Source organism: Oryza glaberrima, chromosome 11 (assembly GCF_000147395.1).
Source record: "Oryza glaberrima chromosome 11, OglaRS2, whole genome shotgun sequence".
In the NCBI taxonomy this organism is placed as follows: Eukaryota; Viridiplantae; Streptophyta; class Magnoliopsida; order Poales; family Poaceae; genus Oryza; species Oryza glaberrima.
Window position 1 is genome coordinate 19,312,638 of NC_068336.1, and position 125,224 is coordinate 19,437,861.

The 125,224-nt window shown below is 41.2% G+C and overlaps 12 protein-coding genes across 16 annotated transcripts in view; 3 read left to right on the forward strand and 9 right to left on the reverse strand.

Moving 5' to 3' along the window:
• The window catches only part of LOC127755066 (disease resistance protein PIK6-NP-like), a 4,034-nt gene extending 857 nt beyond the window's left edge, over positions 1-3,177 (reverse strand). The window contains exons 1-2 of the mRNA XM_052280701.1: positions 2,315-3,177; positions 1-1,177 (exon numbers count right to left, since the gene is read on the reverse strand). The exon at positions 1-1,177 is cut by the window's left edge and continues 857 nt beyond it. Of these exons, the coding sequence (XP_052136661.1) occupies positions 1-1,177; positions 2,315-3,147 (2,010 nt within the window). The 5' untranslated portion in view covers positions 3,148-3,177. The remainder of the gene's footprint in view (positions 1,178-2,314) is intronic.
• Positions 3,178-15,161: 11,984 nt separating this feature from the next.
• LOC127755039 (50S ribosomal protein 6, chloroplastic) lies at positions 15,162-15,764 on the reverse strand. Its single transcript, XM_052280672.1, has one exon. The coding sequence runs from the start codon at positions 15,694-15,696 to the stop codon at positions 15,301-15,303; it is 396 nt and encodes a 131-aa protein (XP_052136632.1). The 5' UTR covers positions 15,697-15,764; the 3' UTR covers positions 15,162-15,300.
• A 4,167-nt stretch (positions 15,765-19,931) lies between these two features.
• LOC127755765 (disease resistance protein PIK6-NP-like) lies at positions 19,932-30,737 on the reverse strand. Its single transcript, XM_052281421.1, has 3 exons — positions 29,902-30,737; positions 20,526-22,434; positions 19,932-20,024 (listed from the first exon to the last, which is right to left on the reverse strand). Exons 1-3 carry the CDS (start codon positions 30,735-30,737, stop codon positions 19,932-19,934), a joined length of 2,838 nt encoding a protein of 945 aa, XP_052137381.1.
• An 8,432-nt stretch (positions 30,738-39,169) lies between these two features.
• Positions 39,170-46,808, reverse strand: LOC127755640 (disease resistance protein RGA5-like). 2 transcript variants are annotated; one of them, XM_052281330.1, is made up of 3 exons: positions 46,697-46,808; positions 42,815-43,658; positions 39,170-41,227 (listed from the first exon to the last, which is right to left on the reverse strand). In XM_052281330.1, the coding sequence occupies exons 2-3, from the start codon at positions 43,651-43,653 to the stop codon at positions 39,307-39,309; spliced, it is 2,760 nt and encodes a 919-aa protein (XP_052137290.1). In that variant the 5' UTR covers positions 43,654-43,658; positions 46,697-46,808; the 3' UTR covers positions 39,170-39,306. The 2 variants fall into 2 exon arrangements, with proteins under 2 accessions (XP_052137290.1, XP_052137291.1); XM_052281331.1 differs by lacking the exon at positions 46,697-46,808 and adding an exon at positions 43,767-46,677.
• A 413-nt stretch (positions 46,809-47,221) lies between these two features.
• On the reverse strand, positions 47,222-52,514 carry LOC127753749 (uncharacterized). The gene is made up of 8 exons (XM_052279174.1): positions 52,202-52,514; positions 51,883-52,004; positions 49,778-49,886; positions 49,608-49,663; positions 48,930-49,050; positions 48,717-48,775; positions 48,464-48,644; positions 47,222-47,760 (listed from the first exon to the last, which is right to left on the reverse strand). Exons 1-8 carry the CDS (start codon positions 52,260-52,262, stop codon positions 47,651-47,653), a joined length of 819 nt encoding a protein of 272 aa, XP_052135134.1. The 5' UTR covers positions 52,263-52,514; the 3' UTR covers positions 47,222-47,650.
• An 11,755-nt stretch (positions 52,515-64,269) lies between these two features.
• Positions 64,270-69,066, forward strand: LOC127755766 (disease resistance protein Pik-2-like). Its single transcript, XM_052281422.1, has 2 exons — positions 64,270-65,299; positions 66,984-69,066. The coding sequence occupies exons 1-2, from the start codon at positions 64,470-64,472 to the stop codon at positions 69,064-69,066; spliced, it is 2,913 nt and encodes a 970-aa protein (XP_052137382.1). The 5' UTR covers positions 64,270-64,469.
• Positions 69,067-69,108: 42 nt separating this feature from the next.
• Positions 69,109-70,892, reverse strand: LOC127755060 (protein yippee-like At4g27745). Its single transcript, XM_052280695.1, has 3 exons — positions 70,571-70,892; positions 70,303-70,411; positions 69,109-69,690 (listed from the first exon to the last, which is right to left on the reverse strand). The coding sequence occupies exons 2-3, from the start codon at positions 70,393-70,395 to the stop codon at positions 69,463-69,465; spliced, it is 321 nt and encodes a 106-aa protein (XP_052136655.1). The 5' UTR covers positions 70,396-70,411; positions 70,571-70,892; the 3' UTR covers positions 69,109-69,462.
• Positions 70,893-72,537: 1,645 nt separating this feature from the next.
• LOC127754894 (growth-regulating factor 8) lies at positions 72,538-76,049 on the forward strand. Its single transcript, XM_052280495.1, has 4 exons — positions 72,538-73,072; positions 73,660-73,839; positions 74,536-74,842; positions 75,350-76,049. The coding sequence occupies exons 1-4, from the start codon at positions 72,814-72,816 to the stop codon at positions 75,828-75,830; spliced, it is 1,227 nt and encodes a 408-aa protein (XP_052136455.1). The 5' UTR covers positions 72,538-72,813; the 3' UTR covers positions 75,831-76,049.
• Positions 76,050-76,345: 296 nt separating this feature from the next.
• Positions 76,346-80,102, reverse strand: LOC127754893 (nicotianamine aminotransferase 1-like). The gene is made up of 7 exons (XM_052280494.1): positions 79,704-80,102; positions 77,970-78,309; positions 77,657-77,875; positions 77,382-77,441; positions 77,089-77,244; positions 76,912-77,005; positions 76,346-76,748 (listed from the first exon to the last, which is right to left on the reverse strand). The coding sequence occupies exons 1-7, from the start codon at positions 80,021-80,023 to the stop codon at positions 76,609-76,611; spliced, it is 1,329 nt and encodes a 442-aa protein (XP_052136454.1). The 5' UTR covers positions 80,024-80,102; the 3' UTR covers positions 76,346-76,608.
• Positions 80,103-83,405: 3,303 nt separating this feature from the next.
• LOC127755164 (uncharacterized) lies at positions 83,406-89,485 on the reverse strand. Of its 3 annotated transcripts, none has more exons than XM_052280809.1 (7): positions 88,424-89,485; positions 85,958-86,653; positions 85,748-85,858; positions 85,602-85,656; positions 85,406-85,527; positions 85,200-85,338; positions 83,406-85,108 (listed from the first exon to the last, which is right to left on the reverse strand). In XM_052280809.1, exons 1-7 carry the CDS (start codon positions 89,468-89,470, stop codon positions 84,132-84,134), a joined length of 3,147 nt encoding a protein of 1,048 aa, XP_052136769.1. In that variant the 5' UTR covers positions 89,471-89,485; the 3' UTR covers positions 83,406-84,131. The 3 variants fall into 3 exon arrangements, with proteins under 3 accessions (XP_052136769.1, XP_052136770.1, XP_052136768.1); XM_052280810.1 differs by having other exon boundaries at positions 85,200-85,332; positions 85,748-85,864; XM_052280808.1 differs by having other exon boundaries at positions 83,409-85,108; positions 85,748-85,864.
• A 3,211-nt stretch (positions 89,486-92,696) lies between these two features.
• On the forward strand, positions 92,697-98,027 carry LOC127753790 (protein AGENET DOMAIN (AGD)-CONTAINING P1-like). 2 transcript variants are annotated; one of them, XM_052279215.1, is made up of 5 exons: positions 92,697-93,745; positions 95,297-95,480; positions 95,658-95,779; positions 95,852-95,990; positions 96,084-98,027. In XM_052279215.1, the coding sequence occupies exons 1-2, from the start codon at positions 92,711-92,713 to the stop codon at positions 95,345-95,347; spliced, it is 1,086 nt and encodes a 361-aa protein (XP_052135175.1). In that variant the 5' UTR covers positions 92,697-92,710; the 3' UTR covers positions 95,348-95,480; positions 95,658-95,779; positions 95,852-95,990; positions 96,084-98,027. The 2 variants fall into 2 exon arrangements, with proteins under 2 accessions (XP_052135175.1, XP_052135174.1); XM_052279214.1 differs by having other exon boundaries at positions 95,573-95,779; positions 96,084-98,025.
• A 25,513-nt stretch (positions 98,028-123,540) lies between these two features.
• LOC127755953 (kinesin-like protein KIN-7L) overlaps positions 123,541-125,224 on the reverse strand; it is a 5,431-nt gene continuing 3,747 nt past the window's right edge. The window contains exons 13-14 of the mRNA XM_052281558.1: positions 125,059-125,224; positions 123,541-124,323 (exon numbers count right to left, since the gene is read on the reverse strand). The exon at positions 125,059-125,224 is cut by the window's right edge and continues 65 nt beyond it. Of these exons, the coding sequence (XP_052137518.1) occupies positions 123,943-124,323; positions 125,059-125,224 (547 nt within the window). The 3' untranslated portion in view covers positions 123,541-123,942. The remainder of the gene's footprint in view (positions 124,324-125,058) is intronic.

The window sequence follows — 125,224 nt, forward strand, 5'->3', positions numbered from 1 at the left end:
TAGATTTCCAAATCCATTTGGTAGTTGTATTGTTGAGTCAATAGTCAAGCACACCAGTTGTCCTAGTTGAACAAAGGTGGATGGGAACTTTCTTATTCCAGTACCACGGAGGTGTAGTACCTGCAAAAGTTGTAGATTCTCAATCTGTCTTGGGATCTCTGTGATGGATGTCCTAGAAAGGTCCAAATATCTCAGGTGAAACAAGTACTTGCAAATATCCTTCAAGTGATGATTATCCACTAGTAGACATGAACTTAAGTCCAATACACGTAATACTGGGAAGCTTGAGAGGGCAGGAATGTTAACCAAATTGAAACCACTGAAAAGAAATAGTGACCTTGTATGGGACAAGCTCAAAGTTGACATCTGTTTGGCACCGTTTTCATTGGTAATTTGGACGGATAGTCGGCGAACTTTACAATTTAGAGTGATATGCTGTTGACCACATAATGTTGTTAGAAAACATTCCTCATTTGACAAAGAGGTAATGAGGTCAAGCACCATGTCATGAACACGACAAGACATTTCCTTCTTATTTCCAGTACTAATATACGCTGGTTGGATCAAGCTTTTGTTGATAAGTTCATCGAAGTATTCCTCTCCTACTTCATAAAAGCTCCTCCCACATTGTCTGTGGACAAATCCTTCACCTACCCATTTCCATATCAAATCATGTGTGTTAATCTCACTATCCTCTGGGTATAAACTAAGATATAATAAACATGTCTTTAGATGTGGAGGCAGGTCATGATAACTGATTGATAGTATCTTTCTCATGTTCTTTATATCTAGACTATCTTCTAGCCCAGAACCCAAGGATTGATACACCTTGGACCAATACTTATGTAGGTTTTCCTTCCCTATTTTACAAGCTAGCATACTCGCTATTGTAATAATAGCCAATGGTAATCCGCCACATTTCTTCAAAATATTCTCGGATAATTGAGCCAATTCAGTAGGGCATTTGTCTTCATAACCAAATATTCTTAGATAGAACAACTTTACTGAGTCAAGCATAGAAAGAGGTTTTAGTTGATAAACACCACCAACTTGTTTTCCAACATCAAGAATGCGGGTTGTTGTGATTATTCCACTTCCATGTTCATTCTCTGGCAAAGAACACTTGATCATTTTCCAAGTGGATTTATCCCATATGTCATCGACCACAATAAAGTACCTGTAGGAAAATATAGAAGGATCAAGTACTTAGTTTTTTTTCCTGTTTGATCTAGTTATATTTATATAAAAAAATCATGTGAGCACATCATGATAATTCATAGTAAGTAGATATAAGACAAATACATCTAGTTATACCTATACTAATCGGGCACTTTCTAGGAGCTTCTACATTATAACTAGAAAAATCCGATCGTTAATCGGATGAATTGTAATATCACAAACTATACTAATTAATCAGGTATTTTCTAGGAGCTCCCATATATTAACCAGAAAGATCACCATTGATAGGATGGATTGCAATATCACAACTGTACATTGTATTATGAGAAAATCCCGAACTTTAGTTTTTTTACTTCCAATGCAATCGTCATGTCACATAAATCAATTTGACTCCTATATACAACTTAACAAAACTAATAAGGACTCTCCTTCACATGGAATAAGCATGCACTTAAACGTCAAGGCGTAAGCCACCCAACAAACTAGGCACATAGTAGAATCCCAATCAGGCAACGATGGTGGCTAATCTTGGTTGATCTCAGCTTGCAACAAGACATGCGAATTGCATGCACCATTATGGCCTTGATGCTGATGCAATAAGTTTATATTTGCATACACAATAGAACAACACTGTGTTTTTTATTTTAAGATAGAGAGGGAAAAATATGTTTTTCAATTTTATTTTTTTATGTGACTACCATGTGGGTCCTACCAACATGTAGGCATTGTCATGGCATACCACATCATCGTACGAAGTGGGTTGGAGGTCGTTTGGATCTGTACGACACCCAAGACTAATTCAGGGACAAAAACAATGTATTTTGAGAATTCAAAAACCTAGATGACACAACCAGACAAGTTTAGGCATCGTCCATGTACTTCACTCTTAAGAAAACTTGGTAACAATCAGATGTTTCTTCTTTACAGTGTGAAATTTCTATAGTTTTAATAACTACTAGTATAAAGCTATGTCGCTCGTCGCTAGGTAGAAGGCAACATATCATTGATGTGTACTGTTAATTGAGCAATTAAAGGGTGAGTCTCATCATGATTAATCAATTTGAGGATCCCTACCAATGTAAATTACTAGCGGATAAAAAATGATGATGCACAAGCATATAGGAGAAATAAACACCTTTTGTTTCGAAGGAATTCTCTTAGTTCATTGATGAGTTGTGCTTCATCCCATGTTTTCTGGTGGATGTCAAAATACTTTCCCATGTCTAGTTGATAGAGCATGTTCTTGAAGATCCTCTCCATGTCAGGATTAAGAGAGATTGAAACAAATGCAGAACAATCAAACATTGTGATAATCCTCTCGTACACAACATTAGCGAGAGTTGTCTTCCCTAATCCTCCGACTCCAACAATAGAGACTATCTTCAACTTCTGCTTTGACTCGTCATCCTCCCCCATTATCCTCTTGACTAGCTCATCACTTGTCTCATCGATGGCCACAAGCTCTGTTACCTTTTTATACATAGCTGATAGACGAAATCTATCAATAGTTGGGCCGATAGGCTTGGTTGCAACACTATCAACCTTGTACCTGTCACGACGCTCGCTCACCTCCTTAATCTGGCTCTTGATCTCCTTGATGTCAGTGCCTATGTTGTGGCGAACCTTGGCCCTGGTAAGCAAGCGCACGCCTCTATCGATGAAGCCTCTGAAGCAGCTACGCGACTTCTCCCGTACATCAGTGTCGACGCGTACCATGAACTTGTCGACACTATCCTCGATATCATAGGACAAGTCTCTTACGTCCCTTGCCCAGAGCTTGACCTGAGGGTCAGGTGGTTGGTCGATCGGCGCCTCTGAGATCTTGAGGAGGGCAGCCTCCATGCTCTCCAGTTCGGCTTTTAGAAACAGAACCTCTCCTCTCAGGTTCTTGTGCAGCTTATACTCCTCGGTGAGCAGGTTTGCCAGCTTGGGCAGCAAGGTGCCCATCGCCCCTGTCACCACCTGCATCCTTTCTCCCCTCCTAGATCAGGCTGCTCTATGTGGTTGCAGTAAAGACCCTGCAGCGATCCAAGCAAACTATTGATCTCTCCAAAATCAAGCAGTGGGACAAGAGAAATTTTCCGGTCCTTGAGAATATAACTCTAGCTAACCTCGAGATACCTAATACCTAAATATACCAAGTTTTACATATAAAAGATATGGTATCTTGTAATACCTTCCTGTGGATGGTAAAATTATCCGTGGGACAAACATACATAATAACGGAGAGCTAACAAAGAACCCTTACCCCCTCGCAACCTCACACATGGCGGACGCTCAACGGCGCAACCACGGAACGGAGAGCGAAATGGTGGTGGCACGTACGTTTGCCGGTTCGCAGTAAGTAGAAGAGGAAGAGGTCTTGCGTGAGCTTAATTAGCTGAGTGAGGGGAGAGGAATGGTGATCACAACATCTTCTGGTAGCTATAGCTAGCTAGATGTGAGTTCACCAACAGTGGAGTTTGAGAGTTTCCTTTTGGCATAGAGAGCCACACGCACATATCTAGCAAAGCTAGCAAATTAAGCATCACAAATCAAGCAAGAGGCTCATGCATTGAGATTCAGCCGTGTTGAATTAGGAGAGAGATGGTACTGGAAGATACTCCCTCCATTTCAAAATATTTGACACCGTTGACTTTTTAGCACATGTTTAACCGTTCGTCTTATTCAAAAAAATTTATGAAATATGTAAAATTATATGTGTACATGAAAGTATATTTAACAATGATTCAAATGATATGAAAAGAATAAATAATTACTTAAATTTTTTGAATAAGACGAATGGTCCAACACGTACTAAAAAGTCAACGGTGTCAAATATTTTGAAACGGAGGGAGTATTACGTTTGTAGGACCGAATCTATACTTTGCTTTAAAATAGAGTTGGTTCCTTCCTGGCATAGAACCGATGCTGTAGTTACATATGGTACCCGATTCCATCGGAATATATATCGGTCCACCCTGCAAGATCAAAATGTGAGTTTCACATTTGTGTCCTTTGCTCTCAACGGTCCAACAGATACTTTTGAAAAACTATACCCCACTACTGGCCCACTCTCTCCATCATAAGCTCAAGTTTTTATAACCCATATTCACATTTATATCTGGGTCATTCACATTCAGCATGAAAATTGTGTACCAGTCTGTCCATAAAAAGCTATAGATTGTGCACCATTCAGGGTCATCTATATCAACAAGTTTAGGGAATTTTTCTTTAGCAAATTCTTATTGTAACCACATATATTGCCACTGCAATGCTTTATAAAAATTAAATATATGAACGAATTATGAACAAACTAAACATTCTAGAGTTTACGTTATAAAGTAATAGCGGAAGCCACAGCTACATCTATAGCAACCAAATATTACAATTTTTTCGATTATAGGATAGACACACACGCACACCACGCTCAGACATATCTGGAATCACACTCTCACACATATATGTAATATATATTCTTTAATAACATCAACATATGAGCTGTAAAGTTAGAGAAGGAAAAAGAACCATCTATATATGAGTGGTTTGGCCTTTTCCTAAGCAAGGACGGACCGTTGAGTGAAGATTCGCTTCTTGTGGTGGTGAAGTACTCTTTAGTTATTTGATCCATTATTGTCTTGGGACGTGATCGGGAATTAAGCCACGTGTTGACACCCGGGGATTCATTCTTTTTCGCACTGCTAGGGAGAGTCTAATAAGAAATTATTCTGCTAAAAAATATAGGCTCGACTATACATATAAGCTTGAGCGCGCACCATTTTGTGGGTGCAGAAAGCGGGAGCCAAAGCCATGGATATCACAGCAAAACATGCAATCTCTTCCGCAGGAAATTTTAACTTTAGAAACACAAAGCTCGAACTAGGAGCATAATTTCCAGAGGAATGGTTGCAAGCTGTGATGTCCAATTCCTCCTTTCTGACAAAGCCATGCTGCCATTGTATGTGTACCCAGCGCTGCACAGAAAGTATCATATCGTCATACCGAAACACACAAAGGTTCTGGATTAGCATGTCTTTCTTGGTACTGAACCAGCTAACACGGGGGATCAAAGTTCATGGAAACACAGAAACTCTCCTTGAAGGAAGACAGGTTTTCCATGACTGAATTAGTGGTCTCTTCATCAATTAATTAATCTCCCATTTCAACTGGAGAATATATGACCTTCTGGCCTGATCCATCAACTGATCGTTCCATTAATGTAATCTCTGTTCCCAGAAATTCTACGAAAGATGTGCCACTCCCAGAAGCCAAATTCAGGGGCTCTTTTGCCTTCCTTTTTCGACAGACTTGAAGTCATTCAGGAGAGCAGAACACATAGACAAATGAAAACCACCCCTTACGAGTAGACTGGCTCTTGCTAAAACTTCATTCCTACTGACCAATCAGATGATAAAATTTCAAGCTTTACATAAAGCTCAGACTCCAAATGCAAAATCCGCCTTCCCACTGACATCTAGCTTATCTCTTTGATCCAGAACTGTGATCTATTGATTTAACTTTGACCCCACACTACCACAGAAAGAGCTATTGGTGCCGGTTGGGAAAACCCCATAGGTGCCGGTTTTTCCAACCGGCACCATGCAGGCGGCACTGATGATGAGTGCGCTGGCACCAATTCCATTTTAAAACCAGCACCAAAGTGGAATTCATGAGCTAAAAAAAGGAAGCCGGCTCGAGCCGTGCTCCGCTCGAGCCGATACTTCGACACCATGGACAGGATAAACAAATGAACACATATCGACACCATGAATAAATGAACACAGATTAACCGATGAACAAATGAACACAAATCGACACCATGGACAAGATGAACAGATGAACACAGACCAACACCATGCCACCGACACCGGATCCATTGTGGGAGACCCCGTCGCCGACGCTCTGCCCTCTGCAGCCGCCGACACTGTCCCACAAGGCGCCACCGCCTGGAGGGGAGGGTGCCGCTGCCAAGCCACACACAAAAATGTTTCAGCGAAATAAATAAATATCCTAAAAAACAAAATTGCACGAAACCCTAGCCGCCACCGCCGCCATCGTCTCGTTGCAGCTGTCATCGCAGGTCATCGTCATTCTGCCGCCACTGCCCACCGACATCGCTCCTGAGGGCGGGGTCAGCGCATCTGCCCGCTAGCTGTTCGCTCCCCCGCCGCCACCCGCTGGAGAAGAGAAGGTGGAGAGGGGAGTGGGAAGGAGAAGAGATGGGGAGAAGGGAGAGGGAGAGGATGAGTAAGCGTGGAGTAGTGGGTGTAGAGAAATATTCGGTGGAGAAGAGAGAGAAAAAGGCAAAGTGGAGAGAAAGAGAGGGAGGAGAAAAAAAATGATGTGGGAAAAAACATGGTGTCCACATGTTTTCTATATAAGAGGTCCGTATGTGAAAATATGCTAATTTTTGTATGTGGGTGTGTTAAAAGATCCGTCTGTGAAAATTATTTTGGCAAAATTTGCTACAGAATACTCAAAAAATACGTAATTAGCTATGGGACATCACAAAGTCGTGAATTTGTCTGATAACACTTCAAAAGTGTGGTAATTTGTTGTAGGACACTGAAGGCATTAAAATATAATATCCACCCAATTGATGAGAGAGACACCATGAATAATGACATTTTTGCCCTTATATTCTTCTCCCTAATCCTCCATTTATTCCCAATCCATCTCCGACCAGCTGACCCCAATCCTCATCACCGGCAGACGGCAACTGTTGTAGAGCCTAGAGCCGGCACACCACACATAGGAGGGCAGGCAGAGGCTAGGAGGGGTGCGGCCGCTGGGTTCCTGGGCAGCGGCGCTGCAGGCGGCGAGCTAGCAAGCAGTGGCAAGCCGGCATAGGGCGCAAGCACAGTGCAGGCAGAGGCAGGGGCGCATAAGAGTTTGTGTGTGCATAGTAGGCTGATGTCGCGGGCGGCGCGACGGCTGCACCTGCGGCCATGGGCGGGGATTGCGGTGTCCTTCTCGTCGCGCGCCATCGTGCTGTTCCTGGGCGGCGAAGACAACAAGAAGGCTATCTCATCGTTGTCGTCTTGTCGAGGAGGAGGAAGGTCGAGGCGGAGCTGAGTTTCCGCGCGGAGGACGGGGTGTGGAGGAAGGAGACACTGATGGAGGAGTGGTGCCAGTCGCTGGACTTCTCCGGCGTGATCTACTACGACGTCGCAGTGAGGCGCCTGGAGCAGCCACCGCCGTCGCGTTCGCTGTTGCGCAACCCGCTGCCGTAGCAATAGGTCTCTGCTTCTGATCTTTCTTTTTCTCTCCTTCCCTTGGTGTGTGTAGTGATTAGTGATCACTGATCAGTACTATGTACTCCCTTCGTTTCAAAATGTTTGACACCGTTGACTTTTTAGCATATGTTTGACCGTTCGTCTTATTAAAAAAATTGTGAAATATGTAAAACTATATGTGTATATGAAAGTATATTTAACAATGAATCAAATAATATGAAAAGAATAAATAATTACTTAAATTTTTTTGAATAAGACGAATGGTCAAACACGTACTAAAAAGTCAACGGTGTCAAACATTTTAAAACGGAGGAAATACAGTAAAAGAGTTCTATGGAAGCTTAGCTGATGTTCTCTGAAACTAACGCTTGTTTTACAACTATCACTTTGAATCTTTGGTCATCTAGTTGTTCATTAGTATCATTTACTATCTGGCTACTATTGGCTCTGCTTTTGTCGTCGAAATCCATGGGAGCTCCGCCGCCAGGAACGTCTCGGCGACGCGCGCACGGTCAGCAGGGGCCTTGGGGTGGGGACGAGGCCGGTGCTGGCAGCATGCCACACGACCGCGCCGTCGACTACGCCCGAGGGCCTGTCCACCATGAGCAAGGCAATGGAGCTCGCTGCAAGTGAGCGACGGAACAAGCCGAAAGAAGGGAAAAGAAGACAAGGGCAAACTGTTATTTTATGTGATTTCTCTCTGATCAATTGGGTGGATATTATATTTTAATATGTTCAGTGTCCTACAGCAAATTATCACATTTTTGAAGTAACATCGGACAAATTCATGTCTTCGCGGTGTCTCACAGCTAATTACACTTTTTTTTAGTGTTCTGTAGCAAATGTTGCCAATTATTTTTTGCATGTAGGCCTCTTAAGAAGCTGTGTGCGAAAATGCATGTCGATTTTTGAGGCACGACATGTAATTGTCGGCCTGCAAACTATGCCAACTAGGATAATTGTGGTTATTTAAGTCCTTTTCCTTCTGTAGAGATGGTAATGCACATGCAAAACCATATATAATTTGGAAAAGAGATAAGTCGATTTAACCTCGATGAACTCTTCAAGGGAACTATGGATCGAGCGTCAGATCCGGCATCCAAAAATCGGGCACCTTCCAATATCGCTGCTAGCTTGCATATGTGTGTCCATTGTGACATTGTCTCCATGACATATTTTGTTGCGACCGGCTGCGGTACGTACACTCTGCTACACGCACAAGCAAAACCCTATTCTCTCTGGACCTCGGCCATGGGGGTAGATCCCCTGTCGAGCTCATTGCCGTCCCCTCTTCTCCTGAGCTTGGCCAACCCCATCTTTTCCATTGACCAAAGGGACGGGCTGGCCCTGTCAAGCTCGCTGGCCGTCGACCCTGTCTTCAAGCTCGGCAAGAGGAAGGGACGACGGCGCACCGGTGGAGAATGAGCAGCAAGCTCACTGCTGGTCGCTCCACCCATCTCGATCATTCTGCTTGTCCCTGAGCCAGTAATCTCCCCCCGGTATATGCTTGTTCGGCTGGCACCAATGATATACTCCCTCCGTTCCTAAATATTTGACGCCATTGAATTTTTTAAATATGTTTAACCATTCGTCTTATTCAAAAACTTTTATAAAATATGTAAAACTATATATATACATGAAAGTATATTTAACAATGAATCAAATGATAGGAAACGAATTAATAATTACTTAAATTTTTTGAATAAGATAAACGGTCAAACATGTTTAAAAAAGTCAACAGCGTCAAACATTTAGGGACGGAGGGAGTATATGATGAGAGCTCAGGGACACCTTTCATCTGGCAAGGAAGCAGGTCCCTGCTCATATACAGGAGTAGATAACAGGTAAGGAGATGAGAGCTCGTAGGGAGAAGATAAATGTCAGATGAAATGAATGGGGCCGATTTCTTTTCTTTTTTCACTAGGGCCGTGTTTAGTTCACCCCTAACTACTCTAAACTTTCAACTTTCCATCACATCACATCACATCTAAATCTTTTCTACACACGTAAACTTCCAACTTTCTCTAAACTTACAACTCTTTTCACGAACTAAACACAGCCTAGGTGGCGGCCTTATCAGGAGCAATATAGGCGCCTGTCTATCTACACGGAGAACACTATATACACATTGTACGTGAGTATTATGTTGATACTTTAAACATTTAAAGACACTTTAAACATGACTTATATTATTTGCGCAATAACTTTGAATAAGATAAATGATGGGACATCTGTTAAAAAAGTCAACAACATTAAACATTAAAAAAAGGTAAATATAGATAAGATCAAAGACTTTAAAAATGAGATGAAATGACAAGGCAATTTATTTTAGACATATGTTAAAAACTCAACTGCGACAAACATAAAAAAAAACTGAATACACACAAAATCAAGACTTCATAAAATGAGATAAAATGACAGGACGATCTAAAATTATTTTAGGATTACTGGTCGTTGGGCTCGCCGAAGAGCCAGTTGATGAATCTGCAGAGATGGCGGTTGGTGCGGTAGGTGAAAGCGGCAGCGGTGAGCGCACCGAAGGTGGCCCATACGAGGATACTAGCCCAGGTGTAGGTAGGCCATTGCTGGGTACTGAAGGTGAGGATGAGCGAGGAGTAGGCGAGGACGAAGAGGCAGCGCACGAAGCGGGAGCCCGGCGGCATGCCGGTGAGGAGGGCGAGGGAGAGCCCCATGAAGGAGGTGAAGCCGATCCAGCTTCCCCACAAGAAGAGCATGTACTGCCAGGGCCGGCCGCTGCGTCTTCATGACGGGCTCGCCGGCGAGGTGGTGGCCGCCCTCCGCTCCTCGGTTTCCTGCCAGTAGCCGCCGGGCACGTTGGTGTCTTCCTGGTAGGACAGCGTGGTGGGTGATGAGCGTCGCCACCACCACGAGGACACCGTTGCTGTCGTGGCGCTGCCCGAACAGGCCGTGGCCGATGGACGATGGTCGTTGCACAGCACCGTGAGGATATCGACTGCCGCCATTGTGGATCGACGAGCAGTCGCCATTATTGTCGATCGACGAGACTAGCTAGCTACTCGATTAGGTCAATCAACAACAAACTAATTCGATCGAGTTGCGGAGAATGCAGATCGTAGCTAGAGGTGATTATTGGTGTTGTGCTTGTTGGATGATCGATCTCGGTCGAGTTGTTTATGTAAGTAGCCACATGCCCACAGTATAGTAGCTTGGTCGCTTTGACCTTGGACTAACACGCGAGAGAATTCAGAAATCCACTTCGGAGTAGTAGTAGCTAGTGGGCTAGTGTGACTAGTTCCATCGTGTCATGTACGAGGAAGCAAGCAAGCTTTTGACCATGTTCGACCATGCGATGGTTAGTCTGTCCTCTCTTGTGATCTGGTCTCCTCGGTGGGTCAATCTTATTCCTAGTATTTGACGCACATAAAACGAAGTAACTTATTAGCACATGATCATTGAGATTGTGTTGCCGTCACGTTTTCTGTCAGTATCCTCTTGATCGCATGTGGGCCCACTCGTAAGGATATCTTCAACCTCCACCCGTTGCCTCCTCTCTCCCAAGTAAAAAACCCTAGCACGACGCCTCATCCGATTCGCCTCCTTTAGCCAACCTCCTTCCCAATTGGTTGAGGGGAATTACTCCTCCGACTCCCTCTTCAATACCTCTACAGATCCCCCTTCAATAGAACCCCAAAATGTTGCTAACTATTACTATATCTTAATTTGTCATCTTCTTGGCCAGCCTTAACTTGTCATCGACTATGGGGTACAGGAAGCTGCTTGCCCCGTGCGTGCTCCGCACGACGAGAGCTACGTTGTCCGCCATGTGTGAGCCCAGGTGCGCTATCACCTCGACCTCCTCCTCAGCTACCAAACCGACAAGCACGGCCAGGTACGCTCTAAGCCCCTTTGTTAGGCTGGCCAAATCTGCTGTGTGGAACGCCAAGTGCGGGTATAGATGGCCATAAGGCCCGCCCGACATGGCTCGCCCCAGGCATGGGCTAGGCACGGCCCGAGGCGATCGGGCCAACATGGCACGGTCGGCACTTTAGACTGTTTTGTGCCTGTCCACTGGCTACATCTTAGGCCCAGGCACGGCCCACCAGCAATCAGGCCGTGTCGTGCCGGCCCGAAGGCACGGGCAGCCCATCGCGCCTTCTTCGAAATAAGTCTATTTCCCTCCCTCCTATTTGGGTTGTGACATATATATAGCTAAAATAAGTCTATTTTACGTTCCTACTCTTTGGGTTGTGCCATAATACGTCTATTTTTCCCCTATTCTTTGTGCCATGCCTTACATATGGTTGAAAATAGAGAAAATTCCCTACATACCCCTGAAAAAGTTTCGCATTCTCTTCTATGCCCCTGAATTTTGCCTCATCCCCTATATGCCCTTGAGTTTCCATTTTGATCTCCCCTATCCCTATTCCGTTAGTTGACCATGGGTTGACTATTAAATTTTTCTAAAATGACCATATCGCCCATTTATTATTCTTACAGTTACATGCTATCTACTCTACTTCATAAGTCACAACGTGAAAAATTATAACTCGTGATAAAATCAAATAGGACATAATTATTTATTGAAAAGAAAATTTAAACAGTTTAACAAATTTATTTTGTTTAGACAAAATCCATATGAGAGTTTTAGCTAGAAATTGTGAACCAAAATTATTTATTTGTTGGGTTCAAATTTTGATGAAACAATGTACGAATATCATAAAAGTTAATTTAAAATTTATTTATTTGTTTTTAAAATTTGTTGTCAAATAATTATATCACCTTTGTTTATTTACAAATAGATCTTTTTTTCATATAAGAATTGTGTTTTTATCATTAAATTAGCACATAAGTATAAGAGAGGCGTAATATACTCAATTTTAAAAACATTTAATGGTCAACTCACGGTCAACTAATGTAATGGGTATGAGGAGATCAAAATGAAAACTCGGAGGTATATAAGGGATGAGACAAAATTCAGGGGTACATATGGGATTAGACGAATTCTCAAGGGTACATAGGGGATTTTCTCTTGAAAGTAAATCTGTTTCGCATCCCTGAACTTCGTCTCGAACCATGCCGGCCCAACGCGTCGAGGTAGCAGCCCAGGCACGTCCCGAGTTGGGCCGTGCTATGCCTGGGCTGGGCCAAATCACCAGGCCTTGGGCTAGGCCATCGGGCCTCAGGCCATACGGCCATCTATATGCGCGGGGCAGGATGACGGGCTTGGTCGCTGATGCCGGAGTGAGCGCTAGCGGAATGGCGGCCACGTGGTGAGCTTCAACACAGTGCAGCTGTCCATGGAACACCTTGCCGCCTCCGGTGTCGCTACCGGCAGCTTCCCCCTGGAGCTCCTCCTCATATACGAGCTTCCAAACTGCTAAACGGTGCGTTTTTTTAAAAAAAAACTATACGAAAGTTGCTTTCAAAATCATATTAATCCATTTGTTTAAAAAAATAGGTAATACTTAATTAATCATGTGCTAATAAACCATCTTGTTTTACATGTTTGGAGCAACTCTCCCTACCGAACACAGCCTTAGACTTCCTATTCAAAACTAATTTCTTAGGTTTATAATATATAATATTTAATTCATCCTTATAAATAATTGTTAATAATATGTCCAATCACGGAAAAGAACACACCAGCTCCCTCTCTTGACGATGTGAGAGGTCCACAGAAATCTGCAGCAACTGCAAGAAACGCTAGTGTTTTTTTCTCGCGTTTAATAACTTCCACCTTTTGATTGTTGTGCACACGTTTTCTAAAGTGCTAAATGATATTTTAAAAAAATAATAATAAGAAAAAAGTTGTTCTAAAAGATCATATTAATATATATGCTAATTCGTTGTTCCGTTTTACGTGATGAGAGGAAACGGTTTACATCACAAACACAGCCAGCATGCTGCCCATTTGCTGTGTACCAACGCTTCACAGAAAGGATAATTTTAACATACTGATATCCCCAAAGATTCTGGATTAGCACGTCTTCCGTTACACTGAACCAGCTAACAAGGGGACTAAAATTCATACAAACAGAAACTGTCCTTGAAGGGAGGAAAACAAAATTTCCATGACTAAATCAGTGGTGTCTTCATCAACTAATCTCCCATTTTAAGTGAAGCATATATGACCTACTTACCTGATCCATCAACTCAGTCCATTCAAGTAATCTACTAATCTGTCCCATAAATTATACGAAAAATGTGCTACTCCCAATCCCAGCAGCCAAATTCAGGGGCTCTTTAGGCTCCTTTTCGACCAATTCGAAGCCATTTCAACAATCATTCCAATGACCAGCCAGAAGAAAAACTTTCAAACTTTGCAGGAAATTCAGCTCCCAACAAACATGTATCCGCCATCATGTTCGAGATCGCTCCGATCTCATTGCAAGTTGGCATCACATTCATAAATTCCAACTGGTGTTTGCATTTCAGTTGCAGAAACCAACTGATCAGGGCCAGTTCCAAGAGATATCTCTCCACACGTTCATAAACTCCTGAGATTACTCTGTTCTTGCAAAACTGTACCCCCAGTCTCTCCATCATGAGCTGATGAATTTGTGCGGCATTCAGGGTCATCCATGGGCCTGTTTGGATCCTTCGGGCTATTAAATATCCCTCCGGAATCTTGCTATTTAGGAGTATTAAACGTAGATTACTGACAGAACCCATTCCATAACCCCTAGGCTATTTTGCGGGACGATCTAACGAGGTATATTAATCCATGATTTGCTAATCATGGATTAATATACCTCGTTAGATTCGTCTCGCAAAATAGGCTAGGGCAGGGATGGCAATGGGTCGGGTTGGGCACAGCTAGAGCGATTCCATGCCCGACCCGAGACCCATGTGCCCGTGCCCAACCCATGCCCGCAAGGTCTATCGGGCAAAATCCTATGCCCGTGCCCATGCTCGTCGGGCACGAGCATGCTTGATGGGTACCCATCGGGCCTGCCTGCGCCGTGCGCCACCACCGCCGTCGTGCGTCGCCGCCAACGCCACTGTGCGCCACCGCCTGAGCCGTGCACAGTGCGACGCCGCCTGCTCCTGTGCGCTGCCGCCGCCGCCAGCCGCTAGCCCGCGCCGCCACCGCTGCCAGCCGCGCAGCCGCCGCCAACCGTCGTGGAGATTGGGGTAGGAGAAAGGGGTGGGGATTAGATTAGGGTTTGGTGAGAGTATATATATGTCCCTGGTGAGTGGGTCAAATGGGCCAAAAGAAAAGGGTATGAGGAATAAGAGATGGGCCAAAATTAGCAAATACATATGTTCGGGTCGAGCATGGGTTATCCGCAGGCAAAAAACAATACCCGGCTGACGTCTGCTATGTTCTCGGGTCTCGGACGGGCATGCTCACGGGCAAAATATTACACCCATGCCCACGCCCATCGGGCCGGGTATCCGCGGATATCCGGACCTGTGGGTAAAATTACCATCCCTAGGCTAGGGGTTATGGAATGGATTTTGTCAGTAATCTACGTTTAATACTCCTAAATAACAAGATTTTGAAGGGCTATTAAATAGCCCTTAAGATCCAAACAGGCCCCATATCAACAAAAAGTTCAGGGATTATTTTTCTTTACCAAGTTCATGTAGCAGCCACATCCATTGCACCACTGCATTGCTTTGTGAAATGAAATCTATGAATCGGCTATGAATTATGAAGTAAGTAACTAAACATTCTAGAGCTTCATTGGCGGCACCAAAGCATAGTAAATCCTAATCAGAAATCGAGCTCACTGAACTGAATTGCACAGAACTAGAAACTAAGAAGTGTAATCCAATCTCTGAATATAAAACTAAACCATTTTTTTTCTCAGAAATTTAACAGGAAACCATTTAACAGTAGTATCATCCAAGATTTCAACAGTAGGAAATCCACAATTCGTGTAAAAGAAACCAAAGGGGAGAGACACGACCGGTGGCGTCAGTCGGCGGCGGACGGCGCCGCCACCACCTCGACGACCGGAGCGGCTACCGGCTCCGGCTCCGGCTCCACCTCCTCGGCGCTCTCCGCCGCCGCGTCGACGGTGGCGCCGGCGGCGACGAGCGTCCAGTCCGGCGGGAGGGGCGGCAGCGGCGGGTACTGCGTGGGGCGGCGCTTCCTGTCCCACGGCTGCGACTTCTTGGGGCGCGTCTTCATGTGGTGCTTGGTCGCCTTCTTCTGCGGCCGCGACGAGCACTCCACCGCCAGCGCGCACCCTCCGCCGGCCGGCGAGTACCCCGCGGGCGTGACGCGGGACGGCCTCCGTGACGCCACCATCGCCCGCAGCGGCGGCAGCGGCGCGGCGGCGCCCGCGAGCAGCGCGGTCACCGGCGACATGGCTCAGCTTCTTGGAGCGGGAGAGAGGAGTGGAGTTGGGGATAAGACGGATTCGGATTGGGTTTTTGTGTTTTTTCTTTCCTTGTGTAGTGTAGTGGCTAGTGAGGCGTTGCGGAGAGAGGTGGGGTTGGATCTGAGCCGTTCGTCCGGAACGGAGTGAGATCCGACCGTCAATTTCTCTTCTAGTAAGGTTGAATACACTGTTCATCCCTTTTGAAGGGGTTGTGCAGAACACTTACTTTTGGTTTATGAGCAACTGTTATCCGCTGAGGCCCCCATGGTATGCGGATATTTTTCCTTACAGAACTTAACGGCGCGGAATGGATGGAACCCTAACGGCAATGGCATTTTTGGACAAAATCGTTTGTACGATGGCATTTTTTGGAACTCACACTTGTCGATGGCATTTCTGGGACTTAGTCGCTTATCAATGACATTTTATATATTATCTCTTAAAATAAAGCTTACACAATTATATTATGTACCTATCATAATAAACAATTTAATATCTATATTAACTAATTTATACGTGCATTTAAACAAATGGACCCATTATTTCAATCATCGGATCTATTTTTTATTACTTTGGATTATTATTCTCAAATAATGCATTGTTTTAAAATAAATTCTACACCAGTATATTGTGTACCATTAAATTAACAATTTAAAATCTATATTAACTAATTTACATTTACACTAGAACCGATGGACCCATTATTTAAATCATCGGATCTATTGTTAACAAACAAAGTGATCGAAATTCTCTTTTTGGCCTGCTGCACAATGTACGTTTGCACCTTTGCCTTTCGCACGTGTGACAAAGTGTCGTGTATAAGGCATCTAAGGTGATCACGACCACTGCAGCGCTACCACTTTGCCACATATCAAATCATATATGGAGATGATTAATTTTGTTAATAACATGAAAAGAAAGTTAAAGGTGTGATGCAGCGAGAGAAAAATTAAGCACCGTAGGTTGAGTTTTTCTAACACTTACCTCTATTTAAACTGAAACCAAGAGTCATTACATAATAATTATAATATATTATGTTATATCATTTTTGGATTTTGAATTATTTGTTCGTACAGTTGAAAGAAATCATTATGTTATAAATGTGAGCACAATATTAATAAATATCAATAGAACTCTTGCTAGGACAATAGTGTTATAAGGGAGTTTAACGCCATATATTTTTTTCCTGATTCCATCTTTTGGATTTTCGTTTGCACGCTCCACGTTTTTCAAGTTCCTAAATGGTGCTATCTTAAAACAACATTTTAACATTTTAGAAGTTAATTCATTCGTTTATAATCTCAAATAGCTATTACATAAATCAGATAATTCATCAATTTCAGTTGTCCTAAACCCTAAGTAGTACATATTTTTTTTTCATTCGAGTCATGGTGATCAGTAAATTGGTGATCAATGCAGTTGTACGATAAATATGTAAGAGCTACTATGAACAATTGTAAATAGGTGCCAAAAATAATTGCTTTTAATTAATCTTCTAATGGCTTGCTAGTAACATATTTAATTTCTCTCTACATGTATATAAACATGGATGAAGCTGGAACGTATATTAACATATATCCCATACATATATATTACATATATTACATGGTTAATATTCTAATCACATGTGGTAAGTCCATTAAAATTTATTAAAATGCCCTCAAGCTGCCACATGGTGCTCGAATAAATTAGAGAAAATATTAGGAATTCTAAGAAAAAAAGCAAAGTATATATTACTTGATTTTCACTTAAATCGGTGGGTCCAATATTATAAACCATTATATTAAATTGATCTTAGAGCAAACTAAATACTACGAGGTCCCACCTCTCCACCTTCGGTACGGACCTACGTACGTGGTTCTACGCTTCCCCTCCACATTTTCATTTTTCCCTTTATTCTTTTTCTCCATGTATACGCTTCCCTCCCTTTCTTATTATATCATGCACCTTCATCAGATGATTTAATCACAAGAATTTTGAGTATCTTGCTCTCGCATTTTTCATTTGTCACCATACTACAAGCAATATTTTATTATTTACTCGAGAAAAAACATGATTCAAAAGTCGTAAGTACTTAATCCATCTCCTACTCAATAGTTTGTGAATGAATTTTTAAGATACCTTAAGAAAAATAGAACCCTTAAATTATTACAAAATAACAGTATCCTAACTTTAATCTATAAGACAAAATTTTTGAACAAACAATAAAAATCTTACCTTTCAATAATATAAGTGCCCGTGCATGCGCGTGGGCCACCTTCCTAGTTGAAATTAAGAAGCTGAGGCCCATACGATAAAATCCAAGATGAGGAATAATTTAGTGAGCCTTCGTCTACCTCTAGGAGTTGAAGGCTTACTAGCTTGGACAGGCACTGGTTGAAAGCTTTCCTATACCAGTCATCCCACTCATCATTGAGGTAGATTGTTAAGCACCTGAGCTTAGAAAGACAAGCTAGATCATGAAACATGCTTGGAGAATTGATATCAATAACATTTCGGATTGGGACAGTTTTCATGATGTATTGTTTAATCTCTTTTGAAATCGGGCTATTAATTAATCATATCATGTTGCCTACTATGATTTATGCTTAAATAGCACCTTGAACGCAAAAACAACCAGATAGAACTTCGATGATTTTCATTTGTTCTAAACGTAGGTTGGTTTATGATTTCTTACGACATGTACTTTAGTAAAATCTCAACATGCACACAAGAACTCAAACCTAACCATAATCTATGTTGATATCAATATATTTTATATATATTACAATAAAAAAAATATTAGCCAAAGTTGTTTTTCGGAGACCGTATCATTGTCCAAAACGATAGATATTATCAACGTGAAGGGCGTATACACAATAAGCAACATATAAACATATTATTTTATAAAGTGGGAGGTTATAGTGATGCGAATGCGCGACTTATTAAGCTAGTATGAGTGAAACTGATTTTCCAACGATTTTCTAAACTATCCCCCCCCCCCCCCCCGCGTTAGTAATTTAATTATTTTACTTGTCGGCAGGATAATTTAGAGTGGATTTTTTTGGAGGTAGATGAAGATACCTAGTTTCTATCTTCTTTGATTTCACCTAAAAATTATTTTCTACATACACTCTCTTTCAATTAATTGCACTTTTGGAAGAAGTTTAGTCTTTTCCCGATTTAGGTTTAATTTTAACCTTATTGTTGACTGCTTTGACTGAATTATTTGAGGTATCAAATATAGTTATTAAATTTTAACAAAATTACAGTGATCTAGATATTTTGATTGGCACTTGCATGAATTTTTTCATGATTTTATCTTGCATGAATTATTTTTAATAATTCACAAGGCCTTATTTTATATAAGTGTTTCCATTATCGAATTGCATCTAATATTTGTATTGTTCATATTTGAATTCTTCTTGACCTGAGGTGATATTGTTAAGCTTAGTTTCATACCCAACATGCACACAAGAACTCAAAAGTAACCATAATCTATATGTATATTCATGCTTACACTTTGTTTGAAAAAAAATATTTTGGGCTAGAAAGGAAAAAGTTTTAATTAGCCCCCAAATTCCCTATGTGCAAAAGTTCATTTGACCTCACCTAGTTTTAAAAATAAAAATTTTAAGCTCGCAAAAAATAAAAAAGTTATCTTCCAACTATTTTGACAAGAAATTTTTAAGGCCTAGAGTTTGTGTATGTTACAAGTTAATATCATTTTAGAAATCGAAATACACCTTATAAAAGGGATGGAGAAATTTGCTGTCTGTAGAGGTCATGGAAGCAAAAATCACTGCCCCATACCAGTCCTAACATAGAACGCCTTTTGGAACTCAAACAATTGCCACTTGTAACTGACAACATTTTCTGCACATCTTAGCCCCTAGATCATGGGGTACATGATGTGACTAATTCAAATAATGTTTCCATGGCTAACATTTGCAATAAAAACACATTTGTTAAGGACAATATGCTATAAGCACATTCACAGTGTCAGATAAAAAAAATCCACATTTGTAGAGCGACCATAACAAAATTGCCTGTGCGGGCGTGTTTTGCCGATGCATGCTTCTCCTGCTCACCATCCATTGCCTTCGCCACAAGATGAGCAGGAGAAACCATGCATGGGCATAACACCTGCGCAGGGATTATTGGTGCTTTTGTACCATAGAAAATGAAAGGAGGTCCTTCGGCCCCCCTCGTCTTCTGCCCCTTGCTCATAATTATATGATTACTAGCGGATATTGCGAAAATATTCGTCCAAGTCCATTTCGTCCATTCCAGATTGGTCCATGTCCGATGTATCTTCCAGTGGTTTTATCTTCACCTAAAAGTATCACTGTGTTAGATACTTTAAATCTACAAAATTTCTATTAAAAATACAGAAGTTGATCCTTCACAAACAACATTTCCCCCCTAAATCATAAGCAATGACGATTTTTGCTCTATTTTGGTTAGAACATTAAGTACACAATATATATATATATATATATATGTATATATGTATATATGTATATATATGTATATATGTATATATGTATATATATGTATATATGTATATAAGGAAAAGAAAGAGAGAGCAAGCAAGCTGGCTACTTATTATTCTAAGGCAGTCAATTATAATTTGCTTGAAATTAAGTGTAGACTAACATAGATAGTTATGAGTAGTTTTACAGTCCGTGAGGAGGTTCCATGAGGTACCACTTTTTCTATTGTAAATTTTGTATCTCTTGGTACCTAGGTACTATGAGGTACTAAATTTTACACTAAATTTTTGGTACCTCATGCTACCTCCTCAAGAACCGTAAAATTGCTCAGATAGTTATACCTTCTCCAGCTTCATTGTGGGTTTGTTGGGGTTCATGTGGATCGATCTCTGAATTGCCATCTCTGCATGATCCGCCTCCCATGGGTACGAAATTGAGTACCGGATGCAAACATCAATGTGCTCAAGCGAATGGAGGTTCTCCAAACCAAAGTCGAAATCTCCAAATCTATTCACTGTATCAGTTGCTCCAAAGTGAAAATTCAGAATTCTGAGCTTCTTCATGGCTCCTTGTTCAAATCTCACGTCCATGATGCTGCTCTCGACACTGAACTGAGTCAGAGACAGGAAAGGATAATCTTCGTCAATAACCAACCTTTTTCTTCTGTATTCCACGGCTCCGTATTCCACACGTATCTTGAGATCATTGAGTGATGATATGGTCCCAAGAACTTGCAGGTCCCTTTCTCTAAGTGTAGATAATGTGATATACAGGGAGGAGAGGGAGGAGAGAGAGTACATCCATATTGGAACACCAACCAAGGTCCACTTGCTAATGAATTTAGGCATTTGAGGCCCAGGTGATAAATTCCAACATGAGGGACCTATTAATCTTCCACTTACTTCTAGGAGTTCAAGGCTTACTAGCTTGGATAGGCACTGATTAAAAGCTTCCCAATATCTGTCATCCCATTCATCATTGAGTTCAAAATTTAAGCACCTCAGCTTAGAAAGACTAGCTAGATCATCAAACATGGTTGGGGAATTTATTGTGATAGTACTTCGAATTTCCTGTAGCTGGTTTAGACTCCCGAAACCATCCGGTAATGTCATGAAATGGAGAACATGCAGGTACAATAGGTGTTTTAGTTGAATAAAGGTTGGTGGAAGCTCTTTGATTCTAGTATCAGATATGTCCAGTGCCTGTAAAAACTGCAGATTTGAAATCTCTTTTGGGAGCTCAGTTATATCTGTCTGAGATAGCCGCAAATACCTCAGGTGAAATAAATTGCAGATATCCTTACAATGCTGTTTTTCCACCTTGTCACAATCACTCAAATCCAGTACACGTAAGAATGGGCATAAGCTTGGTAGAGTTGGCAGTAGACTGAAACCTTGCCCAGACACAGTCAGTGACCTCAGATAGCGCAAGCTAATGGAAGCCAGCGGCTTGACATCCTCTTTCTTGTCTGTCTGGAGGGACAGTCGGCGAATCTTCTTTGGGAGGGACAATGACTGGTGTCCATCTAATCTTGTTAGAAAGTGCTCCTCATTTGACAGGAAAGTGATGAGATCTAGAACCATATCATGTATTTGACAGTACACTGGGTAATTGTTAACAATATCACCAGCTGGTTGGATCATACCCTTGTTCATGAGCTCATCAAAGTAATCCCCTCCAACTTCATACAAACTGCTGTCCTGTTTTGTATCCACGAAACCTTCGCCTACCCATTGCCATATCAAGGTTTTTCTATCAATTAGATAATCCTCTGGATAGGAACTTAAATACAATAAACAGGTCTTCAGATGAGGAGGCAGGTCATAGTAACTAACTGATAATATTCTTCTCATGTTGCTCAAATCAGGATTATCCTCAAGCCCAGAACCCATGGAATGGTACACCCTGTTCCAGTGCACATATTCATTACCTTTTTTACTAGCCAGAACACTTGCTATCGTAATGATAGCTAATGGTATACCGCCGCATTTCTTCAAAATTTTTTGAGATACTTCAGACAAATGATAAGGTGGACATTTGTCTTTTGAGTGAAATATAATTTGGTTGAATAGCTTTCTTGAGTCATCAAGTGAAAGAGGCTCAAGTTGATAAGCACCGCCAATTTGTTTGGCGACGTCTCTAACTCGAGTTGTTGTAATTATTCTGCTTCCACATTGATTATCAATCAATGCCTTTTGGATTGTCTGCCATACAGAACCTTTCCATATATCATCAATAACAATGAAGTAACTATAAGGGAATAACAAACACGATCGTACATTAGTTGAGCTCTGGACATGGCTCCTCTGCAATAACAGTAAAAATTCAACAAACAACGCCAGAATACTACAAGCAACAGAGCTGTTTTACTCGACCATCTATTTTAGATCGGACGGTTGCTAGAGGATCTAGTGCCCTACTATTCCACTCTGCATTAGAGCAGCTCCAACAGCCTCTCCAAATCGAACTCTCCAAATACCCATATAGCTAACTCTCCATCTGATTTGGCTATTCAAACTACTTGTTCACTTCAACAGCCTCTCCATTCACCCTCTCTATTACAAGTCTATTACAAATAGGACTCATATGTCAGTCTCTACTACTCTTCTTCCTCTTCTTCCAACCCATTTTCCCTCCTCCTACTGGATGCATCCTCCCACACCATCTCCTCCGATGCGTCGACGGCGGACGGTGGAGGCGGCGAGCGGAGGCGGCGGGCGGCGCCGCGCGGATACCGGCGGCCGCGTGGAGAACAGCGAGCGGCGGCGGCGGCACCGAGCCGAGGCAGCGGGCAGCGCCGCACAGATACCGCCGCCCGGCGGAGAACAGTGAGCGGCGGCGGCGGCGCTGAGCCTCGCCGCGCGGAGGCGGCGAGCGGCGTCCCGCAGAGGCCGGCGGCCACGGCGAGCGGAGGCGACAGGCGGCGCCGCGCGGATACCGGCGGCAGCGCGGAGGCCGGCAGCCGCGGCGAGCGGAGGCGGCGGGCGGCGCCACGTGGAGGCCGACAACTGGCTTGGTGCGGCGGCGAGCGGAGGTCAGCGGTCGCCGTGCTCGTCCTCGTGCTGGTGCTCCTCGCGTGCCTCTCCGTCACCATCGCCGTGTGGGGATGGAGGAGGTTGGCTCTGTGGGGCCGATCATTGGCTAGCCCAAATAGAGTGGCCAAATTTAGCTAATGGAGGGAGGGTTTTGGCCAGCCGGATGGAGAGGCTGTTGGAGCACGTTTTTTTTGGTAAAATGGCTAAAATTTGGCTTAGAGAGTGGGATGAAGAGGCTGTTGGAGATGCTCTTAGAGCAAGCTAATGCAGCGGATGCATTTCTTATAAAGTTTTAGAGGTGTTCTATCTTTAGGCAAGATCAGGTTATACGGTCAAATAGTGTGTATATGTGCGCACCAATAATAAAATTTTAGGTAATGGACATAAAACTATTTTTATAAGTTGGTTACTAATTTATACATGTCTACGTGTTTTAGCCAACCGCCTATAGTAGCACAATGGCTACAAAATCAATTATTCGTACACGTGGATTTTACAAAACCGCTCCTGATAATAAATTTCCATATTTAAATTTTTTAATGCAAATCTAAAAAGTTTTTTAATAAATGACGCAGTTAACTTTTGAACACATGTTTGACCAAAATTTTCTGCAAATGTGTATATAAGATATAAATTATGATTAAAATATTTTAAGTGATAAACTAACTCGGAGGGGACTACGGATCGGTCGCCTGATACAAATCTGCAAAAATCGGACGCTGACGTTGTCGCCACGCATACGTGCAAACCTACTTTAAACTAATTTTTCTCTTAAATTATTTATCCAAATCATGATCCGATTGCACCATTAAATTCGTTGAAATTAAATCTTCAAAACAAGACTACACATGGATATATTCCGACGAAATTGTTTTAGCTTATTATTGAATTATTTTTAAATGTTGCACGATGTTCCACCAAGTATATCGGAATTGTTTCACTAAGAAGATCGAAAATATTTCATTCGTTTACGTCAGGTGTTGTTTCACCTTATATAAAAACAATTTTTCAGCAAATAGCGAAAGAATATTTTAGTTCACTGCAACATTAGATCTATACATAATGAAACATTGTGAGTACACTAGGTTAAACATTTTTGGTGGAACAAAAAATAAAGAGAATTCTCTTAATAGAGGGTTCCCAAAATATGTGGGTGATTTGTTTAAAAAGAATATTTCAATTCACTGCAATATTAGATCTACACATAGTGAAACATTGTGAGTACACTAGGTGAAACATTTTTGGTAGAACAAAAAAAGAAACGAATTCCCTTAATAGAAGGTTTCCAAAATATGTGGGTGATTTGTTGCAATGGAGTTGTGTGTGGACAAGTGGCAGGTGAGGACAGGGGACACATGGGTGGGGAGGAGCACGCGTCTTTGGAGGGAGGGAGCGTCCGATTTCGGCTCCCTCCCCCAGGGCGACCAGCACCGAGCATTTTTGAAACAACTCACAACAAAATAAATTATAATTACATAATTTTTTTATAAGACGAATGGTGAAACATGTGACAAAAAACCAACGACGTCATCTATTAAAAAAAATGGAGATAGTATGTCACAGTTTACTTGGCATCTATACACAGTCGTGCATCACAAATCATAAGTCACGTGATTTTTCATATGAAATTTACACGTGTGCGATATATAAGGCTGCATATATAGTTTTTGTGATTTATTATTTAATCTCTTTTGAAACCGAGCTATTAATTAACTTTTATCATGTTGCCTACTATGATCTACGCTTAAATAGCACCCTGAACGCATGAACGCAAAAACCAGATAGAACTTCGATTATTTTCATTTGTTCTAAACAGTGACAAACCCAGAAAAAAATTATCAGAGATCCAACAAACTAGTTTTCTAATTATTCACTAATATACTAATCACCCTAATATAAATTATGTAGAATTTAATAATTTACCCAAAGTCCTATAACCACGGTAAGATGTATGTGGGTACGCGCCTGGTTCTAAACATCCTAGTTAGAGTTGACTGGGTGAGTAAGGAGCTTGAGTGCACAGATTGGGTTTACGATTTCTTACGACATGTTCATGGTAATTAGTGCCTTAGTATATCTATAGCACAATCTTACTGGTTGCTCCATTCCTCTTGTGGCCTTAATTTTTAACATATGGCGTGCTTCTTAAACATATCATGATACTCCATTCATTTCAAAATATAAGGCACAACCACTCTTAACCTAAAAACTAAAAAATAATTATTATCACATCCTTTTTTATCACTCTAATAAATACGATGTGAGGATTTAAATAATAATAATTTAGTGAAGAGGAGATGCTAGTTAATTGCATGCATGCCCATCTTATATTATAAAATAACCGGTGAAAAAGTAGTTGTTTATATTTTGGAATGGATGAGTATTATACACGAAGTTTAGCTTACATGAATTCTTTTTATGGTATTTGGTTTTAGCGCTGTCCCTAAAATTTGGGGACCTGTGCGAAATATAAAATGATTCCTTAGAAAATAGTAGTATATTTACATAATAGATCATGGCTATAGATTATTATAATACATTGGGACGGGTCTCTATAATACATTAATTATTTATCATGGCTAATAGTTTGGTTTGCACTGTCTTTCAACTATGCCAGGATCGAAAACTAGCATCAATCTGATACTTCTTTCTTTAGCTATGTCCAGCTATTAAACAAGCAAGAATTGTTTGCAATCATAACTAGACCTATGTCAACAAGCTCGCCCACGTACATACGTAGTTATTGATGGCCATAAGGCACGAGGCCCGACGGTCCGACCCACGGCATGGCATTTTAGCCTGGCTCCAGCACGGATGTAGTTATTGATGGCCATAAGGCACGAGGCCCGACGGTCCGACCCACGGCACGGCATTTTGGCCTGGCTCCAGCACGGCACAGCCCGACGGGGGTCGGGCCCGTGTCAGCTCGGCTTGACCGTCGGGCCGTGCCTGGGCTTTCCCACCAGCACGTTGGGCCGGCAGGCCAAGGCCAGCACACAAAGAATAGGGAGTAAAAATAAGCATAGTATATGTCACGGTCCAAAGATTAGGGATGTAAAATATATATATATATATATATATATATATATATATATATATATATATATATATATATATATATATATATATATATATATATATATATAAACTATTCTACACCCGGAGTATAGAATAGCTATCTATACCCCCTTCCCTCTAACCCACCTCCTCTTCTTCTAAGGGCCCAAAACCCACCTCCCACCTCAATCAAAGGCTAGTCAAAGGTCCCCCACGTCGGTCAAATCTCGGTCAAACCCGCAGTGACTTCCCCCACCACCCCCTCTCTTCTTAGCTCTCGTCCCGAAACGACGTAGTAACGTCTTGTTCATCGTGCAGTAACATAGTGTTTTACTTGCAGTAACAGAATTGAAATTCAGTCATAATATAGTCATGATGGATCTACTTTTGATAAGCACTTTTTTTCGAACATCATGGTGCAAACGGTTTTTAAAAATAGTACATGATACGAGAGATATTGCTCTTCAAAGATTTGTTTTTAAAAATTTAACTCTCCACAAGCAGTAATAGTATATCAAAAGTGTTACGAGTTCATGTTTTGTGTTACTGCAATTACATCATGTCGTTTCTACAAGATGTAGTAACGATTATAAGTTTCATATTAACATAGTGTGTTACTGCAATTACTTGATAACATTACTACAAGAATATGGGGAATTGGTTCGGTTTACTCGTGTGTTTTAATCCATATTTTTTTATTTCTGGTTTACTACAATTTCACCATGATGTTACTGCCAAATATGCAGTAACGTTCTGTACGTTCTACAGTAACAAAAGTGTTTTACTATAATTCTTGGATATTGTTACCGTATAAACATGTAGTAATGTGTAACTGTCAGGTGGTAACGTGTATATGCCGTGCAGTAACACTTTTACTTTTGTGCAGTAACGAGTATATAGTTAGCATATGAGACTTTGAATCCATATATTTTTTGTTTCAATTACTAATTTACTGTCAAAAGTGCAGTAACGTCATATACATGCATGCAGTAAAACTATATTAGAGAGAGAAGACCGGTTTTCTTAAGAAGAGGGAGGAAGAACAGTTTCTTGAGGAGGGGAGTATGTAGATGCATTTTGAAGTTCTATCCTCCACATGCAGTAACACTATAGCATCACTGTGAAAATGGTTTTAAAAAATAATACATATCTTGTGAGATATTGCTTTTCAAATATTGGCATTTTGAACTTTAACACCCCATATGCAGTAACAGAATATGTAATTTACAGTAACATGGGTATATACATGCAGTAACATAGTTTTACCAAATGTAAAAAATTGTTCAAAACACTTCTACATCAATCAGACCTCACTCAAAGCCACCTACAGACTTTACCTATAGCCCACCTATTCGATCTTCATCTCGTAAAACTGACATAGTAAAACTACGATTATCGTGCAGTAACATAACTACTTGAAAGTGGTAACATGCACCTATTATGTAGTAACACTTCTACTTTTGTGCAGTAACAAGTATATGGTTAGCATGTGAGGCTTTAACCCATATATTTTTGTTTCGATTCCTGGTCTACTACAATTTTACTACGACATTACTACTAAAAGTGCAGTAATGTCCTATGTGTTCTACAGTAACGTCACATGTTACTGTACTTTTACAACAATATTACTACTGGAGCATAGTAACATGTTATGAGTTTCGGTAGTGAAAGATATTAGAATTGATAATCATATTACTTTCTCAAAAAATTCTTGAAACAAATAGAATCATTAGATGAATTGGTTAAAAGAATGTGCTTTGAACTATGAGGTCATGGGTTCAAGTCTTGAATTTAGCAATTAATTTTTTATTTTTCTAGAAAAGAGAAAATGTTTCAGGAAGAAAAAAAACAGAAAAAAAGGAAAAAAGAAAGAGAGAGATCGGGAGGAGGGAGGGGGAGCGAGAGAGTTATTCTATACCTCAGGTGTAGAATAGTCTTACCTCTTATATATATATATATGTGTGTGTGTGTGTGTGTGTGTCACAGCCCAAAGAGGAAGGAGGGAAAATAGACTTATTTTAAAAAAGGCACGATGGGCCACCCGTGCCTTCGGACCGGCACGGCACGGCCCGACTGCGGGTGGGTCGTGCTTGGGCCAGAGGTGCAGCCCATGGGTCGGCACGGCCCAGCACGAAGTGCCGACCAGGCCGGGCACGGCCTGGTCGCTGGTGGGCCGTCCCTAACCGTGCCTGGGCCAGGCCATGCCGGTCGAGCCTTATGGCCATCTATATATGTAGTCATGTTCTGTCAAGGTAAAGAAGAACCGTTAGGGTATGTTCAATGCATACCCCTGGGTCGTTCCCCGCTCAAGGCGTCCGCCACCCGTCCGCGCGCCGTGCCCCTGGAGGGGGGCGCGACCCCCACGAGGAAGACGGGTGCCTCTGGCTCCTCAGTTCACTTTTCCTGAGCCACTCGATCGGGGCTATGCATTGGGGAGACCCGGTGCTCCGTCCCCCACCCCCCTCATCGGCGGCATGGCGACGAGAGAGAGAGAGAAAGGCAACGGCGACGACAGGCTCCGACAAGAGAGAGGTGGCGGGAGAGAAAGGATGTGGGAGAGTGGATCCGGCTGCCGGTGAGGTGGATGGCGACCGGCGACGGGCGAGAGAGCGGGAGGAACGGCGACGGCCGCCGGGATAGAGAGGGAGAGAGTAGCGATGGATCAGAGAGGGAGAGAGAGGCGAGCGACGGAGGGGGGAGAGAGTAGGAGGCGGCGGTGGGTGAGGAGCGCGAGGAGGGAGAGGAGAAGCGGCGAGGGGATAAGGCGAAGAAAAACCACGAAAAAAATATGCCGAAGAAAAAGAGAACAGAAGGGAGAAGACGGTGGATGCTCGGTGGGCTAGGGGTAGGGAAGGAAATCATATTCTCCCTCCGTCCCTAAATATTTGACGCCGTTAAATTTTTCAAACATATTTGATCGTTCGTCTTATTAATAATAATTATTAATTTTTTCCTATTATTTGATTCATTGTTAAATATATTTTTATGTATACATATAGTTTTACAAATGGGTAGTGATTATTTACTAAATCAGGGAAAAAGCTACAAGTGAAACTCCACACCAAGTACAACTCAACATCTATTAGTGATGAATTTCAGAGTTATTAAATCATGGAAAATCTATATTCAATGTCCAGATCAAGTATATTTAAATATTTGTTCATGAAGAATTTAGGATATACTAAACTGTAAAAAAAAACAATAATCAATCATTCAAAGTCTTTTGCGATACGTATCAATTACTAAATTAAATTATTTGGAATAATAAACTGAGACTTCTATACCTAGGATGGGTTTAAGAGTTTTTTATTGTTAGTTCTGTTTTTATATTTTCAAACAATCTATTTTGATTTTTTTTATCTATCAAATAAATAAATTGGTTTGTCTAGCACTTTAGAAAATAAAAATTGAATATAAAATTCAAACAAAAGTTTATATAGTTGAAATTTTAATATTTGTAGTACCAACAATGTTTGACGTGCAAACGTACGGTGGTGACTAAGTACAATAAATGGGATACCACCGCGGAAATAGTTTTTATTAGTGTTTGAGTAGCTTTCAGTCTCTATACCAACTAGTGCGTGCATGTATCAATTAAATTGTTCGTGAAGGAAGAGCCACGCACCTCTTATCTTGAAGGAATTTTCTCAGTTCCTCGATAAGCTCCACTTCTTCCCATGTTTCTCCATTAATATTCTTGTACTTCTCGCCATCGAGCTGACGGAGCATGTTTTTGAATATCCCCACTAAGTTAGGATTAAGAGATACTGAAACAAAAGCCCAATATGTGAAGTTTTCTTTCAGGTTCTGATACACTAGATTGGCAAGAGTCGTCTTGCCCAATCCTCCAAAACCAAAAATGGAGACAACCTTCAAGTTTTGCTTGGACCCCTCATCAGCATTCATCATCATGATTAGATCCTCGGTCTTCTTCTCGGTGCCAACAAGGTCAGAAACATTTCCGTACAGAGCTGATTGCAGGCGAAGGCTATCGACAGTTTGGCCGACAGGCTTGGCTACTCTAGCAACATCAAGATTGTACCTATCACGCCGCTCGCTCACCTCCTTGAGATGGGCCTTGATGTCCCTAATTTTGCCACCGATCTTGTGGCGAATCTTGAAATTGGTCAGCAGGTTGAGGCTTCTGTCAATGAAGCCCCTGAAGCTGCGAGGCTTATCGACCCGCACCATGAACCTGTCGATGGTGTCCTCGATGTCGTAGGAGAGCTCCCTGACGTCCCTCGCCCAGAGCTTGACGAGCTTGCTTTGTGCGTCGCCATCAATAATGGCGGCAGCCTCTGAATCTGAGACCTCCTGGAGGGCAGCTTGCATTCGCTCCAGCTCAGCCGACAGGAACATGATCTCTCCCTTGACGGTCTTCTGCAGCTGGTACTCCTCCTTGAGCACCTCAGCCAGCTTCGGCAGCACGGTGCCGATCGCGCTGGTCGCAATGCCGGCCATTGTGGATCACTCTTGGTGGTGGTTTCTGTGTATGAGCTATGTGTATAGGAACACAGTGGTCAGTGGATGGCAATATGCTGCGTGAGAGGAAGGTGCCGTTGCCGTCGTCCTTTATAGTGATGGAGACGGCATTACATTTGGTTGGATCGATCACCAGAGAGTGTAATTAGAATAGTTTAGTCAAAACCTCGACAACACAAAAGCAATATTTGACAGACTGGATGGATGGATCCACATTTTCCGTGATCTGATCAAGTCAAAAGGCGCTATTATATTTTTGACTGCAGTGTGTTTGGTTCGATTTATACACTGCGGCAACCGAACGAAGGACAAAGCAGTGTATCTGGGGATGTTTATATTGGAGTCAAAATAAATCTTATCAAATTTTAGTATTATTACCAAAATTTTGATAGGATATCTTGTGTACTTACTAAAGTTTGACATAAAACTAAATGTAGACACATCTTTGATATCTTTGCCAAATAATGGTATGGTTGGAAATGGCATCAATCTAAACAGCCCCTTTGATCCGCTATCATTCCGGTTCATCCCATGTTGTTTCTAAAAAGATCTCGCCCGTCTCTCCTTCTATTGATTTTTTTTTATCTGAGATGTATGGATCTGTGGGTTTATACATAGGTAAATTTTGCTACAAGAAATCACACGAAGTACGTTTTGGAGAAGATACTAAGTTGGATATTTGCTGATGAACACCCGCACCCATTAGAATAATAATTTTTGTTTTAAGAGGAGAGAGAAATCGTTTGAAAGTTCTGAAATGCCCTTAGACCCATATGCCAGCTCTCCCATCTTCTCTCTCTACCCCGTCCTTCCGTCTAGGGAGGATGCCGTAACAGTTGTAGCTAGCGAGCAGCCACTGGCTGAAGTCGCCGCTTCCTCGCGGGCTGCACCCCGGCGTGCCATCTCGACTCTGGGGCTGCATCGAGGTGAGGTTGATGGCGAACTTGCCGCCCTTGGACACGCGCTGGAGGACTCCGCTAAGGGGACGTCGTGCTTGGACAGTGATGGAGGACCACGTGGTCGACGCCGGTGGTACAGAGGCTTCAACTTTTAAAACCGTATTCTCAAAGTACATGGGCAGTCCTTAAAATTGCTCCAAAAACCTTGTAATTAACTTGTTCCAAACAATGTTAGCACATAGTAATTCATTTTTATCGTAGCTAACCACAGGTATTTAGCTAGTTTGTCTTAAAAATTTTCATCTACAATAAGATTTGTAGTAACAAAATTATAACCACATGAAAAGTAAATTCAAATATCAATCAAAAGATATAATTTTTAACAAATAAAAATTAATTCATGCTATACTAAATATTGATCAAATATTTTTTGGTTGAATCTTACAACACGTGGACGTCTTATATTATGGTATGGAGGGAGTAGTCTGCTAAAGTATATATTGGCTCCCCTAAAATAACTTAAAGGGATAGTATTATTGGTAGTCTGTTGGAGATGCTCAAATTTGTATAGAAATCATTGGCAGCGTAGCCGTAAGTACCCCCTCCGTTTTAAGTTATAAGATGTTTTGACTTTAGTCAAAGTTAAACTACTCAAGTTTGATCATGTTTATAGAAAAAAGTAGTAATATTTTTGACCCAAGATAAATTTATTATAAAAATATATTTAAATATTAACTTAATAAAACTAATTTGGTAATATAAATATTATTATATTTGTCTATAAACTTAATCAAACTTGAAGCAGTTTGACTTTAACCAAAGTCAAAACATCCCATAACCAAAAACGGAGAGACTACTAATTAAGAAGATCCTAGAACCCGATGATCTTCTTATTGGTTATTTGCATATATCCATGTGAGCGAAGTTAATTGTGATACTCCTAATTTAGGGCATCCCTAATGCAAGACCATATATATATAGTAGTGTACGTCTATCCATGCCATGTCATATGTAGATTACAGTTCCCAATGCATCATGTCGATCAATGAATCGAACAGTTAATTAACCACTTAAGATCTCACTCCTCTCCGCCGATAATCTCCACGCATCAGGAAGATCACACCCCCTTTATTACTTTTCTACTGGGATTGCTCTTAAACTGGCTACCGTTACCCTTTATTATGGGGGTAATTAAGATAAGTGGCAGTGTGGCACTAGGCCAGTACTTACCTGCCATATGCTTGCGTGAAAGCGCGGCGCCCCCATCGGCAAATGAAAGGCCACTATACACCAATAGTACTTTTTTTTTTTCCTCGATGGACAGAACCAATAATATCAAATTTTATGTATTGGCTCTTATTCGAAAAAAAAATTATGTATTGGCGCGTCACATGCATGAATGATGAATGTGAGTTCAGTTCTTGCTACATTTGCTGTCTGACGCAATACAAAATAAGACTCCATCCAGTCAAGTCTTCATAGTTCAGACAGACCAGCCAGCTCTGCTCGAAATCTGAGGTTTAATTTACTAGTAATTCTAACCTGTCGATGGCTATTACGATCCTCATCAACGCGCCTGGCTTTTCTTTTCTTTTTTGGGTTCTTTCACGTGAAGTTGGACATCCCAACTGAAAAACAAGAAACCGAGCTTGCAAACTTCAGGATGGGTGTGTTTATTTTACATTAAAATTAAAAGTTTTGGTTGAAATTGGAACGATGTGATGGAAAAATTAAAAGTTTATATGTGTAGAAAAGTTTTGATGTGATGGAAAAGTTGAAAATTTGTAGAAAAAATTTAAAACTAAACACGGCCTATGTTTATTTCCCTGTTCCTATCACTGTTCTTCATCTGCAATGCGATGCAAACACCTTAGCTCGATCTTTCGATCTCTCCAACTACGTCACGTCAGTGAAAAGGTCGGAAGCTACGGACCATCTCGCCGCTGGCCATCTTTAGCGGACATGACTACATGAGACGCTGGACCAACACGACCTCGAGCGCACTACCATGTCCATCCCGAACCGAGCTTCTCTGACTTTAAGTCAGACGGACATGGCCACTGGCGTGACGTCCGTCCACCATCGGCGGTACAGAGGCTTCAATTTAATTAAAAAAAATCATATTCTCAAAATGCATGGTCAGTCATTAAGAGTTTGTTCACTCTCTTGCTTTACTCTCTTGCCATTTTCAACTTTATCAAAATTTAACAAATTTTGGTGTTGCGAAATTTTGATAGCGTTGGCTAATTAGGTTTGTGTTGGAGCGTGTTATTGTCACAGAAAACTTCTAGAGTTATCAACTTTTAGTAGATTGATAATGATAAGACTATGCTTAGTTCGTTACTTTATTAAAATTTGATAGGATTAAAAATAGTAACAAAGTGAACATGCATTGATCGCCCCATGTCTACACCAACACCCTCACAAAATTTCTTTAGCCATTTTTTCTCCACTTTCTTTTCTTTTTCCTTCTCTTTTATTCTTTTTATTTTCTCATCTTCTTTCGCACGACTCGGTGTAGAGTTAGTGGTGATACCACGTCAACGTCCGTAGGATTCTGAAGGGGTCATGGATGTTTAGAACTGGAATGACAAACTTCTTTAGCAAGTATTAAAGTATGGGACCTACATGATTCGAATGACTAAGTTTAGGGACTAACCATACAGTTTACTCATTAAAAAAATACTTTGCAAGTATAATTTATTTGGTGTGACTCATTTTATCATCAACGGTACATGCATTACTTATATTTTTATATATTCATAGTGAACTTTTGAATAAGATTAATGTTCAAAATGCCATGCCAAAATCGTGAAGGGAGTATACGTACTTGCTGTCTATAGAGTTCGTGAAGGCAAAAATCACCGTTCACATATATGTCAGTCCTAAAGAAGAACATCTCTTGGAACTCCAACAATTATTATCACTTGTAAAATATGCCAAACGGATTGAAACAAAGGACAAGGGCGATGGTTCTTTTTCTATGGTGACCACTTTTTCTGCAGACATCTTAACCCCCAGGATGGCTAGCTAGCAGAGCTTGGCGGCACCCCGCCCTAAAGGTGCAAGTAGGGGTGGATATCGAGACAGCTTGGCTTGGCTCGGTTCGGCTCAGCTCTAGCTCATCAGCATACCGTGGTTGGCTCGTTACCAGTACCAGCTCATTAGTATTTTTATGGGTTATTGTAGTTCAAACTTATATTTCGCCAAAAACATACAAATACCTCTATTGGTAACGGTTGGGAACTGGTCACAGGTGCTGGTTTTTCAGTTGGAACCAATTTGACGGCACCAATACCCAAACACATAGTTACGGTTTTAGAACCAGCACCTATAGAGGCTATAGGTGTCAGTTCTTACCCCACAACCCGTACCTATAATTTTCAACAAATAAAAAATATCCCAAAAGAATCCCGGCCACCGCCGCCACCATCGCCCCCATTGGCCTTCTCCACCACCGGCTCCATCGCATGATGGAGAGAAGGCAACGGAGATGAGAGGAGAGGTCGTCGCCGATTCTTGAGCCGCCGTTGTCGAATCTGGCTGCCGACCGCCACCTCACGCTCTGCGTCGGCCTTCTCCATCTATGAACCGGTACCTATTAGGTATTCTGTTGTAGTGTAACATTGATTACCGTTAAATAAAACGCTGATTTTTTTTTATTCTGTGTATTGTACATATTTGGTTGTGATATACTACATAGTGCGATATATATGGAACACCAGATAATTTTTATTTTGGATTCGTCCCTACTCGTCGGGGATAGTCTACAAACTCCTGCTCACCATCCATCGCCTTGGCCACTACCTAGCTCCAGCAAGAGTGTCTAGTTCTGCGTATTGCTGAGTATGCTGACTTGCTCACCTACGACTTGCAAGAACTCCGGCGCACCCCGCCCAACATGTTCACTGGTGTTAGTACCTCTTCGCCAAATTAAAACTACTAGTCACTAACTTGTGCATTGCATGGTTGTTTATTATTATTATTATTATTATTATTATTATTATTATTATTATTATTATGTAGGTTACTTATAAAGATTTCATGTCATTTACAACTTTCGAATTATTAATTTTATAATTAAATTAATAGGGACCTAAATTGAGAATCCAAGAATTGAAAATTATTTATGAATTATAGGGCTTAGGTAAAAAAATGACTCCATACATGTCAGTTACAATTTTACAGTTTGGAATTAGAAATTAAATTGATAAAAGTCCAAATAGATACAACTCTATATCTATTAATTCTGAGTTTTAGGAAAAAAAACAATAAATCATAAATAGTCATCGGTAACGCCTATGGCATGTTATGTTTAACACGAATTCTTAGTGCAATAATACTTACAAAAATCCAATGGCATGAATATCAACAATATGCTGTGGACTGTATACAATATGCATATGGATAATATGGACAGCACATCTGGAAATTAGTTATTAGTTGTTAGTTTTTATTTATAAAATTTTATATTAATTCTTTGTTTATAGTGAGAATGGGATTTAGGATGTTAATTGACCTGATTGTTTTGACAATGCACTTATGAGTTATGACAAAACAGATATCCAATAGGTATAAGATTATAGAAGCATAATTTATTATTTCAATCAAAATAAAAAAATCATGGATGTATTGAATTAGGCACATAGAACATGCATGTTTGACATAATACATCTGAGAATGTGTTGAATAGAAGATGCAAGTTCGGCGATATATACCTGTGTAGATTACAGTTGAGGTGATCAACCACAGATGAGTCTCTGTCTGTGTTACTTCTATTTTTAATAGATGATGTTGTTAAATTTTGGAATAAAATTTTACTATTCATTTTGTTAAAAAATAGTGTAAATTAATGTGCTAAGTTGTAAGTGTTTGGAGTCAGCCTATATGTTTTCTACGAAATTTAGTCATAAAACATGTCTCAGCAAAATAAATGAGATTTTTATATTTTCTATAGAAAGAATTGTTAAACATCATATCAAAAACTAATAGTGTCAACAATTAAGAAAACAGAGGGAATAGTTAATATCCTTTTCCGCATAAAGCTTCAACGACCAAGGAAAAATAGAGGGAGTACTAAAATGAAGGTGATATCACTGTATCAGCTATAGCAACCTTGATCGGAAAGAAAGCTACTCCCTCCGTCTCAAAATAAGTGCAGTTTTGGACTATTCACATTCAATGTTTGACCGTTTGTCTTATTTGAAATTTTTTTATGATTAGTATTTTTATTGCTATTAGATGATAAAACATGACTAGTACTTTATGTGTGACTAAATATTTTCAACTTTTTCATAAATTTTTTAAATAAGACGGACGGTCAAACGTTGGGCACGGATGTCCATGGCTGCACTTATTTTGGGACGGAGGTAGTAGCTTTTCTGTGTCCAATCATTAATGATTGAGCATTGATTGTCACTGCGTACATGTCTCCTTGTCTTAGAGGCCCAGTTTAGATTCTAACTTTTTTTATTTAAACTTTCAACTTTTCCGTCATATCGAACTTTTCTACACACACAAACTTTCAACTTTTCCGTCACACATCGTTCCAATTTTTTCAAACTTTCAATTTTAGCGTGGAACTAAACACAACCTTAGCCAGTATGCATGCAACCATTAGATGATGCCTTGAGAATCATGTCTGACTGATCGATGATAAAAATATTCATCCCATGCACTTAAAGAATAATTCAGAGATATATTTGATAGTGCAGTGATAAGGGTGTGTGGTTTCAAATTTCAACTCCAAGGTTATGTGTTCAATTTCTCACACGCTCATAATTTCTTTTTAAAAAAATATTTGGAGTGCCGTCTCTTTCTCCAAATCTTCTTTTTTTTTTTCAAAGAATAATTCAGGCACTGATCGAGATGAAGGGCAAACCTAGTTGCTTTGTCAAGTTCAATCCCTAATCAGCGTCTCGTTTAGCAGATAGAGTTAGTGGTCTCTCATTTCTTTAGATGAATCAACTCAATTCAGTAGGGTAGGGAAAATAGATGACACACAACATGCAGGATTGACGGGTCCATGCAAAATTGATGGGTACCTGCGTGTTGCGTAGATTGCAGATGCGATGGTGGAGGATTGTGACGATAGATCAGGATCGATTCAGGCGCGGCAACGGATGTGCAAGCGATCTATTTTATTTGACGACCAACATCATGATTCATGACCTATCAAATTTATAGGTTCAGACGATATGGCAAATCTCAGCCCAAAAGGTCCATATTGATATTGTTTGCATGTGAAACTAATCTGGATCGAGGAAAAAAAATGAATTCAAAGAATTTTCGCTTGCACTAATGCCTCCTGCCAGAGTCCAGATCGACCATCTTCCGTCATTCGTCACCGCAGGAGACAACTCTATCTGTTTCTCTCTATTGTTACGTGCTGGAGATAAGTATTGGAGATAGAATAAAATGATCTGCCTTCTTGGATTTTTCTGGGTAACGTGGAGCTAGTACAAAGTGGGTAACGTGGAGCTAGTACAAAGTGTCTAATTAGTATAGACGTAGATAGATAGATACACTAGTAAAAAACGGTTTTCTTGTGTGGGCCTAAACCTATATATATTCACGTGCGGAAGCCCAGCCCGTCTGCACCAAGAGGTCTGCGAAAAATCTGATTTTTATGTGCTGGTGCTTACGTCGCCTGCACGAAAAAAATAAAAAATCCAAAAAATAAAAACCCTAGAATCCGGCGGCAACTTCCCAGCCGCCGCCGCCTCCTCGTCGTCGGCAGTGGGGGCGGTGTGGATCCGGCAGGCCTGCGCGCGGGGCCGGCGGCGCCGCCCCTCGTCGTCATTGTCGCTCGAGGCCGCTGCCGGAACTTCGCGGGCGAGGCCGAGGGAGTCGCCGCCTTCGCCGTCGACCATGCCCGCAGTTGCTCGCCGTCGACCGCGCTGCCCACCGCCCCCTCGTCGTCGTCGTTGCTCGAGGCCGCCGCCGGAGCTTCGCGGGGGAGGGCGAGGGAGCCGCCGCCTTCGCCCGCCGCCCATCATGAGGCCGGCCGAGGCGGATCCACCCGCCACCGAGCCACTCGGTGCCGCCGGCCATGCCCACCGCCCCCTCGTCGTCATCTCTCTCGAGGCCGCCGCTGGACCTTTGCGGGGAGGGCAAGGGAGCCGCTGCCTTCGCCCGCTGCCCGTCGTTGATCGCACCGCCCACACCCTACCGCGAGAGGACAGTGAGAGAGGGGGCAGAGTGTGAGAATGAGGGAGAGGTGAGAGGAGAGGATAATGATGAGGATGAGTGGATAAGGATGAAATTTTGAAGTGTTGAGGAGGGAAAAAAGGAGGAAGGATAGACTTGTATGCGAGTCTTTAAGTGGCCCGTATGCGAAAGTCGTTTTTCGTGTGCGGCCCCTTAAGAGGTCTGCCTGTAAAAATAGGCTTATTTTTGTGTGTGAACTGTTAAGAGTCCCACCTGCGAAAATCAATTTTCGCGTGCGGGTCTCTTAAGGGTCCGCACGTGAAAATGAGAGGATGATTTTTGCAGACGTGACCAAAGAGCTCCTTGTACAGGAAAATAGTTAGATAGGTAGTTTCAACATAAGATATTTTTCAAGGAAAAAAAAAGCGGAAGACCAACCAAGCTGGCTACTTATTATTACAAGGCAGTAAACGAATTTGCTTGAATTAATGAAGTGTGGATTAACATAGATAGTTAAAAACCTTCTCCACTGTGGGGTTATTTGGGTTTAATTGGAGCGATCTGTTAATTGCCATCTCTGCGTCATCCGCCTCCCCTGGCTTGGAACCAAAACACCGCATCCAAACATCGACATGCTCAAGCGAAGAGAGGTTCTCCAGACCGAAGTCGAAGTCTCCAAACTGATCCATTGTCTCACTTACTTCAAAGTATAAACTCAGATCCCTGACCTTCTGCACGGCTCCTTGCGCAAATCCCACATCCATGCTTCTGCTCGCAATACTGAACTGTGTTAGGCACAGGAATGGATAGCCTTTGCCAATAACCAACCTTTTGTTTCTGTCGCGTGTGGCTTTGTTAACCGATATGTAGAGATCATTGAGATATGGTATGCTCCCAAGAACTCGCAGTTCGTCTTCTCCAAGTGTTAATAATATGAGATGCAGGGAGGATAGGGAGCAGAGTGAGGACATCCATCTTGGAAAAGCGGTTAAATTGCAGAACGACATGTCGATGGATTGAAGCCTTTGAGGCCCCGGCGATAAACAGCCACATGTGGAACCTAGTGTTCCATCTACTTCTAGGAATTCAAGGCTTACTAGGTTGGATAGGCACTGGATGAAAGGTTTCTCATAGCTCTCATCCCATTTATCCAAGTAAATTGTTAAGCGCCTTAGCTTAGAAAGACAACCCAGATCGTGCAACATGGATGGAGAGTGAACAGTGATAGAATTCGGAATTTCCTGTAGCTTGTTTATGCTCCCAATGCCATCCGGTAATCTCATCATATTGGGGAAATGTAGGTACACTAGCTGTTTTAGTTGAATAAAGTTTGGTGGTAGCTCTTCGATTCCAGTGAAAGATATGTCCAGTACCAGCAAAAACTGTAGATTTGCAATCTCTTTTGGGAGCTCGGTTATACGCTTACCAGATAGCCGCAAATACCTCAGGTGAAACGACTTGCAGATATCCTTACAATGTTGATTCTCGACTTTGTGACAATCACTCAAATCCAGTACACGTAAGAATGGGCATAAGCTTGGTAGAGTTGGCAATAGTCCAAAACCTTGCTCAGACACAGTCATTGACCTTAGATGGCGCATGCTTATCATAGCCAGTTGGTTTATGTCTTCTTCTTTGTATGTTTGGAGTGATAGTCGGCGAATCCTCTTTGGTAGAGACAACGACTGGTGTCCATCTAATCTCGTTAGGAATTGCTCCTCGTTTGAAAGGGAAGTGATGAGATCAAGCACCATATCATGTATAAGGTAACACTCTGGGTACTTGTTAACACTATCACCAGCTGGTTGGATCATACCCTTGTTCATGAGCTCATCAAAGTAGTCCCTTCCTACTTCAAGAAAACTACTCCCCTGTTTACTCTCGATGAAACCTTCGCCTACCCATTTCCATATCAAAGTTTCCCTAGTAAACAGATAATCTTCCGGATAGCAACTTAAATACAATAAACAAGTCTTCAGATGTGGAGGCAGGTCATAGTAACTGATTGATAATATTCTTCTCATGTTCCTTAAATCAGGACTATCCTCAAGCCCAGAACCCATGGAATGGTATACCTTATACCAATGCTCATGTTTATTGCCTTTTTTACTTGCCAACATACTAGCTATTGTAATGATAGCTAATGGTATACCGCCGCACTTCTTTAAAATTTTCTGAGATACTTTGGACAAATGATAAGGAGGACATTTGTCTTTTGAGTGAAATATAATTTGGTTGAATAACTTTCTTGAGTCATCAGGTGAAAGGGGCTCAAGTTGATAAGCACCGCCAATTTGTTCGGCAACATCTATAGCTCGAGTTGTTGTAATTATTCTGCTTCCAAGTTGATTATCAACCAATGCAATTTTAATTGTATTCCACACAGAATTGCTCCATATATCATCAATAACAATGATGTACCTATGAGGGAATATCAAATGATCATACATTAGTAAAGCCCTGCACACGGCTCCTTTGCATGAAGTACTTTGCCTGTGTCTGCTACAGTAAAAAAATCACCTAACAGGCCTGAAATACTCTAGAAAAAATATTCTGCATTCGGATACTGTGACAATTGATCTGGGCCCTCTATTTTAGATAGGATATTCCCATCCCCTCTGCACTAGTACTCCCTCCGCCTCATAATAATTTCATTTTTGGCTTCTCCTATTTATCTCAATAATATCATTTTTCAGCAGTTATTATATTGGAGTTTGTGAAAGTAGTCTACGAATGCATTAGGAGTAAATAAAGAAATGTTACATTGAGATTTAATAAAGTAGGGGTATCTTAATTTTTTTGGGTTTGTATTCATATGTGTGTGGAATTAATGAAAAATTAACTTATTTTGGAAAGAGAGTACACGCTAATCTAGAGTATCCATTTCTTTTTTTTAAGGGATCCAGAGTATATATCCATCTCGTCAAGTCCTAGGTGAGGTGTCCTACTCGTATCTTTAGGTAATATTGTGTACACACGCACAGTCTAATAATGTGTACACACGCACCCCAATTAAATTTTAGGTAATATAATCCAGATTTGCTAATTTGTGCGCGAGCACCAGCAACTTGGCGTGCGTCTCCTCCCCACGCCCTTTTTTTCCTTTTTTTTACCGACTTTATTTTTGTTTTTCCCTCATTTTTTTCTAATTATTATTTTTAATCTTTAGCATGTTTTGAGTTGAAAGTTTTCAAATTTTGACTTGAAAGTTTTTAAATCTGATTTGAAAGTTTTTAAATCTCGAGTTGAAAGTTTTCAAATCTCGAGTCGAAAGATTTCAAATCTGAGTTGAAAGTTTTCAAATTTTTTCTTGCAAATTGAAAATTTTCAAAGTTTGAATTGAAAGATTTAAAAATTTGACTTTAAAGTTTAAATCTTAAGTCAAAAAATTTCAAATGTAACTTAAAATTTTTCAATCCATTTCAATCCATTAGTAAAAAAAATCTAAAAAAATAAAAATTATTTTCTTAATTACTGTTATTATTCTTAACTAACATAGCTACGCTACCTAAACCATCCACCGCGTGCGCGCGAAGTCTACCTAAACCATCCACCGTGTGGGCACGACTTCGCGCGCACGGCGCATACGCGCGCGTTAGGAATCACCAATATTATCTTTTCAGTCTATGTACCGACTGTGGGTACATGTAGACTGTAGAAAAATCATACTCCCTCCATTCCAAATTGATCTACATATTTCATTGGTACACCAAGACTAAGAAAAGCTAATAACTCTCTCATACTATATTTACTCTAGCAACAAACTCGATACATGCACCATCCCCACTATTTTCTAGCCAATAGCAAATCAAGATATTGCATGTGGGTTATAAATACTTATGTGCATAGATGCATGCATCAATGTCCATTTACTTCAATGCACAAATAACGAATAGACTTAATGAATGAACACAAATATGTAGATCATTTAAGAATAACCTCAGAAAAACTATATGTAGATCAATTTGGAATGGAGGGAGTATTGTTAACAAAGGAAGAGGCACATACCTCTTGTTTTGAAGGAATTTTCTTAGTTCATCAATAAGCTGCACTTCTTCCCATGTTTCTCCATTAATTTTCTCATACTTCTTGTCGAGCTGACGAAGCATGTTCTTAAATATCCCCACCATGTTAGGACTACGAGATATGGAAACAAAAGCCCCACATCTGAACTTTACTTTAAGCCTCTGGTACACTAGATTAGCAAGAGTTGTCTTGCCCAATCCTCCAAAACCAACGATGGAGACAACCTTCAAGTTTCGCTTGGACTCAACATCATCATGCATCTCCATCAGCCTCCTGATTAGATCCTCGATCTTCTTCTCGGTGCCAACAAGGTCAGAAACATTTCTATACAGAGCTAATTGCAGGCGAAGGCTATCGACAGATTGGCCGACAGGTTTGGCTACTCTAACACCATCAAGATTGTACCTATCACGCCGCTCGCTCGCCTCCTTGAGACGGTTCTTGATGTCTCTGATGTCGCCGCCGATCTTGCGGCGAATCTTGAACTTGGTCAGCAGGTTGAGGCTTCTGTCGATGAATCCCCTGAAGCTGTTGCGAGGCTTGTCGACATGCACAATGAAGCTATCGATGGTGTCCTCGACGTCGTAGGAGAGCTCCCTGACGTCCCTCGCCCAGAGCTTGATGAGCTCGCTGGATGCGTCGCCATCAATGGCGGTATCGGACTCTGAGACCTCTAGGAGGGCAACCTGCATCCGCTCCAGCTCGGCCGTTAGGAACATGATCTCTCCCTTCACACTCCTCTGTAGCTGGTACTCCTCCTTCAACACCTCGCCCAGCTTTGGCAGTAGGGTGCTGATCGCACCAGTCACAATCTCCGCCATTTTGACTTCATGAAAATGAAAATGGAGATAGAAGTATGGTCATGTAAAACGAGAAAATCATTAGCGCATGAATAAATAAGAAGGGAGACTAGTGCACGGCATTCCGTCCTCACGGGATAATTAAATGACACCTCCACCTCCCCGAGCAAGATATGGATAAGGATCAAAGATGGACTCGGCTAGCCAGACGTTTTAATATGCATGCCTCTCACAAAAATCTGCACGTAGGAATTAATGGTTGGTCTCCACGTGCATCTGGTGCTTCTCCTTGAGTTTGTAGGTCAGAACATACATATGTAGTGCATCATCAACTATTTTATACCACACTGTTCTGCTAGTACTAACTAGAATGAGATGATTTCTACTAGGTATCATATGATACCTGCGAGATATCACCGGTGATACTTACCAGGTATCAGACGATTCCAATCTAATATCACGCGATTTCTACCAGGTATCAGGTAATACTTGCAAGGTATCACCTTATCACTTGATATTGGTTAGGTATCAGGACATGATACCTAAAAGATATCAGGACCTGATACATGTTTATGTCCAAACAGTGATATTTATCAAGTATCAAATGATTCCAACTAGGTATCACGCAATTTCTACCAGGTATCAAGTAATACTTGCGATGTATCACCTGATACCGGTTAGGTATCAGGACCTGATACATATTTCTGTCCAAATGATGACAATTATTAGGTGTCAGAAACTGGTATCAGGACCTGATACATATTTCTGTTCAAACGGTGATACTTATCAGGTATCGGATGATTCCAATCAGGTATCACGTGATTTCTACCAAGTATCAGGTAATACTTGCGAAGTATCACCTGATACCGGTTAGGTATCAAGTCATGATACCTAAAAGATATCAGGACCTGATACATATTTCCATCCAAATGGGATACCATCCTATACAGTTCCCGAATGAGAAAAGCACAATTTCCAAAGATACAAATGATAAAAAAAATTATTAAAGTCCCATGTCTTCTCAGAGTGAACATGCACAGATAAATACATTGATTTGCTTAACTTTATCATATTATATTGTCACCAACTCAGATACTAGTGTGACATACCTCCTCGTGTCACGTGCCCATGAGCACTCCTAAGGGCTATAGGTCTACACCACACTTTGGTTAGCAGCTCATGTCCACGTGTCACTAGAGGTATAATTGTGCATGAAATCAGATTGACTTATATTCGTATCGAGGAAGTTATAGAAGACTTCATTAAACTATTCCGTTCAGATGGTATTCCGTACAGTAGTTTTTCTCATAAATAAGTTTTAATTAGGGAAAATTGCAAAAACCACCCCCAAATGTCACTCTGAGTTTGAGATGCCTCCCCATAAGAAGATTTGTTGCAAATCCCCACCTTCTAATTCACCTTGGTTTGATTTAGGCACCTTCTCTCCACACGCGCGTGATTCCTAAAGAATCTCGTGGCGAAATCAACCGAGTCCCACTTGGCGGGAGCAAGAGATTAGGGGATGTTTGGTTGCTTACTAAGTTTGCCAAACCACATATTAGGTAAGATGTGGCTACCACAAAATGTGTGGCTAGCAAAATGCTAGCCACAATTTAGCCAAAGTTAGCTAAACATACAAGTGTATCACATGTGGGGCCATATAGAGAAAAGGTGTGCTAGCCATAGTTGAGTCATCAACCAAACAAGTGACTAAGAAACTGTGGCATGACTCACTTTAGACGTGGCAAGTTGTGGCATGTAACCAAACAATCCCTATATTGTTTGTTCTGTATAAGACGATCATTTCGTGGCATTACCATGGCCATTTCATTGTGTTTTTCATGATATACTAGCTATATATTTCAAACTGATATCATGTATACTGAACAACATATCCTTTTTTTAGGGACATAATGAGCATATAGAAACATTTAAACATGAAGCAGTAATCATATAGCCAGATTATAACTGCATGACTTCATCTGTTTCAATTGGTCAGATAACCCAAAATAGCAGGTTTCAGTATAGTTTAATCAGAAATTAAGGCCACATAATCTAGTGCAAAAGGAACCTATTAACAAATCATCTGAGCGGGATTTGGCTAATTTCGCCACGAAATGCTCCAGGAATCACGTATGTGTAGAGAGAAGGTGCCTAAATCAAACCAAGGTGAATTAGGAGGTGGGGATTTACAACAAATCTTTTTATAGGAGAGCAACTCAAACTTAGAGTGATATTTGGGGTGATTTTTGCAATTTTCCCTTTTAATTATTATAAACTTGAGAAAATATATTTATTTGATAGTTTAGGATAACTTCTATATATGTAAAGTTTTCACACGATTTGTATCGTTTAGCAGTTTGAAAAACGTGCTAATAAAAATCAAGCTAAAATATGTAACAACGGGGCCTTAGCGATGATTTCCATATGAGCTGGACGAAACGGTGAGCAAATTAGCGGCCGGCCACGTACGCTCGTAGCAAATTATGTGTTAGCTAAGCTAGCGGCAAGTAGCTGAGCAGCGATGAGCTGCATGCGAGAGGACATGGAAATCTTAATTAACTTTGTACAGAAAGTATTAAGCTTTTGATGTGTGGATATAATTAGTGAAAAGGCAGTAAACAAACATGCGTGTTGATTACTACCTCTATTTCATTTCATCATTATGTCGTTTTAATTTTTCTTTAAATCAAACTTCTTTAAATATGATCAAATTCATAAAAAAATATATTAATATTTTAAATATAAAACAAAAAATTATCAAAATATATTCAAATGTTAAATTTAATAAAATTAATTTAGTGCTATAAATATTATTTTATTTTAATTTTATCAAACTTAAAAGAAGTTTAACTTTAAAAAAATTAAGGCGACTTCCAATATGAGAAAAAGAGGGAGTACTTTATGTGTCAATTTTTCTTGAACCCCTATGCAGGAAGAGATGTGGCAAGAATTTCACACGCAATCTTTACATGAAATTACCGTTCAGTTTCTGCTGAAAACGGGAAAACGCATGTTCCGAATCTGAAGCCAACGTACCTTGGAATAACTGAAGCCAACGTACCTTAGAATAACTCTGCGGTGGCCGGCGGCCGGACGGCGAGACGGCCGGTCGACGGCGAGCAGAAACTAGAGCTGCAAACCTGCAGGAGAGAAGGTCAGGGAACAGGGCAACAATGGAGAGTCAGAGAGCCACATATACATTCATACATATACCGTAGTAAGGAGGAAATATCAAAATGCAGTCTTGGGTCAATGCTGCCGGCTGAGACTGCCAAAAACTGATAGCAACTGGCCGACAATTAGCAACCAGTGCGTGCATTTGTGATCGGTGACATTGCAGAAAAGTATCCGTGTATAGTGGCATCACGTCCCCCGGTTTCATCAATTTATTTCAGTAATTTCTTGAAAACCAGGGTTGAAACAGCATCGAAATCTGATGTTGATTCATCCTACAATTTCTCGCAGATGTATATAACAACGATTGCAAGATTTAAAAAGAGAGAATTTATAAGAATACCCATTTGAAAAGACCATGAAAAAGAACTCATGAAACTAAGCAGAGAGAGAAACATAAGGAAAAATTTCGACGAGATTGAACCTCATTAAATTTCTTCCAACATTCCCATCTCTTGGCCATTCCAAAGGAATTTCATAGAATTCTTGATGTCACAATCCTTTGTACAAACGACAGAATAGGACAGTTTCCCGTACAATTTAAATCCTACAAAATTCCTCTAAAACTATTGTGCCAAAGGAACCCTTAACAATTAAAGGACAATATAATACCGCTGCAATCAAATAAGCAACAAGATTTCCACCTACTACTACTACTTGGTATCACCATCGCAGATCATCATCCTATATGAAAGTTGACACCAATTTTGCGCTGGTCAACAACTCATATTCCTTTATGTCCACTTACATCTCAACGGGCATCAGAGTACTCCAGTAGTAGTCAGAATTTTTGAAGTTTTTAATGTACAAGATGTCTACCAGTTCCTATCAAAAGATCGCATCATTCCTTGTGCAGTTCATCATGATGCTGCTGCGCGAAGGATTTTGCGTGCTCTGCGACCTCTGCTTCAAGTGTTGCCTCCAGTAATAGGTCTGAGCCTTGTGGTTTATCTGCCGGAATATAAACGGGGCAGGAGTTGTTATGAAAGTTGGTGCTAACTTAGAAAAAACCATTACATAGAGAAATTTCAAGAGAAAACTCTCCATGAAAATAGAATTTAATCATGCATTTCTTGTGAACAGAGAACATCACTTCTTTAGCAAAAAAGGACAAAAGCTTCCCCATATATAAACATGGAACTTCATGTTGTCATACGTATCTCTCTCATTACTAATACAATAATGCCAACTGCTTGAATTATATATAAGAAATGAGTTCTAATTCTGGGGGATGAACAACACAGTTTGTGGTCATTACTCGGAATGCTATGTATATGTGTGGTGTTTCTTTTGTCCGTTTGAACATTTCACACAAGTTAAATTCTAGCAGCTCATTTAGGCCTTGTTCAGCTAATCCCTCCCTCAAGCCTTGTTCTGTTAATCCCCCCAAGGGGATTGAAGGGAATTTGGAGGGGAATAGGTGTGGAATTAATCCTCCTCTATCTCCAATCCCTTCCTCATGGGGATTAACAGAACAAGCTCTTAGGTGGCTCATAGCGCGTTTGCATTAGGAAGAAAAAGAATTGTTCACAATTAAGATCCACAATGGACAAATGGCAATGCTGTCTGCCACTCTACCTCCCTGCATTACAATGTACAAACATCCGAGTTATGCTAAAGTGAAGAATTAGAACAAAAATCATTGTTTATGTACCTGAGCGGCTTGGAAGTAATCCAGCACTTTCAGCTGATATTGGTAGTACATTTAATAACCCATCACTCTCTTTGAATTGATGTCCAGAACTGCCACTCATTTCTGGGGACTCAGTTAACCTTGAATACATTGTTGCTTTGCTGTGTAGATCTGTAGAGCCTGTGTTTGCCAATTTCATGTCCTACAGAAGCACAAAGGAAATGTTTAGTATGGTACCACTTGTACTGAAATTGAAGAGATGATATTCTCGTACCTTTGATGCCAACATTGTGGGGATAACAGTTACATCAGCTTCTCTACCTTCAACTGGGCCTACAAATATATCAGTAATGGTCTCATTAGTGATCAGTCACCGATTTTTTTCTCGAACAAGGATCAGTCACCGAATTCAAATAAAGTATAGCGTAAAACCAAATTAGAAAATAATAGAGGTGATAATTAAGTAAAGAAAAGGCATCACCATTACCAGATCTATTAACGGTGTCAGCATTATCCAACCTCCCGGAAAACTTATCTGGATTTGTTCTATAAAAGCTTTCAATTTCATCATGAACCATACTGCGGATTTGATGACGAAGTTCTTCTAGCTGTGTGGTCATTGTAACTTGATTAAATTCTATCAAGAAGATTTTTCAACACGGAGAATATAATACAGAATGAAACTGTGTTAAATAACTAGTGGATATATAGTAATAAACTGCTTTTAACGTGACTGTGACTAGTAGCAATATAGGAGAAACACCATGCTCAGGCAAATTTGCAAAAATATACGAAATAAGTGAATCAACTTTGGAGCAAAAAAATAAGTTATCTTTCCTATGGATGCTTGTTGTGTATGTTTTAGGTCTCGGAGTAAGAATCAACATGGAATATATCCACAATATCTTACAGTCCATTCATGTCAAAAATATAAAATCTAATTCACTGAAGCAGCCAGCCGTTACCCATGGTATGCAGGACACTAGCAGAGCACTACCTCGTGTACACTAGCACCACAACATGCTATTGAAGAGTTTATAAACTGAAATGAGCTGTGAAAAGGTTGGCAGTTATGTCTTCGATACACTCAAATCTTAAACATTTAAAGAAAAAAAGGTAATCAACTACCCTTGTTAATTCAAAAGACAACAGGATGTTACCATACATTAAGCGCAGAGCCATCAATGGCATCATTTTTTTCTGCTTCATGATCCACGCCTACTGATAAGAGTTAATAAAGGTCCTATTAGTCAAATAATTCAAACAAAGTACTGGCAGCAAAACACCAATTAGAATAAATGGGATGGAAGCATGATAAAAAATAATCATATTTACCAGGGTTATGCTGCCTCATGAACCGTCCAGGTGTAAACCTGGATAAGTTCTGGACTTCATAACGAATTGAATCTAGCTGTGTCATAGCATCTTTAAGCTCCTTGTTAACCTGCATAAAAGTGGGGCAAATTTAATTGTACATGGTAAAAATGAGATGTACCATACAGTTTCTCAGCTCAAATTGTATATCATGAGCTATTAACAGGTTAGCAGTCCTGTATCATTCGAATTATTGAAAACTTTAATCGTTATTACAAATGAATGACCTTGTCTACAAAAAAAATGCATGCAACAGTTATAATATAATGTGTGAGACTGTAGCTAGCAAGTAGCAAATATTCCGTAAGCAGTCAGCCTCAGTTGTGTTAACAGCTAATAGTGAGTTTCAATTGATCCCAAATACGATGTTGTGAGTCATGAATAAATCCTCTTTTTGTCCAGATGTTACATGAACAAATATGGCTCAATAGGTGGGTCACTTAGTATAATATGTAGTTATTGGATGGACTTGTGCATAAACTGTTGGATAGCCATCTCAGAGGCTGAGCATCAATAAAGAAACCAGAATGATTTCATACAAACAACGCACATCCAGGGTAATTTCCAATAAATATAGAACACAACATCCTGCACAAAGAAAAAGAGCTGAATAGCAAAATGTAAGATTTTGACTTTGTTGCTTGGGAATAGTTTATTGAGATCCACGTGGAAAGAAAATGTGGACAAGGATATATCTTTCTGCAGTGGCTGCCAGTATGTCCAAATCCCCAGTCCTCACAAATGTGAACTCAGTCAGGGCAGCTCCCTTTCCATATTGAGTTATTGGCCACACATATTTTGCACCAAGCACTAGAAATGGTGTGTGAATAGACAATTACTATTGAAGATCAAGAACAGGGTGGAAAGAATTTGACATCCTTTTATGCCAATCGCAGCCATTTTTATTCAAGCCAACCTAGATAAGAAATTCAAGCAACAAAAGATATTTTAAAAGACCTTAAGATAACGTAGACCTTGACCTTGAGGAAGTGCAAAACCTTTTTTTTTTTTGGAAAAAGCTATTTCTTCCCCCATGCAAATACTTGTGATATCCCCCTCATTCACACAACTTGGCAAAATGGAAATACAACTATTATTAGAAAAAAACATCTCAAATTTTGGCGACTAGGAGATGGTGAAATCTATCTGACAGTCCACGTGGATATTCAAAGTTCTTCCAAACACTTATCACCCTGCAGTCCTCAGTTCCTCACACTGAAGAAATGGACGGTTAAATAAGTCCTTGTGGAAGGGTGGACAGGAAGAGAATGGCAGCCATTGCTTAGTCAAATGGGAAAGATAACAGACCAACAGCTCTGAGCCGAACAAGTTTAGCATAGCACTAGAATTCCACTGCTGTAGGAGTTAGTGCCCAAAAGTCATGATTGGTACAAGAATACCATGCGACACCATTGATAAACAACAATTAAATTTTCTAGTGCTCAGCATTCTCTTATTTAAATGGTGATGCTTCTTTTTTACAAAGTATTGTCCACTGCAGTATTCCACTTGGCCAAGTTCTTCATGCATTTAGTGCTAATGTGGTCTGCTAACATAATGAAAAATCAAGCAGGGTTTCCCCTCACTCTAAAATGCGCTCTGATAACAAAATAAATTAGCTGGGTATCTCTAGAACCAAGACTAGATCCTAAATAAGGTGAGACCAAAGAAGCAGATTTAAAAACAGAAGTGCTAAGTGCATGTCATAAACATGGCACAGGCACACTGAGCCTGAGGCACATTACTCTGGAATGGATATATTTATGTTTCTACATCTAAGGAAGAAAGAAAAACTGCAAAAGTAACATGATACTTGTGTTTGTATACCTGCACAACTGCACATTACTAATATTTTCACATGCTCATCTACACATCCTAGAAGTGGAATTAGCAAAACTCATGAAGGTAAAGTCTCATGTCAAAAACTTCAAAGAACAACCTATATTCATATGTAAAAAAATTCGTAGCAACTACATATTGCAACAATTAGGAAAAAAAATGTGTGTAGAATCAGGTCCTGCAGTTGTCTAGAGGTGATTCTAAGGTTGGGAGAGTTACCACAGCACCTGCTTTGCTGCAGTCTGCTCCAGGATCTCATCCATCTGCCTGCGGAACAACATAAGGCGCCCGACCGCCCTCCCCGTCATCCTCCCCGCCACCCTTGCGATCTTGATCATGTCGCTACGCTCTAACAGCAGCAAACAAACAGATAGCATTGAGCACAAAAAGAGAAATAAACCTCCTAGCATGTGCATTTCCATCAAAAAATCAAGCTCCAGTGCTCTCTCTCTCTCCAAACAATCAATCTCTTCTTCTTTCCTCAGTAATCAGCTAAAATCAAACCCAAATTCAACACCACTACAAGATTAAATGATGCAGCCTTACTCATCATGAGGGAGCACGCCCCGAGGATGACGACCAACTGGCCGGTGGAGAACCCCAGCATCCTGCCTTTCCCCCCGAATCACCGGCCGCCGCCGCCAAGAGGGGGAAGAAGACGACCTTGCAACCTCCTAGCCTACAACCCTTCCCCGCGCCAGGATCGCGGTTAAGCTAGAGCACGACGGGGCAATCCCCAACTGGCGCGTGGACCGGAAGCGCGCGCACCCGGTGGAGCCAGCCAGCGATGGCGGCGGAGCCCCAGCCGCCGGGCGGCGAGCGTGGAATGGCGGCGGCGGCTGCGGCGGCGGCGGTCGACGGGGCCTCGCAGGCTTTTTCTGCAGGGATCATTCAGCCCTGGGCTTTCACTGCCTTCCCGGCCCAATAAATTCGGGCTTTTTTTTTAGACAAAAGTACACCGAAGGTCCCTCAACTTGTCATCGAGGGTTGGTTTGGTCTGTGGCCTAAATAGGCTTTACCAAATTTTGTCAATGCTAAATTTTGGCAAGTTTTGGCATGACTAATTTTGGTAAGGCAAAGTTGTGTTTGGATTGAAGCCAAAATAGCCTAAGTTCACTATTGAAATAGCCTATTTTATTAGGCATGCCAAAATTTGGCTTCAAACCAAATAGACACTAAACACTATTGAAATTGCCAAATATTGGTAAGCCTAATTTAGGCCTCAAACTAAACCAGCCCCGAGTTACAAAATCGTCCCCCAACCGCAAAATGAGATATATGACATCTCTTAACTTACAAAACCGTTCACTATACTTCCTTCGGTGGTTTGACCCCGGTTTTATCCGACGTGACGGGTGAGCTAGTGTGGGACCTGCGTGGGCCCCACATGTCAGGATGCCACATCGTGAGTTCCCTTCCTCCTCTCTCTCTCACTCCTCTCTAGGCAGGCTGACCGGCGGTGGGGAGGAGGTCGCCGGAGAGAGGATGTTCGATGGCCAGATGGCGATGTGGCAGTGGCGACGTGGCGGCGGTGACACGGGAGAAGGGGAGGGCGGCGGCTGCGTCGTCCCCATGCCGCCACTGGCGCCGGGGAGCGCCAGGACGCCGCACGGCAGGCTGAGGCTCGACAGGGCAGTGCCGGTGGAGCACGCGATGGAGGTAGCATCACTGGCTGCTCCTGAAGAAGCAATGGCGCTTCACGGCGGTGTGCACGGGCACGGGCACAGGCAACGGTGGCAGAAGGGGGACGCCGGTGTACATGATGTTGCCGCTGGACACGGTGGGGGCGCGCCGAGGGGGGTGAGGGGGGCCAGCTGGCGCGGGCATGGGCGCTGCGGAGCACCAGCATGGAGAGGGTGATGGTGGACGTGTGTTGGGGGTGGTGGAGTGGGAGGGTCCCGACGATACGACTAGGAGGCCTACGGCGAGCTTTTAAATAAGACGAATGGTTAAACGTTAATAAAAAAAAAGTCAACGGTGTCATGCATTAAAATATGGAGGGAGTATATTAGTATAGACATTCATTGTTTTAATATCTAGAAATACATCTAGAAGCCTAATAAACAGGGGAGAAGCCAATTATTATAGGATTTCTCTATGAACGAGGATATGCATTTATTATCTTCCAAATAATGAGATATATATGAGCATTTATGCGCACATATCCATTACCATATCTATCTTGCGCTTTGATATGATTCCTAAATGACAATGTACCATGTCCTCTATTAAAAAAAAAATTCTAGTCCATTAGATCACCACAAAGTAAGACAGTCTGAAGAACAACAAAGCCATCGATCTTCACATATACTGCAGAATTTTTCAGAATAAGGAATGAGGACTAGTCACATGATGATCTTCAGCCTTCTCCTCCTGGCTATCATCATCAGGTAAACCTGCAGATTTGCACACATATGTATTAATTTCCTCCGCATATACATGATGTTTAATTTAACAGCAAATTTTACCTTCTCAACCCCTGGTTAATTTCATTCTGATCAATCATGTTTTCACAGATCTGGCGATGGCAACAAATGATGGAAATTTAGCTGCTGCTGACTGCAAAACGATAATCTTCCCAGCGTATTGTGACGATATCAAAACATGCATCCCGCTATGCACCAACAATAGCCCTCTGAAACCTGCTCCTTGGCAGCTTTCGACCGTCGTTTGCCTTGATTTGGGATGCCAGTGTACTTTCTGCCCAGAAACCGCTAGAAACTAGATCGAATTTAATCATATGCATGCTTTCATTTCACGAAACCAACGGTTCTGAAGCTTTTATATATGGTGGGGATATGAGTATGGTGTACGTACGTGTGTGCGTATTTTGGTGCCTCTAGATGTTTAGACGGTCCAGGGATGTTCTTCTTCGCGTGTGTCGGCCATGGGGGCATGATTTTAATTAGTTAAATTATGGGTTTGTTGTGACTTTATGAGAGGGATGGAATGTTTTGCTTTGGTGCCACACTGTATACATGTGGTAGTATATGGCTGGCTTCATTATTGGTATATGATGCTATCACAGAAGTAGTAGGATATTATGTATAATGATGTTATACTATTGTAATCAGTTGCCAGGGTATTTTATTTCATTATGAGTGGTATAACATATATCGATTTAATTATTAGAATCTATGTGATTCTTTTAGCATGTCAGCTTCAATATTTCTTAATTGTAGCTGGGATTTGTCCCACCACTTTTTTTTTATTTATTTCAATAAAAATTAATTGGTTGTGTGCCTTATGAGAGGCCGGGAATATATTACAGTGCAATTTTTAAAAAAGATGGTGCACTAGTGTGTAACGGTGGCTGAGTACGCCATTGACTTAGTCTTTTCATTACTACCCCTCCGTTCTAAAATATAAAAGATTTTGGGTGAATATGACGTATCATAGTACTAAAAAGAGCCTGTCTAGATTCGTAGTACTATTATACGTTTCATCCACCTAAAAACTCTTATATTTTAGGATAAATGGGGTACTAATTTAGTGTTGGAGTCATCAGTCATGTGTCATGTCCACTTATTAGGCACCGTTCTAAACAGTTAGTGCTTAGTAACACAAAAGCGAGGCGAGTCATTAATGTATGATTAATTAAATACTAACTATTATAAACTTGAAAAAAAATAAATTTATTTAATTTTCAAGAAACCTCTAAAAGATTCTTTTTTGAAAAAAAAATTCACACCATTAAGCAGCCCAGGAAATATAGATTTGTGATTCGATAAAATGCCGCTCTCGGAAAGGACCAACAGGCTGCAATGCCATTTCTCTGATTTTCTTTTCTCAGTTAAACAATGTTTTCATGTGTTTCTTTGATGAAGCTGATCAAAATCATACCCTTATCTCTCCCTCTTTTTTTCCCCATCTCTCTGTCTTGACGACGGCTCGAGACATCGTGACCAGTGTGAGAAGCAATGTCGCTGTGACTGGGGAAGGGCCCGTGCACCCGACATCCATACGCCGCCATCAGACCACCTTCTTCCTCCTCTTCCTCGGTGCCGCCATGAGCGTGCGGTTTATAAGCTGTAGGACAAACGATGAAACATCTAAAATGTTTAACTTCATATATAACAAGTACAGTGTCCATACTTTTTCGTAGTCAGGATGACAAGTTTTTTTTTTAAGTTGAACCAAATAGTCAGGATGGCAATTTATTTACCTATAGTGATGACTATGTATGGCATAATTACGCCAATTACTTCCTGGATCGAATCCAGTAGATACGAGAAAAATTGATGGCCTACTGTATCAATACAGATATACTTTTGCTGTTTTTCTTTCCAAATACTAATTCATTTTTCACATGTAGATATATAGCTAGAGAGCTAATTAAGAAGCCAGTGATTCCGTTTTTATATTAGCACAGGTATGCATTTCCTGTTTTTAAATACTCAGATACGTATATTTATTGCATATACACGGTAGCATATTTGTCATGTATATATGTTTATTTGATTCCCCAAATGACAATATACCCTCTATAAAAACACTATCAAGTCGATCTATTAGTTCACCACAAAGTACACGAGAGCCGTCATCAATCTGAAACAGAATTATTCATCAATCTCCACATAAACATCAAAAAGTTTTCAACACAACAATGAAGATTAGCCACTTGATGATCTTCGATCTTGTCCTTCTGGTTCTGTCATCAGGTAACCCTGCAGATTTGCATCCATAATTCATCCCCTCAAATTAACTGTAGCATATGCATGATTTATTAAGTCGTTCTATAATCTGTATACATGTTTTAACAACACATTTAACTCTATGAATCCTCGATTAATTTCATACTGATCATGCTACAGATATGGTGATGGCTGCGAGGATGACGAATTATGGACAGTTAGATGCTCCTGTTTGCAAAAAGATAACCTTTGAAGTGCATTGCGATGATATCAAACCATGCGTCCAGCTATGCGCGACTCAAGATCCTCTATATCCCATTCCTTCTAAGGTTGCATCTATTGTTTGCCACAATAGTTCAGAATGCGAGTGCATGTACTGCCCAAGAGCTATTAGAAATTAAATTAAACTAAACACGCCTGCAATCGGTTAAATTTGATAGTTTTGATAAGTTTAAAGCGCGTGTTTACGTGCGGTGGTGTGAGTGTGGTGCGTGTCCAGCAGTAGGATGTAGGCTTAGGCCATGATCATAGCAGTGTACTTCTGTGCTTGCTTTTGATGAATTTTGAAGTCTGAAGCCAAATTCAAGTTTTTGGTTAATTGCTTCTTCCAACATGTGTCCATTCTGGTGTTGATTTTTTGGAAAAGTTAAATTTTCCTCGGGGAGTTATTAGGTGATAGATGGATTGAATTGCGTTCGCAGTCAAGAAATATGTCACAGTTTAATTGATTTTTGGTTGCTGTGAGAAGAAATGAAGAATGAAACGCTTTGCTTTGATGCCACTCTGTGTACATGGTGGTGTTTCATTTTTGGAGGTGTCGTCGGTTGACTTAGCGTTGACGGTTGATCTAACGATCTGAAATATGTTGACTTGACGGTTGATTCTTGACAAATGTAGTGGTGGAGTCCTTTCCACCCTTTAAGGTTTACTAATTGCTTCCCAAAAACACCCTGGAGTACTCAATCATTCATCTTTAAAAAACACCTTCTTTTTAGATAGTCCACTGGCTATTTTTATTATCCTTGTATTCTCTCTATTGGTTAAAAACTATCGTGGCACCGCGCATGCCCACCTCTAATCATCATGTGTAAAAATCATTAATTAGAGCTTAGAGCAGGTACAATAAGATTTAAAAGCCGGTGATAAAAAAATCCATATAGGCTTAGACGATGAGCTGGCGCAGAGAGAAAATGAAAGAGAGGATAAGCCGGCGACAAAATAGTCGTCGGGATGCACGCGCACTCCAAGAGAAGTGGGCTTGCTGCTGTGCACTTCATGAGCTGATAATCGCAGCCATTGGTCGAGAAAAAGTAAAGGAAGAGAGAGAATATGATAACAAACAACCCCTTAGTTGCTTGGTATTGGAAACTAATCCGGTAATCCATCATGTACGTAAAATGAGACGACTCATTAAAACATGATTAATTAAGTATTAGCTTTTTAAAAATAGATTAATATATTTTTTAAAAGCAACTTTTATAGAACTTTTTGAAAAAGAAAAAACACCATTTAGTAGTTTGGAAAGTGTGCACGTGAAAAATGAAGGAAGCAAGTTGGAACTTCGACAAAAATAACTTAGCCTAAATATGGGAGAGAGCATTTGTTGTCAGATCTAGTTCATATTTGTCTGTGATATTTGCTCCGGTCCAACAAAAAGGATCTCGAGGTAACGGTACCTCATGATACCAAATCGTTTCTGATCGTTGGATCTAACAATACTCATCATGCTCAGCTAGATCCAACGATCAAAAACAATTTGGTACCGGTATCTCAAGGTATTTTTTTTTGTTGGACCGGAGCAAATCTCATTTTATGTATGTCTCTCGCACTTAGCAATCCGAACAGGAGATGTTTTGCTAAGACCATTCAGAGTGGGCCTTGCTATCATTCAGCCCTAGGCCTTCACGTATGCCACGAAGAGAGAGAATCCACGCCACATGTTTGGATGGGCCCACAGAATTAAGGAACGCGTGACCAATATTGGGCACACGGACTTTGACTCGATCGGGCACAGGCACAGGGAGAGGAGGCTATGGGCACACTGTGGAGTTCGTGGCATGCGGCACCATTCCTCACCACGTCGCTTATTTGGCAACCCAGGCCACATAAAATTCAAGGCGCATTGCTATTGTCCTAAGGATGTGAAAGATCACTTTAGTTCCTCCAACTGTATGCTGAACCATATTTTATGCTTCTATGCTATTCTATTATAAAGTCTAAAGTTTCAAAAAGAAAAGATGATGAATACGGATTTTCTTCTAGATATACTGTAGGAATGTGTCACAGTTTAATTGGTTATGGGTTGCTATGAGAAAATGAAAGGCATTAAATTGCTTTGATTGTCACACTGGTGGTGTTTCAGTTTCAGGGTCGTCTGTTGACTTGACGTTGATCTAATGATCTGGAATCTGTTGACTTAGACTGTTACTCCCTCCGGTTTTACGACGTTTTAAATAATGATATGGTCTTTAAAATATATCTTTGATTTTATTTTAGTGTTATAATATATTTAATAAATATAAATACATATTTACTTTTAATATAGGACTTTTAAAAGTTATAAAAATTTGATAACAACCTTATTTAAAATATAAAAAATATCAACAATTATAAAATCAGAGGGATAATTGATACTGAAGTAGTGAAGTCCACCTTTTAGTCCCTCAGTCCTTTTAGCCTAACAACTTGTCCCAAGAGCATAGTTTTAGAATGGTCCACTATCTCTATTTAATATTCCCTTCCTCTCAAATAAGTGCATTCCTCTAGTTTACATTTAAACTAATCGAAATATCTCTGTTTTAAAATATTGTATTTTTAAATTAGAGACATAATAGAAAACACATAAATGACCACGATAACCTTTTTTAGTAACCTCACTACATGCACACATTCAGTACATAAACATAATCCTTTCTTTCTATAAAGCTAATAATCCACTAAACACCTAAAATTTAACATACAAGTATAGTATTTATTAGCACTTCTAAAACCTAAGTGCAAGCATGTCACATCAACCCCATTAAACACGCAAAGCTCAACATATAAACATATAGTAATTATATCAACAATTTATTTCAATCTAAAACTAAACATACACATTCTAAATCATCATTCTCGAATCATTTTCGTAATATTTCAATCCAAATCATTTCATCATTCTCCGATATCTACCATATATCCCACAGCAAAGCGCGCGGGACATCATCCAGTTAAAAGAAAGTTTAATGCAATTAAAAGAGGAAAAAGTACGAATTACCCCCTGAACTATCGCGGTTGACCGAATTACCCACCCGTACTCGAAAACCAGATATTGCTCACCCTAAACTTTCAATACCGGACGAATTACCCCCTACTCAAAACCGGAACGGTTTTGGTCCTACGTGGCATACATGTGGCGCTAATGTGGCAATCCAATAAAAAAAAGTTAACATGGCCCCACATGTCATGGAATACTCCAACTCTCTCTCTCTCTCTCTCTCCTTCCCTCCGGTGTTGCGGGCACAGGCGCGCGGCGTGGCATCGAGCCAGAAGCGACGGGGACGACAGCGATGGCCGCCGAGGAGGAGTCGTGCTTGCCGGCAAAGACCAAGGAGGAGCTGTGCGCCGGCGGATGCGGGGGAGGAGCCACTCGCGCAGGCAGAATCAAGGAGGCCTCATCGCCGTAGTCCGCCGCCCGCCCGCTCGCTCCACCGTCCTCCTCGGCGCATTCCTCCCGCCCTCCCCACGATGCCGCTACTCGCCGCCTCCATCGTCCTCCTCGGCATGGCCCGCCGCCTCCATCGTCCTCCTCGTCGCGTCCCGCCACCCGCCGCGCCCTTATTGTCCTCCTCGTTGCAGCCCGCCGCCTCCACCATCCTCCTCGGCGCAGCTGGCCGTCCCGTGATGCCGCAGCTTTCCTCCCACCGTGCCCCGTCGGCGCTTGGGGCGGTGGAGGGGGCGGCGGAGCTTGGGACGCCCGCGGCCGCCGCTTTCCTCCCGCCGCAGCGTCGTGCGCCCATGCCCAACCGTCTCTTGGGGCGGTGGAGGGGGCGGCGGAGCTTCGAACACCCACAGCCGCTGCTGCGGCCACCGCCTTCCTCCCCCGCAGCGCCGCGTCCCACTGCCGCCTCCCGGCCGCCCGGCGCCCTCGCCTCGCCCACACAGCCGTACCCGACGCTGCCAGCCATGCGCACCTACGCTTGCGGGACAGAGATAATAGGAAGAGGTGAAGAAGAGGTATGAAGGGTGGGTCCCACCTATTTTTAAAGGAAAATGCTGACTGGATTGCCTCGCGTACACCACGTAGGACAAAACCACTTTGGATTGGATCGAGGGGGATAATTCGTCCAGTATTAAAAGTTTAGGGTGAGCAATATCTGGTTTTCGAGTAAAGAGAGGGATAATTCATACTTTTTCCGTTAAAAGAAGAAGTAATGGAAAGATGGGAGGCGAGGAGACAACATTTGCATGTAACTAATTTATCATGTCCCATCAGTAGAAATATAATATTTTAGACAATTTAAATGATGGAGATAGTAGTGCTTTATTTTTTTTTTTCTTTCCGTTTTAATCATCGAACCAGTATTACGTCCTCCTCTTGAAGCGTATATAGTTTTTTAATCTCGTTCTTAATCTCTCTTTATTAGTTAAAACTAAACTCCTTTAGGACAAAGGAAGTACTGCTTAACTATTAATGTTATTTGGGCTAAAATTAAATAACTAAACCGCTATATTTTAGTTTGCAAAATCTATTTTCTACAAGAATTCAGGAGTTAAGGCCTTAAGGAGCATTTAACACTACAAAAATTGCAGTGCATGATGGCAAATACATCCATGCAATGGCGGATCTAACATGAGGGCTATGGGATCCCAAGCCGGGCTATGTATAACCATGAGAACCCCTATAAAGTCTCCACTAAAATTTTCCTGTTGTATATCCATTAGAAGAGGGCCGGGGGCTATAGTTTTATATACTCCCTCCGTTTCGAAATGTTTGACGCCGTTGACTGTTTATCATATGTTTGACCGTTCGTCTTATTCAAAAAATTTAAGTAATTATTAATTCTTTTCCTATCATTTGATTCATTTTTAAATATATTTTTATTTAGGCATATAATTTTACATATCTCACAAAAGTTTTTGAATAAGACGAATGGTCAAACATGTGCTAAAAAGTCAACGGTGTCAAACATTTCGAAACAGAGGGAGTAGTTTGTTCCGCCGGCCGTGCATCCATGCCTTAACACCTTTTATCATGTCTGATATCAGACGTACGTATGGGTGTGGGTTAAGTAGCTGATGTGACCATGGCTACTACAGATACAACCATAGCTCACATCATGAATGAACAAGATGATATCAAGATCAAGTCCTCCAAGTGCTGGAATCCGATTCGGCCACCCGCTACACTGCTGACTTCAAACGGCTACCGAATCTGCATACGACCTCCGTTTTCGGCCCATGAGTACTTGATGGAAAGTTCTCGGAGTCCTCTTTCCAACAGATCTGGCCTCATCAGCAGACTCCATCTCGTTTGGCCACAAATACAAAAACAAGGTGCTGCGTCACCTGTCATGGGCCAATGGGCTTGTAACTTCGTTTGGGACCCCGGCCCAAGTGGGGCCCATGTGGGGTGCACCCCAACTAGGTGGAGGACGACCTAGAAGTCATCCCACCTCCTTAAATAGTTAGGTACCCCTTCAGGGTTTCTTGGGTTTTGATTAATTGTAAGTTTAGCCATTGCTACTTCGCTTGCAGCGCGCGTGTCGACTAGACCGTCCGTCTGCTTGTTCGGAACCCCGCTTTATCGTGCATCAATTTATCTTTGTGCGTCTTGTCTATCTAGCAATTCAGTTGCTTTATATCTTGTTCTTGCTTGTTCTCGATTGCTTGCAGGAATAAGGTTGATCTGCACCGGCAAGATCAACAACCCACGGAGAGGTGTATCGATCGCTAAGGCGCAACGCAACGTCTTGTACGGTTGTAGTCGGATCGTCAACGTTTCTCCCAAATCGTAGTTATCACAACTCACCGAAAGATCGGGCCAACAACAGCTTTGAGTGTCGAGAGGAACTCAGGGTCCATCAGGTGGTATCAGAGCTGACATTTTGTTCAACAAACTGCAATGTTTAAAACAAGATACCAGAACTGTTACTTCATACTATCATGATATGCATGCTTGTTTATTACGTTGTGGTTTAGATGAGTGCGAAGAAGCTACAGAGTTAAGGTTTTTACGTGGGCTTAATAAAGAAATTCAGGACATGCTTGTTTGTCAAAGTTATAGTTCTTTTGCTCATTTGTTACAACTTGCTTGCCATGCGGAAAAACAAATTGAGGATGTGAACAAGAAACAAGTTGTGCATGTGCCTCCTATTACTAATATTTTGCAGGAAGTGAACAACTGCAACAAGGAGGAGAGAGACATGAAAGAGCCGTTAGTCCCATTGTTCACACTCAAAGTCGAGGCACCTCCATCATCTGAAGAGGGCATCAAAGGTAAACTTAATGGTGCTGAAATTAAGCAAGGTGAGTGTATTGTTAATGAATTGAATTTGTCCACTTTTCATGCTATAGTAGAGCAACCATTAGTGGAACCAACTGCTGAGTTTCCTTTTTCACAAGTTGATTTGTTTGCTGTTCCTTGTGATAAAGAAGAGTTGTGTGATAATGCTTCACTTATATCAATGCCACAACTAGTGAATAAACATGCTATTTCTAATGTCAATTCTTTATGCCATGATTTTAAGCATGTTATTCATATTGCTAATGAAGTAGAGGAATGTGAATTGACTTCATCTTTAAATATTTTGGGCTATGTTCAGGGTGATGATTTTTGTGAGCTCGATAATTTGAGGGAGAAATTATTTGCTAAGTCTGATTTGCCATGTCCAACTAATGCTATTTTCCATATCTTTGGCGAATATAATGATAGAGGAATATATTTGGTGCCTAGAGTTTTCATTTGTTCGGATTTAGAGAAACATGTTATTGCTAATCACACAACTTCGAGTTTCTCTAGTTTTGATTGGATGAAACAGGTTATTTTGAATGGACTATGTGGCGAGCACCATATGGAAAAACCGAGGACGGTTTTCCGTGAAGAAGGGGAGGATGATGTGACCATGGCTACTACAGATACAACCATAGCTCACATCATGGATGAACAAGATGATATCAAGATCAAGTCCTCCAAGTGTTGGAATCCGATTCGGCCACCCACTACACTGCTGACTTCAAACGGCTACCGAATCTGCATACGACCTCCGTTTTCGGCCCATGAGTACTTGATGGAAAGTTCTCGGAGTCCTCTTTCCAACAGATCTGGCCTCATCAGCAGACTCCATCTCGTTTGGCCACAAATACAAAAACAAGGTGCTGCGTCACCTGTCATGGGCCAATGGGCTTGTAACTTCGTTTGGGACCCCGGCCCAAGTGGGGCCCATGTGGGGTGCACCCCAACCAGGTAGAGGACGACCTAGAAGTCATCCCACCTCCTTAAATAGTTAGGTACCCCTTCAGGGTTTCTTGGGTTTTGATTAATTGTAAGTTTAGCCATTGCTACTTCGCTTGCAGCGCGCGTGTCGACTAGACCGTCCGTCTGCTTGTTCGGAACCCCGCTTTATCGTGCATCAATTTATCTTTGTGCGTCTTGTCTATCTAGCAATTCAGTTGCTTTATATCTTGTTCTTGCTTGTTCTCGATTGCTTGCAGGAATAAGGTTGATCTGCACCGGCAAGATCAACAACCCACGGAGAGGTGTATCGATCGCTAAGGCGCAACGCAACGTCTTGTACGGTTGTAGTCGGATCGTCAACGTTTCTCCCAAATCGTAGTTATCACAACTCACCGAAAGATCGGGCCAACAACAGCTTTGAGTGTCGAGAGGAACTCAGGGTCCATCAATAGCATATCTGTCAATTAGTAATCAACTCACAATTTCGTGGCTAAGAATTTACCGAGCATCACACTTTGACGCGCTAACTAGTTTAATCCAGAAGAAATCCAAAAGAGTGGCTGCTGGGAACGACCTTTGGTCCAGCAGCGAACTCCATACGGCATGAACAAAACACTCAGGATTATAAATGAAAGCCATGACCCAATCTTGATGGCATTCACCATTTCACCACACAAAGGTTGCACAATCTGCAGTTGTTGATTCTCGCTTCCTCCTCGATCTTCCTCGTGGTTGCATTCCGGAAATGGAGCGCGCATCGGTGATCGGGGGCACCATGGTCTCGCTCATGGTGAAGCTCAGCTCCATCGCCGGGCCGAGGTATTCGCTGATGGCGGGCGCGAGGAGTGATGTCATCTTCCTCGGGGCCGAGCTCGAGAGCATGCACGCCTTCCTCGAGAAGCTCTCCGGGGTGGACGGTCCGGACCCTCAGGTGAGGTGCTGGATGAAGGAGGTGAGGGAGCTGGCCTACGACGTCGAGGATTGCATCGACGAGTTCATGCACCGTGTCGATGTCGTCCATGGTGCCGTGACCTCTAACCATGGCTTCAGCAGCCTTAGGGGTTTGGTGAGCCATGCCACCCGGCTCGTGGCCGTGGCTTGGATGCACCACCGCCTCGCCGGTGAGCTCAAGGGCCTAAAGGCCCGTGCCATCGAGGTGAGCGAACGGCGATCGAGGTACAAATTGGGGGATGACATAGGGATGCTAGGAGGCTCGGCCATGGCCACCGACCCACGGGTCAGTGTCCTCTACGCCGACACACCAGATCTCGTTGGGATTGATCGACCAGCGAGTGAAATGGTGAACTGGTTAACTGATGATGTGTGCACTCTCAAGGTGCTCTCAATCATCGGGTTTGGTGGTTTAGGAAAGACGACTCTTGCCATGGAGGTGTACCGTAGAGTTGGAGGGCAGTATAGTTGTAAAGCTTTCGCAACTGTATCACAAAAGCTTGACATGAAGAAGCTCTTGAAGGACTTGTTATCGCAGATTGCACAAAATGAGGTTGACCACATGGGCACTTGGGAGGAAGGTCAACTCATTCGCAAGCTTAGAGAGTGCCTACTGAACAAAAGGTAGGCCCTGTTTAGATTCCAACTTTCTTTTCAAACTTCCAACTTTTTTGTCACATTAAACTTTTCTATACAAAAACTTTCAACTTTTCCTTCACATCGTTCCAATTTCTTCAAACTTCTAATTTTAGCGTGGAACTAAACACAACCGTAATACTTTAGGGCACATTCTTTTCAGCGGTTCGTTTTGGCTAATTAGATGCACGTAAAACAAGAAATGTGATTAATATATATTAATTGAGTATTAATATTAAAAACTTGGAAAATTGACTTCTTTGACTTTTATAAAGCAAAATTTATATAGAAAATTTTCACACGAAATATACCGTTTAGCAGTTTAAAAAACATGCTATACATAAGCATTTATTCTCATGTTGTCAGAGGCTACTCATTTCCTCCATCCATCAAGCCATCTACTCTGATTTGGCGACTTTTCATACCACAGTTTCAAAAATACTATTGCCTCCGTCCCAAAATATAACAACTTTTAATTGAATGAAACATACCTTAGTACTAAATTGTTATATTTTAGGACGGGTGTAGTATTTTTGCTAAAACTTTCCACAACAATATTGTTTAGGGCTTGATCAATTTAGGAAAATTTTTAACTCGTATGAATAGAAAAATAAAGGAATAGGAATGCATGTACACATCACATCAATTCATAGGATTTTTTCAAGAAGTTTGAATGGATGAATGTTGTTTTTATATTCTCTCTATAACTCGTATGAAAAGAAAAATTCCTTTGATTTTCTATACTCTATTTTTATAAACCAAATGACACTGGCAGGAATTAATTCTTAGAAATTCAAATCCCTTGTTTTTCTTCAAACCAAAGCCCTTAGATAACTTTTCTCTAAGCTATTTGTTAAATTTTCATCTACCCATAATGTATCCAATCATCCAGTTAGAACGTGCTCTTATGATGTGTGGGGCGCAGAGTGGGGGCGACACCAGGAATTAGAGTGCACAGACGCACTAGGGGAAGAACCTTTGCAAATATTTGGCCCCGTTCTTTTCTCCGATAAAAGTTGGATAAACTTTTGGATACTCGTGGCACGCTTTTCAAACTGCTAAACGGTGCATTTCGTGCAAAAACTTTCTATACGAAAGTTGATTTAAAATATCATATTAATCTATTTTTCAATTTTATAATAATTAAAACTAAATTAATCATACATTAATATCACCTCGTTTTACGTAAAAAAAACTAAATCTTCATCTTTATCTTCATCTTCAGGAGAAAAGAACACCATCTTTATCTAGTTCACCAATCGATATAAAAGGAAGTCGTTCACTAACTAGTAGGAGTACTAAGTAAATATAATACCAGTATTGTGAAGCAGTAGAAAATTTGAAGTTGTATCGTGAAGTACTCCCTCCACTTTGCAAATATTTATTGTTTTGGGCATGACTTATGTGACTTTGGGAAAATATTTACTTTAGAAAGATAGAAATCATATGTATATATTAATCTTGAAAAGTACTTCATTAAAATCATGTATTCGTTGATATTTCTATATATATTATAATATAAAATAGTGGTCAAATTTGTTTTTTTGGACGATGTCCTTGTTCAAAACAACAAGTATTTACAAAATAGAGGGAAGATGTCTTTGGAACTTCTCTAAAGAGTATTGATCTTAATGCACTGACTTTTCTAACCAGTGGCTGAATTGTTCCATAGGTACTTCATCATAATTGATGATGTTTGGAGTAAATCAGCATGGGAGAAAGTGAGATGTGCTCTACCTGAGAACAATCATTGCAGCAGGCTGCTAACAACTACGAGAATTGACTCAGTAGCAAAGTCATGTTGTTCTCACCCTGATGATCTCATCTACAGAATTGAACCACTCAAAGCATCAGATTCCAGAAACTTGTTTTTCAAGAGAATTTTTGGCTATGAGGATGTATGCCCACCACAGTTGAAGGAAGTTTCAGACCAGATCTTGAAAAAATGTTGTGGTTCACCATTGGCAATAATCAGCATAGCTAGCCTGTTAGCTAGCAAGCCTGTCATGTTGAAGGAGCAGTGGGAAAAGGTGCTTATATCTATAGGTTCTGCATTAGAGAAGAACTCTGATCTTGAAGGAATGAAACAAATACTTTCCCTCAGTTACTATGACCTCCCTTACTACCTGAAGACATGTTTGCTATACCTCAGTTTGTATCCTGAGGACTTCAAGATTGAGAGGGATAGCCTGATCCAGCAATGGATTGCGGAAGGATTCATCGGCGAAGAAAGAGGCCAGTCTGTGGAGGATGTAGCAGAGAGTTACTTCAATGAGCTCATCAACAGAAGTATGGTCCAACCAATGGATATAAATTGTGATGGTAAAGCTCATGCTTGTCGGGTGCATGACATGATGCTTGAGCTTATAATATCGAAGGCAATTGAAGAGAATTTTGTCACTTTGTTAGGTGGTCATCCTGTTGCAGCTAAACCGCAAGGAATCACTCGCCGATTATCTATCCAATGTGATAAAGAGATTACCAAAACAAAAGGAGGAATGAATCTGCTTCATGCTAGATCCCTAAGTTTATATGTACAAGCTTGCCAGTTACCTCCATTGTCCGATTTTCGGGTCTTGAGAGTATTAAATCTTGAGGGATGCCTAGGCTTGTGTGACAATCATCTGAAAGATATCAGCATTTTGTTTCACTTGAAGTATTTGAGCCTTTGTAGAACATGGATTTCAAAACTCCCACCAGAAATAGGAGACCTGCATAGTTTGGAAACATTAGACATAAGGGACACAAATATAGAAGAACTACCTGGAACCATTATTAGGATTGTGCAACTGAAGTATATACTTAGTGGTGGCCATACATGGGGAAAAATAAAGCTACCTGATGGTATAGGGAGCATGGCATCCCTAAGAGTCATATCTGGATTCAATATTTGTTGTAGCTCGACCAATGCAGTGCAAGAACTTGGTACTCTGAAAGGTTTAAGGGAGCTTACAATCAACTGGACTGATTTCAGCTCCGGCGATATGAAGCGCCAAGAGGCTATGATGAATACTCTTGGCAAACTTGGCACAAGTAACCTCCAATCTTTCGCGATTTGCAGTCGCAACTTCGGTTCCCTGGAGTTCTTAGATTCCTGGTCGCCACCACCAAATCATCTTCAGAGATTTCGGCTGTCTGCATACTACTTTCTCCCAAGAGTTCCAAGGTGGATGGCATCACTCTGCAATCTCATTCATTTAAACATTAACATTGAAAAACTACCAAATGAAGACATTCAGATCCTTCAGGATTTGCCGTCTCTACTTCATCTTGACTTATGGTTGAAATCACCTCAGAAGGAGGACAAGATAGTTATTCATGGAGTAGGCTTCCCATACTTACAAGAGTTAATCTTCAGTTGTGAAGGAACCTCTTTGATATTTGAACCAGCAGCTTTGCCAAAACTTGAGAGGCTACAGATGGCAGTTCATGTAAAGGAGGCAAAATCATATGGTTACCAATTTGGTATTGAGCACCTTAGATCACTCAAGAAAATTTACATCCAATTATTGTGTGCCGGTGCAAGTGCTCTAGACATCGAGGATGCTGAAGATGCAATCCACAATATTGTGAAGTTTCATCCTGGTCATCCTAGGATAGATATCCAAAAGTGTGGTATGGACATGCACTTAGAGGAGAGAAATAAGAGGCAGCATCCCGAAGAAAAGAATGTGCAAAACATGAATGCTAGCAAAGAAGATATGAACCATGCCAACAAGAAAAGAAAAGAATATCAAAGCTCTAGTGCACAATAATCTCTATGTAAATTCTAAAATATATGATCTAGTAGATGAGTCTAGGCAAATATATTTACCTTTTACTGCTCTTTTCATATCCATTAAGTGTCATGAGCTAATAATAGATGTCATTGTAACTCACAAGGAATTACTTTGATGACAAACATTCAACATTTAGACAGGAAAATAATTATGTACAAGCTATCCATTTATGAACAATGAGAAAATGGTTGACAAAGAAATAAACAGAGGCCTGTCTTCTTCACAGAAATGAACAGCAAAACAAGTGCACATTACAAATGGCATGAGCAACATCATGCAGGCTAAACATTCGAATTTACAGACGACAGCTATGTACAAAGGTATGAATTTTAGCTTCACAGGAAAGTTTGGCACGCCAACCCTTTCCAGTCATTACCAATTTTCTTTAACAATCTTTGCCTTCTCAAATATGAATTTTCCTTCCTTGTACTTCTGGGATTCTTCAAATGCTCTTTCATACTTCCAACCCAATACCTCACGGCAATCACGGCAGTAGATATCAGCAACTGTGTGAAGCCCTGTCATAAGCTGCCTGTCCTCCTTTGGACCCATAGATATGTTCATAGCATGAGAGAAAAGAAACGCATGGCCGTTCCTCCCCTAGAATAGCCAAAAGAGCAAAAGAGATAATTTCATCCTCTAAACAGTCAAATACAGCCATAATCCAAGAGATACTTCAGAAATATGGTCTTTGTCTAAATGACGAACAATTGATTGCTAACAGGCTAACAGCAATGCTTGTGCCAAATATTGGGTGTTCCAAACTTTGGTAACAAACTAACAATCTGCCTTCTAGTTAACTTCTTGAACAAATACTGTAATAATTGAAACTCCACTATAGCAATTTCTGCACATTCATTATTTCCTCGGATCGATGTATCATAAATAAAACAAACGAGTTTTTGTTGGAAACATAAACCTACAAGATCCTAAGAATGCAGCATTTGCCAATCTTTAGATTACTGAACCATGATACTATAATCAATGGCTCCTACAGTAAATTAAGGGCACTCATGGCTCCTACAGTAAGCGGCTATGCCATGTTTTTACCTTCTTTAGCATAATATACCAAATCAATCCGGCACTACGCACATCAGAAGCCTAGTGATTAAATCCAATTCAATCTAGATTGTCAGTACATGACCTAAGATTAGTATTTGTCACTTGAGCAATCAGCCCCACAAATCCCCAAGAACTCAAGTTCTTCTTCACCTGAAAGGCCTTGGAGATGATGTCGTCGTGGAGGCAGACGTGGTTCCGGCAATGGCAGCAGCTGTACACCCGCGGCCCAACCAACTCCGCCATCGCCACCGCCCCTCTCCTGCAACCGATTCACCAAATCGAAAGAATCAAGAAGCCGACGCATCACACCCACCACGAACAAACCCAAATAAAAAAATAAAAAAAGAGCACACAATTTCAAGAATCGGAGAAGAATCCCTAAACCCAGAGATCAAGAGACCATCGATCGAACCCGCACCTGCAAATATTTCTCCCCTAATTGATTCCAGAAGCAGCAGGTTCAACCAATCAGGCCAAGAACCAGGAACAATCGAACCAAGAAAGGGGGAGAGAGAGAGAGAGGGGCAGAGGCGGCCAAGAAAAAGGAAATCAAAATCGGCACGAAACCCAGGCGGCGGGCTGCCTCTCGCGATGCTTCGATCGAAACAAGCGGCGCCGCTGAGGCGGAAAGGAATCGACTTTGTGCTGCGCCAAGTGCAGAGGAGGAAGAAACAGTGAAAGAGAGAGAGAGATGAGAATGGAATCCAAGTAGGAAAGGATGAGTGTGATAGTGAGGTTTGGGCTAGAATATTTGTAATTTAATCAATTAATTAAGGTTAAGCATGTGGATTAAGGCACACACGCTTGGTCAAAACGACTAATCCGCTTTGTTAGGTTGCTGGGTTAGGGAGCAAGAGAAGTGACAAGGATGCAAGCCAAGGAAAGGAGGGATTTTGATTAGTAGGTTTTGGTGTGAGTGTGACTGATGACACCACATGTGACTCACATTGAGATTGGCAGATTGCTATGACGTTTTAATGAAATGAGATTGCCATGATTATCTAGCATACTACTCCATCGTCCTATTTTAATATAGATGTGGATTTTCGTGTCTAACGTTCGAACGTCTATTTTATTTAAAATTATAAAAAGAATTAAAAAAATAGTCACATATAAATTATTATTTAAGTTTTATCGTCTATACCCATAAAATTACTAATCTTAAAAAAAAAATAAGACGGACAGTAAAACATTAGATATAGAGAGTGTAGAACTGTGGTTACAGTTACTGGAGTACTAATAAAGTAGTCATAATCATTTATTAGGACAATATTTTCTGCAACAAGGGAAATTGCTAAAGGAGTGGATTATGATACTCCCTCCGTCCCATAATATAAAGGATTTTAAGTTTTTATTTACACTCTTTGATCACTTATCTTATTCAAAAAAATTTAGAATTATTATTTATTTATTTTTACTTGCTTTATTATCCAAAATATTTTAAGTACATTTTTCGCCTTTTATATTTGCACAAATTTTTTAAATAAGATGAGTAGTCAAACAATGTAGAAAAACTCAAAATCCTTTATATTATGGGACGGAGGGAGTACTATTTTGACAATATAATATGTATTTTGTGCTATCATTAGTGCCGAATTGTTTTTATGCTCTTTTGATGATAGTACATGTTTTTCACTGGTCAGCACTAGTATCACAGCATGGTGAACTCATCTCATCTCATCTCGCTATCTCAGCAAGTGCGTGTAACACGTGCACGCTAGATGCCAAGCAGTAAGTTCTCAAGATTAACTTTTTACTCCCACCTCTGAAGATCCAGGCTCCATTATTGCTGTGTGTTTATTCACAGTGAATTTCAAACATGCTCAACTATCCCCAACTGTGCAATCTTCTACTCCTATCACTACCACACTGTTATCTTATCCCCCATTTTATATTCCCAACTAATCTTGCAATCTCTACAATCACAAAGAATGAAAAAAAAATGATTTTCTGTGAGCAAAAATAAAATGTTTTGTTATGTAGTCAAATGCAACTACTACTAGGATTTTTGTTGCCTTATCCAGGGCTAGGGATGTTATGTCCATTTATATTATACAAGACCATAACAGCAGACCACGATGACGAATAAGGGCCCGTTGACCAGTCGGTTGGGCCGAATGGCTCGCAAGCCCATCGTCTTGTGCAAACCCGCTGAAAGCAGTAGTCAAATGACGTGGTGAGATCATATTGGGCACTGGCCTCCTAAATCGCTGAGAAGCCGGCTAATCTAGCACCTTTAAGATATCTTATATTCCCAACTAATCTAACAAGCTTTAATTACAATCACAAAGAACGGGAAAAAAAAACTATTTTTTGTGAGGAAAAAAATGATTTATTTATGTAGGCAAATGCAACTACTACTAGAAAGATTTTTGTTGGCTAGTCCAGGACTAGAGGGTGCAGTGCATTCAATTGCTTGCTTCCTCTTCCTCCCCTCCTCCTTCCCCAAAGCAGCAAGGCCAGCCTGTGTTTCCCAAACACCCACAGCCATCACCTCCTCTTCTTCCTCTCTGCAGTAGGGGTGCTAGGCTAGGGTAGCTAGCTAGCTACCATCATCATGAGCTCAATGCCACAAGAAGCCATTGCTCCCCATCCTTCCTAACCTTCCTGCTGGTTTTGCAAACATCCCACACACACACAAAGCAGTGACAGTGAGTGCCAATGCTGAGCTCTTGTGGTGGCCATGGCCATGGAAATCCAAGAAGCTTGCAAGAAGAACACCATGGCAGATGTGGTGAGCAGCAAGGTGGAGGAGGAGGAGGAGGGCAAGAGCAAGAGCAAGATGGGTTCTTGGTGAGAGAGGCAAGGGCATCCCCACCATCTCCATCTTCTTCATCATTTCTTGGATCCACAAGCTCTTGTTCTGGAGGAGGAGGAGGAGGGCAGATGTTGAGCTTCTCCTCCCCCAATGGAACAGCAGGTGAGATGAACTGATGATGCTGATGCTGCAGTGCAAAGAACCAGGGAAAAAAAGATTTATTTGCTTTTTTTTTTTTTAGTCTTCTCTGGTGAATGTACTGTTGCATCCGTGGTGTGTGTGTGTCTGTGGGGTTTGATCGATCCCCAGCTGGTGATTGTTTTTGCTCATCATGGTCTGAGAGTCTCTCATGGCATCATCCTGCAAAAGCCCCTGCCTTTGGGGTCTTGTCAATAGCAAAAGGAGGGCTCTTCTCTTGTTATTCCCCTCCACACACACTCTTTTGCTTTTCTTGCAACCCACCTCCACCTCAAGGATGTGTCTTGTCCCCAAAGATGTGAGCTTTTTCTTCCCCCTTCATCCCAAGAAAAAATAAAGCTAAAGAAGGCAGCAGCAGCAGCAGCAGCAGCAGCAAGCACCGACTTGTGTTGTGCTGCTGTTTCCTTAAAATCTTGCATGTGTTGGAACCAGGAAACCATACACCACATGCTCATGGGCATCTTTGGCATCAGGCCTATTTGCTCTTCTTGACTTTAGTAGTGAGTACTTCATCATTTGTGCTCATCAGTTTTGCTTGTGTTGTGATGAAGGGTTGGGCTTGAGCTCAGGAGGAAGCATGCAGGGGGTCTTGGCAAGGGTCAGGGGGCCGTTCACACCAACACAGTGGATGGAGCTGGAGCACCAGGCACTGATCTACAAGCACATTGCTGCAAATGTTTCTGTCCCTTCCAGCTTGCTCCTCCCCATCAGGAGAAGCCTCCATCCATGGGGTACTACCTTTTTTATTCAGCTCATGTGATTGTTATTCTGTTCTGCGTCATATCCCCTTTCTGTTGTAAATAGCTCAAGATAGGAATAGGAATAAAGGAATAAGTACTTAGAAAATATGAAAGAAGAAAATGCAGGTCGTATGGTTGCAGTTGCCTGTTAGTTTCAGATGTATAAAGGTGTCCCAGATTGGGGTTCTGTTGTGTTGAGGTTGGTAGTTATATCTTGTTGTCTTTCTTGGGACAGGATGGCTTTGTGATTAATTAGTTTGTAAAGGCAGTAATCGAAGTCCCTTTCTGGTACTAAAAGCAGTATTGGCTGCAAATCTAGGCATTATAATGATTTGAAGATTGCATTGATACTAGAAATGTACTGCTTTTGGATGTTTGCATGATGCTCATGTGCTAATATTTCCAGTTACCAATGTGGTGCTTCTTGAGTTTAGATATAAAACTCTTCTCTTACATTGGGATTCTGATTTTTTTTTTTTAGTTGTGCCTCTAGTCTTTTCCACAACAAGATCTCCAAATGTAGTCATAAAGTGTTCTGATTCCCTTTAACTGGCGTCATGTTTGGTATGTACAAACTAAGTTCTTATGCAGACCTGGGAGGAATGTTGCTGAAATAGTGCAAGAATATATCGTTTTGAGGTGGTTTATATATTTCTGACATGAAATGGGCATTCTATTTTGCACCAGGATGGGGATCATTCCCTCCTGGCTGTGCTGATGTAGAACCCAGAAGATGCCGCCGCACAGACGGCAAGAAGTGGCGGTGCTCCAGAGATGCTGTTGGGGATCAGAAGTATTGTGAGCGACACATAAACCGTGGTCGCCATCGTTCAAGAAAGCATGTGGAAGGCCGAAAGGCGACACTCACCATTGCAGAACCATCCATGGTTATTGCTGCTGGTGTATCATCTCGCGGCCACACTGTGGCTCGGCAGAAGCAGGTGAAAGTCTCAGCTGCTACTGTCTCTGATCCTTTCTCGAGACAATCCAACAGGTGAAGTTGCCTGATCCTACATGAATATGCATTTTGTGCTTCTTGCATGATGTGTGGACACTGTGAGGTGGTCTTTGTCAAAATAAATGACATCTGTTGCCGATACAGTAATTTAGTCCAGCATGTGGTAATGGAGGTGCCAAATCCTAACAACCTATAAGTAATTTATGTATGTATCAGGATTCTAGGCAGCATAATAAAACATCTAACAAATAGATATTGTACAGAAAAGTTAAGATGAATTTGACCAAGCTAGTGATATCAATATACAGTAGGAAAGTCCTCACACAATTATTTAGTTTGATTATACTCCAGTTTCTGTGATTGCATTAGTCATTCATTTAATTATGAGTTAATGTCCCTACAATGAACTCCATTTTTTCTGCTCTCTCTCTCTCTCTCTCCTTTGTAATGAAGGAAATTCATTTCTTCTTTAACCTGCTGCAATTAACAGAAGGAAAATTTGCACATTGTTATCTGAACTAAAGATCTGACTCTACTTTGCAGGAAATTTCTGGAGAAACAGAACGTTGTCGACCAATTGTCTCCCATGGATTCATTTGATTTCTCATCCACACAATCTTCTCCAAACTATGACAATGTAGCATTGTCACCACTGAAGTTGCACCATGATCATGATGAATCTTACATCGGGCATGGAGCAGGCAGTTCATCAGAAAAAGGCAGTATGATGCACGAAAGTCGGTTAACAGTCTCTAAGGAAACACTTGATGATGGACCTTTAGGTGAAGTTTTCAAAAGAAAGAATTGCCAATCAGCTTCTACAGAAATCTTAACTGAAAAATGGACTGAGAACCCCAACTTACATTGCCCATCTGGAATCCTACAAATGGCTACTAAGTTCAATTCAATTTCCAGCGGCAACACAGTAAATAGTGGTGGCACCGCAGTGGAGAATCTTATCACTGATAATGGATATCTTACTGCAAGAATGATGAATCCTCATATTGTCCCAACACTTCTCTAAGGCTGTGTTTGAAAGTTCATGTTGGATTCGCAAATGATTGAAAGTACGTTTATGGATGGTTCTATAAGTTCCTGTTGTTTCCTTCGTTATGTGTTCTTGTGTTCCTCACCTTTTTATCTTTTGGTTGAGGTTGGTATGTTGTAATTTTCTCCTGTGCTACCTTGTAATATGCTGAAGTTAAATGCTCTTCTAAAAATTGCTGTTGCAATCCAAGATTCAGGATTTATGTGTCCAATTCTGAATTTTAATGAATCATGCCCCTTAAATGTAAAGGGAATTTTATATTTCATTAATTTGACAAAAACGTTGCCTTCTGCTCCAGCTTTTCAAGAGTAGGTTCTTCAGCCTGAAACTAGGTTTGAGAACAGATCATTCATTCTTTATGAGATATAACCAATGCCTAAGATGTATAAACTATGTCAGCATAACTGTGTATTGACAAAAATGCAAGTAATCACATTGTGTAGAATAAGTAGATAATTTTAATATTACCAAAGATGCTGTTCTAGTATAACCCCTTCTTTATTCAAGAACAGTGTTCTGCACTTCAGACAACCAAAAATTTACACTTACACATACTGCGCAGTAATTGGAAATTACAACAAGAATTGTAACATCAATCATAGCCCACAGCCTATCAAGGACTTATTGCATCGATCAAGCATATCACCTCCGAGTGAAGATGATAGAACATAAGAACAACATACATCATGGTAAGTTGATAACAGTTTTTGATCCATCAAGCAACTCCTGCTGACCTTATCTGAAAGCAGGTGCCTCATGTTTCAAGAGACCGGTGAACTTTCGGCTTGCTATGTCGCGAGCAGAAGGACTTGAGCCTATCAATACCATCTTCAAGAGAAGACGGTTCGATGGCGAAGGTGATTCGGAGCCAGTTCTTGTATCCAACAGCACATCCTGGACAATTTTTTTTGCCAAGTTGTTAATATTTCAAACAGAAGGCAATTCTGAATCACTGATCATTGTAGAGACAAAACAAATTGTACCGAACAGATGGAATGAGCTAGAATTTTGAAAGTTAAATGATGTGCATGGGAGGAATCAGGATTCAGGAATGTACCTGGCAAAAGAATCACCAATTCTTCCTTTGCTAGCTGGCAGCAGAAGTCCATGTCATCTTTGATGCCTTGCAGGCAGGACAGATCCAGTTTCACCTGCACCAAGCCAACCAAAACATCATACACCATCAGAAATTCCCTTTGATTCTCTTCATTGTGAAGCAGAATATTTGACTGACCATGACAAACATGGAACCCTCAGGTTTGCTTGGGCAAGTGATGCAACTGATGCCCTTCAGCTTTTCCCAACAAATATCTGCGGTCTGCCTTAGGACATCGACGGTCTTTTCAAAGAATTCTTCCTTTGTGTTCTCTATGAGTTGTGGAATTGCTCCCTGAAAAACATTTTTTTAATCAAGGTAGAATGTAAATGATTATGTTTTGATATTATGTATCTCCACTGATCTTTTTATTCTGCCAAGTTATGTACAATTTATCTTTAGAAGAGATGTGATCAGGCAATTTTAGTTACCTGGATAAATGTTGCAGGATCAGCCGAGATATCAAGGTAACTCTGGATGCTTTCCACTACCTGAAAAGGGGGATCAAGGCTAAGAGTTGTTTGACCGTTTCCAAGGGTTAGGTTTCAGATAATACCAAAAAGTGGAAGCTATTTCATTAAGCTTAGATTGCTGCTAGTCTGCAATATCTGCATTCTTTGTTGAATAAACTACAAATATCCTTGATTTTTGTTGTTGATTGCAACAGTACTTGTATGAAAAGGGTTTGAAGTTAAACTTAAACAACCTTGGTCCTTTGAAATACGCCATTAGGATCGCTCGTCACAATCCATCCAAGTCGCCATCCAGGCACAACCCATCTCTTCGATATCGATCCTAACGTAAGAACTGGAGCTACTGAGCCAAACACCCCCATCGGCACAAATTTATTCTGCCCAAACGTCAAATGTGCATACACTTCATCTGCAATGACAAAGATGCCAAGCTTTTTCGCAGTCTCGGCAACCTACAAGAAACACTGATCCTTGATCAAACACACTGAAATTTCCCCCAAAATGATCCCCAGTAGGAAAGAAATGACTAATTAACTCAGTACTTGCCTTGGCCAAATGCTCAGAAGTGTAGACATTGCCACAGGGATTTCCTGGATTGATAATGACCATTGCAACCGTGTTCTTGTCAGCAAGTTCCTGCACTCCATCAAGATCAACCTCCCAGCCACTCTCTGGGAGAAGATCAAAGTACCTGACCTCCATGCCATTGAACACGGCGCGTGCCTCGTGGAACAGGTACCCTGGCCTTGGGCACAGGATGTTGGCACCAGGGCGAGCTAGGACAGAGCAGATGATCTCAATCGCTTGAGCACAGCCACTTGTCAGGTACACATCATCAGCTGATAGCTCATATGGCAAGTCTCGCGATAAGTACCGCGCGATAGACCTGGAATTCAACTTCAGTTTTAGGATTTTTATGTCTAGCTATGGTGAGGAAGATATGTGCCAGGATTGTGAACAGTAAAACAGGTACATTGATCTTTGTGAAATCAACACTATGTGAGCCTAAATTTTGTCAGACTCTTTAAATTTGCTGCCCAGACACAGATGTCATGATTGAGGATTGTGTGTTAAGACTTAAGAGTACAAATTCAGCCACTCTGAAATTTCAGAGTGGACCACATGATCACTTTTAAGTCTTATATAACCCATAGTTGAAATTTAGGGTGGACCATATGCACTTACTCCACAGTAATCTGTCAGGTTTGTTATGCTTACTCCATAGTGATTCTGTTGTCAGTTAGTGGTCACACAGTGTGAGGCCACCAGTGGTTTATATCATGCCTGAACAACCTAATCATTTGACAAATCCAGTACCATTGCTCCCTTTTTATGGACAGCCAAACCAGTTGATGTCCAAAATTGTTTTTGCCTAAAGATCATTGTTTTCCGCTGATTTGGTCAATTTGTTCAGAATGAACAAAACGCAAAGCTTTGATCTTTTTTCATCCCGTAAGGTAAATTCTAAGGAAATTTCATCTTTACCATGTAGAATAGAAAAGAAAAAAATTTAGAAGCGGATTAATACAGCAACATTTGCAGCATGAACAGGTGCTAATTAGAGAGGGCACCATCGGTTGGCCTAATAAACCAAAGTCAAAGCCAAAATTTAAATTTTAAATTTAATTCTGAAGTTGATTCTAAGATATTTTTAACGTACTTTTTTAGCATTGGTTTTTAAGTTGCTTATGTTGTGTTTATGTAAGTTCCCAACTTCCCCTACTTTATTGTCCACGCACACACTTCCCAAACTGCTAAACGGTATATTTTTTTTGTAAAAATTTCCAATAAGAAAGTTGCTTTAAAAAATCATCATAATCTATTTTTTAAAGTTTTTTCAGCTAATACGTAATTAATTATATGCTAAACTATTACATCGTTTTGCGTGTCGGGAGGCATGGGTTACCTCCAAACACAACCTTAGAACACATATACAAAAGTTTTACCTATAAATTAATATTTACTCCCTACATCCCTAAATGTTTGACGCCGTTGACTTTTTTAAACATGTTTGACTGTTTGTCTTATTCAAAAAAAATTAAGTAATTATTAATTCTTTTCTTATCATTAGATTTATTGTTAAATATACTTGTATGTATACTATAGTTTTATATATTTCATAAAAGTTTTTGAATAAGACGAAAGATCAAATATGTTTAAAAAAGTCAACGGCGATAAACATTTAGAGAAGGAGGGAGTATTCCCTAATAACCCATTTTAGCTTATTATGAAATGAAACCGATGAGGCTGAGAGAGTAATTGATGGCGATTTTCTCTGACCTCCGTGCAGGCTCGAGGCCGACGCAGGAGGAGTAGGAGTTGTGCTCCCCGGACCGGAGCGCCGCCGCCACGGCGTCCACGGCGTCCACCGTCGTCCGGAAGCACGGGAACACCGACGGGTCGCCGTGTCCCATCGGGATCACCGCCCTCCCACCACCACCACCACCATCTCCGCCGCCGCCCGCCGCCATCCCGGCCTTGACCCTGCCCAGCACGCCGCGCACCGACAACGCCGTCAGCCCGAGCAGCGCGCCGTTCGGCTCGAAGTTCCACGCCGCAGCGGTGGCCGGCGGCCGCCCGTTGCCGGAGCCGTCCTCCATTGCTTGCGCCGGCTTCGGAATTTTTTTTTTTTTGAAAAAAAATGTTTATTTTGAGTGGTGACAAATAGTAGGATTTGATGTAGGAAAAAGTCTGAAGCTCAAGGTTCACTTGTACTTGATGCAGGTAGAGGATGGGGACAATGGGGAATCTATATAAACAAAAAAAAATTTGAAAAAACAAATGCAAATTGTGCTGGTACTCACTTCATTTTCAAATACTAGCCTGTCACCTGCCATTATTTTCTTTAAACTTTACCTGCTCGTATTTTTTTTAAAAGAAAAAAGAATTGCAAACACCTAAAAAGATACTTTCTCTGATTCACGTTACAAAGACGCTTTAGGATTTGAATAAATTCATGCATGGATTTATATATGTGTTTAAGGATGAAGGATAAAGAGATCGAAACGTCTTGTAAAATGGGTATCATATTTTCAGCGTATTGGATTCCTAATGTAAGCATGGAATTCCTGTTAGTCTAATCTAACCATTTAAGAATAATTTACCGTCAAAATTGAAACAATAATATACAACAACGATAGATATTTGAAAACGGATCGAGTGATACTTCCAGCAATAAGCAAAGACAGACTTCCTTTGTTTGTTCAAAAACATGAACAAAGCCAAATTAGAATAGTTTGTTTCATTAACCTGCAAATCGACAAGCAATGGCAGAGAGACAATCCGGAGTTACATCATCAAAGAGAGCAGATTTGACTTGATTATTTGACTAGCTCGCTTTGGAGTACTCCAGTTGCCACGAAATCGATCGAGAGACAGAATTCATATGATAATTAATTGACGACGATCGATATATGCCAAGAGCTAGCACGTACGACGACATAAGCGCTTGCATCAGCGCTGACGTGGCTCTCCACGTGTAGAATCCACGCATGACGTGTGATATATCTGGCGATCGTGATACGGAGAGAGAAGTTTTAGGCGGTTTGAGAGTTGAACAAAGAGAAGAAAAAAGAATATTATTTTCTAAACACACGTTTCCCGAATTGCTAAATACTGTATATTTTAAAAAAAAACTTTCTATAAAAAGTTGCTTAAAAAATCATATTAATACTTTTTTAAGTGGGTACGAAATGTAAAGTTTGTGACATGAATAGATATATGTGTTGCGTCATTGTGGTTCGCTCCTGCTCATCTCTCGATAGCTTTGGACGGCTTGTGGCAGCTCGAGGGAAGGGGATTGGGAGTTTACACGAAGGAATTGATGGTGAGATTAAGATGGAAATTTGATTTTTCATCCCAGTCTCTTGTTTGGTAGAGGTGGTGGAAATCGATAGGGAAATTAGTTGGAGATTAGACTATTAATGAAAACGGATGACTGAGATTTGTTTATGCGAAGTACAGGAGGAATTCCCTCCCAATTACCACCCCTACCCAGGTATTGAAAAGGAGGGAGTTTATTTCTCAATTCCCCATCTCTGTCCCACCAAAATTCACATGTCTCCCAGTCAAACAAAACAGTAAATAGGCTCATCCCTCTAAACTCCCAATCCCTAAACTTCCCCAACCAAACGGACCGGGAAGGAACACAACATCAGGAGGTTTTCAAGAGAAACCCTTTACTTTGTTTCTGTCATCGTTCATCAAATCATGTAGGAGGCGGTGGATCTTGGCGGGTGCATCACTCTTAGGAGCCTGTTTGGGAGATTAGGTTTTTTTTTTAATCCTCTTGGGATATTTTTCTCCATACTGCATGCGCTTCTGACGTTCGTCCTGTGTAAACTCGTTTGCTTCCTACTAATTGAATGGTGTGCACGCACGAAAAAAAAGACTATAGACCAATAATGCATAAAGGTGTGAAAATAAGTACTTCTCCTGTTATTTAATATATATGACGTCGTTGACTTTTATTACAATATTTAACTGCATTATTAAAAAAGATATGCAAATCTTATATTGGTACTTAAAATTCCTTTAGTGATACATCGAGCCACAACAAAAGAAAAGATATTTACTTTAATTTTGTGAATAAAACAAATGGTCAAACATAGTATAAAATGTTAACGGTGTTATATATTAAAAAAATAGAGGTAGCAAGATTTTATTTTGAAACAGAAGAGCAGGGAAAGTGGGAAACCTTTTGCGGATTACAGAGTATTCAGCACATATAACACAAGATCCATGCAGATCGCACTTGAAAATTGAAATGATGCCATCCCACCATTTTGTGTGACCTCAACAACATGAAAGACTAAAAAATACCGGCTGATTGAAACTTTTAGAACCAAGCCAGCCGGAGACCCCAAGAGGCCAGAGCACACACATCTCTTAACGCTGCAAATGAGCCTGCTGCTAAGTGATAGGAAAAAAAAAAAAACTTTCTAGGGAGGCAGATTTTCGTCACTCGAAGATACATCCCACTGTGCTTGTGTTTGTCGCCAAAAAGTTTGACTGTAAATAACAAATTTGTAAATAGTGCGTATTATTTATAGTCAAATTTGTTTTTTTTCGGTCGTACACTAAGTTGAATATGAACTTGTATGATTGTGGAGTGATATATCACATATTTATCCACTTTTTAAAGAAATACAATTTTCTTTTGCAAACGTGTTAATATTTCAAACTGAAGGCAACTCTGAATCACTCATCATTGTGGAAATAAAACATATTGAACCAAACAGATGAGGTGAGCTAGAATTTTACAAGTTAAATCATGTGTATGGGAGGAATCAGGATTGTACTACCTGGGAAAAGAACCACACATTCTTACTTTGCCAGCTTGCAGCAGAAATCCATGTCATCTTTGATGCCATGCAGGCAGGACAGATCCAGTTTCACCTTCACCAAGCCAACCAAACATCATACACCGTGAGAAATTCCCTTCGATTCTCTGTATTATGAAGCAGCATATTTGACAAACATGGAACCCTCAGGTTTAGCCCAGCCTTGGGCGCAGGATGTTGGCACCAGGCAGAGCTAGGGGACTGCAGATGATCTCAATTGCTTGTGCACAGCCACTTTGTCAGGTAGACATCATCAGCAGATAGCTCATATGGCAAGTTTTGTGATGAGTACCAATTGACCTGAAATTCAACTTGAATTGTAAGATGTTAATCTAGTCATGGTAAGGTAACTCTGTACCAGGATTGTTAACAGAAAACATGTATGGTGAACTTTGTGAAGTTCATACCATGAGCTTAACTTTGTCAGACTCTTTTAACTTGCTGCCCAAACACAGACAGGTCATGATTGAGGACAGTTTGTTAAGAGTACAAATTCAGCCACTTTGAGTGATCAGCTATGTACTGACTGCTTAAGAGTATATAGATGCAAGAGATGAAGGGCCTGTTCACTTTGATGCAATTTTCAACCTTACCAAATTTTGGTAAAATTGCCAAAAAAAAATAGCTACATTTAGTTTGCTGTCAAATTTTAGTAACTATATAAGAAATCCTGCCAAAATTTTGATAACTATGCCAAAATTTTGGCAAAATTTGGTAAGGTTTTTTTTGGGATCAAAGTGAACAGACCCAAAAACTATATGATTGTATAAATTGCTACATTGCTTGCCTACCGGCAAGATTGGAATGATCAAGGTTTATAACCACAGAACAGTAGTGAACAGTCAGGGTTGCACAAATGCACTTGTCTTTCACAACAAATGCAGATAAAAACGCAGGCCAACACAACGAGAACTTCAGGTCCAGAAAGGCCAACTCCATTATATGCTTCAAAACCTAAACAAGTCAATATCTGTACTACGCAATAAGCACCTGCATCAGCACTCAGCAGCGCTTCAAGTAGTTCACACTTGCAGACGACCTTATACCCATCAGAACCAAATAGAGTATATACTTAGTCAGCATATCTTAGGATTCTAACTAGGCATCAGCAGATAGCATAGAACAACACCAACACCAAATTGTCAATCAAAACAACCCGCATGCCGATAGGCGAATTTTAGGAACTAATAACAGCAGATAGCTGGCAAATTTTAGGAAGAAATAAGTACAGAGATAGGTAGATCAGATTAGCACAGATAGATGGTCTAGAAATAATAGGTCAGGACTGACACATTCAACAGGCAGGGTTCCTAGTCTTAGATAAGCACCCAGCATACAGTGCCTAAGTTGGGACTCATCAGGATGGTTACTGACTATCAATTGCTAAGCCTTGCCGCAGCTCAGCCCGGATGCTGTCAAACTGTCGTTTAGCATCACCGCGTGCTTCCTCAGCATTGTTATTCTCCACCTTCAGTCTTGACAGCTCTGCATCTTCATCCTCCTTTTTCTTTGACATCTTCTGGCCTTTCCATCGGAGTTTCCCAAGTTCCTGTTCAAGCTTGGCTATAGCACTATCATTTTCATCAAGCAGAGCATCAACACGGGACACAGCAAAGGCCTTATCCGCTATCTGTTCTTTCAGTTTCTCCCCGTCTCTGAGAGAATTGGTGTAATCTGATCTGATCTGGAGCAATTTGGTCAGAATCTGCTGCAAAGACTGAACACTGAATCCATTTTCTTCTAAAATGGTAAGTGTTTTGATGTGGTCTTCAAATATTTCCATGCTGTCCGTTATGCATAATTTACTTATATTATCCACTGCATCAGTATATGACCACATTAGACCTAAAGCCGTTCCTTCACGCAGCCCTAGTGGATGGTGCTTGAGTGGAAGGAAATGTGGCTGCTGTGGCATCTTTCGAAACACATCCATCTCTTCAAATAAAGACCAAACATGGGACCTCTTGGTGAATGGGGCCTGCTGACCAGTGAGTTGACACTTAGATATATCTGAGACCATAGAATTCCCACCAAATGAGCAGCGCCTTAATATGGCATTGTCACTGGTGCACGGCAAACTCCCACTGTTCCCAATATGTAATTGGATTGATCCCTGTCCCACTTTCCCACCCACCTCATGCCCAACTGAACAGTCAAGAGGTAACATAGATTTCTCCATAAGATGGCTGATTTCAGCTACTTCGGTAGCCACATTGTCAGATTCTGCATCTCTATTATGATTATCTTGACAAATGCTATTGATTGTAGCAGTCAGCTCTTCATCGAACAGACTAGAATTTAAGTTAACTTCAGAGAAACCATCAGTGTTCCAATCACGAGAACCTGCAAAAAAAAACATCATTAGAAAACTGCTACATTGAATGCAACAAAATAAGTGAACATTTACAGCAAAGATAGAGTTCCCAGAACATACGTTTTCCATTGACAACTGATTCAAAGCCTGGAGGTGTTAGTGGCAACAGTTCTTGATTTGTTACTTCATTTGCATTCAGGTTATCCTCCAAAGCCTTATTAAGCTGCTGCTGAATATGAGTTTCACCCTCCAACTGTCTCTGAACAGGATACCAGAGTAAGAATGTGGCAGTCAATGGAAATATGTGATCAAGACAAGTTTCATACCTCCACAGAAGATCCTTTCAGTCGCCCTGCAGCTTTCTTTCTACGTATTGGCTGGACAGTACTGGTTGCATCCAATGAGTTATGTGGGCTATCTGATTCTTTGGAGCCCTTCTTTCTAGCAACTGCAGATTGTACATCAGTTGTTAGATTTGATGCATCATCTTGTTGATAGAACAGTACTAGACAAACTACTTACATTTCTTCAAGATAAGAAACTTAGTATTTGAACCACTATCAGCCTCTCTTGACACCTGCAAACAGATTGACAAGCAGCACAAAAACTGCTCATGAATATGGATTCAGGATGGATAAGTTCGTAAAAGTCAACAGCACAAGACTTACAAAGTCAAAAGCCTTTATTTGTTTACCCAGAGGAGATGGGGTATTGCATTGTGAAGAGACACTCAAAGCACAAATAATTTCTCTGCTTGGAGAAGTACTGTTTCCCTTTAACTGAATCTGGACCAGCAAAAAGATTCAAATGGCCATAAATTAAAAATTATCTGCATGTAAGAAGTAATTCAAGTACAAAACACAACAGATGGGACTCACATTATCAGAGGGATCGTTCATGTCCTGAAGTGCATGAATAAGTCTCATTTTACCCCGTTTGAGCTCGGAAGGCATGATTTTTTTAGTGTGTAGTTGCTGGACAGAGAGCAGCCCTCCCCGTGCCTTCCGTACAGGATTGTATCTGCGAGATAATGCCATTTTCTGTTTTCCAAACTTTTTAGTTGAAAGCATAGCATAGCCTTCATTCATACTTGTTCCACAAGCAGATGTATTAGCCTGACCATTCATAAGCATCATGTCAGATATAATTTCTTGATTAACCATTGTCTTCCCAATACCATCTTCTCTTGATTCATTCTGAGGTATTCTATGTCCTGTCGAAGCATCAAGAATCCCCTTCACTGGTACCAAACAGTTACTCACTATCTTCTTCGAAAGCACTTGAATTTTTTTCATTCCAGATGGGTCAGAGCAAGACTTTGGAGAATGATTGCTTCCCGATGACTTGCATAATTCAGATAAAGGAGTGTTCATCTCAGAATGTGAAACATCCTCAGAATCTTCAGGTAACATGCCTTCAGGCTGCTGCGTTGCATTGAACTCCTTCCTTGACCTTTTTATTGACCTTCTCCGGGCAGAAGATTCAGTATCATGTCTATGTTCATCATCACTGGAGAACACATCAACTGGTGAGCTTGGGCTTTTTCCAGACATAGACTGCTGCCTCAAGTGTCTCTGTACAGGTAAAGAAACATCATGAGTGGATCATGCAAGTTGACATACAAGCTATTGAAACAACAATCATAGAGAAACCAATGCATGTAAGAACAATAGCAAAAATATGAACATGAATGAACAGATCAATGTGTATGACTGCTAATCCATGTATTTGGGTACTGTAAACATAATCATAATATGTCATGGCTGCACATTCGTGGCCAACAAACAGTTCTCTAGCCTATATGTATTTCCTTTCTTCTGCTCTCACCATTACATCGAAATGAGCTTTTCACATTCCACCGTGACATGCAATCCCATTTTCCCCATTAAATGCAGCTTTCTTTTTTCCCCCCTTTTCCCATGTTTAGCATATGATCCTAGTTTTTATGTTTTTTCTGTTACTTGTTTGGCTATGGGCCCACTGGTACAATTTTTTAGATCATTGAATGGCAATATCCACAGATTCGTTTTTGTTAAAAGGAAGAATTTTATTGCTGATAGAAAGTTTTACTATTATTTTAAAAGTTGCCCATTTGTATCTCTGTTGAAAGTTTTGTCTTATTGTGAAATTTTCTTGATATGTAGATGAGAGTTTTTCAGTTCTATATGATTTTCTCTGTATAATAGGTTTTCCGGTTTTAGCTGAAATTATTTTAGTTTACGAATACAGAAAATTAATGCAAAAACAAATGTCTACAAGATAACGATGGACCAAACATTTCAAACCAACTGTGAAACCAACAATTGTCTGAATTCAATCATGCATGCATACAAGAGATATTGTTTCCTAAGTTCAGACAAAACGTCTCCAAACTATGTGGGAATTCTGCACAACTACCAGGTACAATTTAAAAATAATTCTGAAATATGAAAACAACAGCTTGCTTAATCCGATATACCAAAGCAGATTTCACAAGTATCCAGGACTTTAACAACAGCCCACAAAACATTGCGCTGACCTTAGCCATATGGTACACAGACCCATCGTACCCCAACTATCCCAGATGAAAATTACAATGGTGAAGAACAAAGTTGTGGAGACAATACAACAAAAATTGAGCATGTTTTTCAGTACAAGGGTGAAGCATTCGACAAAATGCTTGCTGTTCAATCACTCGTTAAACATAAGTTTGCTTGAAACTTCTTGCTGCACTATGTCAGGCCTAAAACAACAAGGCATCATGTTTTCAAGAGGTTATGAGCATTGTTCAAAGAGGGTGATTTTTTTCAAAAAAAAAAAGAAAAAAAAAGGGGGGGGGCTGTACCATGAATTTTTCTTAAAAGTATCTAGTCAAGAATGTGAAAACGTATTTAGCAGGACTCCTAGTGAATAAACATGGAACAAGTCAACAAGTGGGAAAAAAATCCAATAATCACCCTGATCAAATTGATGGTTCAATATTCAAGCAAACCTACATATACCTACTCAACAGTTCTTCAATAAATAGCTTAGAAGCCAGAGAGTTTCATGTCCTAAAACTCAAAAGATACATATTTCAAGAATAGTGGGCTGAAGGTTTGATGTAATTAAAGGAACACATAGTAAGTTATTTTAATCATCCCATTTAAATGAACTAACACAGAATATTTAGATGGCATGTAACTCATATCCGATTCTTTTCATTTATTTAACTCCAAAAATTACAAAACTAATCATAATTCATCCTGATCCATGCATTAGCAGTGAAGCACACAGTATCAACATCAGCCACAAGCTCACAACAGCAAGCAAACTGAAACAAAGAAAACTAGCAAGCACAGGTTACATATAGATTTTAGCATTACCTTAGCAGAGACAATCCTCCAGTTCTTGCCATTCCACTTGTACTGAGGCTGAAGCAGCTCCCGCACCTTGGTCACCACAACCTCCTTGGTCTTTCCATTGACACTTACCTCATACTCACCCTCGCCGACGACGCTCCGCACCACGCCGGGCGACCACGCCCCGTCGCAGTAGGCCTCGACGGCGGCGCCGGGGCCAATCCGGAAATCGCAATCCCGCGGCGAGCGCTCCTCGGACGGCCTGATGAACCGCCAGTGCAGGTACTCCACCGCCTTGGCCACGGCCTCCCCTTCCCCCTTCTCCAGATCGGAGTACTCGACGAGGTAGCTCATCCTGTCGATCACCTTGGCCACCTTGGCGTGGAACCACGAGTGGCCGTACACCTCCCGGTCCCTCCTCACCTCCACCTTGTCCCCGACCTGGTAAACCCTAACCGCCTGCTTGGGCTGGAGCGCGATCGCCGCCTCCGACGGGACCCACTCGCCGCCGACGTAGTCGCGGCGCGGGCGCACGAGGCTCCGCGGGAAGTCGATCACCTCGCGGGTGATGGGGAACGCGACGGTGACGACGCCGCCGCCGCCGCCGCCGCCGAGCACGATGCCGGACCACCACCCATCCTTGTGAAACGCCTCGACAATGTCGTGCGGGGAGAGCGCGCGGAGGTGGTCGTCGGAGTGGGGTGGTGGCGGCGGCGGCCGGGGGCGGATGTGGGAGGGCGCGAAGTGCTCGACGAGGACGCCGCCGTCGTCGGAGACGAGGTGGGCGTAGGACGCCGCGTAGCGCGCCGGGGTGCGCGGGCCGCGCGCGGGGACGAAGCCCACGACGACGGCCTCGAACCAGGAGCCGTGGAACCCGTCGGCGTCGACGCGGACCTCGACCTCGGTTCCGGGCGCCAGCGGGGGCTGCTCCCCCTCCACCCCGCCGCCGCCGGGGCGCGGGCTGCGGGGGGAGGACGGGCACTGCGACCCCTTCGGCGGCCTCGTCCACCGCCGCACCCGCCCGCGGCCGCGCCGCCGGCCGGTGAGCAGCGGCGAGCGTCCGGCTGCCATGGTGGAGGTGGAGGTGGTGGAGAGGGGGAATGGGAGAGGTTTTTGGTGGGTTTGGGGTGGGCGTGTCGTGTCGTCTACCCGTCTCGCCCATCCGAAGCGAGGTGGGAGTGGGGTTGTGTCACTGACAGGTGGGCTACGGTGGGGGTGCGCGGCGAGGGATGGGCCCACTTGTCAGTGTTTGATTTGACTGGAAGGATGGTGAATGCAAAGGTGGCGGAGTGGTGGTGGGACCAGGAAGTGGGGGTTGTGGGGCCTGTTTTGTCAGCAGTAGCTGACATGTAGCGCCCTCGTGGGGCCCACCGGTCAGTGGAAGTGCGATTCCCTAGAGGAGGAGGTGACCGTTTCATTGACAACCGGACTCCACCGGCACTGCCGCATTCGTACTGGTAAAATGGACGTGACTACACTAGCGGTCTAAAATCAGCTTTATGATAGATACTATCCACCTATATTTTAAATATAATTTTTTCTTAAACTACTCATCCGATCTACGATCCGATTACATCGTTGTGTTCGTAACAATTAAATCTTTATAACAAGATCTCACATTATTGTATTTTGATAAAAAATATAAATTATTTTTATAATACATCTGAATTATTTTTGGATTTAACTAAGTTACTTCTTTGACATATAAAAGTAATTCAATAAAGCCTAAAAGTAATTTACATATAATATAGAAGTAACTTATAAAAAAAGAAAGTAACTTTAAAACTTTATTTAATTTACTTTTATATGTTTAAGAAGTAACTTAGTGAAATCTAAAAGTAATTTAGATATATTATAAAAGTAATTTATGATTTTTTATCAAAATATAATCATGTGAGATCTTATTGTAAAGATTTAATTGTTACGAACACAACGGTGTAATCGGATCGTTACGTATACTATAGAAGTAACTTATAACAAAAAAAAGTAACTTCTATAATATATGTTAATTACTTTAAAATTTTATTGAATTTACTTTTATATGTTTAAGAAGTAACTTAGTGAAATCTAAAAGTAATTTAGATATATTATAAAAGTAATTTGTGATTTTTTATCAAAATATAATCTTGTGAGATCTTATTGTAAAGATTTAATTGTTACGAATACAACGGTGTAATCGGATCGTAGATCGGATGAGTAGTTTAAGAGAAAATTGTATTTGAAGCATAGATGGTAGGAATATTTTTTCTACTTGCTTGATCAATTAGTACTATAGTAAAGTAAAATTCTTCAAGATACATATGGCTGATCGTATCTGGACATGGCTGCGCTTGTTATGACTAAATCGAGAGCACTCTCGATTTAGATTTTGCATTGTAAAATATATACTCCCTCGGCTCCATAATTAAGCTATAACTACTTTATAAAGTATTTCATAATATAAGACATGCATACATATTATTAACTAACACATCTTTTCCACTAAAATGTTATTATTTAAATCCTCTACCATCAAGATCTCTAATTCTATTGGATGTATGTATTCTGTTTATTATGGTACTCTAAACTATGAGGTGATACTAATTATTTTTTAGTCTTTGAGTTAAGGTGGTTATGTCTTATATTTTGAAATGGAGGGAGTAGTATTTTTTAAATGCTTGTGAATGACATTTCTCAAAATTTTCTCTATAATTACCAATCGTCCTACATTTTCTCTCATATTTTCCCTTATTTGACAATTTATATTTCCCATGGAGAAATCTTACTCAGCAACCAAATGTAGGGATGGCAATTTTGCCCATGGGTTCGGGCATCTGCGGATACCCGACCCAATGGGGCGTGGGCGTGATTTTTTACCCTGGGCACGTCTGCCCGAGACCCGTAGACATCGTGGACAACAGCCGGGTTTAATTTTTTACCTATGGGTAACCCATGCCCGACCTGATACATATGTATTAGCTAATTTTGACTTATCTCTTATTATATCCCATTCTCTTGGTTCATTTGTGATACTAACTAATAATAAGTTGTGATGTAATTCAAATTATTGTTGATAACTGATAATTTGGTAAATTGTTGATTTCATTTCTCTTTGTTAAATTATATATCTTTCGAGTTATTATTCATGTGAGATCCTTGGGTACCCGACGAGTATACCTGTGCCCGTCGGGCATGGGTGCGGGCACAAAGTTTTGCCCGCTAACTCTAGTGGGTAGGGTTTGGGTGGGCGATGACGGGCATGGGGTCAGGCATGGTTTTGCTCTACCCGTGCCCGACCCGACCCGTTGCCATCCCTAACCAAATGTCTTAATTTCAGTCCCCCTATGGTTTCGTATATTCTCTTTCCAATAAAACCAATTTGCATTTTCTTTGCTATTGTTTACTCCCTCTATAAAAGAAACCAACCTCGCAATGACACATGTTACTACGAGGTTGGCTCTAGATTAACACATTTTTTTTGCCATATTTAGTTCCCACGCAACAACTTTTCACCCTATCACATCGAATATTTGGACACATATATGGAGTATTAAATATAGATGAAATAAAAAAACTAATTACACAGATTGCGTATAAATTGTTAGACGAATATTTTAAACCTAATTGTGCCTTGATTTGACAATGTGGTGTTACAGTAAACATTTACTAATGATGGATTAATTAGACTTAATAAATTCGTCTCGCAATTTACAGACGAAATCTATAATTTGTAATTGATTTTCTTTTCACATTTAATACTCTATATATGTGTCCAAATATTTGATGCGACGAAAAAATTGGGAGTTTGAAGGGAATTAAATACAGCCTATTACAGTGTGGAAATTTTCTATTTCAACACCTCAGCCACGCCTGTGATCCAACATGTCATATCGAACTGGCAATACAGGCCCCTCAACCGCACTTCCTGATCCCACTCACCACTCCCTGCAACCGCATTCACCACCCCATCCACTGACAAGTGGACCCCACCCCTATCCAGAAAGGACAAAAGCCACAGAGAAAATGGAAAAACCCCTAGTCCCCTTACACTTACACCGCGCAAACCCCGACCCCCAAGCACTGACGAGTGGCCCCATTCCCCTCGCACACCACACCATACCCCACTTGTCAGTGACACAGGCTGGACGCCTTCCAAGTAGCAATCGGATGGTAGTAGGCCCAGGGAAAGTGGGATAGATACACGAGTCGAGTCGAGACGCCGCGCATGAGGAGGTGTGGGGGCCACCTGTCAGTGACCCCACGTCCCTATGCCTTTAGAGCTCCCACCGCCACGCGCCACCCAAAACAAACCCCCCATTCCTCTCCTCCTCCATGGCCACCGGCGGCTCGCCGCCGCTCACCGGCCGCCGCCGCCGCCGCCGCGGCGAGAAGGTGCGGCGCTGGACAAGGCCGAAGAAGGGCTCGGTCTCCCGGTCCCCGCACTACCCGTGCCCCGGCGGGGAGGAGGAGCCCCCGCCGCCGCTGGCGCCCGGCACCGACGTCGAGGTCCGCCTCGACGGGGACGGGTACCACGGCACCTGGTACAGGGCCGTCGTCGTGAGCTTCGTCCCGGCGCGGGGGCCCCGCGCCCCGGCGCGCTACGCCGCCTCCTACGCCGACCTCGTCTCCGACGACGGCGGCGGCGGTGGCGGCGAGCCCCTCGTCGAGCACTTCGCGCTCTCCCACATCCGCCCCCGCCCCCCACCTCCCCCCTCCTCCGACGACCTCCGCGCGCTCGCCCCGCACCACATTGTCGAGGCGTTTCACAAGGATGGGTGGTGGTCCGGCATCGTGCTCGGCGGCGGCGGCGGCGGCGTCGTCACCGTCGCGTTCCCCATCACCCGCGAGGTGATCGACTTCCCGCCGCGCCTGGTGCGCCCGCGCCGCGACTACGTCGGCGGCGAGTGGGTCCCGTCGGAGGCGGCGATCGCGCACCAGCCCAAGCAGGCGGCGGCGGTTAGGATTTACCGGGTTGGGGACAAGGTGGAGGTGAGGAGGGACCGGGAGGTGTACGGCCGCTCCTGGTTCCACGCCAAGGTGACCAAGGTGATCGACAAGATGAGCTATCTCGTCGAGTATTCCGATCTTGAGAAGGAGACGGTGGACTACCTGCATTGGCAGTTCATCAGGCCGTCCGAGGTGCGCTCGCCGCAGGATTGTGATCTCCGGTTTGGCCCCGGCGCCGCCGTCGAGGCCTACTGCGACGGGGCGTGGTCGCCTGGCGTGGTGCGGAGAATTGTCGGTGAGGGTGAGTACGAGGTAAGTGTCAATGGGAAGAACAATGAGATTGTGGTGACCAAGGCGCGGGAGCTGCTCCAGCCTCAGTACAAGTGGAATGGGAAGAATTGGAGGATTGTTTCTGCCAAGGTAATGGCGGAATCTGTCTCTGAAACTCTGCGTATTAGCATGTCGGGTGTCTGCTTGCATGTTTTAATCTTGTGGCTGATGTTGATTGATATTGTGTGCTTCATGACTGCTGATGCATGGATCACCCTCTTTGAACAATGCTCATAGAGATTTGCTCCGGTCCAACGAAAAGTATTTCGAGGTACCGGTACCTCACGGTACCAAATTGTTTCTGATCGTTGGATCTATCAATGCCTATCCTGCCCGCCCAGTTAGATCCAACGTTCGGAAACAATTTAGTACCGTGAGGTACTAGTACCTCGAGTTACTTTTTGTTGGACCGAAGCAAATCTCATGCTCATAACCTTATGAGAACAGGATACCTTGGTGTGTTTAGGTCCGACATAGTGCAACAAGAAGTTTCAAGCAAACTTATATTTAACAAGTGATATTACACAGCAAGCATTTTGTTGAATGCTCCACTCCTGTACTGAAAACACATGCTCGATTTTTGTTGTATTGTTTCCACAACTTCTTTTTCTTCACCATTGTACTTTTGATCTGGGGGGAGTTGGAGCAGCTACCATATGGCTAAGGTCAGCACGATGTTTTGTGGGCTGTCGTCAAGTCCTGGATACTTGTGAAATTTGCTCTGGTATATTGGATTAAGCAACCTATTGTTTTCATATTCGAGACTTATAACCCTATTTTCAAATTGTGCTTGGCAGTTGTGCAGAACTCCCACATAATTTGGAGACATTTTGTCTGAACTTGGCAAATAATCTCTCTCTCTTCATATATGTACCTCTCCATGATTGAATTCAGACAATTATTGGTTTCACAGTTGGTTTGAAATGTTTGGCCCATCATTATCTTTTACACATGTGTGTTATTGCATTTATTTTCTGTATTTGTAAAAAGATTCTTCTTAAAATTGTAAACTAAAATAATTTCAGCGAAAACTGAAAAAACTTCTGTACAGAGAAAATCATATAGAACTAAAAAAAACTCTCATCCATGTATCAAGAAAATTCTATAATAAGACAAAAACTTTCAACAGACATAGAAAGTGGTAATTTTTAAAATACTAAAACTTTCTACCAGAAATAAAATGCTTCCTTTTCCTAAAAAGGAACCAGAGATATTCCCCTACAATGACCTAAAATTTGTCGCAGAGGGCCCATGGTCAAACAACTGAAAAAACACAAAAAATGGAATCATGCTAAACATGGGATAAGGGGGGAAAAAGAAAGCTGCATTTAACAGGAAAAAATGGGATCGCATGCCTTGGAGGAATGTGAAAAGCTTATATCGTTGTAATGATTAGAGCCAAAGAAAGAAAACACATAGAGGACAGAGAACTGTTTGTTGGCCATGAATGCGCAGCCATGACATATTTTGTTTACAGTTACCTGAATACATGTTTCAGCAGTCAATTACACATTGTTCTATTCGCTCATCTTCATATTTTTGCTATTGTTCTTGCCTGCATTGGTTTCTCTATGATTGTTATTTCAATAGCTTATATGTCAACTCGCATGATCCACTCATGATATTTCTTTACTTGTATAGAGACGCTTGAGCCACCAGTTTGTCTGGAAAAAACCGAAGGTCACCAGCTGATGAACACTCCAGTGATGATGAACAAAAACAAGATACTGAATCTTCTGCCTGGACAATGTCAAGGAAAAGGTCAAAGAAGGAATTCAAGGCAACAGAACCGCCTGAAGTCAACTTACCTGAAGATTCTAATGCTGTAAGTCTTGTGCTGTTGACTTTTAGGAACTTGTCCATCCCGTATCCATATTCATGAGCATTTTTTGTGCTGCTTGTCAATATGTTTTGCAGGTGTCAAGAGAGGGTGATAGTGGTTCAAATACTAAGTATCAACAAGATGATGCGTCAAATCTAACAACTGTTTTACAATCTGCAGTTGCTACAATGAAGGGCTTTGAAGAATCAGATAGCCAACATAACTCGTGGGATGCAACCAGTACTGTCCAGCCCAAACGTAGAAAGCAAGCTGCAAGGCGACTGAAAAGATATTCTCTCGAGGTACGAGTCTTTGTCTTGATCACATATTTCCATTGGTTGCCACGTTCCCACTCTGCTGTGTATCTTGTTCAGAGACAGTTGGAGGGTGAAACTCATATTCAGCAGCAGCTTGATAAGACTTTGGAGGATAACCTGAATGCAAATCAAGTAACATATCAAGAACTGTTGCCATTAACACCTCCAGGCTTTGAATCAATTGCCAGTGGAAAACGTATGTTCTGGGAATTCTATCTTTGCTGTAAATGCTCACTTATTTTGTTGCATTCAATGTAACAGTTTTCTAATGATGTTTTTTTTGGGGCAGGTTCTCGTGATTGGAACACTGATGGTTTGTCTGAAATTAACTTACATTCTAGTCTGTTCGATGATGAGCTGGCTGCTACAATCAGTAGCATTTGTCAAGATTATCATAATGGAGATGCGGAGACTGACAATATGGTTACCCAAGTAGCTGAAATCAGCCATCTTATGGATAAACCTATGTTACCTTTTGACCTTTCGGTTGGATATGAGGTGGGTGGGAAAGAGGGAAACGGATCAACCCACTTACCTATTGGGAACAGTGGGAGTTTTCCGTGCACCAGTGACAACACCATATTAAGGAGCTGCTCATTGGCTGGGAATTCTATGGCTTCAGATGTCTAAGTGTCAGCTCCCCGGTCAGCAGGCCCTATTCACCAAGACTAAGGATACATGGTCTGCATTTGAAATGATGGAAGTGTTTTGGAAGGATCCACAGGAGCCGCATTTCCTTCCACTACAGCAGTTTCCAGAAGTGGTGCGTGAAAATATGGCTATAGGGTTATTTTGGTCATATATAGATGCTGGGGATGCAATAAGTAAATTACGCATAACGGACAGCACGAAGATATTTGAGAAGCACAACACAACACTCAACTATTTAGTGGAAAATGGATTCAATGTCCAGTCTTTGCAGTGCAAGCTAAACAAGGCGCTGCAGTTCAAATTGGATCGCACCCGTTCTCTCGCATACAGGGAGAAGCTGAAAGAACAGGTGCTGGAAAAGCAATCTTCCTTGTCCCGCATTGGTGCATCGCGTGATGAAAATGATAGTGCTATGGCCAAGCTCGAGATGGAACTTGGGAGACGCCGATGGGATGGCCAGATGATGTCAAAGAAGATGGAGGACGAAGAGGCAGAGCTGTGAAGACTCAAAGCGGAGGATAGCAACGCTCAGGAGGCATGCCGGGATGCTGAAAAACAGTTTCGCAGCGTCCTGGTTGAGGAGGAATGCATTAACAATTGATAGCAGGTACTAGCTTCTTTCGATGTGTCCCTCTAACTTATGCTCCAGCCTTCAGGGCTGTATGTGTATGCAGGCGCTAATCTAGGGCTATTTCGATGTGTCCTGACCTTTTGTTGAGATCGTCTATCTATGCTAGTCTGGTATGCCAATTATCTATGTACTTAGGGGATCGTTTGGATATATGCCAGTCCTAACCAAACCAACTCTTTGCCAATTGTAAGAAATGGTTGCTGCCAATTTATCTCTTTTGTTGTAATGGCTGGCCTCTTGTTTGGTTTGCTAGCAAAGGTGTGCTTTGGCTTTCAACTAAGTCAAATCGCTTTCTTGGCTTGACTGAGAGATGCAGATTGGCTGCAGGTACAGCCGTACAGGAGAGTGAATTGTTGAATTCATGTACAACTTGTTCTTCATTTCCTGTGATACAAAACCAAGATTGAATTGGTTTGCAAAGCATGTGGTTCTGACTGTGAGGGTTCACAAGTTCACTTTTAGTTGGGTGTGCCCTCGACGGAAATTTGGTTATAACAGCTTATGATCAAGTCTTAAACATGCATCTGCCTTCTTGCGCTCTGCATCTCTTTCATGTCTCATCACAAGTTTATATATCTTCTTCTTTGCACTGTACATCTCATTCATGTCATCCGTTGATCTAGGCCCTCTTTAGATCTACTGGTAAAATTTTACACCCCATCACATTGAATATTTGGATTTATGTATGGAGTATTAACTATAGACAAAAAAAAAACTAATTACACAAATTGCATGTAAATTGCAAGACGAATCTTTTAAGCCTAATAGCGCTGTGATTTGACAATGTGGTGCTACAATAAACATTTGCTAATGACGGACTAATTAGGCTCAATAAATTCGTCTCGCAGTTTACAGGTGGATTTTGTAATTTGTTTTGTTATTAGACTACGTTTAATACTTCAAATGAATGTTCGTATATCCGATGTGACACGCCAAAACTTTACGACCCTGGATCTAAAAACACAGCCCTACTTAGACCAATAGTTCACACAGAAAATTGAACCTTAATCATCTACTCCTGTTGCAATGCACGCACATTTTGCTAGAAATATATACTCCCTCCGTTCTAAAATAAATGCAGTTTTATACTGTGTATGTCCAACGTTTAACCGCTCGTCTTATTTAAAATTTTTTTATGTTTAGTATTTTTATTGTTATTAGATGATAAAACACGAATAATATATACTTTATGTGTGACTAATTTTTTTTGTTTTTTCATAAATTTTTTAAATAAGACGGACGGTCTAACGTTGGACACGATACCCATGGCTGTACTTATTTGATATAGAGGTAATAATAGACAGATAGAGATTGATTGAAGTTGTTTCCGCAGGGTCCTTCATACGTCGCCCGACTCCATTGCCACTACTCACGTATTTTTCCTCTCCTTCAGTTTGTTTTTTGTACATCTGTTGCCATATATCAAGGACAAAAAGTGGACTTTCTCCTTTCTGCTATGGATTGAAGTGCTCACGATCGTTTAGAGGCCCAGCCTAGAAAAGCCCATCTCTGACTCTCTGAGCCTCCTAAGCTGCAAATGCACACACAATGGGCCAAAAAACTAGTAGTTAGCCGAGTAGAAATGTACACCGTGGCATGTTTTGTTGTCTGTTGGTGTTTAAGGTCCTATATACTCCTATGGGGCTATGGCAAGCAACACTATTACTCCATTGGTCCACGTGTAATGCAGGTAAATTCTATTACATTTGTGACAAGAATTTGTGGACAAGATTTGGTATGCATATGCATATGAATATGGCGTTTTTTCTTCTTCTTTTGAAGTGGACTTGTGTCATAAGTTAATTAGACATGAACCGGCCAACAATGATAGCTGTCATTTGTTTCTGTTGGTCACACGCTAGCTACAGACGCTAGCTTAAACTAATCTCTCTAGTTAGGGAAATGGCCACGTTTAACTAACCAGACAGGATATACAGTATAAGCATTATTTAATCCTCCGTGCTTGAACACAAAGTGCACAACCGCATGCAACCGCTTACTCTCGTACACCTGCTAGCCTGCACGATATAGTACTTAATAATAGCGGGCGCACAAAGTTTGCGACCAATCAGTTAGGCTACATTGTTTTCTTATGATTAAGATGCATATTTTATCTCAGTTTCATAACCATGTTTTAAAAACTGCTAGATGATGTCTTTCGTACGAAACCTTTTTATATGTAGGTTTTTCGAAATAGTAGATAGATAAATCCATGTTTGAATTTGAAACAATTAAAACTCAATTAATCTTCCGATCAGAGCACTACATCATCTACCGCATGTTCGATTAAATCAACCCACACACGCGTGGCCGGCGCTGATTATATATGAGATTAGGGTACACACCGTTCCCTCCGTCTCACTAAGACTTTATTTTTATGTTATCGTGTCTAATGTTTGACCGTCTATCTTATTAAAAAATATAATTTTTATTTTTAAAAAATAGTTACTCCCTTCGTCCCAAAAAAGAACTCAATTTCTGGATTTCCATGTCTAACGTTTGACCGTCCGTCCTATTTAAAAAAATTATGAAAAAAATTAAAAAGATAAGTAATGCATAAAGTATTATTTATGTTTTATCATCTAACAATAATAAAAATACTAATCATAAAAAATTTCATATAACACGGACGATCAAACGTTGGACACGAAAACACAGAAATTAAGTCTTTTTAGGACGTAGGGAGCACAAAATACTATTCATGTTTTATCATCTAATAACGATAAAACTACTAATCATAGAAAATACTCCCTACGTCTTAAAATATAAAATATAAGTATTTTTAGTTATGTATCTGGACGGATGTACTATTTAAATAAAACGAGACTCGAACGTTGTACATATCTAAAAGCTGAAAAATGAAGAGCGAGTATATATCTTAATTAGCCACCGAATGCACGCACGTACGTGTGTCCTTTAATTTGCCTGGACACCAACGGTAGGTAATCGCACGGCGGTTAGCGTTAATTAAGTAGGGACCAATTAAGCAGCTAGCAAAGTGACGGTTTGGTTTTGTCTTTGGTCTAACCGCACGCGGCGGCAACAGTCGTAGAGCTTCGCACGCACACGTGCGGGTGTGGGCCCACACCACCCGACACCGAGTCGTGCCGAAGCAATTCATCATTGCAACTAACCACCGCCGCACCGGCCGCTTGGCGACGACGCGTACGTAGCTTCCGCGAAGCACCTGCGTGCGTCTGTGCATGCGACGCATACGGTTTTTTTTAGATTGCATATAAATTTTTATTAATTAATCCGATCTCTATATTCACATAGGATATACACAATCAAAATGATACAACGAGAGTTAGATTCCCCGTCTTCGAAGATGCTTGTATAGGTAGGGTTTACGTGTGTATGTTTATAGGATGAGTGTGCGTGCGTTGGGAGTGTATGCGTTTTACTGTGTAATTCTAGAAAAAAAAACATGTACAACCACAAAAGAGAAAAACCTAGTCAGGTGAGTTGACGCCACATGCCACTGGTTAATTTGTCCACCTTTAATCATCAGCATCCAGTCAGAACTAATTGACCCAGACGCGAGCCGATGGGATTTGCTTCCGCTCCGTTGGATTCATAGGCCACCACTATCCATAGAGTTGACGCCGTTATTGCGATCCCCTTCCACCTCCCAGACTCTAAGGTTACCATCGAACTCTAAAGCTGCCATCTCTGCCGAGGTGCACATATCTTGCTGAAATCTTAGTCCTCCGCTGTCACCGCTGAGGATATCCTATTCCACCTAGACTCCCTACAGGCATTCGCCACCTCTAGGGCTGCCGCCACTGACGGGATCCACCTTCGCCTGATCCTCTCCCCACCCCCACCCCCAACCCCCTCACCAAGAACCTTGCGCTAGCTTTCATGCCGTCATCGCCGAAGAGATCCTTTCCATGTACATACATATATACATGTATACGACACGTGTACCTACTTAGAAGCAAGTTTAATAGTATAGCACACTACTAGCTCCAAATTATCTATAGCCAATGTAATAGCTAATTTATACCATAGTTGCTTACTATACTATTAATTACTTGGTCCCACTTATCATACATATATTACGTCTTAGAATCCGTGCTGCAGCTGGCTATCTGCTCTTCTCTCTCTACCTTTATCTTTTTAAAATATGTTTATAATTGGTTTATGGCTTGCTTGTAGCCTGAATCTTTATCTCTACATCTATCTGGCTAGATGCGAGAGAGATCAGCAATGCAAAGGCGAGGGAACGAGTCACCAAGTTACCCTTTTCCTCCACGTACACCAATGCGCGCGCGCGTGCGAACGCTTTTGCGCGCACGTACGGTCGCATCCTATGATCAAGCTGCAGGTCGGTCGGGGTCCATTATCCATACGTGTGCCGCCTTTCCCCGACACGCCCTTTGACTCGATCCTTTTTTTTTTCCTTGGACCAACTGAATGTAGTACGTAACTACGTACGTGTGAGCGTCACACGTACATATGCATGCATTGAACACTATACGTACGATCGTTTGATCTTAATCGGGGATCAATATTTTGTTTTTCGCAAAAAGATTACATATTAAAATATATTAGAAAAAACATTAATTTTTGTTACACAACGGCCAGACAGGCTTATGCCAAGGAGTAAAGAGAAAGGAAAAAAACAAAGCTGCAGCCGGTAAAAGAAAAAGAAGTACTGCAGAAAAATAACTACTCCAAACAGCAAGATAGCAAGATAGCAGAGGCGGATCAATATCGAGGATCAATATTTGTTATTTTATTAGGTTTCACATATTTATTAATCTATAAATAGATTTGTGGATGATTCACTTGTAGCTTTAATTAAGCACATCAAGCATCTCATGGATAAGGGCAACATATCCGTGTATGTACACGTGTTGATCATTGGGCATTGGCCACGTCGATAGATCCACGTTTACGTACGTACGGTCCACGTGGTGACCCGTCGCGAGTATGTTGCATGTGAATGTGTACACACTGCATCTCACAATGTTGGCACGTGAATTTGCGCATGCGTAGATGCTATTCCTCTGTTTCACAATATATAAATGTGAAAAATGCTAAAATGACTTACATTATGAAAGGGAGGGAGTACGAACACATAACATTCATTAGTATAGCTGAGTTAATTGGCACAATACCGCGTCGTGAATAATTAACAACTGTATAATATATATATATATATATATATATATATATATATATATATATACACGCGCGCGCGCGCACCGGTTACGGAAGTAATGGGACAAAATAAGATTTAATTTAATTTCGCCGATTTACTTCATTTGGTCATGTGCATAAAAGTCACCCATGCTTATTGCCACATTGGAGTGCTCCAAACAATAATTGAGTTAAACTTTATCCAACATACTATAACCCGTGCATCGCACGGGCATTTTACTTGTGTGTATATATATATATGGCATTTTCATTATCGGAAGTGATCATAGCACACTCTCGTGCCGATTGCCCTCAAAATAATTATCAGCAGTGATCCAAATACGTATTTTGAGTCCATTTGTCCATAAATGTATGTATAACTAGCTCATACTTTCGATAACTATGGTTTTTGCTTATAATGAGTAGTTTTCTTAAACAGTTTAGCTTTTCGTTCAGACTTTAAAAAGTTATAGTTGTAGAATTCAGCAATTGAACTCGAAGTAACGAGCTGATCAAAAACTCCCAAGTTTATTCATATTTTCTCATCAGTTATGGCTGTGTTTAGATCCAAAGTTTGGATCTAAACTTCAGTCATTTTCTACCACATCAACTTGTCATGTACACACAATTTTTTAGTCACGTCATCTTCAATTTTAAACAAAATACAAATTTTACGCTGGACTAAACACAGCCTATATATAACTCTCCCCAACTTACCTGTACGAAGGACCACATTACTCACGGATGTAATTCGTGGCGTCGGCGTGTGTGTCGGACGGAAGCTGCGTGCGGGCCGCACAGATGCAAGCAAATGCACATGCAAATGCACCGTCTCGGTGTCCATGAACTGATCTTAATTTGGCGTCACTTTGCCGACGCGATAACTCATCGCTATAGGAGTAATTAATTAACTGTACGGTACAGATCGACTGACTATTACTCCATCCGTCTTTAAATATTTAATGCAGTTGATTTTTTTAAATATGTTCGACCATTCATTTTATTTAAAAAATTTAAGTAATTATTAATTCTTTTTCTATCATTTGGTTCATTGTTAAATAGACTTTTATGTATACATATAGATATATATATATTTCATAAAAGTTTTTGAATAAGTTGAACGGTTAAACATGTTTAGAAAAATCAACGGCGTTAAATATTTAAAGATGGAGGCAGTATTTGGTACCAAAATAGAAATGATTTTAGATAAATATAACATATCATAAGACTATAAATCTAAACATGCTAGACTATATTACATCCACTTAAAATTTCTTATATTTTAAATAGAGGGATGCTGCTGTTACTCCTTCTATCACAATATAAGATGGATAGGAAAGTACCGTATATGCATGCATGAATCTACTACAGTAGCTTTAGCTTAGCTACATCTGACGGTCGATTACATTATTTGTTTTTAGTAGGATCGATATCTGAACAGCGCTTGCCGGATCTGAGGCGAGTGTCGATATGTTTTATTTTGTGGGGTCAGATCTAGATAGCTCTCTGTCGCATGTGCACCACGTGGGGAAAATTGTATGTGTGCAGTAGAGACGTCCACGCATCATCTCTTGCAAGTACTTACAATTCAAGATGCTCTTTTATTTTTTTTCTCGAAAATTCAAGATGCTTTTTGTTCACTCCTTTTTATATTCTAAGCCACCAGATTATCACAGACACATTATATAAGTTACTAAATGATGTAATTTGTTTACATGTAGAAGTTTCTTTATAACTTCAAATAAATCTATTTAAGTATAATAATTCATATGTTATTTGAGTCTCTTCTCATGTAAGCCAAACGAGTAATCAGCCAAAAAGTTAAATCGAACAGGACCTTTATGAATATAAATATAAATCTTATCCAACTGTACGTACCGTACAAATGCATATATAGCAAGTTAATAAATACCACGATTTTCCTTACCGATGATTACTGTGGTAACCGGACTTATTATACGATTGGTAACCCTAGTTCAAAAGAAACTTAAACAAACATTTAAACTTTTAATAATAAATTTTATATATCCAGGTTTTTTAATGTTCACCACAGAAAGCACGCTGTTACCGAGCTTACTGCCAAGTATAGGGGATGAAGAACATGGGCAATTTGGTCCTAAAAGGAATTAGAAAATACAGTTATAAGGATATGCAGTGGTATGTCTCGAATTCCTGTAGAATTGCATATAATTGAATGGTTCTAAATAGATAAATAATTCCTCCATTTTAGGTTATAAGTTGTTTTGATTTTGGTTAAAATCAAACTGCTCAAAGTTTAACCAAATTTGTAGAAAAAAATAGTAACATTTTCAACCCAAGATAAATATATTATGAAAATATATTCAAGTATTGATTTAATAAAACTAGTTTAGTTGTGTATATATTAGTGTATTTATCTACAAACTTAATCAAAACTAAGTAGTTTGATTTTGATCAAAGTTAAAACAACTTATAATCTGAAATGGAGAAAATAGTATTGACATATTTTAAAACCGTAAAATTTATAATAGTATATAAATATAATTAAAAAAAAGCATGTCAATAGTGTACTATAAACCCCTTTTTTTTTTTCTTGCCGTGCGCACCAATTTTTTCCACCTGTGTACTGTGTGCATGTTCAGGTGTTCACTCGATCGAGCTGTCCCCACACACGCACACGCACCCCAACTTGCCCGTGCCCGCGCCGCGCCGTACGCGGCGCACGCACGCTGGCCCGTGCGGCGCGCGGCGGTCACGCGAGCCTCGCCGCGCGGCGCGCGCACCGTCGTACGTGGCCGCATATGCATCCGCGCGCGCGCGGGGCTAAAATAATACTCCCTCCGTTTCGAAATGTTTTGATACCGTTGACTTTTTAGCACATGTTTAACCATTCGTCTTATTAAAAAAGTTTGTGAAATATGTAAAACTATATATGTACATGAAAATATATTTAACAATGAATCAAATGATATGAAAAGAATAAATAATTACTTAAATTTTTTTTAATAAGACGAATGGTCAAACACGTACTTAAAAAGTCAACGGGGTCAAATATTTTGAAACAGACTAATAGTGCTACTATGGCAATTATTGATCAGAATTAGCTTATCCTCGCCGCGTACACACCACACCAGTACACCACGCCGGTGCATGCGGCTTTGGGCTGGGCGCGCCCACCGCTCGCCGCGGGCTCGTTTGTAGCCTAGCTTGCGTGACGTATGGTCCAGCAAATTAATTAGCACAAAATAATATTCGATCGCCTACTAGCTACCACAACGCGTATTCAATCAAGATCGTATTAATCTGTAGTCTTCTGTGATGTTGAGTACTCGTATTTATTTATTTATTTATAATCCAACGGAGTAGTATAATACTCCCTCCATTCCATAATATAAGGCACAACCACTTTTTTTACATGTTCCATAATATAAGGCATGCATACATATATTTCATTAACTATGACATCTTCTCCATTAAATTATTACTTTTTTAAATTCTCCACTATCATGTTCTCTAATTCTATTGGATGCATGCATTGTATTTATTAGGATGATCCAAACTACAAGATGATAATAAATGTTTTCTTGTCTTTAGATTAGGGATGATTATGACTTATATTTTGGAATGGAGGAAGTACTATAATATATGTAGAGTTGATTACGAGATCCACAAACAGTCCAGAGTGACCATTCTTTCGCATGTATGTGTGTTTCTTTTGTCCAGCATTCTCCCTCCGGACAAAACATTTCGGCTTGGATATTGTATACAATCTCTAAAGCTAATTCTGATCAATAATTGCCATAGTAGCACTGTAGTAGTGTACATCTTTTAAACCCAACAAAATTATATGGGTCTATCAAGAAATCTGGCGATAGTTTTTCATTCCAGATATAATCTAGCGATAAACATATACACTCCCCACCAAAGAATGTATAAGTTGGATCACCTACATACGCCACTGATTGGCATAGTGGTGGGACCCGGAAGTGGGGCCTGCACTATCAGCTCGATACAGGTGGCTGACATGTGGGGTCACAGGCGCGAGGGATAGTGGGTCCGACCAGTCAACCAGTCAAACGAAACCGTAAATTGGTATCTGTGGGCCCCACATGTATGTGAGGTATTTAACGGATCGTTTGCACACAACGGGCCAGAAATTAAAATCGACTTAGGTTGTTATTGGTTTTCTTTTTTCGGGGAATTAGTTGGTTAATTTGAAGGGTCGTCGGTCGTCCTACGACTAGGCACACTCTATTAATTACTCCATTGGTCCATGAGTACCAGCTAAATCTCATCAAATTTGTGACAAGATTTTGTTGGCCACCGCCGTTTTGATTGGTATATAGGAGTATATGGCTATGAGCATGTCGTTTTTATAATTAAGTAGGTCGTCTTGTGTCGTAATAAGCATGAACCCAACAATCATCTCTGTCATTTGTTGCTGTTGGTCGCACGCTTAAACTAATACCTCTAGTTAGGGAGCTAGATGCCAACGCTTAACTAACTAATCAGACAAGATATATACACTACAGTATAAGCATGACTTAATCCTCCGTGCGTGAAGAAGTGCACGCACGCAACAGTTAATTAACTCGTACACCTCCTCGCTCGCACGCTTCTTCTTCTTCTTTTTTTTTTCTTTCGAATGGCTAATGGATTGTTTGCGACAATTATTCGAGGGTAGAAGTAAATAAATTAACTATTATATAATTAAAAACACAATTTAAAACAATGATCTAAAATTTCATATATAAAAATATTTTGAAAGAAAAATCATATTGACTAGTAGTTTGGAAACATTTCTGACCTCCACTTACGTTCTCATGAAAGAGAAGAGCATAAAGCGACAGCGGCTACACACTTTACTCTGGCGACCGTGTGATCGGTTGTACTAACATAAATTATCAGATTAGTACCATTGATACTTATAATTAGCCACTGAACATACGCCGGTGACTACTCTAGCTTATCACACATTAGTTAACCACTCTACTCTATCCATTCCAAAAAAAAATAATTACGTATTTCTCACTTATCACACACATACCAATGCAACATAAAAAACTATAATTCTCTTAGCTCCTTTACCAAATCGAAATGCAATTATTTCTCCTCACTTTATCTAGTTTTAATATATTAATTTTTATTTTTACAAATTTCAATGCAACAAATAATTAAAATAAACTTATTTTAAACAAATGGAGGAGTAAAAATGAAATCATAGGATGGACGACGAGTACTCCTCCATAAAAAGAATTCAATCCTAATTATAAACCTAGATATATACGTGTTTAGATTTGTACTTAGAGTTTATCTTTTCTAAACAGAGCTGTAGTTAACTAAATGGTGCTACTACTTTCTACTACCTCCATATTTTAATGTATGACGCCGTTGACTTTTTATCCAACGTTTGACCATTTGTCTTATTCAAAAAATTTATATAATTATAATTTATTTTATTGTGACTCGATTCATCATCAAATGTTCTTTAAGCATGATATAAATACTTTCATATTTACACGAAAATTTTGAATAAAACGAATAGTCTCGAAAAGTAAACAATATCATCATAATACATTAAAATACGGAGGGAATACCACTGTAACCGACCATTTGATGCACGCGGCAGCAAACAGTAGCCCGCACGCACACGTGCGGGTGCGGCCACGGCGTAGCTGGGCTGGGCTGGGCTGGGCCCACCATCGCTCGCTCCGCCGCTGGTTTTGTACGTGGCCCGTCGCGTGCGAACGTACGCTTTTGCTTCGCTTTGCATTGCACGGCTGCATGTACGCACGTACGGGTTTGTGACCGATCAGGCTGGTCGGTCGGCCTTTTCTCAACATGCCTTTGACTCGCACACTTTCTTTTTCTTTTTTTTTTTTTGCTCGGACAAAACTGAATAGTACTACGTGGGGCATTATATTGCACGTACAAGTGCATCCATGCAAATGCAATGCATTATGCATATATATCTTGAAGGCGGCTGCATAGATATGCATGCTCGAGTATGTGTGTGTGGGGGCATATATAGTACTGATCATTAAACAGGGTGTTAGCTACTACTTCCCCGTTCCACAATGTAAGTCATTCTAGCATTTTTCACATTCATATTGATGTTAATGAATCTAGACATATATCTATCTATATTCATTAACATCAATATAAATATAAAAAATGCTAGAATAACTTACATTGTGAAACAGAGGGGTAGATCGGTTTCTAGCTGAGAGTTGGCACAATGTAATGAGTAGGTCGTGGATGGTTTCTTTAAAATAATAAAATTGAGTTATATCTCTGGCTTAGGCACACAACAACAAAAACAACAACAAAATCAGAAGTAAAAAAGAAAGAAATTAAAAAAAAGGAACAAACACCCAATTCCTGCCAAAAAAAAGGATCAAGCTGAAATTAATATCGTTTCTAAAATCACATATTCGCTTTGTCCCAAAATACTTAACCTAGAATGAGACATGACTCATCCAAATACAATAAATCTCCTCCAATTTCTCCTTATTAGGTTAACTTTCGTTAAGATTAATTTTTTTAAGAAACCACATAAACAGAGTTGGCTAGATCAATTAGACAGAGTGTTAGCTAGCTAGCTAGCTAGATCGATTTTGATTTCTGGCTGAGAGTTGGCACAATGTACTGAGTCGGTTGTGGATGGTTTTCTTTTAAGATAATTGTCGACGTTTGATGTCGCGATTCCGGTATTTGCATGGTATGGGGATCATCGGTACTAGGGTATACGCGAGACTGAGGTAAAAGAGACGGAGGCGAGGACTTTTATACAGGTTCGGGCCCCTGAATTGTCAGGTAATAACCCTACATCCTATTGGCCGAAGCCGTTGTTGCTCTTATTCACCATAATCACACCAGTACAATATTTGGGGTAGCCTATCTAGCTGTTGTCGATATGGCGGTCTGAAGGTTTGACTCGTAGTCGACAACAGGGTAGTTTTCCTCCTCGAATCCGTGCCCGGCGAGATCAGAGATAACGCTTTCGTCTCTTCTAACAGTATCCGGAGACACCGTTGGGGACTAGCCGTGCCTATCCCTGAAGTCAATATCTGGCGTCTTGTCTTGGCGTATGTTGGCTTTTATGTTGTGGCTTCTGTTGTTCCATGTATGCTGATTGTGGGCGTGTGTATTGATTATCTCGTGTCCCCTCTCCTCCTTGGGGTCTTGTATTTATACCCATAGGTGTCCCCTTGTCCAAGTAGAACTAGGGAAACCAATATGGATACAATTCAAGTAGTCCTTGTCGTTTTCATGTAGAACTCTGGTTGTCTTTCCATATCCGGAACTCCTCCTATATCCGCAGGTTGTTTCCGTATAGGACATGGTATGTGGTGGGTCCTGCCGAGATTTAGTCAACTACTATTAAGTATGTGGTATCCATAATCTTGACAATAATAAAAATGAATTATATCTTCCTCTTCTGCCTATACGCACACAAAAAAAGTAATATCAGAAGTAAAAGAAAGGAATTAAAAAATGCGTAATGGGATAAACACCTAACTTCCACCAATAAAAGAATCAACTAAAATATCATTTCCAAAATCACACTCTATTTGTTCCAAAATAACTTAACATAAGATGGAATGTGATCCATCCTACTACAATAAGTCTGTTTGTTCCCCCTTCTAATTTCTTTTTGTTATTCCCTCCGTTTCACAATGTAAGACATTCTAACATTTCTCACATTCATATTGATATCAATGAATCTAAATAGATATGTATGTCTAGATTCATTGACATCAATATGAATGTGAGAAATGCTAGAATGTCTTACATTGTGAAACGGGGGAATTAGCTTATCTTTTGTTAGGATTTTCTTTCTAAGGAACCAAATAAATACTTTATTTTTTAAGTAATATCTTACCTCTTATATAATTCTCTTGTGGATTCTTACATTATTGGAGTTGATGATCATATTAATTGTATATAGATTTGACCGAAAATTAGATATTTTTATGTAGCGACAAAATAAAGCAAGTGGATATGATCAATCCCATGTAGCTAGTCTGAGTCCATATATATGTGTGTCCATGCATGTAACTCAATCGGCTCCCCTGAGGTTATGTACATACATATTCATGCATGGACCACTGTACTCACTGTCTCACAGACGACGTACGTAATTGATGATGGTCGATCGTTCTCGTCGCGTCGGCATGCCTGTCGTCGGACATATGCATATGCATGGTGTCGATCGATGAACCTACTTGGATATTTCGATCGATCTTAATTTGGCGTCACCCTTTGCCGACGCGATAACTCCTCACTAATTAACTGTACGGTAGAGATCTGAGCTGCTCCTGCTCGTGCATGAATCTACTGCAGTTGCTTAGCTTAGCTACATCGATCTGACGATGATTATTAATTTGTTTAGTTCTTTGTTTCATACTATAATTTATTTTTAACTTTTTGAGTTAATTTTTTAAATTTAATTAAGTTTGTAGAAAAATATAACAATATTTTCAACCCAAACCAAATATATTGATAAAATATATTTGATATTATATTTAATTAAACTAATTTTGTGCTGGAGATGTTGCTATTTTTTTATAAACTTGGTTAATTTTTTTTTTAAAAAAAGTTAACTAAGGAAAAAAATAAAAAATAATTTATAATATGAAATATTAGTAGCTTATAAAGCAGAATCCATATATATCTGCGCAGTGCTGCCGGATCGATCTGAGCGAGTGTCGATGTGTTTAAATATCGTGGGGCCGGCTGGCTCTACAGATAACTGATCTCTCTGTGCCTGTGTCGCATGTGAACCACGTGGGGAAAAAAATGTACATGCATCGACGTCGAGTAATTAAATTAGCGGATCAGGGACAAGACGGGATAGGTAATCCAAGATGCTGGATCTGGTTGTTTACTGCTAGAAAACGAATTTTTTATGACATCATCTTTTTATTTTTACTAGTGGACTAAAAAAATAAACACGGATATAAATATATTACAGGGTTCTCGGTCACGAGCTATAAGTGAAAATCGATTTTCGCTGACAGACGCTTAGGAGATCTAAAAAGAAAACTCTATTATTTGAGTTGGACCTCTTAAAGATCGGCCGGTGAAAATTAGGTTTTCACTGGCGATCGGTAAAGAGCACAACTGGTATAAAAATTGTGGTATTACAAATCCCACTGCCCATCATCCACCATCCACCAAATCTCCGTCCTCCCTCAGCTCCCTCTCCTTTGCTCCCTCTCTTCACCTTTTCAGTACTTCATGCCGTTCTCGGCGGCAGTGGTGATGATAGGAGGCGGGTGGGCGGCAAGAGGGGAGGAAGGCCACAGATTCGGCGACGACAGTGCCTAGATGCCGTGGATCCGACGGTGAAAGGGGAGGTGGCTGGTAACCAAGGCGATGGCAAGCCGCGGATCCACCCGCTCATGTGTGGGACCACCCACCGCACGTCTTCCCCACCCATGGCAGCCGCACCACGCCCTTGGTGCTCGCGCTCGCGGCCCTCCTCCTCACCTCCACCTTACTCCTCGTGCTCATTGCCTTCAGCGTCTTCTCCTTCCTAATCTTCGTCCCCAACACCGCCACCGCCGACTTCGCCGATGGAGACGTTGAGTCCGCCGATCCCCGGGCCCCACACACTCATACCCGCCATGACCTCAGGTATATATGCATTATATATCCTGCTGCCATATCTTGAGATTTGCATCCTCCGATCTACCGCTGAATTTCTCTTGGTTTGTCTTGAGCAGCGAGGGCCTTGGGGAACAAGGAGCACAATGGGTGGAAGTCATATCATAGTAAATTACTACACTCTCCTCGGCCACTGCTTCACGTTCCTCGGCGACGACGATGACGATGACCGATGGTGTTGCGACGATTAGGAGCAGCACGGCGAGGGTCGTCGGTGATGCTATTTTATTTGCATGTATTGTTGTTTGCATGTTGAAAATGTGTTGGAAAAATTATGTAATGCTATCTGGATGTGGATTTGAATTCGACTATCTAGATGTGGATTTGAAAATGCAGCAGCTTCTTTGGATGTTGATTATTTATCTTTTTTTTCTTGGCAAAAATTCATTTTGTTGGCGGTCCTCTTAGTAGGTCCACTAGCAAAAATCGATTTTCGCAACCATTAGCAGAAATCATCGATTTGTACTGACTTTATGTTGCTGACGGCTGTGCAAGCCACTTGCAAAAATGCAGTCGTCTGCGAAAATATATTTTTATAGTAGTTAATTTCTTGTCTCCTCCCAACATATCGATTTGAGTTAGTTTAAAAAACATCCCATTTAACAGTTTTTTAGCACACGAAATGAGATGAGGCCTTAACACATAATTAATTGAGTATAAATTATCAGAAATTTAGAAAATAGATTTATTTTACTTTTAGAAAAACTTTTATATAAAAAGTTTATTTTATAACACACCATTTAACAATTTGAAAAAAATGTGTTAACGTAAAATGAGGGAGTTGTACTTTGGACTTGAAGAAAAGAGTGGGAAGATATGCTGAATTCTGAAAAGAAAACGTGAATAAAACTCAAGCATGCATATATACGCGTGTGCCGCCTTGCCTTGCAGAAAAGGAAAAAAAATAAATAAATGAAAGACATATAGAGGCATTACGTATTTCTATTTGTAGGAGCATTTGAGCGAGCATACGGGAACACAAAATCTATTCCGTGCGTACGTGATCAATCAATAAAAATATAAAATCGTCATAGTGTAAACCAATTCTCTCGGAGATACACTTCGACAGTGCAGTGACAATGGGTGCATGCATGTTTCAACCCTGAAATTCTTTCAGTGTTCAATTTCTAATATGCTCATGATTTATTCTTAAAAAATGTTCAGAGGGTCGTATATCACTTCAAATCTATTTTTTTAAACCAATTCTCTCTCTCCGTGTACAACAGTTTGTTTTGTTGAAAACCGATACATATAGTATATGTGTCGGTTTTTCTCTAAAACCGATAGCTATAGTCGTTTAAATGTACCGATTTATTTTATTTTCAACCTATGAAAATGGAAAAAAACATTATAGGGGCTGGTTCTGGCCGTTCCGATACATGTAGCGACTGCGTGTGGAATTAAATATGAAAATTATTGTTTATTTAATTTTTTTTCAGAATATTCGGGATGTAAAATTTTCTACGGAAATATACCGTTGATCTCGCATAATCGTTGCGTGAAAATAACGTGGACGTGACATCACAGACGGTATCGCACGGTGAAGTGCGAGACCGCGTCGCTGAAACAATCAGCAGCGGTGTCAACTGGCTCCATTTGATTAGTGATTTAGTAAATAATTAACTATTAACTAATAATAATTAGTGATTAATTATCTCGATTAGCGATTAATTAATAATTAATCACTGGTGGCAGATCGGTATCGCTGTTTCAATCAGCGAGACCGTTTCCACCATCCTCGCGCTTTGACCGCGCGATACCGTCTGCGCCCACGTCGTTTTCACTTTTCACGTAAATGTTGTGCGATATCAACGGTATATTTTCGTAAAATATTTTGCATCCCAAATATTTCTAAAAAGAAATTGAACAAACAGTATATTTTCAAAATTTAATTCCTGCGTGTGCTCACTCGATCGCTGCCCCCAGTTGCCCACGCACGCAACGCAACGCAGACGGCGCGCGGCTACGTACGTACGTATATATACGTACGCAGCCCACTTGGCCGTGCCGTGCGGGCGCGCGCACGACGTCGCATGCACGCACACGCTCCTGCTGCCTGCGGCGGTCACGCGAGCCGCGCCGCGCGCACCGGTACGTCGTGCGTGGCCGCGCGCGTACGCATGCATCCGCGCCGCGGGCGGAAGGGAGCGGGTATTCGCTTACTAAAATGCACGAATTCCACTGTTGCCTTTTCTTTTTTGTCCAGCTGAGTTGTAGCGGTGATATAATGCCCCCTCCGTTTGTTTTAATATATGGAGCAATTGACTTTTTAAAGATACTTTTCGCCATATTTAAAAAATTGATGTAATTAGTATTTGTTATGTTGTTACTTGATTTATCATATGAAAGGTTATTTAAAAATGGCTTATATTTTTTATTAAAAAAAGTATAATAAAACGAATGGTTAAACGTTAGTAAAAAAGAAAAGTGAACAACGTCGTATTGATTACCAGATCCGCGCTAGTCCAGGCTGTCCATTCCCTCGCACATATATACTTCTCTTTGTCTATTATTCTTTCCGAACTAAATTTTTTGTTTTGGATATGGGTTGTGTTTAGTTCGTGTGTCAATTTTTTCAAGTATACAGACACACATTTGAAGTATTAAACGTAGACTAATAAAAAAATAAATTACAGATTCTGCTTGTAAACTGTGAGACGAATTTAGTAAGCCTAATTAATCCATCATTAGCAAATATTTACTGTAGCATCACATTGTCAAATCATGGTGTAATTAGGCTCAAAAGATTCGTCTCGCGATTTACATGCAAACTGTACAATTGGTTGTTTTTTCACATTTAATGTTTCATGCATGTGTCCGAACATTTGAGGTGACGGAAAAGTTGAAAATTTGAAGAAAAAAAAATTTGAATCTAAACACGGCCATCGTATACAATCTCTAAAAACTAATTCTAACCGATAATTGCTAGCAGTTCCATCATCACTTAAAATTCTTAAGTCTTCCTAAAATAATCATCATCATCTAACAAGTTCCTTTTATTTTATTTGTGAAAAAAAAAACAAATGGGCATCCTTAAATGGCAATGCATGCACATGCAACTAACAAAGTTTAATTTCTATTGATGTAACACCGTGCAATGTTAAAAACGTGACCCAATCTATAGGACACGAAACGATGGTACACGTTGAAATTAATTTTAGAATGATGGAAGTTTTATTGTCCTTGATCTTTGCAATTTTTGCTTATGTAATGATTAAATTAGGATGGACGGGTAGTAATTGAAAACCGAATAAAATTATACACTACTATGAAAACTCTATTCAAAACAAATGCACAGATACACAATTTATTACTCCCCCCGTTTCTCATCATAAGGTGATTTAATTTTTTTTGTCAAATGTTTTTAAGTTTACCTAAGTTTACAAATGGAATATTTTAAGCACAAAATAAATATATTATTAAAATATATTAATGTTAGATTTAATGAAACTATTTTATATAGATTGATGTTACTAATTTTTTCTAAACTTCGCAAGTATGTTGAACCTATACATAATATATATTCTCCAAATAAATGCACTTTGTGGAAAACTGTTTACAGAGTAATAACCTCGAAGACTTTTTTTTTACCAAGGTGTACTATAATAATATACGTTCATGCAATAAAGTCTATATAGTTTTATGTGTGCACTTGCTATGGTCAAAATTCTAAAACTACTGGAGGGGCTACTTCAATATTAAGATGCCCAGTGTTTCGAAGGGTGGTGGTAGGGTACGCATGTTTACGTTTATAGAAGTGAGTAGTATGCACGTGTTATAAGCGTTAAGCGCCTGAGTTTGTATTGTGTTTAAAAAAAATCCGTGTAACAATACACACATAATACTATCCATTGTGTTCATACACACATTTGAATCCCCAGAAGCAGCATCACCCTCTCACATGAGTTCATTAAATTCACTCTCTCCTGTTCCAACTCCCACTGCACCCTCTGCACCTGCCCCAACCTGCATCATCTCTCTCTCTCAGAGTCTCAGTGCGGCTTAATTTTGCCTCTTCCCTCTCAAGCTGGATCGTACGTACTACTCGCGTCAAGCCAAGAAAGCGATCGATCGGACGGCGGGATCGACGGCGCCCAAGCTAGCTTAGCTATAGCCAAGGCACATGCACGGCGAAATGGTGGTGATTTGACATGTGTATGCATATGGGGGATTTTGCATTGGGTTAGCTCTCGCGTCGCGCTCTCCACCGTCATCATCGATCTGTGGGTACATTCGTGGATCGTGGAGCTTGATTCGTGGGGAATTAGAGGGCCTGCTTAAATGAGAAATTGGACATCCTGCCACTGCCAAAGAGTGGGTTTCGCCATAATGCCATTCCGCGGAATGGCGTCGTTAAAATGCCACTGCCAAGATTGAGTTTACATTTGTTTTGCCATTTGAGCTATTTCAATCCATTTCCACCTAATTTCCCACCTGGGCTACCCAAAATGCCCTTCAGTCTGATTCTTCTACCTCGGGCTGCCATTGTGGTGGTTGCCATCGTCGCAGTGGCAGTGCCGGCGGCGGTGTGCCATGACGACGAGGGACGAGGAGAATGTGTCAGCGAAGGATAAGAGCGAGGCAGTGACGCTGGCAAGTAGCGAGGAGCGGCGCAGCGCCGACGAATATGCTTGGCGCGCGTGTCTCACTCTGCTCTCTCCTTGACGAGCACAAGCATGGCTGCCACCAATGACGACGCCGAGCTCACCGTGGCGGAGGCCAAGGAGGAAGAGGAAGCCACCCACAACGGCGGCGGTGTGCACTCCTAGTGGCTGCGCGCCGTGGTGCTGGGCACCAGTGACGGCCTCATCTCCACCGCGTCGCTCATGCTCGGCATCGCGCGGCGCGCACCGCTGACGAGCGTGTCGTCCTCCTGTCCGGGCTAGCTGGCCTCGTCGCCGGCGCCTGCAGCATGGCCATCGGCGAGTACGTCTCCGTCCACGCGCAACTCGATGTCGAGCTAGCTGAAATCGAGCGTTGGCGCCACCGCGGCGGCCCGGCTCCGGCTGGCCTGCGACTGCAAGCGGCGGCGGCGGCGGCGGCGTGTCGCGCCCCGGCCAGGCCGCGACCGCGGCGACATCGGGGACACCCGGCGCCTGCTGCCTCCCGGTTGCAGCTGCTGCTTGAGCTCCCTGTGGCATGGATCTAATACCGCTGGAGGCCATGGTGCTTTGCGGCGGAAGAGGTCGAGCGCGGCGCGGCGCCCGCTGCAGGTGTACTACCTGCGCCGGCTCGCGCACACGCTCCGCCTTGCGCCGTCTCCCGTTGCTCTGGCTCATCGTCGAGTCTGGCACCACAACACGGCCGTTTCTTCCCCGTCCCCGACGCGCGCCTCCTCGCACAGCGCCGCCTCTTTTGTTCGCCGGAGGTGAAGGAGAAAAACTGCTAGAGGAGGAGAGAGAGGGGGTATTTTGGTCAGTTGAAGTGGGAAAAATGGTGAAAATCTTGTAAAATGGCGAATATGGCAAAGTAACGGTTTGACATCGGTTGGAAGTGGCATTTTAACGATGCCATTCCGCGGAATGGCATTGTGGCGAAACCCACTCTTGGCAGTGGCAGAATGTCCAATTTCTCCTGCTTACATCCCCCGATAAAATTTTTCAATATGTCATATCGAATGTTTGAACATATGTATGAAGTATTAAATATAAAAAAAATAACTAATTACATAGATTGTATGTAAACTGTGAGACGAATCATTTAAGCCTAATTGCTCCATGATTTGATAATATGGTGCTACAATAAATATTTGCTAATGATGAATTAATTAGGTTTAATAAATTCGTCTCGTAGTTTACAGGCGGAATCTGTAATTTGTTTTGTTATTAGTCTATGTTTAATACTTTAAATGTGTGTCCATATATCCGACGTGACACGCTAAAACTTTAAACCCATGAATCTAAACAGCCCCTTAATCGATCGGATTGGGGATGGAATAAGGGGGATTTGTTAGTGACCGCGGGAGGGAATGATGACGATGATTGTGATGATGACGATGGTGACACACATGGGAGCATTGACAAATGGTGGGATTGGAGGTGAGGGATGGGGATAGGTACGTGTTGGTGGGTGGGTCGGTGTGTAGGCGGGTAGCGTGACTATAGTGTTGTGTATGGGGGTATTTGAATGACGGAGATGTATAGCGTGATTGGTGCGGTATCTCGGGTATTTGGGCGTTGGAGAACGCATAAATTTGAGATTATTTGGTTTAGGGCTGTATGTTATTGAGTTAATTAATTTGAGGGGATATTTCTTTTTTATTTTTTTAAATGTGTCTAAAAATTTGTAAACGTTTTTTTAAAAAAATATGAGTACATATATTGGCGTGGCGAAATCTTTGCTCTAATTTCTTTTTTTTCTAACACAATTGTGTTGTCATCCAATATTATTTAATATTTTATATTGGTGTGACAAAGAGGTTTACAAAAGTAATAAGTTAGATGATGGTTTCTTTTTAGAATTTTTGTACAGGGTATAACTTTTTTTTTCTTTTGGCATGGGGTTAACGGAGTTCCATTTGATGGAAGACTAACGGTAAAGGTAAAAATGGAAGAAAACTGATTGTATGATAGTGTTTTAATTATGGAACTCGGGTTCATTGATGTTAATTTGTAGAATCAATGACTTGTTAAGGGTAAAAATATATAATCTCTTAAATTTTAAAAATAATTATATATCTGGCATATACATTGGACATATTCTTGAAAAACCCTTGTTCAAGATTTTTTTTTGGCACGATTACGTTATCCTCACTATTTCTATTGTCTTAACCGATATAAGTTAACAACCAAATGATGGTCTGTTTTTATTTTTTAAGAAAAAGATTCATAAAATAAATATATCCGCAAGCTGATAAACATTTGTCGTGATGCATTTTCTTATAAGATAAATGGAATCATGATGTCATGAAATATTTTTATAATATAATGAGCATGCGTGCATATGTGATATGTCAATTTCTATGAGTGGCGTATTATACCATCGGACACATTGGTTGGTACAAGTTCTTGCAACACAAAAAGACAGAAGCTGAGAAGCAACAATTTTTTCATGACTGGAGAAGCAATATATATACATCTGTTCGAAAATGAAACCAATGAAACATGACAAATTTATCTGGCCAAACGATATATTTTTTTTTGGAAAAAAACCCATATTCCTACAAGAACTGAATAATTTCTATTTAAATAAATGTGTCAAATCCAAAACACTCCGTGCATTTTCTCCGGGTTTGTTCGAAATCGTCTCAAATTTCAAGCTTTCGGGATGAAATTGCCTAAATTTCAATGACATGTGAAAACAAAACCTAAACAATCTGAGGAGTGTAAATAAACAAATAAAATAATATTATCATTTTCCTTATTGCTGAATTACTCCATGGTTAATTAAATTACCCTACAGCCTCCACTTGGCATCCAAGGAGGAAAATGCCAGAGACACAGGCCTGACCGGTGGGCCCGACCTGTCAGCGTCTACCATATTACTATCATACATACTTTACATGCATACGCGACGAAAGCGCCTAAGATCAAAACAGAGAGCAAAAGCAGAGGCATCTCCGGCTCGCCGGCCGGCGATCAGCGGCCGCCGGCGAGCTCCACGGCGAGCTCGTGCAGGAGCTGGTCGAGCACGGCGGCCTCGAGGTCGGCGCCGACGCCGTCCCGCTCCGGCCGCACGTCGGCGGCGCCGATCCGCGACGAGCTCGGCACCTCCGACGCCACCATCGCCGACACCCTGGTTAGCTCCGCCCTGTGCGCCTCCCAGTATGCGGCGGCGGGGGCGAGCTCGCCGCCGTCGCTCTCGTGGTGGTAGCAGCAGTCGTCGTCGTCGTCGTCGTCGGAGGCGGCGGCGGCGGCGGCGGCGTCGGCCGTGGCGTTGATGAGGTCGTCGGTCTTGGAGAGGAGGTGGGTGAGCAGCGCCGGCGAGTACGCCGCCTCGAGGAGGTCGCGGACGAACGCCATGGCGTTCTTCGGCGAGCCCTGCGGCTGCGCCACCCGCGACGGCGAGCGCTTGTGGATGGGTGAGCTCTCGAAGTCGAACGGGTGGTCCAGCACGGACACCGGGCTGAACTGCTTCTCGTCGTCGGACTCCGAGTCGGTGTACTCTATCTCCTCCTCCTTCTCGTCGGTGGCGGCGGCGGCGTCGAGCGGGTGGTGCTTGGTCGAGCACGGAGACGGCGCGGCGGCGGCGGCGGCGACCTTCTTGAAGCTGAACGACTCCGACGACTGAAGCGCCGCCGGCTTCCGGTTGCTCGCCGCCTTGACGTGGAGGATCTTGGAGAGGAGGACGCGGAGGAGCCCGGTGGCCGCCGCCGCCGCCGCCGCAGGCTTCTTCGTCGTCTTCTTGCCCGCGCCCCTCGCCGCCGCCTCCTTCTTCTTCTTGGTGGTGGTGGTGGTGAGCCGCCTGAGCACGGACGCGGCGGCGTCGTTGCCGCCGCCGGCCGCCGCCGCCGCCGGCCAGCACATGACCGCGGCGGCGGCGGCGGTGTCGTAGCCGTCGAGCAGCCGCGGCGAGCACCCCTTCTCCAGCAGGTGAAGGTCGAGGTAGAACGGCTCCTGCTTCTCCTCCAGCAGCTCCGACAGCCGCCTCCCCGACGGCGACGCCGACAAGCTCGCCATTGCCCACTCCAAGAAAACCTATAGAATTCTAGAGAGAGATAGAACTTCGTACCTTCTTGTGCGAGTCGTTCAAGAAAGTGGTAAAAAGAGAGAGATGAATGTGTGTGTGTTTGCAAGAGGAGATGGGGGGGTTGGAGGATGGTGTAGGGTGGGGAGCTTATAATGGAGATGAGAAAGGGCAAGAGAATCTTAGAGAGAGAGAGAGTTTAGAGAGAGAGAGGAATAGTGGAGGCAACCAACCAAGGAAAGGGAGATGTGGAGAAGAGACAAGGAATGGTGCAATGAATGGAAGAAGACATGGAGGTTGAGGGAGAGATTCTTGTAGCCCCCCTCTCTCTAACCATTTGCTGCATAATTCATGCTATTATGTCCTCTCTTGCTCTTCTCTCTTCTCTCCACCCCTCTTGTCTTCAGACAATCTTTGGCCTTTGCTTGCTTTGTCTTTGCCACATACGACATACATAGGAGTGTACTCCACTTAATTTGATTTAATTAATTGATTAATTATTGTAGCATTAGGGGAAATAATCTACTACTACTACTCATGTTTTACTAATGATGTTGTGTTTGGGTGCTGCATGCATGGCTGACCTCAATTTAATTAAATTAATTGTTTTTTTTGCCACATAGGACATAGGACTGTACTTAATTTAATTAATTGTACAATTAGGACATAGTAGTACTTACAATTGTACTCCATCCGTCCCAAAATATAATCATTTTTATAGTGACAAGTCATACATTTTCAACTTTGACTATTAATAGCAAAAGAAATTAAAATAATCAATTATATAAAATTGATGTTACTAGATTTATCATTAAACAAGCTATTATGATATGTAACTCTTTTTATTTAAAACGTCTTATTTTTATAGATATTATTAGTTAAAATAGTATTTCAGATACAGTATTAGAGTTCAAAAATATTTATATGGGAAGAGTACTCAGTATTTTAGTAGTACTAATGATGGTGTTTGGGTGCTGCATGCATGGCTGACCTCAATTTCAGTGTGTGTGTGATTTGGGGTTGGAAAGTGATGGAGAATGTCTAATTGTTGGGTCAAATCACCCAGGTGAAAAGCTGGGGAATGGCTGGCTGGCTCTTGGCTTTGTTGAGCTGTGGTGAGAGTGAGAGTGAGAGTGAGAGTGGACTGTGGTGAGGTGGTGATCAGAGTGTGTACAGTACTTTGAATTGAATGCTGGAGCTAGCTGCAGTGGTTTTGGTTTGAATTCTGGTTCCTAGTAGGAGTACAAGTTTGTATTTGAAGCCCCTTGCCCTTTACCACCAGCATACTAGTATCAGAGAACTAATGATCCTCTGACTCCAGAGACCAGTGGTTGTTAGTGTGTTACTCCTTTCACTCAAGAGGAATAGTGATGTGGCAGTGCTTCCGAGGTGTATTTTTTGACAGCTCATTGCCATGTACATCTCGAATATTACAAGTTCACAGTAATTTCCAAATGGTCTCGGACAAATCTACCAGCATAATTTTAAAAACAACGGCCTGATTGGAATTGGATAAGGCGATGGTAAATGCGTAGAAGGGTACTATATATAGCAAAATATCTAGTACACCCTCCATCCTAAAATAAATTCATTTAGGGGTTTCTGGGTTGAACGTTTGACCATCCGTCTTATTTTAAAAGTATATAAAAAATCTAAATAAAATAAGTCATGCATAAAATACTATTTATATTTTATCATCTAATAACAATCAAAATACTAATTAAAAAAATAAATAAGACATACTGTCAAAACCTAGAAATGAACTTATTTTGGGATGGATGGTGTAGCTTAGAAGCATTGGTATAAGGCCAAAAAAAAATGGAAAAAAAATGAAGACATTTCTTTTAAAAATAATGGCAAAATGGCAAATGTCATATGAAAACATTTTGCTTGTAAAAATAATTGCAGTTCAAAAGACAAGGCTAAAAACTGATATGAGAAAAAAAAACACTCAAATTAAATTCTGAAATTCAAATTTGGCTGTGGCTTATATCATTTTAGGGAATCAGCACAGTTTGACTCGATGCACCTTGTATCCTAAGCACTGCAAAATAATCACACCTTCATGTCAAGCTGGCATGTCTGATTGTCTGATCAAACCACAACCTAATCCTGAAACATCCAATTACCAGGAAAAGCAAAGGTTAACTCATCTGATGATCCTAAAACAACTAGACAAGCTTCACCTTGGATACCCCCATTGCCATCTCACAAGCACTCCTTTTGGCTGCTTCTGCAGCAGCAGCACATCACCAATTGGTTTCTTAAATGCCCTGGTCTCCCAAGGAGGCTTCATGTCACCTTCATCCAAATGCCCTGATCTTTATTTATCCCACAAGATACACACTAATACAAACACCTCATCATCAAATGTGTGTGTTTAAGGTATCTGCAACTCTCAAGAAGGTGACACTTGTCCTTAATCACATGTGAAGCCATCATCATCCGAGTCACAAAATTTACACATGTACAAAAGAAACTCTTGTATCTTAGCCTTAATCAATTCGATCAGACAGCTAATCCGGGTGATTAATTAAGGGGGGTTGTGAGTGTGACCGTGTGATGTGCTGATTAGTGCCTGACAGTGGAATCTGCCGGTGATTGGGTTTGCTGATTTTGTCGCCTGCAGAAAAGGGTACAGAAATCTTTGCTGCTGCGAGTTCGGACTCTCCCCGTTGTTCGCTTGCTCTTGCTGCTGCAGACAGAGACGGTCCGGTTTTTTTTTGGGGGAACAAACTGTTTGCTCGTGTATCTACAATGGCTTCGTGTGTCGTAGCAGTAGGTGATTGTGCCTGTCAGATTATACGTGCCAACGTGCAGGCCATATGGTTCATGGATGGATGCGAATTGAATTCGAGTCAAACAGGGATTCGTAATTTCGTATTCCCTGGCATTGTTCACGGACAAATTGATCATTCATGTTCATGGATAGTAGTTGCTTTGGTCCGATGTGACAGTCTTCATCAGAATGCAATTGACTGTTGATCTGTGACAAAGTGCATTGGTGGAAGTGTACTATAGCTGTTTACGGATTATCAACGCATTTTGGGACAACGAAGCTGCCAACAATAAAAATTTCAAGACTGATCGGATTCTGGTAAGAAATGTCATATGGTACATTGATGGCAATCTGATTCTGGTTTGTGCCGCTAAAACAAACACGGCGTTTCCAATGGTCAAATACAGCTTGACACTTCCAGAACGCTAACCAAAACAATAGCTGATGTCCTCCAAATCGCAAACAAAAGCATATGTTTTTTTTCTGGGTATACACTACTACTTCACAGGAGCTTTGCACACGGCTCGTAATACCACGCAATCTAATCCAGCACACACGTACAGCAAACAAATACACTACACAATCTGCAATTTAAGAATTGGTTGCAGATGGATCGAATGCGTAACACGCTTCTCTGCAGCTGCTGCTGAAGAAGAAGAAACATCAGGGCAAGGCCAACTGGGACGTCTTGCAGTTCTCCACAATGGCCTTGGACTTGGTGTACAGGGAGGTGAGCTGCCCCTGCCTCAGCGAGAAGGCCTGGCTGAACAGCTTGATCTCCTGCTTGAGCTCATCCATCCTGCTCTTCTCCACGTCCAGCTCCCTGAGCGCCTCCAGCCTGTCGGCGACGAGACGGTCGGCGTCCTGCCTCGCCTTGGCGAGCGCATCCAGCAAGGACGAGTTTTCTCTCTTCAGCGTGTCGCGCTCGTCCTCGAGCGCCGCGCGCCGCGCCTTTGAATCCTCCAGCTGCTGCCTATCGGCGGTGCAGTCCTTCTCTAGCCTTTGGCACCTTGCGTCGATTGGTTCCTCGTCTGGAGTTGCAACCTGTGGGAGAAGACAAAGGATTGGCAGCAGTGGTAAAAAGTAGGGAGTCAGTTCTCATTGGCAGCATGTTCCGTAACGATGCTTTTGACAGCTCGATGGATGAACATGGGGATTGACGAAAACCTTTAACAGGAATTGAATTAACCTGAGTACCGGACAGATTATAGGAGCTACAAATGTATGATTATCAATTTATCATGAGATGACAGATTTTAACTAGAAGCCGAGCAATGAGGATCCCTGTATCGTTGTCTTTTTGGACACGCGGAAATCGGAAAAGAGAGTCTACTTTCTACTTTGTCCTGACCTTAGCTCTCGAAACTATTGATGGAAAATGTCACATATTTCACTATATCTGGAAATCTGGCATTTGTGTCAAGATTGAAATTTTGAAATGTTGCCACTTAGAGAGGATGCTGAATTGCTGAGCAATGGTTATTCTCGAGACAACACGCACCTTTGGATTTGATTCAAAAGGCAATCTAGGACTCAAATTTTGCAAGTACTTGTTACTATTTATGCAGCAAATAGCCAATGTCTTTTCAGGGGAACTTAGTGCCAAAAGTCTGTAGAAACTATGCATATCGGATGAATTAACTATCTCTGATTTATCTATTTCTATTATCATTTCCATATTAACTACTAGTAGTTTGCTGCATAAAACCCAATTTTGTTCTGTAGATGAAAAGTCAGCAGAATCAGCAGAGAAAGACAAGGACTGGTAATGTTACTTACTGATGCTTTATCATCTGCCAGGGATGGCGCACATTTGAAACCAGGTGTCATCTCAAGCATTTCGAGATCAGTAACACACCCCTTGTTCAGCTGCATCCAGAGGTCCTCATCAGCTACAGTCCCTAAATTTTCTGGTATTGGGCTGAATTCTACATCCTTTGAATAG

What these genes read in the sequence shown, in the direction of transcription:
- LOC127755039 (XM_052280672.1), bottom strand. Translation starts at nt 15,696, where the DNA reads ATGTCGCCGGTGACCGCGCTGCTCGCGGGCGCCGCCGCGCCGCTGCCG.
- LOC127755765 (XM_052281421.1), bottom strand. Translation starts at nt 30,737, where the DNA reads ATGGCCGGCATTGCGACCAGCGCGATCGGCACCGTGCTGCCGAAGCTG. An exon ending in AAATTCCTTCAAGATAAGAG is followed by an intron (nt 22,435 to 29,901) that starts GTGCGTGGCTCT and finishes ATTCCCTTATAG; the next exon opens with TTACTTCATTGTTATTGATG. An exon ending in CCACAATGAAGCTGGAGAAG is followed by an intron (nt 20,025 to 20,525) that starts GTATAACTATCT and finishes TGATACTTTTAG; the next exon opens with GTGAAGATAAAACCACTGGA.
- LOC127755640 (XM_052281330.1), bottom strand. Translation starts at nt 43,653, where the DNA reads ATGGCGGAGATTGTGACTGGTGCGATCAGCACCCTACTGCCAAAGCTG. An exon ending in AAATTCCTTCAAAACAAGAG is followed by an intron (nt 41,228 to 42,814) that starts GTATGTGCCTCT and finishes ATTCCCTCATAG; the next exon opens with GTACATCATTGTTATTGATG.
- LOC127753749 (XM_052279174.1), bottom strand. Translation starts at nt 52,262, where the DNA reads ATGCTGGGGTTCTCCACCGGCCAGTTGGTCGTCATCCTCGGGGCGTGC. An exon ending in GGCGTGCTCCCTCATGATGA is followed by an intron (nt 52,005 to 52,201) that starts GTAAGGCTGCAT and finishes TGCTGCTGTTAG; the next exon opens with AGCGTAGCGACATGATCAAG. An exon ending in AGCAGACTGCAGCAAAGCAG is followed by an intron (nt 49,887 to 51,882) that starts GTGCTGTGGTAA and finishes ACTTTTATGCAG; the next exon opens with GTTAACAAGGAGCTTAAAGA.
- LOC127755766 (XM_052281422.1), top strand. Translation starts at nt 64,470, where the DNA reads ATGGAGCGCGCATCGGTGATCGGGGGCACCATGGTCTCGCTCATGGTG. An exon ending in GAGTGCCTACTGAACAAAAG is followed by an intron (nt 65,300 to 66,983) that starts GTAGGCCCTGTT and finishes ATTGTTCCATAG; the next exon opens with GTACTTCATCATAATTGATG.
- LOC127755060 (XM_052280695.1), bottom strand. Translation starts at nt 70,395, where the DNA reads ATGGCGGAGTTGGTTGGGCCGCGGGTGTACAGCTGCTGCCATTGCCGG. An exon ending in TCATCTCCAAGGCCTTTCAG is followed by an intron (nt 69,691 to 70,302) that starts GTGAAGAAGAAC and finishes TGGCTATTCTAG; the next exon opens with GGGAGGAACGGCCATGCGTT.
- LOC127754894 (XM_052280495.1), top strand. Translation starts at nt 72,814, where the DNA reads ATGCTGAGCTCTTGTGGTGGCCATGGCCATGGAAATCCAAGAAGCTTG. An exon ending in GAGAAGCCTCCATCCATGGG is followed by an intron (nt 73,840 to 74,535) that starts GTACTACCTTTT and finishes ATTTTGCACCAG; the next exon opens with GATGGGGATCATTCCCTCCT. An exon ending in TTCTCGAGACAATCCAACAG is followed by an intron (nt 74,843 to 75,349) that starts GTGAAGTTGCCT and finishes TCTACTTTGCAG; the next exon opens with GAAATTTCTGGAGAAACAGA.
- LOC127754893 (XM_052280494.1), bottom strand. Translation starts at nt 80,023, where the DNA reads ATGGAGGACGGCTCCGGCAACGGGCGGCCGCCGGCCACCGCTGCGGCG. An exon ending in ATCCTGCAACATTTATCCAG is followed by an intron (nt 77,245 to 77,381) that starts GTAACTAAAATT and finishes AATGTTTTTCAG; the next exon opens with GGAGCAATTCCACAACTCAT. An exon ending in AGGGTTCCATGTTTGTCATG is followed by an intron (nt 77,006 to 77,088) that starts GTCAGTCAAATA and finishes GGCTTGGTGCAG; the next exon opens with GTGAAACTGGATCTGTCCTG.
- LOC127755164 (XM_052280808.1), bottom strand. Translation starts at nt 89,470, where the DNA reads ATGGCAGCCGGACGCTCGCCGCTGCTCACCGGCCGGCGGCGCGGCCGC. An exon ending in TGAACGATCCCTCTGATAAT is followed by an intron (nt 85,865 to 85,957) that starts GTGAGTCCCATC and finishes TTGCTGGTCCAG; the next exon opens with ATTCAGTTAAAGGGAAACAG. An exon ending in GTTTCTTATCTTGAAGAAAT is followed by an intron (nt 85,528 to 85,601) that starts GTAAGTAGTTTG and finishes TACAATCTGCAG; the next exon opens with TTGCTAGAAAGAAGGGCTCC.
- LOC127753790 (XM_052279215.1), top strand. Translation starts at nt 92,711, where the DNA reads ATGGCCACCGGCGGCTCGCCGCCGCTCACCGGCCGCCGCCGCCGCCGC. An exon ending in GGAGGATTGTTTCTGCCAAG is followed by an intron (nt 93,746 to 95,296) that starts GTAATGGCGGAA and finishes TTACTTGTATAG; the next exon opens with AGACGCTTGAGCCACCAGTT.